Source organism: Myodes glareolus, chromosome 12, assembly GCF_982192425.1.
Source record: "Myodes glareolus chromosome 12, mMyoGla1.1, whole genome shotgun sequence".
NCBI classification, from domain to species: domain Eukaryota; kingdom Metazoa; phylum Chordata; class Mammalia; order Rodentia; family Cricetidae; genus Myodes; species Myodes glareolus.
In genome coordinates this window covers 35,007,813-35,151,011 of record NC_142037.1, presented here as the reverse complement: position 1 = coordinate 35,151,011, position 143,199 = coordinate 35,007,813, and the positions used below count along the sequence as shown (strand labels likewise).

Genomic DNA, 143,199 nt, shown 5'->3' with positions numbered 1-143,199 from the left:
TATTGGCTGACGGAGCGGAAGTCGCTCCCCGCTGCACTGTGGGCTCGTATTTCAGCGACTATTGGTTGAGGCAGCGGAAGTTACTCCCACAACAACTTGTATCCCTAAGTCTCCAGAACTTTTATAATGAAGGGGTGTTGGTTTTTTTCAACAACCTTTTCTGCATCTGATGAGATGACCATGAGGTTTTTGCCTTTCACTTTGTTTATATGTTGTATTACATTTATTGATTTATGTGTGTTGAACCATCCTTGAATCTCTGGGATGAAGCCTACATGATTATGGTGAATGATCTTTTTGGTGCCTTCTTGGATTCAGTTTGCAAGTATTTTATTAAGTACCTTTATATCTATGTTCATAAAGGAAATTGGTCTGTAATTTTCATTCTTTGTTGGTTCTTTGTGTGGTTTGGGAATCAAGGTAACCATGACCTTGTAAAATGAACTGGGCAATGTTCCTTCTGTTTCTATTTTGTGGTATGATTTGAGGAGTATTGGCATTAACCCGTCTTTGAGAGTCTGGTAGAATTCTGCACCACGATCATCTGGCCCTTGGATTTGAGGGGGTAGGTGGGTGAGGACTGGGAAATTTTTAATGACTGCTTCTATTTCACTAGAGGTTATAGGCCTGTTTGACTTACTTATCTGATCTTGATTTAACTTTAAGTGGCATGTATCGAGAAAATTATTCATTTCTATTAGATTTTCCAATGTGTTGGAGTACAGGTTTTTAAAGTATGTTATTATGATTCTCTGGATTTCCTTGGTATCTGTTATGTTCCCCTTTTCAATTCTAATTTTGAAAATTTGGATATCCTCTCTCGATATTTTAGCTAATTTGGGTACAGGTTTTTCTGTCTTATTGATTTTCTCAAAGAACCAGCTTTTCGTTCCATTGATTCTTTGTATTGTTTTGTTGTTTCTGTTTTATTGATTTCAGCTCTGAATTTATTTTTTTCCTGCCATTTACTCCTTTTTGGTGCAATTTTTTGTTTTTGTTCTAGAGTTTTTAGGTGTTCTGTTAAGTTGCTAGTATGAGATCTCCCCAATTCTTTTATGTAGACACTTAGTGATAGGAACTTGCCTCTTAGCATGACTTTCATTGTGTCCCTTAAGTTTGCGTATGTTCATTCAATTCTAGAGAGTCTTTAATTTCTTTCTTAGTTTGTCTCCCCCCATTTTTCATTCAGTAGAGAGCCATACAGTCTACATAAGTTTGTAAGTTTTCTGTTGTTGTTGGTAACCAGTTCTAATCTGTAGTAGTCAGATAGGATGCAGGGTGTTATTTCAATTTTCTTGTACCTGTTGAGACTTTATTTCTGTCTGTATGTAGTCAATTTGAGGGAAAGTTTGATGTAGTGCTGAGAAGAAGGTCTATTTTTTTGTGTTTTGGTAAAATGTTCTGTAAGTACGTTAGGTCCATTTAGTTTATGATGTCAGTTAGTTCCAGTATTTCTCTCTTTAGCTTCTGACTGGATGACCTGTCTATTGGAAAAAGTGGGTGTTGAAGTCTCCCACTATCACTGTGTGAGGGTCGTTATGTGATTTGAGCTGTAGTAGTATTTCTTTTACAAACTGGAGTGTCCTTGTGTTTGATGCATAGATGTCAAGAATAGCAACGTTCTCTTGGTGGATTTTTTTTTCCTTTGATGAATATGTAGTGCCTTTTCCTATCTCTTCTGATTAATTTTGGTTTGAAGTCTATTTTGTCAGATATTAAAATGGCTATGCCAGCTTGCTTCTTAGGTCCATTTGCTTGGAATATCTTTTCCTAACTCGTTACCCTGAGGTAAGATCACTTTTTGATGTTGAGCTATGTTTCTTGGATGCAGCAGCAGGATGGATCCTGTTTTCACATCCATTCTGTTAGTCTCTTTCTATTGGGGAACTGAGAGCATCAGTGTTGAGAGATGTCAGTGAGCAGTCGTGTTGATTCTTGTTATTTTGTTGTTGTTGTTGTTGTATGTTTCCCCTTGTTTGATTTTTTTCTGGGATTATTTATTTCTTGTGTTTCCTTGGTGAGACTAAGCTCTTGGGGTTGAAGTTTTCCTTCAAGAACTGTCTGTAGGACTGGATTTGTAGATAGATATTGCTTAAATTTGGTTTTATCATGGGATGTCTTATTTTCTCCATCTACGGTGGTTGAAATTTTGCTGGTTATAGTAGTCTTGGCTGGCATCTGGAGTCTCTTAGAATCTGAAGCACATTCATCCGGGCCCTTTTAGAGTCTCCACTGAAAAGTCAGGTGTAATTTTAATAGGTCTACCTTTATATGGTACTTGGTCCTTTTCTTTTGCAGCTTTTAAAATTCTTTGTTCAGTACATTTAGTGTTTTGATTTTATGTCCCGTGGGCACTTCCTCTTCTGTTCCAGTATATTTAGTGTTCTTTATGCTTCTTGTACCTTGATAGATATCTCCTTTAGGTTATGGAAATTTTCTTTTATGATTTTGTTGAATATATTTTCTGCATCTTTGACCTCGTAGTCTTCTTTCCTTTATTTCTAATATTCTTAGATTTGATCTTTTCACCGTGTCCCAGATTTTCTGGATAATTTTTTTCAGAAGAGTTTTTTGTTGTTATTGTTTGTTTGTTTTAGATTTAACATTTTATTTGACCAATATATCCATTTCTTCTATTGTATCTTCAATACGTGAGATTTTCTCATCCATCTCTTGTATTTCATCGGTGAGATTCGCTCTGTAGTTCCTGTTCGAGTTCCTAAATTTTTCATTTCCAGAGTTTCCTCAGTCCAGATTTTCTTTATGGATTCTACTTCTACTTTCAAGGCTTGAACAGTTTGATTCACTTCCTTCCACTCTTTGCCTTTCCACAGACTTCTATAAGGGATCTATCCACTCCCTCTTTAAGGACTTCTATCATATTCATAAAGATTGGGTTTATGAGCACAAGGTCTTTCTCTCGTGCTCCAGCTATGTTGGAATATTCAGGGCCTGTTGTGGTAGGGTTGCTGGGCTCTGGGGGACACATATTGTCTTGGCTGTTATTGGCTGTCTTTTTATGTTGGCATTTAGGCATCTGGAATTGGGATGATTGTAATTCTGGGAGCTGATGTTTGGTCTTGTCTTTGTTTGCTGGGTATTTTGTTCCTGGGTTTCTCTTTTCTCTCTGGTTTTCAGGGGAGTGAGATGCCTGTGTGTTCCCTGGTAGGGAATTCTTCAGGGATTCTGATAGGTGTGGCTACTAAATCCTCCAGGTAAAAATGTGTTTCTGGGTATTGGGAGCTGACTATTAGGAATGGAGAGGGCTGGGGGAGGGTAAAGGGGTCCACTGGAGGGAAGATAGCTGGGTATTCCACTAGGATCTGCTTAGTCCCCTGGAAATGAGGGCAAAGGGTGAGGAGAGGCTGCAGCAGCATGTCTGCTACAGAGCTGGGGACGAGACTGGGGGATTGGATTTGTAGGAGCACAGGGAGAGCACAGGTAGGAAGATCTGGTAGTGACCTGTGGGTTGCCAGGGAGTGCCTGCTTGGAGTTGGAGGCTGGAATAAAGCAATGGGTGTGGGAGGGAGTTTGGAGGGGAAGATCTTGTGATCAACTGAAATGGGAAGGGAGGTGGCAGCAAGATGTTTGGCTGCAGAGCTGGGGAGGAGACTGGGGAACTGGATCTGCAGGGGTAGAGGGAGAGGTGAAGATCTGCAGTCAGCCTGCCTGCTTCTGTGGCCGGAGGGTGTACGTGTTTTCTACACATTTATTATTTCTAATTTCTTACTCAATTCCATTAGAGAACACAATTTCAATAATTTTCAATTTATAGAGCTTTTAGTGCACTGAATTTCAGTGCACAGAATTTGTGAACAAATTATCTATAGGATAGAGTGTTCTAGAAACATTTTCTAAGTTGGGAGGGTGGTTGATTTTTAGATCAGTGATGACACTATCACGCTCTTAGCTTGACTAGTCACTCTAGCAGTCACTTGGCAAGCCATGTCACGTCATCCATGACTGTGGAGTGTCTGTTCATCTCTAACTCTGTGCATTTCTGATTTGAGACTTTGAAGTTTGTTATTAGGTGCATATGTACGTTTGAGAGTCAGGTTACTCTGATGGGCTCACATTTTTGTTATTTTATATTCTTTATCTTTGCTAATGTTCCATCTCGGCTCTATTTTCACATTAAGAAATGAACATACCGAATTAAACTTACTTATACTATCATGAAGAGACAGAATTATTTAAAAAGATGTCTAGGATATCATAAACTCAAGGACAACTACTTAAACGTAAAAAGAGGTCCGGAGAGATAGCTCAGCTGTTAAAAGCACTTGCTGCTTTTCCAGAGGACCTGGGTTCAATTTCCAGAACTTACATGGTGGGTCAGGAATGTCTGTAATTCTAGTTCCAACAGCTCGGATGTCCTCTAGCCTCCTCTCCTACACATCCACATAAATAAAAGTGAATACAGCTCTACAAATCGTTTACATAAAATGTTAGATTAAAACCATAAAGGTCAGAAAAGGGGTAGAAGTTGAGAGCCATAAAGGCTAAATGAAACAAGTAGAATATAATAACAAAGACTTGATATCAACAATCATTTTACACACTAATCATCAAAATATACCTTCAAAAGGCAGAGACCACCAGTGTGGATTAGAAAGCCAGATTCCACTATAGAGTGTCTTAAACAAACAAAGAAAACCAATTTAGATAGAGACTAAGAGAGAATGGCCAGAGACCATGTAGACAGCAACACTGTGCACTGATGAGACCGATTCACAGTAGCCATGCCAGAAACCGGAAACCGCTGTATCAATGTCACACAAAGAAGATTTTAGATCAGAGACTATTGAAGATAGAGAGGAGCCTTATACAATGATGGAAATGTTAATTTTCAAAGAAGATATTGTAATTCTTAATGTATATTCATCAAACAAGAGAGGAGCATAATGCACGAGGCAAACTCTGATAGAACTGCAAAGAACAACAGATGAACCCAACGCTAGAGGATTGGTGGCAACTTCAACACTCATCTACCCAGAATGAACAGATCCAGCTGGAAGAAAGTAAGGACACAGATGGCCTTCACAGTCAGTTCAAATCAGCCAACTGGACCAAACCGACATCCCTAGACTACGTCAAAGCTGAATGTGGATTATTGTAAGCACACACTCACCAAGGAAGATGACTTTTTGTGCCATAAGCTGTACACTAACAAAATTTAAAGAATAAAAATGATAAAACGTGTACCCTTAGATCACAATGTATTTTTTAAAGTAAAATTGTATTTTGGGAAGAAAAAAACATAACTGAGAAAAAATAGAAGAAAATAATGTTAGGAATACAGGAGAATGAGAGAAGTTAATACAAAAGTTTTCAAATTTTTCAGAGATCACAATGCATTTAAAGTATAACCACAGAAGGAAGGTGGAAGGAAACTCCCACACTCTTGGAGACTAAACGGTGCATTTCTAAATAGCACCCAGGTCAATGGAGAGGGCAGAACAATGAAAAGGGGAAAAAAATCTTTAACTGACATAAGAATATGGGGCAAAACTAGACTTTTTCCCGCCAAAATCAGGAGCCATGCAATGATGCCCGCTTAGACCATTTCCGACCAATGATACTGGAGAGTCTCTAAAGGTAAGGAAATGGATATAGACTAGGAAGGAAGAAACAAAGTTATTGGTTAACAAGTGATAGGAAAAGAAGGTTGGGAGTATGGCTTAGTTGGTAAAGTGTTTGCTGAGCAACCATGAGGATCTATGTAAATTCAAACTTCCAGAACCCACTTTTTAAAACCAAAGATGAGCTGGGTGTAGGAGCACACAGACTTAATCCCAGCATTCCAGAGGCTGAGACAGGCGGATCTCTGTGAGTCTGAGGCCAGCCTAATCTTCATAGGTAAACCTGTCTCAAATAAAACTATATATCCACCATGGCTGATCTATGACTACAGTCCCAGTGCTGGAGAGGCAGAGACTGGAGGGTCCCTGGGGTTTGCTGGTGAATTGGCGAGCTGTGGTTTCAGTGAGAGAGGCTGTCTCAAGACGTAAGGTGGGGAGGTTGGCATCTTTGCTAAGGGTCCCATTAACTCATGCTGCTTCATGCTGCTCCAGGGCTGTCTTTAGGAGTCAGCCCCGTGGCTGAAGACATCAAGACTAAAATAAAGAACTACAAGACTGCCCCCCTTTGGCAGCTGCTTCCCAAACCAGAAGAAGAGCAGTAGCTACTGGCAGAACTACCTAGCCTTCACCGCTGTGAGAAGGCAATGGCCACAGAGCACAAGGGGAGTGATGTCTGCATGAGTGGTACCTGCATGTGACCAAGCTCCCTATCCTGGGCCTCAGCCTGGGATGCTGAAGGCACATTTCCTGAAAAGATCGGACCTGCCTCTGTTTCTGCTCTCCTCTGCCTTCTGCCCTTCTCCCCAGATAGTAAAGGGGAACACCGGTGTGATGGATATTCTTGCTTGTCAAATTAACTACATCTGGAATTAACTAAAACCCCAAATGGAGGACACACGTATGAGAGATTTTTGCTTAATTTGAAATGGGAAGATGTGCCTCTAATCCAGATTTTTGATGTGGGAAAACAACCTTTAGTCCAGATCTTTAATCCAGATCTAATCTGGGTGGTGCCTTCTGCTGGTAGTTTATATATGGACACGGAAAAAGTGAGGGGTTTTTGCTGTTGATGTTGTTGTTGTTCGGGACAGGATTTCTCTATAGTTTGGGGGCCTGTCCTGGAACTAGCTCTTATAGACCAGGCTGGCCTTGAACTCACAGAGATCCACCTGCTTCTGCCTTCTGAGTGCTGGATTAAAGGCGTGTGCTACCACCGCCCGGCTTGGAAAGTTTAAATTCTTTATCTGTTTGTTTTCACCTTGTTAGCAAGTCCATTCCTTCGCTGACGTTAGAACCTACTTCTTCAGGATTCTAGCATAAACTGAAGACCAGCTGAGACATCCAGTCTTTTGGACTGAACAATAACTGACTTCTTGGACTTTCCATTGATAGGCAACCATTGTTGGATTAGCTGAATGCAGCCTGTGTCATTCTAATATAAATATGCACATGTTTGTTCTGTGTGTTCTGTAACTCTAGAGAGCCCTATGTAAAATAGATTTTAGTGCTGGAAGTGGTTCTAGAGCAACAGAAGTATAGGGATGACTCTTTTAAGTTTCTGAAATACACTTCCCAATTTGCCAGTGCCGAAGTTACTGAAGCCCCTCCGGTTTCTGAAACTTTTCCTGGGGGCTCAGAGAGGGTCCTGAAAGCCCATAGTGTGAACTATTTTAAACACTTAGGGACATAAACACACTCTGTTTTCCTGATTCACCTACTGTGGGCACCAACAGATTTGTTGACTCTGTACAGAAAACTTTTGACAGTTTGTGGAAAAATAAGGCAAATGCTGATGCTGGTCCATTGCCCTTAGCCTCTCTGGGTAGACTGTGACAAAGAATAGAATTGAGCTCCGTGATAAAATTAACATCGCAGACTATGGTGAAGGACAGTAATGACCTTAGTGACAGAGCTGACGGGCTCCAGATGTGTGTGGACAGTCTAAAGATTTCTAAGTGTGCCCCAGAAGAGAATCTTCTTTCCAGCAGTCACAGAGCTCAGGTTGCAGCCTGAAGCCCTCATTATAACATTGCCGGAATTACAGGAAAAATTCAAGTCCCAGCCTTGGAGGGTGTCGGTGGCTAAAGTATAGACATTAGTCAGTACAGAACGGAACCTTGTAACTTGGGACGGGGATGTGTGGGAGGACCCTGCTGAAATGGAGAACTATGAACCATCAAATTCTCAAGGGTTAATCTCACCTGAGGAAGTAGTCTCTCTAATCTGAGTTCCATCCCTAATCTCAGTTCCATCCCTTGAAATATTGCCCTTTTCACTTTTGACTGAGGAAATTAATCCTTCATTGTCTGCTAAACCAGCAGTGACTTACTTTCTCTGAAGGAGATGCCAGACAATACAGTTCTGATGTCCCTCGGGGCCCACCAATAGTTGCCTTTAGACCTCTAACCAGACTTAAGACAAAGCAGGCACACAGAGGAGAGGCAGAAAGTGTGGTCCATGAGGAGGTGCACTACACTACCAAAGAGCTCAATGAGTTTGTTTGCTAATTTGTTCAAGCAGAAGTCTGGGAAATACGTGTAGGAATGGATCTTAACGACGTGGGATAATGGTGAGTCAGGCTGAGTTTACTGATATGGGCCCGCTGAGTTTACTGATTTGGGCCCACTGAGTGGAGAGTCTGGGTTTAATATAGACGCTCCCTTAGTTTAAACAAATGTGACAAAAGTTTGTTTGAATGGTTTGCTAAAGTTTTCCTCAAAAATGGCCTCCTGAAAACGAGTTAGAGGTGCAAGATATCCCTTGGCCTAGCGTTGATGAAGGGATTTAGAAATGAAGGTAAATTGCAATGGTAGAGTGGACACGCGGTGTGAACCCTAATATTCCACAGTGGGAAGGCTCAGAGGACACACCCTTCACTAATCCTATAAGACACAAAAGAGTGAGGGGCACCAGTACATCTGGAGAGTTTTATTGTCACCCTTTTCCTTGTGCTGGACCATAGAGTGGGAGATGCTACTACTCAACTGGATGAATTAAATGCAATGGTTTAATTGACCCCCGAGGTAGCAGGGTCCAGGTGGCAGCCCTGAATTACCAAAGGCAAGGTGATCATAGTTATTGTAATGGGAAGCACAGACAGAGTAATGGCCATGGAGGCCTAGCCTGTAATGGTCAGCACAGGCAAGGTGAATTTTGTAGGGGCATGACTTGTATGAACTTGTGGTACTGGCTAATCAATCATAGTGTTTCCAGGCATGAAATAGATAGGAAACCTCATGAATTTTTGTTTGATCTGTATAAGCTGAAAAATTCTCAAACAAGTGAAAGGAAGGCTACATTGGATCATGACAAAGGGGAATCATGGCCTGTGAATCAGTTTCCAGACTTGAGCCAGTTTGCAGACCCAAAACCCCTTGAATGAAGGGATGGCCAGGACCCCCTGATGAAAGACCTTGACAAATTACCTAAGAGTTTTACTGTGGGCCTTTCTCCTGTCTTTCCTGAGAGGGACATACCATCTTTCACAAGGGTAACTCTACACCGAGGGGAAAGGAAACAACCAGACTTTATGGGGTCTATTGGATACCAGTTCTGAATGAACATTGATTCTGGGAGACCCCAAGAAACACTGTGGCCCTCCAGATAAACTAGGGGCTTATGGAGGTCAGGTGATTGATGAGTTTTGGCTGTGGTCCAACTCACAGTAGGTCCAGTGGGTCCCCAACTCATCCTGTGGTTATTTCCCCGGTCCCAGAATGTATAATTGGGGTAGAAATAATTAAAAGTTGGCAGAATTCTTATGTTGGTTCCCCGACCTGCAGAGTGGGGGCTATCATGGATGTAAAGACTAAATGGGAGCCTTAAGAGTTACCTCTGTCAAGGAAAATAGTGAAACGAAAACAGTATTGCATCCCTGAAGAAATCACAGAAATTAGTGCCATCATCAAGGACTTGAAAGATGCAGGGGTCGTGGTTCTCAACACATCTCCTTTTAATTCTATCCAGCCAGTGCAGAAGACAAATGGATCATGGACAACAACCGTTGCCCATCAAAAACTCAATCAAGTAGTGACTCTGATGGAAGCTGCCATACTAGATGTGGTGCCCTTGCTTAAGCAGATTAACACATCTCCTGGAACATGGTATGTAGTTATTGACCTACCAAATGCTTTTTTTCTCAATACCTATCCATAAGGACCACCAGAAGCAATTTGCTTTCAGTTGGCAAGGCCAACAGTAGACCTTTACACTTTTACTTCAAGGATATAGTAACTCTCCAGCACTGTGTCATGCATGACTTCCTCAGAGGGATCTTGATCATCTGTGTCTTCAATAAAATATCACATTGATTCACTATATTGACTGCATTATGCTGACTGGACCGAGAGAGCAGGAGGTAGCAACCACTTTGGACTCGTTGGTAACACATGTGCATCAGAGGTTGGGAAAGAAATCCAACCAAAAATTCAAGGGCCTTATATCTCAGTGAAATCCTTGGGGTCCAGTGGTGTAGGGCACGCAGAGATATTCCTTCTAAGGTGAAGGATAAGTTATTGCACCTGGCCCCTCCCACCACCAAGAAAAAAAAGCACATTTAGTGGGCCTGTCTGAATTCTGGAGACAGTACATTCCTCCCTTGGATGTGGTACCCCAGCCCATACGTCAAGTGACTTGGAAAGCTACTAACTTTGTGAGGAGCCTGGTACAGGAGAAGGTTCTTTAACAGGTCCAGGCTGCTGTGTAGGCTGCTTGGACCATGTGATCTGTCAGACCAGAAGGTACTTGAGGTGTCAGTGGCAGCTAGGGATACTGTCTAGGGCCCTGGGCAGCCCCGATAGGTGGTTCACAGAAGAGACCTTTTGGATTTTGGAACAAGGCTTTGCCATAATCTGCAGACAACTATTCTCCCTTTGAGAGATAGCTCTTGGGCCCTTAGTGAAAATTGAATGTTTAATCATGGGCCACCAAATTACCATAAATGGCCCATTATGAGTTGGATGTTTTCTGACTCAAGTCATAAAGTAGGGAGTGTATAGCAGCAATTGGTTATCAGATGGGAGTGGTATGTATGTAATCAGGCCCAAGCAAGTCCTGAAGGCACAGGCAAGTTACATGGAGAAGCCACCCAAATGTTTATGGCTTCTGCTCCCATTACAAAGCTTTCTGCTGCCAAGTGTGCCTGGTCAGGGGGGTGTCCAATGATCAGTTGACTGAGGAAGAGAAGACAAGGGCCTGGTTTACTGATGGTTCTGCATGTTATGCAGACACCACTCAGGAGCAGACAGTTGCAACATTCCAACTCATTTCTGGGACAATCCTAAAAGACAGTGATGGAGAGAAATTTTCACAGTGGGCAGAACTTTGTGGGACCAAGCCCAAGACAGGGACCTCTGCAGGAGCAGGCCTGAAACAGCAAACTCCACAGAAGCAGGTACAGGGAGCAACGGAACCAAAGACCTCTGTGGGTCTGGGAATGAGTCTGGGACCGCTGAGGGAGTAGGCAGGAACCAGAGACATCTGCATGTCAGGGACCTATGAGGGAATAGAACGAAACCAGAGACCTCTGTGGGTCCAGGGTGCAAATCCGGAGCCTCCGAGGGAGTAGGCCTGAGTCAGAACCTCTGCCAGAGCAGGCCCAAGGTAACAACTTCATCAGAAAAAGCCTCAAGCAAGCAGTCTCCATAGGAGCAAGCTTGAACAACATCTGATATTTCAGAGTGAGCCCCAGGAGCGCCGAGTGACCTCCAGGAACACAGAGTGACTAACGGGGTAACTGGAACCGTGGCCCTGACTGCACTACAAGGAGCAACCATCTGAGCCTTGGATCCACTGGCACCTGGAAGATTGATCACCAGAGTCACAGACAGCCCCAGCTACACCAATCAGAGGACAAGATAAGAACACAGGCAACACCACAAAGAGCAACACGACACCAGTAAAAACTAGTGACCCTACAACAGCAAGACTTGAACAACCAAATATAGATGAAACAGAAGAAAATGACCTAAAAATTACTTTAGGAGAATGTTTGAGGCCCTTAAGAGGAAATGAAAAATTCCCTCAAAGAAATGGAGGAAAAGACAAACAAAAAATTGGAAGACATCAACAAATTCCTTAAAGAAAACAAAGAAAAAGCAATCAAACATATGAAAACTGAAATAGAGACAATAAAGAATACACAAGCCGAAGGAATTATAGAAACAGAAATCATGAGAAAATGATCAGGAACCACAAATGCAAGCATAAACAGCAGAATACAAAAGATAGAAGAGAAAATCTCAAGTGCTGAAGATACAATAGAGGAAATAGACTCATCGATCAAAGAAAACACTAAGTCTAGCAAAAGCTTAACAGAAAATACCCAGAAAATATGGGACACCATGAGAAGACCAAACCTAAGAGTACTAGGTATGGAAGAAGGAGAAGTTCAACTCAAAAGCACAGAAAATATATTTAACAAAATCATAGAAGAAAACTTTTCCAACCTAAAGAAAGGTATGACTCTGAAGATACAAGAAGCTTATAGAACACCAAATAGACTGGATCAAAAAAAAGTACCCTTGCCACATAATAATCAAAACACTAAACATACAGAATAAAAAAAGAATATTAAGAGCTGCAAAGGAAAAGGGCCAAGTAACACATAAAGGCAGATCTATCAGAATTAGATCTGACTTCTCAATGGAAAAAATGAAGGCCAGAAGGTCCTAGTCGAGCATTATACAGACTTTAAGAGACCACAGATGCCAGCCCAGACTACCATACACAGCAAAACTTTCAATCACCATAGAAGGACAAAACAATATATTCCACGACACAACCAGATTTAACCAATACCTAGTTATAAACCCAGCCCTACACAAAGTACTAGGAGGAAAACTCCAACCCAAGGAAGTTGGTTACATCAACAAAAACACAGACAATAGATGATCTCACAGTAGCAAATCTCAAAAAAGGGAAAAGCCCAAAATAACATCACCAATAACGAAAACTAAATTAACAGGAGATAGCAATCATTGGTAATTAATATCCCTTAATATAAATGGACTCAATTTACTTATAAAAAGACACAGGCTAACAGATTGGATAAGAAAACAGAATCCATACCTCTGCTGCATACAAGAAACACACCTCAACCTCAAAGACAGACATCACCTCAATTTAAAAGGTTGGGAAAAAATTTTCCAATCAAATGGACCTAAGAAACAAGCTGGATAGATATTAGCTATCCTAATATCTAACAAAATAAAGTTTAAACTAAAATCAATCAAAAGAGGCAAATAAGGACATTTCATATTGTCACAGAAAAAAATTCATCAAGAGGAAATCTCAACACCAAACATCTATGCCCCGAATACAAGGGTACCCTCATATGTAAAAGAAACACTTCTAAAGTTTAAATCATACATTAAACTCCACACATAGTGGGAGACTTCAACACTCCACTCTCACCATTGGACAGGTCTGTCAGGCAAAAAATTAACAGAGAAATAAGGGAACCTACAGATGTTATGACTCAAATGGACTTAACAGACATCTATAGAACATTCCATCCAAACATAAAAGAATATACCTTCTCAGCACCTCATGGAACCTTCTCAGAAATTGACCACATATTAGTTAACAAAACAAATTTCAACAGATACAAAAAAAATTGGAATAACCCCATGTATCTTATTGGATCACCATGACTTAAAATTATAATTCAACAGCAATGATAATTCCATAATGCCCACAAACACATGGAAATTAAACAATGCACACCTGAAGCATCAATGGGCTAAGGAAGAAATAAAGGGGGAAATTAAAGACTTCCTAAAATTTAATGAAAATGACCATACAACATACCCAAATTTATGGAACACAATGAAAGCAGTGTTAAGAGGAAAGTTCATAGCACTAAATGCCTACATCAAGAAGCTGGAAAAATCACACACTAGTGAATTAGCAGAACATTTGAAACCTCTAGAATAAAAAGAAGCAAACTCACCCAGGAGAACTAGATAGCAGGAAATAATCAAATTGAGAACTGAAATCAACAAAATAGAAACAAAGAAAACAATACAAGGAATCAATGAGACAAAGAGTAGATTCTTCGAGAAAAATCAACAAAATAGACAAACCTTTATCCAAATTAACCAAAAGGCAGAGAGAGAATATCAAAATTAAGAAAACCAGAAATGAAAAGGGTGACATAACAACAGACATGGAAGAAATCCAAAGAATCATTAGGTCATATTTTGAAAACCTGTACTCCACAAAATTCGAAAACTTAAAGGAAATAGACAACTTTCTGGATAAATATCACTTACCAAAATTAAATCAAGACCAGATAAGCAAATTAAATAGACCTATAACTGCTAAAGAAATAGAAACAGTCAGTCGGGCAGTGGTGGTGCACACCTTTAATCCCAGCACTTGGGAGGCAGAGGTAGGTGGATCTCTGTGAGTTTGAGGCCAGCCTGGTCTACAGAGAAAGTTCCAGGACAGGCTCCAAATCTGCAAAGAAACCCTGTCTTAAAAAAAAGAAAAGAAAAGAAAAAAATAGAAACAGTCATCAAAAGTCTTCCAATGAAAAATAGCCCAGGACCAGATGGTTTCAGCTCAGAATCCTACAATATTTTCAAAGAAAAACTGACGCCAATACTCCTCAAATTGTTCCACACAATAAAAACAGAAGGAACATTGCCAAACTCTTTTTATGAGGCTACAATTACCCTGATACCAAAACCACATAAAGTCATTACTAAGAAAGAAAATTACAGTCCAATTTCGCTCATGAACATTGATGCAAAAACACTAAATAAATTACTGGCAAGTTGAATCCAAGAACACATCAGAACTATCATTGCCATGATCAAGTCGGCTTCATCCCAGAGATGTAAAGATGGTTCAACATATGAAAATCTGTCATTGTAATCCACCATATAAACAAACTGAAAAATAAAAAACACATGATCATCTCATTAGATGCTGATAAAGCCTTCGACAAAATACAACATCCCCTCATGATAAAGGTCTTGGAGAGAGCAGGGATACAAGGAACATGCCTTAACATAATAAAGGCAATATACAGCAAGTCAACAGTCAACATCAAACTAAATGGAGAGAAATTCACAGTGATCCCACTGAAATCAGGAACATGACAAGGTTGTCCACTCTCTCCATATCTATTCAATATCATTCTTGAGGTGCTAACTTGAGCAATAAGACAACAAAAGGAGATCAAGGGGATACAAATCAGAAAGAAGTCAAACTCTCACTGTTTGCTGATGATATGATAGTTTATAGAAGCGGCCCCAAAAATTCTACAAAGGAACTTCTACAACTCATAAACACTTTCAGTAGTGTAGCAGGATATAAGATTAACTCAAAAAAATATCAGTAGCCCTCCTTTACACAGATGATAAATGGGCTGAGAAAGAAATCAGAGAAACATCACCCTTCACAATAGCCATAAATAGCATAAAATATCTTGGAGTAACTCTAACCAAACAAGTGGAAGACTTGTATAATAAGAACTTTAAATCATTGAAGAAAGAAATTGAAGAAGACACCAGAAAGTGGAAAGATCTCCCATGCTCTTGGGCAGGTAGAATTAACATAGTAAAAATGACAATTTTACCAAAAGCAATCTACAGATTCAATGCAATGCCCATCAAAATCCCAGAAAAATTCTTCACAGACCTTGAAAGAATGGTACTCAACTTTATATGGAAAAGCAAAAAATCCAGGATAGCCAAAACAATCCTGGAACAATAAAGGAATTTCTGGAGGCATCATAATCCCTGACTTCTACAGAGCTACAGTACTGAAAACAGCCTGGTATATAAAAAGATACAAGAGGACAAATGGAACCCTAAGAGAGACATACATGGATCTAATCTACATGGAAAGTAGAAAAAGACAAGATCTGAATAAATTGGGAGCCTGGGGACCATGGGAGAGGATTGAAGAGGAGGGGAGAGAAAGGGAGGGGAGCAGAGAAAAATGTATAGTTCAAAAAAATCAATAAAAATGAGAAAAAATAGAAGAGAAGAGAAGAGAAGAGAAGAGAAGAGAGAGAGAGAGAGAGAGAGAGAGAGAGAGAGAGAGAGAGAGAGAGAGAGAGAAGAAAAGAATAAAAAAGTCAATGGAAAACTACAACTAATCCAGGCAGGGTGAAACAGGGCACAAACCCATTAGGAAGGCATGAGTCACTCCTCCAGAACAAGAGCCAAGAGTTGCTGAGGTTCTTGCTGAGGGTGGAGGAAATACAGAAAGTGTAGTAGAGGAAGGAAGTTACAAACACCAGACAAGGTCATGTGACCAGTTGCAGAAAAGAGAATTATAATTGACATGGGTGTGTCTGTCATATTTTGTTAAGATTGTGTTTGTACAGATATTTATGTTTTCTTTCCTCAATTTCTTTATCATGAGATGTAATATCAATTAGGAGACTATCAATGGTTATCATATTTTAAGTTTGAGATACCAAAAGAATATCCCTTAAGGGACATTGCCACCTATTCTAAAATTATAATGCATTTGTGGTTGTACAAGGGATAGTTCTGTCATGTTAGGCATAATTATGGCCTGGTTAAATATGTAATGAATTGCAACTGTTTATGAGATAGTTATATTATGTTTAGGCATTTTTATTACCTGGCTTCTGTTTTCATTTGGAAATTAATCATGACATGAGGAGATATGATTGTTTGTTAAGTTAACAAGGGGTGGACTTATGATGTCTATTCTTGGTCGTCTACTTGACTACTTCTGAAATTAATTAAAACCCCAAAATAGAGGGCACACCTGTGAGGAATTTATGCTTATTTTGAAGTGGGAAGATCTGCTTGTAATCCAGATCTTTGAGGTGGGAAGACACACCTTTAATTCAAACTGAATCTGGGCCACACCTCTGCTGAAAGCCTATATAAAGACATAAAAGAAAGGAATCCTTTGCTCTCTGCCTGTTTGCCCTCATTTGCCAGCAAATTCATTCCTTCACTAGCATTAGAATCCACTTCTTCGGGATTCCAGCACATACTGAAGACCAGTGGAGACATCCAGCCCCATGGACTGAGCAACTACCGAATTCTTGGACTTTCATTCACAGCTAGCCATTGTCGGACTAGCTGGACTTCAGCCTGTTAAGTTATTCTAATAAATTCCCTTTGTATGTAATATATATGTGATATATATATATACATATATATTCATTCTATAATTCTGTTACTCTAGAGAACTCTTAGCATATGATGGCTCCTACCCCAGGGCCTTGAAAATTATAATGAAACTACTAACAAAAATTCACTGGAAAAGTTGAGGGAAAATGAGGTAGAGAGCTATCGAGGAAGACATCCACTGCCAACCTCTGACCTCATAAGTATGCATCCACACATGCATGTAAGCTTCACATGTGCACATATGGGCATGTACACACACACACACACACACAAAGAAAACTGCAAAGAATCATCATCGTCAGTCCAAAGCTCGCACCAGTAATGGGTTACAACAACGGTTCAGGATACAATGGGTTTTTTATTTTGTTTTTTTTTAATAATTTATTTAACTTTATTTTATGTGCATTGATGCGAAGATGTCATATAAGATGCACTGGACCTGGAGTTACAGACAGCTGTGAGCTGCCATGTCAGTGCTAGGAATTGAACCCAGGTCCTCTGGAAGAATGGCCAGTGCTCTTAACCACTGAGCCATCTCTCCAGCCCCTCCCCCCCTTTTTTTTAAAGAGAAGCAATTTCTTTTTTTAAAAAAAGATTTATTTATTTATTTATTATGTGTACAGTATTCTACCTGCATGCCAGAAGAGGGCACCAGATCTCACTATAGATGGTTGCTGGGAATTGAACTCAGAACCTCTGGAAGAGCAGCCAGTGCTCTTAACTTTTGAGCCATCTCTCCAGCCCAGATACGATGTGTATATATATATATAACTAACAATTGCTTATATATCAACAGTGATTCTAAATAATCATTTCTCTTTCTTAAGAAAAAGAGTATCTTTTATTTATTCTTTGACAATTTCTTGCATGTAAACAATGCATCTTGATCATGTGCACCCCAACTCCTTTTTGCTCTGTCTTCTCCCCCAAGACACTTCCAACACATACCCCCACCCCACTTAATGTCCTCTCCTTTTTGGTTAATAACCCACTGATTCCAATTAGTGCTACCTGTTGGAATGTTGGCTTGATCTTGTGCAGGCAATTAGAGCTGCAGGACGCTCATGGGTGCAATGGCCACGCCATGTCCCGAAGACGGCATTCCTTCCCATCCTCTGGGTCTTACATTTTTTCCGTTTCTCTGCCAGATCTCTGTGTATAGAAACCAGAGAATGTTAATACATAAGCAAAATGGATCCAGGGCAATAGCCACCCCAAGTGTTTGGCTTCTTAACAAAGTTTGGAGAGCTGGGAATTGTTTTATTTTTATTTGTTTTTTTTGTTGTTATTTGTAGCTGTTTTGTGTATGTGTGTCTGTGCGTGTGTAATGTTACATGTGTGATCATGTGTATCAAGGTCAGAGGCCAATTGTGGTGTTATTTCTCAAGAGTAGTCTACCTTGGGATTTTTCTGTTTTGTTTTTTTTTTGTTTTGTTTTTGAGACAGGGTTTCTCATCAGGTTAGAGCTTGCCAAGTTGCCTAAATCACCAGCAACCCTGGTGTTTACATGTTTCCGTCTCCCTGGTGATAAGACTGTAAGCCTGTGCCACTGCATCTGGGTATTTTGTGTGGGTTCTGGGACTCAACTCAGATTATTATGCTTGCGTGGCCCCCATTCTACCAATTGGGCTGTCCTCTCATTCCCTACAAATGTTGTTTTACCTTGTTCTTTTTTAGATTTATTTGCTTTACATGGCTGGCTTTTGGCTGTCAACGCATGCATGCCTGGTACCCTTGAAGGTTAGAAGAGGGTATCAGATCCCATGGAACTTGAATTATGGATAGTTGTGAGCCACCATATGGGTCCTGGGAACTGATTCCCAGGTTGCAAGAGCAACAAGTGCTTTTAACCATAGAGTCAACTCTCTAGCCCTGTTTGTTCAGTTTTTAACTTAAGATGAATGATGGTTTTGAAGGCCCTTACAGTAAAGAATTATTTGAAAGAGAGGAGAGGGAAGGAAGATAGTGATCTTTTATTTGTATAATTATCAATGATAAATTATTTTAATTTTTTGTGTGTATGAGTGCACAACCATGGTTGTTTATGTGGGCATAAGCATGCCACAATGCAAGTATGGAGGCCAGAGAATAACCTCTGGTGTTGGCTCATCTTCTACCTGGTCTGTCTTTATGTGGGAATTTGAACTTAGGTCCTCATGCTTGGGTGGCAAATGCTTTTACACCAGTTTACCTCCCCAGACCCATACTGAGATTTTAAAAGGCAAATCTGGACAGTCAGCTCCCCAAATGGCTGCTGTGTCATTCTAAGAAGTCATGGTCATAGTGGATGGGCAGTAATAGTGGTTTGAACACTGAATAAAAGAAGCAAGACATTTATTCCAGCAAACTGTCCAAGCATAAAGACAAGTAAATTTAGAGACATTTAGCTCAAAATGGCTGGTGGAGAAATAATCTATTCATAGGAATAAAGATGCAACTGTTATATCAACACATTATACCTAAACGAATAGTCTTAATGTTATAAAGTATAGGCTTTGATAGAATTTCAAACTAATCATTCGATTAAATTCATCCATTTATCCATTCCACAAATAGTCCTTACTATGTGCCTAGCAGTCTTCTGGAAACAGATACAATTTAAGATCACCACCCTGTTAGCAAAGGCACATAAGCTAGTCAGAGACACAACCATGAACAGAGATTTAGAAAAACAGTGTTGCAGTTAACACATGGTAAAGAGGTATACAGAGTTGTGGAAAGATAAACACAGAGCAAAATGCACAGGAGATGACAGAACCAGGGTAGAAAAAGCTTCCAGAATACCATTATATTCTGGCTCCTGAACAGGATGTTACCAAGTCTGGTTTCTTTCTCTGTAAATCCCATAGATGATGAGTATTCTATTTTTTGCTTTTTCATTTGGCTAATCCTACACGCTGCTAATCTCAGAGCTAGGTACCAGTATTAGGGACAAGTGGACCTCAGGGCTGCTGATTTCTGTGAAGATGGGGAGGACTTGCTGATGAATGGGAGCAGTGGCCTGGAACATCATTAAGAGTGGAGTGAAAAATCCCAGAGAAGCCTCGGGGATGTTTGTAGATCATGGCTGGAAGGGGAGACATCTAGGTGTCTGTGACATCGACACATGCCACTATCGCAGCAGGGTACATGAGGGTGAAACTGTGTTCTTCAGTCTCAGAATAGAAGGCCCCTGCAGACCTTGTACCTGTGGTAGATTCATGAGAAAGAGTCAGAATGAATGTGTGTCCTAGGAAAAGCCTTATGGTTGCAGCTTAGAAATCCTTATTTACCAGAGGCTGAGTCTGAGAGGAAAGTAGCCTGCCTGGAGTCAGACTGCTATTTACTAAGAGAGACAAAAAAGACAAAAGAAAGAAAGAAAGAAAGAAAGAAAGAAAGAAAGAAAGAAAGAAAGAAAGAAAGAAAGATTCTAGAAGAAACCAGTATGGAGAGGATATATTTAAGGCCAGGCCAGCTCTACTGATTCTGCTTGCAAGCAGACCCCAGATACAGCAGTGTTCTCTCCTGCAAATGTTCTGACTTAATCGAACCCTTAGCCGGGTTTAGAAAACCTAGTTTCTTTCAGGACACCATTGATTAACTGGGTATGACAAATGGCATGGTACAAATTTGTTTCCTAGTGAATAACAATTGCTCACCTTCCATACAAAGCTTTTCTCTACTAGAGTCCATATTTATAGCTCCCTACTCCTCTCTTTCAGAAAGCTGCTCTCTGTAACCCTGGCTATCTTGGAACTCTGTAGACCAAGCTGGCCTCCAACTCTGCAATCCATCTGCTTCTGCCTCCTGAGTGCTGAGATTAAAGGCAAATGCCAGCACACCAAGCTCAGCTTCCTCGGTAGAAACGGGGAAAGTGGGAACACTCACCTCACAAGCTTACTATGAGCATTAAATGAGATATTTTGAACACAGAGAACTACAACCATACATAGATATCAATCAAATCACACATAACTAAACACTCCTTTAAAAATGCTTGATACAATTCATTAAAACTCGGTGCTTGTGAAAATTCACTTACACTGTTTCAACTACTGTAAACCCTGAAATGCATCACATTTCTTCCAAACAATCCTTTAGGAAATATTACTTTATAACGGCGACTGTTTAACAGAAATTACTTTTTCCTAAGCACAAACTAACTTTCACTTTACTTTATTAACTTTTACACAAGCTGCTCCTTTCGTCTTTTAGATTATTTGCTTGCTTGCTGGTTCTTTTTAAATCAGCATATTTCCAGGCTGGATCTGTAGTTTAGAGGACTTAGGTTACATCACCCACAGTGTGTGTGTGTGTGTGTGTGTGTGTGTGTGTGTGTGTGTGTGTGTGGTCCCAAATGTAACTACAATTATAAGGGATCTGACTCCCTCTTATGGCCTCTGCGGATCCTGCATGGACGTCGTGCACTTGCACACAAGCAGGCTAAATACAGACATAAACATTTAAAAATATATTTAAAAATCAGTATATTTCAGTGGCAGAGTGTTCAGCATGCAGGAGGTGCCCCAGATCAGGAAACGTCACAGCTAATGAAATGAATAGAACACGTTCACTAATTCCTGAGCGGACCTCGGGTAAAGTTGAGGTCAGCCTGATCCTCGGGCACACACACTTCCTAAGGGAACCATTATGAAACCTGCATTGTTCTTGTAGGAGCCAGCCATGATAAGCTAAATAGAAACAGACCACCCAAAAGAAGTGGGTGGTCTTTACTTCCAACCATGATCACCTGCCAGAGTAAGACTCAGCCATCCATAATTTTAATGGAGACCCGAGTCTCAGTAGTTTACCTTGAAGCAATACCTGGTTTCAGGAGGAACCACAAACTGATTTTACCCGAGCACCACCCAAGAACAGACCATCCAAAGGAAATGTCTAACATTCCTACTGTTGTAGATAGGATCTCCTGTCAGCACACTCACCAGGACACCCCTAGACAAATGTCAGCCAATCAGGGGTCCTGAACCTTAGAAACCCCTCACCCCCACCTTTACTACTATAAAAACCCAACTCTAACTAAGCTCGGGGCTCTCCGTTTATTCCAATACGTTGGACTTGCGGAGAGACCGAGTTTGAAAACTTGCATAAAATACAAGCTCTTTGCGTTTACATACGGAAGTCGGTCTCCTTGTTGGTTTGGGGGGATTTCGCGGATCTGGACATAACAGTTCTGCTTCTGTAACTTCAAGACTTTCTGCTCCCCGACCAAACCGAGAAGTCATGGCAATACACCTGTGCCCCATTTTCGCTAAAAGTTCATAACCCGTCGTGCTTGCCAACAGCCACCGCGTGAACGGAAGTACTGAGCCTGTGGTTTACCCTTTATAATACCGTCATTATCGAGTCGGGGCCGCCTCTCTAGACTAGCAGTCTCAAGATTGTGTGCCTTCAGTCGGGTCCGTGTGGCTCAATAAAAACTTCAAATTCATAACGAGCTCGTCCTGGGTTCCTTTTGGGTGAAAACAACCCGGCTACAACACTACCACTGTTACCATAACAATTTATTCTCAAGACCTAAGAGATTTTTTTTTGAGACTCTTCAAGATTGCAAAGTAATTAAAGGGCATAGTTTAAGGAACTTTCCGTATAAAGTATTTTTCTGCCGCACCGCCGTCACTCCAAGATACTGGCATAGCTATCTCCTTGTGCGAAGGAGAGGAGTTGGAGATAGAAGCGGTACTGGAAGCCCGGACAACCCGGGGCTTCAGGGGAGAGTCGGAATGGTGCTGGCTCCTTAAAAAAACCTGGCGGGATGCGGACTTTCAAAAGAAAACGGACACTCCAGAGCAGAAGAGCGGGAAGAAAGTGCTCAGAAGCATATGTAGCCCTAAAACTGTGTGTGCTGTCACGGAGCTTTGGGGACCATTTCAATTTATCGATAGATAGTCTAGTGAAAAGAAGGTCTCTTGAACATTTGTTTAATGTAAAAGTTCCTGGGCTAGGAACGGTAAACGAGATCCAAGGTTTAAGATCCACCTGCAAGTCCCGCAGTTGTAGTCCCGCTACCTTAAACCCAAACCACCTGGGAAGGCGCAATTGGTCGCCTCTCTAGGGCGCTTCGCCGAACTCTATGGTCGCAGCGCAAGCGCAAAACCCCTCCCGTCGCACAAAGGCGGTGGAAGGAAGGTTTTGCGCCTGCGTACTGCGTCTCTCCGGCGGGAACGCCCACATCTCCTGCTCCCGGCCAAAGGCATGCGGTGTTACGCCTGCGTCCTGAGGACTTGCGGGACTTTTGTCACACTGGCGGCGGCGGTGACGTAGTGGCTGAGGAGGAGGGCGTGAAGGAGCGACGGAAGCCGAGAGGGACCTGGGGCGGAAGGGGACCCGGGCCAGGCTTGTGTTCGGTTCCTTGGCGGGGCTGGGGTTCCGATGTGGTCCCCGGAGCGGGAGGCCCAGGCCCCGACCGGGGGAGACCCGGCGGGCCTCCTGCCGCCCGAGTGGGAGGAAGATGAGGAGCGCATGTCTTTCCTGTTCTCCGCCTTCAAGAGGAGTCGCGAGGTGAACAGCACCGACTGGGACAGCAAGATGGGCTTCTGGGCACCGTTGGTGCTGAGCCACAGCCGCCGCCAAGGGGTGGTGCGCCTGCGTCTGCGGGACTTGCAGGAGGCCTTCCAGCGGAAGGGCAGTGTCCCGCTGGGTCTGGCTACGGTGCTGCAGGACCTGCTGCGGTGAGGACCCGGGCCGTGCGGGCCAAGCCGGGGGGCGGCTCCCTAGGGCTGACTTCAGACCTGCCCTTTGACAGCCCGGACTCAGAGTCCAGGGTTCGTTCAACGGGTGGAGGAGGAGGGCGGGGGGTGGGTGCGGCTCCACGGATGTGTGGAGAAAGAGAAAGAGGGATCGCGGTGGAATGACCGTAGTCATGAATGGTCCAGACGAGAACCATCGTGGCAGCGGTGGCAGCGGCACACTTGGGCTGGGATCCCGATATGCAGTTATTTCAGCAGCTCCTCTGGATTTGGATTACCTCCGCAGCAGATCTCTGAGATGGGTACTTTGAACTGAGGAAGGAGGGAGTTCTCGTCGGGTTATAGACATCTTGACAAGAGAACTCTGGCACAGGTCATACAACTGGCATGCTCAGGACTGAGACTGGATCAGAGGACAGGGGAGTTTAACTGGGTATCTGGGGCCCCGGAAAGGGCTTTAGGTGGTAAGTGTATGACAGGTAGAGTGTTCAGGTCATGCTTGAAGATTTGACATATCTAATAGATGAACGATACTTCATAGTTTTAGATACTTTTATACTCGAGTCTCTGGCCTTTTCAGTAATCCAGGGCAAGATAATACAGTTATCCTCATTAAACATAAGAAACCGAGACCCTGAGAGATCAAGTAATCTATGCCCAGATTACACAGTAAGAGTCACCCCAGCACTGGTCCCTGGTCTTTGGATTCTAAATCATTTATTTGTGTTTCACACTGCATGTATTATGTCCAGCCCAGCCTAGCATTGTGCCTCTTTCAGTGAATACAGAGGAAGTCGAGGCTGTTGTATTTAGCATAATGCTTTCTCACTAAATGGCAACCCATTTTTACTTCCCAGTGCCTTTCATTGCCTGACCTTGACCTAAGAAACCTTCTAAAATTGTCCTCTGAGAAAGTGTGCTGTGAAAAAAGTTTTACCTGTTGCCTGAAGTGAAAAATAGTTGAGTCAATGAGGGACTAAACCAAAACAAGCCCCTTAATGCAGGATAGTCACGGCCCATGTCCAAATCCGGAGACCTTTAACACCTTGAAACTGCCTGTCCAGGCTGCCGAATCTTGAAGCTCTCTGGTACTTATCCAGGTTTGCCATCCATATATCAACAGCTTTGCTTGAGGGCTGCACAGTTATGCCCAGATCCCGGCTTTACCTTTTTCTAAGCGGTGGCCCTGCATAAGTAACATGCCATCCGTAAGACTTTGACCAATTATCAAATTACAGTGATGGCATTATGTAGGTTGGTTGTTAAATCTTGAGGATCTTTATATAACCCTTAACACAATGATTACCCGTGCCAAGCATTTACTAGACTTGGCCGCTGTTGTTACCACTACTCGGAAATATATTTCACTTCCAGCCCGGCTTAGAGGTAGTATAAGACCCTGCTGTGTGTAGTTTTGTTTCCTTCCTTAGGTCCAACCTATTGTACGGGGTTTCATTTGATTGTTCCCAGGCCCAAAGGTAGAAGGAAACCTCAGCTTGGGCCCAGTGAAGCCTTTTGTGCCTCTGTTGTCTTAGTGGGACACTTGCAATTTTGGAGCCAGACAAATTTGGTGTCATCTGGCCTCCTTTACTGTCTTAGACCCTCAGTCTCCTCCTTAGTTAACATACTGCTGACACCGTCTATTGTGTGAAGTGGTTAGGAGGCTGAACACGGAGTGCAGGTGGCCCTGCTCCAATAAGTGATGATGATGATGATGATGCTATGCCTCTGAGGGTAAAGGTCATTGCATTTCATGTCCCTACATGCCTTTGTCTCTCTTTCTGTGCAGTCGAGGCGAGCTGCAGCGAGAATCAGACTTCATGGCCAGTGTGGACAGCAGCTGGATCTCCTGGGGGGTTGGAGTCTTCCTGCTGAAGCCCCTCAAGTGGACTCTTTCTAACATGCTGGGGGATAACAAAGTTCCAGCCGAGGAGGTGCTCGTGGCGGTGGAGCTGCTTAAGGTGGTCATGCAGAATGGGGGCAGGGAGCTGGGTGGCATCCGGTGTGACAGGGTCACCACAAGCATTCTTAGGAAAATACTATCTCTTTGCCAAGTAATGGGACCAAGACTGAGTCTGCATGATGTCTTTTGCCGTGAACTTTGTTGGGTTATTTTTACATTTCAAGAGTGAGCTTTGTCTGGAATTGTCAGTAACAGACAGTTGATCACGTCCTGGCAGTTGAGGGCGTTAATGAGAAGCTATAGTTTAGGGTGTCCTCTGCCTTCTCTAGTTTACTGCAAGAAATTCCCAGTGTTTAATTAATTCAATTAACTGATGTATTTATGATTGTACTTGCGATTTAACCTTGGCCCTAGAGTGCATTGGGCAAGCGCTCTGCTACCAAGCTCCAGCTTACTGAGCTATAATTTCCTTCCCTCCAATCTCTCTTCTCTGTCTAGCTCACCAGTGACTTGCTTCTCACTGTCCCCACTCTGCCTGGATGAGGCCAGAGGCACCATCCCTTCCTACCCTGCTGCCCAGTCACCTTCACAGCTACCTTTTCCTCCTACCCCAGGCCACGTGCTGACTGCAGGACAGATGTGATCTCAGAGCCCTGAGCAGCTATACTTCTCTGCTGCTCCTCACTAGGAGCTGGGTGGGAACCAGCAGTCACTTTCTAAAGCAATGTAGTCAGTCTGATCTTGTGTGGTAGAGAAGTAGGCCTAGAGCGCGACAGGGCACAGTGGTGATTCTGCCACTTCACGTTCCATTTGATGACATCTGATTTCAAATATGTGGTGAGTCCTGCTTTCTCAGAAGTAATGGCTCATCATGTTGGGTAAAGAAGAGGGTATTTATAGGGAGGAACATGTAAGGAACATGGATTTTTTTCCCCTAAGACTAGACAAAAAAAAAAAACAACCAAAAACAAAACAAAACAAAATTTTCTTTTCACTCAGTAGAATATAGGTATCCTAAAATCTACATTTTGACCTCTTGATGTGTTAGTAAAATATAGAGAATATATTTTTTTATCAAACTGAATGCCTTTGACAGTTCCCAGTTCATGTTCAGTTTTCTTCCACCCTGTACTGGGAATGATGCCCTTTCTTCCAACCTTTCATCGTTGCTTTCTGGTTTCCGTGGATTAGCATCTTTGCTGGATCTCTGAGCATGCTTTGGCAGGAGAGCATGCCATGCCAGTCACAGTAGCGTTAGTGGTGCTTGCCTGGTCAAGATTTGTCTCTCTCTCTCACACACACACACACACACACACACACACACACAAAAGCACACACAAGCACACACACAAGGAGGCATCTGGGATGAGTTGACTAACACTTTCACTTTGAATCAACTGACTTTGTAACAGTTACATTACTTTTTGTTACTTTTGAATCAACTGACTTTGTAACAGTTACATTACTTTTTGTTACTTTTGAATCAACTGACTTTGTAACAGTTACATTACTTTTTATTACTTTTGAATCAGTTACATTACTCTCTGTTACTTTGGGACTTCTAACTGTTCAATTACCACTGTTGTTCACTTTGGCCTAGTTATAATGACTTCAGCATGAATGTTCTTTTATGTTGAGCATTAAGATTCAGACAGCTGTACCAAATTTCCTATCTATGGCATAAACCCAAGTGAGATGAAGTGCAAGTTCCAAGATGCTGGTCTTACCTGGGGAAGGACTATGGGAAGTTGAAGTATTTCTGGTGTGTGTGTGTGTGTGTGTGTGTGTGTGTGTGTGTGTGTGTGTGTGTGTGTGTGAGGCTGTCGGAGGCTGTCGGAGGCTGTCGGAGGTCAGAGGGAAAAACACATTTTTTTTAATTAATCTTGCTACTCTTTCAATTTTTTAAATAGTATTTGATGTATACAATTTTCTTTATTATTGATGTGTGTGTGTGTTTGTAGATATATATCTGTCATGGTGCATATATGGCGGTCAGAAGACATCTTTTGAGAGTTGATTCTCTTCTTGCACCTTGGTTTGAAGCAGGATTCTTTTGTTCCTGCTTTACTGTGAAGTCCAGGCTGGCTGACCCATTAGCTTCCAGGCAGTTCTCTGGGAACTGTGTGTGTGATCAGTTCTCCTGGAAGTGTGTTCATATACCTACTCAATACAGAGTGCTGGGATTGCAGGCGCAGGCCAACAGATCTGGCTTTTCACTTGGGTTCCTGATGTCAAACTCAGGTCATCAAGCTTGGATTCACGCACTTTAACTTGCTGAGTCATCTCTCCAGACCATTGTATTTTCTTGTTAGCACTTACTACTAACTGAAAAGACTGTATGTTTACTATTTTATTGTCTGACTGTCCTACTAAAAGGGATTCCACGAACTTCAGGACCCTGAAAGATGCCTAGTAAATAATAATCAGTAAATATTTGTTGAATGAATGCATATACATATATATGTATACACATCCATTCCATTGTTTTTCTAGAAATAGAATGGCTCCATAGCTTGTTTTTCTTTCCACTTTAATATGTTGGGAGTATCTTTCTGGGTCCTATGCAATCTAGTTCATTCTTTTTGACAGCTGTACAGTAATCTGTACCCCTGCCACTATGTGTCACTGGTTGTCCCACAACCAGTTATTACAGTTTCTCTTGTTTTCCATCTTTACTAGGCTTGTGCATATACATCTGTGTAGTTTTGTTTCTTTCATATTCTTGACAAAAATAATTGCCCCATTAGGGGCTGGGGAAACAGCCCAGTCGATTAAGCGTGGACCTGAGTTTGGATTCATAGTATGCACATAAAAAGCCATGTGCAAAGACTAGCACTTAGAATGCCAGTGCTGGGGAGCAGAGATGGGAGGGTCCCTAGGGCCTGCTGGCCAGCCAGTCTAGCAGAATTATACACCTGTCTTGAAAATATAAGGTGGAGAGTGATTGTGGAATATACCTATGTTACCTCTGGGTTCCACATGCATCCCACACACATACTTACAAACATGTGCACACACATGAACACGTTAACACACATACATAATTATTACCTGATATTTTGTGGTGTTGAGACAGGTTTTCACAATGTTGTCTAAGTTGGTCTCTGTGGCAATCCTGCCTCAGCTTCTTAAGTGCTGGAATCACAGGCATGAGCCCCTTACAACACTGTTACTTTTCAGGAGTTTCTACTAATTTATCTTTAGCCAGTAGTGTCTTAAGGGGGCTGGAGAGATGGCTCAGTGATTAAGAGCACTGTTTGCTCTTCCAGAGGACCCAGGTTCAATTCCCAGCACCCTCATGTCAGCTCACAACTGTCTATAACTCCAGCTTCTGGGGATTTGATACCCTCACCAGACATACATGCAGGCAAAACACCAATGAACATAAAAATAGTGTGTGTTGTGTATGCTCACACACGTGCACATGGAGTGCCAGAGGAGGACGTCGGGTGCCCTGTTACTCTTTGCCTTATTCCCTTGAGACAGGGTCTCTCACTGAACCTGTTGCTAGCCTGGCATCCAGCAAGCCCCGGTGATCCTTCTGTCTCTGCCCTGCACAGCACTGGGGTTACAGATGTTGTTTCTAGCCTGCTTTCTCTGTGAGTGCTAAGAGTCAAACTCGGGTCCTCATGCTTGAGCAGCAGACGCTCTTACCCACTAAGCCATCTCCCCACCCCAAAGATAGAAATATTACTACTTAGATTGTTGCTTAATTTTTATTTATGATGTCCTTAAAACAAACAAAAACATTTGTTTTTGTGTGTGTGAATCTGTGTGCGTGTGTGTGTGTGTTCATTGTGGGACACATGGAAGTCGGTACAACTTGCAGGAGTCACTTCTCCCTCCACTGTGTGGCACTGGAGAGTGAATTCCTGTGGGCAGGCTTGGCAGCAAATGCCTTTACCTGCTGAGCCACCTCACCAACTGTCATGACGTCTTTTACAGAAGTTTTCAAATGTCTGCAGTGAGAGTGTTCAGTTTCCTTTGAAATACTAATTGCTGGTCTTGCTTAGGGATACATCTTACGCCTCAAGCATAACCAAAAATTGATTCTCTCTCTTTGCTACTGGGGATTGAACTTGGGGCTTGTGTGTACTAAGCAAGTGCTATACCAATGTACTATAGCTTCTTTTTTATTTTAATTACTTTGCACTTTTACTTTTTTCCATTTCAATTTCTGTTCTTGGGTATTTGTGTACATGTGACGAGGGAAAGCCCTGTTTTCCCTAGCCAGTCGGCCAGCCTGCCAGTTTTCCCCACCCCTTTACTAATGCTGTGTACTGAGTCTTGTGTGTGCTGTCACACTGCTCTTAGGCATTGCCGATATGAATGGTGGCTAATTCAGGGCGGTGCAGTCATTTCTGACTGTAATTTCTGCTTGCTAGACTCTTGTGCGCTGTCTTGAACGTAATTGACTGCTTGCTTCTTGGTTCCTTCCCCTGGATTTGTCACAGTGAACTGTGGGTTCTCCTTGGTACCCCCAAACAGTTGTGTGGGTCTCTTGTGGGCCACCTCACTGTTTCAGCATTGGCCTTCCTTTCTGCTGCCCTCCTGTGAATCTCCTTGTGTCCTCCCACTCACACTTGGATCTTGACTGCTCTCTGTGTGCTGGGGACTTGAGGGCTCTCCTTGCTCTTCTGCAGTCTCCTTTGAACTTCAGGCTTTTGCCTGATGTCTAGCTTGTCCAAAGTGGAACTCTGGTGTTTGAGATAGGCTTCTCCTGCTTTCCTCTATATGAGTCACCCCAGCCATAGCCAAGTCCCCTTTCTCCATCAGTCTTTGTTCAGACACCCAGGGCTGCTGCTTTTATCCTCTAAGTTTTTCTGGGATCTAGCCCATCTCTCTGTTTCCTCAGTGCTCTCCTCTTCAGAGCGGTAGTACGTCTCTTCTTGCATAAATGGCCTCCTGGTTTCTAATCCTAACTCTTCAGTCCCTCCTTTCCAGCTGTTTGCTGACTCTGACAGCCTAGCCATGCAGTTCCTCCAGCGATTGCTCATCCTCTTCAAGACAAAGAACAGGAGGTGAGATGTTCATTTTATACAGTATTGAAGTGCTTCTCTTCCTATACCCACCCCCAGGGAAACACATGTACACACGAGCATTGCCTGTTGTTCTTAGACATCTCTTGACCTTTCAACATTGTGACTGATGGCCCTTTGTTTTGCTTCTAAGAACCCTCTGAATTCCTGTGTCTGAGGGAGAGTAGCATTGTTCCTTGGCCATTCTGTTTCTTAGTCTTCTCACTGGTGCAGCCTGCCTATTCCTGCTGTCTGTTGCATGCTTTTCCTCCTGACTCTTTATCCAGGCATAATAACACATGAGCACTTCTGCCTGTGGAGAAGCCAGGACAGAAAAGGGACTTTGCATCATCTACTCAGTTCGTGTGCAGGAAGCTGAGGATCTGTGAGACTGACAGCTGCAGGGGTCATGGGCTAAGTTGGAAATAAGGTTTGGCTCTAGATCATGGCCAGTTCCACTCTACCTGTCTCTGCCTTATTCCTCCTGTGAGGAGCCTTAGGCCAGGCAGATGCAACAGTGCGCAGCCCAGGTGGACATGCCAACATGGAGCTGCCACTTTGTACATCTTGTTTTATATAGTCACCCGCTCTCCCAAAGTTTAAGAAGTACACAAATCCTTTTCTCTCTGTGTGTGTGTGTGTGTGTGTGTGTGTGTGTGTGTACATCATGGTGTGCCTGTAGGAGTCAGAAGACAATCTGTGGGACTCAGTTCTCCCCTCCAGCTTGTGATTCCCAGTTGTCAACCTTGGTGTTAAGTGCCCTTACCCGCTCAGCCTCTCACTGGCCCCACCTGATTTTTTGAGACAGTCTTTCACTGAATGCAGAGCTCACTGCTTGGCTAAGCTGTCTAGCCAGTGAGCTATGGGCTTCTGCCTGTCTTGGCCACAGTGATGGGGTTACAGACATGTGCTGCCATGCCTGGGTGCTGGGCATCCAAACTCCAGACTTTGTATTTGCCCAGCAGGCACTTTACCAGCTAAGCCATCTCCAAAGGCCGTTTTTTTTTAATGCTGCCACTGGGTACTGGATCAGTACTCTCAGGCCTTTCCTTGTGGGCTCATGGCCCTGAAGCTCAGGGTCAAGGCTCTTGTGTCCTGAGGTGGTAACCAGGACTTTGAATCTCTATGCCTTCCCTTCAGGAAAAGGCTGAGGAGGTGTATCGCCTATACCAGAACTCACCCCTCTCCTCCCATCCTGTGGTGGCCCTGTCAGAGCTGAGCACTCTGTGTGCCAATTCCTGCCCAGACGAGAGGACCTTCTATCTGGTGCTGCTGCAGCTGCAGAAGGAGAAGAGAGTCACGGTCTTGGAACAGAATGGAGAGAAGGTGTGGAAGCATGCATGCCTCTTTGTAGGTGTGTGCCTGCACGCATGCATGTGCATGTTTGTGTGTGCATGGACTCACAGGGACTTAATCTGCTCTCCTATGCCCACCCCAGGCCTGGTTGTGAATTTCTCAGCTTGTGTGGTAGAGACAGTAGTAATTTGTCCCTTCCCCCCAGATTGTGAAGTTTGCCAGGGGGCCACATGCCAAAGTGTCTCCTGTGAACGATGTGGATGTTGGGGTCTACCAGCTGATGCAGAGCGAACAGCTTCTCTCTCGAAAGGTTGAGTCTTTATCCCAAGAATCTGAAAGGTAATCTCCTTCTTACCTGGCTGCCCTGGAGCCCCAGCATGAGTGGGTCTCTTCAAAAGACAAAAAACAAAAAATGCTTGGACTATATCACCATTTGTAGAGTGCTTATCTAGATGCATGAAGTCATGGGTTTGTCCCCAGATCTGCAAAAAAAGCTATGTATTAATTACACACGCACTAGGTACTCCATGTGGAAAACAGAAAATAAAGGAGAAAAATGGCCTCTTGTCCCTCCCGTGATAACAGCTGCTAACGTCTTATTTATATTCTTCTGAAGCCTGGTGTTGTCCACAGGTGGGGAGACAGTAAGGTGGGTCCACGCCTTCACAGGGCCTTTTTAAGGATCTCTTGCTCCTTCCTTGGGGTGCTTCTCCAAGAATCCACTTCCCTGAATGGAAAACTAGCACACTGAATTAGAGTTCTTCGCTCCATCTCTCAGAGAAATAGAGGCGCGTTGGGAGACTCAGAGACATGGCCAAGGTCTTCAGTGTGAAGGGATCAATCCCATGTCTTAGAGTGGAAAGATGTGTATAATTCTCTCACCTTCAGGACAAGATCACCTTGCCTTGACATATACAGATGCTCAAGCCTCTGTTGAGACCCACTTCCAGAAACTGGCAGTGGGTAGCTGGCTCTCACTGTGGCTGTGGGCTTTAGGGAATTACTGACCTCAATCTGAAGCTACTTTCACTAAGTGCTCTCAAGCATACTTGGAGACCCTGCCACTGTACAGTCTTCTCCATCTGTCCTTCATTCCTCAGGTGCAAAGAGGAAGCCCGCCGGGCATGCCGAGCTGGAAAGAAGCAGTTGGTACGTTCTCTTCCCCTGCAGCCTAGAAGTGACATCCACAATTGTCAGATACAGGGGCCCAGCAGTTCAGAGAGCAGCCTGATTGGGGTTCAGGGTGCAGCATCTGCAGGTTCTCAGAAACCACAGCTTAATTTATAGGGAGAAGGCTGGGGGGATGCTCTCATGGTTTGAGCAGGGCTGTCTTGCTTATGCCCTGTGGCCTACCATGTCCTACTCTGATCTGTTTCCATACCCGCCAGGCACTGAGGTCTCTCAAGGCCAAGCAGAGGACAGAGAAACGCATTGAGGCCCTGCACGCCAAGCTGGACACTGTTCAAGGCATCCTGGATCGCATCTATGCCTCCCAGACAGACCAGATGGTAGCCACGCCCCTCCGTGCCCTGTGGTCCCAGGCTCCCACACTGCATCTCCCTCCCTTGTGGCCTACTGTTTAAATGAGTCCTGAGTTCCTCCAGGGTGTGGCTGGGTTCCCTTTCCTATTGGGAAGTTTAGCTTCTCGGTATAAAGTGAATTCATTGGCCATGGGTGGCCAAAGAAAGCCTGAAGTTAGCTTTGGAGACGGAATATGGTTGTCTATATTTTGGCAAGTGTTGCACAGGTAACTTGATTTTCCCTTTAGGTTTTTAATGCATACCAAGCTGGTGTGGGAGCCTTGAAACTCTCCATGAAGGATGTCACGGTGGAGAAGGCGGAGAGTCTTGTGGATCAGATCCAGGAGGTACAGGGGCCTGGGAGAGTCCTTGTGCCTGAGAGGAACTGTTCCTTGATTGTCAGGTCTCTGTAACCCTGAACATTTCCCTTAAAGGCTCCGAGCTGCCCATAACCAGCATTGCCTCGGGCCAGCATTCCCTTCAGAGCTTTGTGTTTGTCTCTTACAGCTGTGTGACACGCAGGATGAAGTTTCTCATACTCTGGCTGGTGGGGTAACCAATGGTTTAGGTGAGTTGGTAAGGACACTCTCCCCTCCTTTCTGAGAGACCTCACTTCTTGGGCCAGAACAGGTCTGATCATGAGCTTGGTCTTCTCTGGGGCTCACCTGCAGTGGTGGTTGGTGGGAGTTAAGGTGGCCTCTCAGACAGCTGTTCTGAGGGTCTTCTGTACTCCAGCGTCCATATTGGCAGAGTGTCTGACTGGTAGTCCTTTCCCAGGGCAAAGGGAAGCAGGTCCAGGTTCCTGGTTCAGTGAACTATACCCATCTGACAGTCCAGCTCTCCCGAAAAAGAAAGAATATCTGCCCGAGGAACCCTTTGCCTCATGAGTCATGTGACTGCAACCTGCAGAGGGCCTGCTGGGCTGTGAAGCTGAGCTGTGCTGGGCACATCGGTCCATCCCTTTCTTTCCTGGGATTGACATGGCATCTCTCTCCTAGATTTTGACAGTGAGGAACTGGAGAAGGAGTTGGACATCCTCCTTCAGGACACCACCAAAGAACCTTTGGACCTGCCTGACAACCCCCATGAGACGCTTTATACCAACAGTGTGCCTAAGCCTAGGATCTTGGATGCTGAACTTGAAGCTGAACTTGAGAAACTGTCCTTATCAGAAGGAGGTACGGAGTAGCTTCCCATAGATCCTGGACATGTGACTCTGGCTAACAGAGGAGCCAGGCACAGAACAGATAGGTTCCAAAGCCCTGCTAGGGGGGAATGGTTATGTACATGGAGATCCAGTTACTTAAACTTTGGGACGCTTTGGTCATAGGCCTTCCTATTGAATATTGTCATTTCTTTTCACAGGTTTGGTCCCAAGCAGTAAGTCTCCAAAAAGGCAATTGGAACCGACTCTCTAAAGCCATTGCAGGAACTCAAGTGAAGGACCCTCCTGTCACAGAGGGACAGCCTTGTGTGTGTACATAGTTATTTAATGAGAAACACTGAGAAGTTGTTGAAAGAGGAGGAAAGAACCACTTGGATCTCTCTGGAGGATGCCGCTCCTGACAGGACAGGTACAGCTCCTGGAAGCCACGCTGTGAGGGTGTGCTCCGAACTGATGCCATGGACCTACCTTCTCGTCTCTATAGTGCCACAATTTATACAGTTCTGTGTGTGACCGTCGTCTGCTAGCCTGCAGTTCTTGCCATTGGCTCCGTTAGGTTTGTCTTCACCCACCAGCTTCGTTGCAGCCAGTGAAGGTGAAAGGTTTGCAGCTTTGCCCATCAAAGCCAGCCCTGTCTTCCACTCCTAAGGTTTTTAAAACAAAGTTTGTTATCTGCACTGCCAGTTAAACCGCTCCCCTGCCCTCTGCTTTATTGGAATTAAGAATGAGAGTCAAACAAGTTTTACTCAGAGAGACCTAACAGCTGAGTGTCTGGAGAAACATTGTCCACAAGACGTTTCTCTACCTGTTATGTCAAATTCTCTGAATGGTTCAAGGTCATGGCAGTTGCAGGGGTGGCTTTTGTCATTGAGCGCCACAACCTCTTCCATCTTAGGCAGAAGCAGATCTGCTGATGGGGGTGGGGAAGGGGTTAATCTGTCTTTTGAACCTGAGCAGGAGAAACCTGAGTCAACTACAGGCTCCACGGTGTAAAAAAAGCTAAGTTTTTGCTTTGGCCCCATCATAAATTATGTGTGTTTTCTGGAGCCAGCCACATGGTGCCACAGTCCCTGTTTCTCGAGCCTGACACTCACTGTTAGGATCTGGAAAGCATCTCACCATGTATCCACCACTCAGGGCAGGGGCCTGAGCCAAGATGTGCAATAGGAGGAGGTGGCCCTGGCCTGCTGCATCTGTGTGTGCTGCCCCCTGCTCTGCCCTGCACCTGCCTTCCGCAGGTGTATCCTCTTTCCATGAACTGTGGGGCAGGCAGGAGAGGGTAGGTAGGTCTGAATGTTCAGGTGGCCGCGTGGAGAGGAAAAATGACAGCCACACTGCCAGTCTGCCGTCCAGAGCCATGTCTGCCTGGATCTCTTTGCACTGCCCCTCCTGCTTGTGGTGGCACAGAGCAGAGGGGAGGACTTTGCTTCTGACCAGGAGCACGAATCACTGTTCAACGAGTCTCTCCCTCCCGCTCAGCTTTGGCAAACAGAAATATTGGGGGTGAAGAAAAACAATCACTATTTTTTCTTTTTTAATCTGGTAAATAATTATTAAAAGAGAAAACCCAGGCTCTGTTGTTGTCTGTTCTTTAGGTTGTGTCGTTTTTTTTTAAAAATAGGTCTCATGTAGCTGAGTTTTTATCCTCTGGCATCCCCTAAGAGCTGGGACCACAGCTGTGTAGCCGTACACACCAGATTATGTCACTGTGTTTATGCTTGTTCCTTCCTGTCTCTCAGAGTCACACACATATCTACACTTAGGCGCTGTTCATCTGGGGCCTCTGGAAAATGTGGAGTAGCTGAATAACAGGCCCTGGGCTGCAGGGAATCCTGCCTGCCTGCGTGAACTCTCCTTCCAGCTCTGAACTGTATACTGCACTGTCTCCCAGGTTCTGTTCTCCACACTGAGAACGACCCTGCTCTTGTGATGGCTCCACACTAGTCCAGCGCCTCTGGTTCTTGGCCTGTGCTGTGCATGCTGTCCGCTGTGCCTGTGGAGGAAGGAGGCTTTGAGGCTGAATGCAGTCTGCAACAGGCCAGGTTTGCTTCACACTGGGTCTGCAGCTCCAGCTGCATGGGCAGGCGAGCCAGCCAGGAAAAGGTGTAAGGAGCATCAGCCCAGGAGGCCTCGGGACCAGTTGGGAACTGTTTGTTGTGTGAAACTGTCTCAGGAGAACCTGCAACCCCACGGTGGGTCTAGACGGTTGGCTGTGAAGGACAAGGGGTGCAGAGAGGAGGGTGGAGCAGATGGAACTGCTGGAAGGGCCTGCATTTGAGGAGCCCGTTACCTGGTTTTGTGTTGCTATCTGAGCGACTAAGCAGCCCTCACCCAGCTCCTCCATGGGAAGGCAAGAGCACTAAGACAGTTTATCTCCACTGTACTCAGAGTGCGCTGCCTCTCCTCATTCTCTCTTTTATTAAAACCCAGCTCCTGGGCTGTGGCACCTACCCACACTGTGCCTGGGAGACCACTTCCAACATCCAGTGGACTTCGTCCTCAGTCTGGCCGTCTTCAGCTTAGCAAGGCTTTTGTCTCCTTCCTGGACCGTAGTAGAAATAACCAACTTCAGCCAGAGTGTCCCACTGCAGGGACAGACTATCCAAAGAGGAACCTTGGCCCTCACCTTCACTCTAGCATGGTGAAACTAGAGTGAGACAAGTTACTAGTTGTGTGGCACTGACCAGTTAGTCTTCTGTGTGCTTTAGCCTTGTAACTGTGTGAGTGGGTATGTACGCGAGTGTGGGTGCCCATTGAGGCCAGAAACATTTGACCCCCTGAAACTGGAGTTACAGCTAGTTGTGAAGCCACCTGACATGGGTACTGGGAACTGAACTCAGGTCCTCTGCGAGAGCAATACACACTTCTAACTGCTGAGCCATCTCTCAGCTCCTACTTTAGTTTCTACATCTGCAGGGTAGATGTCTAAAACACCAACCACCGCCTAGCATTGTGTCCAGTAGATGAGCTGAATGAAGGAGGGTACAGGGAGTCAGGTATTGGGGAAAGGAATTCAGTAGGTGAGCTCGCACAGTCTGTGACTGGCCTCACATGGTAGATCCTCCTACCTACCTCCTAAGTGTTGGAATGACACGCAAGTAACACCACACACTGTTTACTCTGGTCCTTTAAGAAGATCTAGAACTCAGGCCTGGCTGGGGCAGTGGTCTCCTAGAAACTGAGGGACAACAGAAAAACCGTCTGGGATTTTGATGATACCCACAGAGGATAGTCAGGTAGAATGGGGAAGGGTGGACTCTTCATTGGCTTCTCCCTTTGGCCCCTCTGTTTTTCCCAGCCCTTCCTTTCCTGCTTTTACTCTTTCCCTACAGTCTTCCCGATCTCTGCTGTTGTATTCCGAATGTGAAGTGACCCCCACATACACATGCGCATGCGTTCTCACACACGCACAGGTTCCTGTGTTTAAACACTTGGTGCCCAGCTGACAGTGCTGGTTTGATAGACTGTGTAGCCTATAAGAGTTGGAGTCGTCCTGGAGGAAATGGGTCTTTAAGGGTGGACTTTGTGGTTGTTTTAGCCCAGCCACTTCCTGTTTTCTGTCTGCTATCCAACTGTGACCAGCTTCCCACACTTCTGCCACCATGCCTTCTGTGCCATGACAAACATGTCCCTTCTTAAAGCACAAACCCTTCCTCCCTAAGCTTTGTGCTGATCCACAGAGGCACTCAACACAGCAAAGGGAAAATAGTAAATAATCTGCTTTGCCACACCCCAGTCCCATTTCTGGGGGACATCTCTTGCTTACAAGTATTCATAACTGATTTTCTTGGATTTGGAGGTTTAAAAAGTATTCTACAATCAATAATGATTTTAAGACTGATTTTGTGTATGTGTGTGTGTACATGCCACAGTCCACAGGTAGGGAGGAGAAGATAGTTTGGGGTACTTCTTTCCTTCGGTGGTGTGAGTCCCAGTGATCAAACTGGGGTTGTCAAACTTGGCAGCAAACACCTTTACCCACTCAGCCACCTCTTGAGACTTCAGCGATAATTTAGTTTCACACACACACTCTCTCACACACACGAACACTATGCACACATACCACTTCGTAGCCCTTCCACACACACCCCACAAATATATCATACAGACACTGCAAAACCCCTGGACGAACAGGTAGGTACACACACCACACAATTTTGATCTTATCAAAATTTTCAAGCTGTTTCTATTCCCATTTTGTGTGTGTGTGTGTGCGCACGTGTGCACGCATGCACGCGCGCGAACCTACGGAGAACAAAGGTGAAACAAGTTCTTCTACAATCACTCTACTTTTTTTTTATTAAAGATTTATTCAAAGTCAGGTGGTGGTGGCACCTTTAATCCCAGCACTTGAGGCAGAGGCGGGCATATCTCAGTGAGTTCAAGGCCAGCATGGTCTACAGAGTGAGTTCCAGGATAGGTAGGGATACACAGAAAGACCCTGTCTCAAAAAAATTTTTTTCATTATTCATTTTGTTATATGCCTAAATGTTTTGTCAACATGACTGTCTGTACACCACATTCACACCAAATTTTCCAGGAGGTCAGAAGAGAGTGTTAAGTCCCCTGAAACTGGAGCTATGGATGATTTTGAGCTGACATGTGGGTGCTGGGCACAGAATCTAAGCCCGTGTTCTTAACTGCTGAGCCATCTCTCCAGGAATAAAACATTTTCAAGCTATAGCACCAAGTCACAAGTATACCCACCAAGGAGGCCATCATTAAATTCTTATCAATGAATTGAAAAATGAGAATGAATACTAATTTATGGATGGAAAAGGAGAAGTAGAGAAAGCACCAGGCCAGGAGGAGGGAAGTCTGCTTTTATCACGGTGACCAGTTGTTGACTCTATCCTTGAATAAATTGACTAGGCCATTAGAGAAAAAACTTGCAGCTCTTTGTGGATTTTACTAAAAGGCGTGGGAGATGAGCTGGGCATGGCAGGTGAAAGGTGTCTCCCAGCTACACGCCTTGTCCCCTCCACGTGAGGCCAAGAGGGAAGGCTCAACTTGTTTCCATGCGGCTGCAGATCTGAGACTGCCTACTGACACCACAGCTTCTAGAACTTTCTGGTGTTAACATTTATTTCCTTTAAAATTCCATGGACATTATTTCTCTGTCGCCTGGCTTATGAATTGCTAGAGAAATGTACGTGGCACTCCATTTCCCCCTCTTTGGTTTCTACCTAAAGCACTAAACACAGACACAGACACTCTCTGTCTCTCTCTGTCTCTCTCTCTCTGTCTGTCTCTCTGTCTCTGTCTCTCTCTCTCACACACACACGTGATTTTACAATCAGAGGAAACTTAACATGATTACTTTATTTTTAGTTATGTGTACATGTGTATGTGTACACGTGTGGGACAGGTGCCTATGAAGCTCAGTGATCCCTGGAACTGAAGTCACAGGTAGCTGTGAGAAGCCTACTGTGAGTGCTGGGATCTGAAGTAAGGTTCTCTAGAAGGGCTCTTAACCACTGACCCATCTCTCCCAATCCCAAAGTGCTATGATTTCTTTAAAGATTGGCAGAAAGGAATCACATCATACGGCAGGGCTCACATAGGAGGTTTATTGGAAGAAGAGAGAGGATGGACGGGGTGGGGGGCAGAGACTGGTTCCTAGTAACAAGAGTGACAGAAGAGAAAGAAAGGAAGGAAGGAAGGAAGGGAGGAAGGAAGGAAGGAAGGAAGGGAAAGAAAGAAAGAAAGAAAGAGAAAGAAAGAAAGAAAGGAAGGAAGGAAGAAAGAAAGAAGGGGAAGGAGGAGGGAGAGAGATGGAAAAGAGGGAGATGGGCAAGCCCCACCTTTTAGAAGGGTCATAGTGAATGTGCACAAGAAGTGCTCTTAGTGGCTGCAGCTGAGGACATATCCTGTCAGAACCCGAAGGGCAGGCCAGTACAGATGCCTGAATACTAACACAAAGGAAATTTATTTGTTTATCATAATCAGCATCAGCCATTTGTTTACTTGTTTTCTGTAACATCATTTGATGTTGGTGTTATATGAGCTTTGGCTGTATGTTTTGTGAGCCTACTGTTTGGTGCTTTCAGTTTTAGAACTTCTTGGTGAATTGACTTTTACTCTTTATACATAATATGTATAATTCCTCTGCGTCACAGGAAGGTCCCGGACCTTATTCCTACCTTCTCCTTCTCTGACACCCCTCCAGTAGGGGACCAAGGAGCAGAGTGCAACCCCATGTAGCTTGGATTTGATCTTTAATCTTTCAACCATGCCTCCTATTTTGGGTAAAATACCATTCTCTCTCTCTCTCTCTCTCTCTCTCTCTCTCTCTCTGTCTCTCTCTGACCAGATTCACCTAATTTTATCAAACTTTTGGTTTCTGTGCCTGACTCTTGGTTATTGTATCAATACTCTAAAGACGTTGATTCTTTTTTCTTGGAGACAGGGTTGCTACATTTAGCCTTGGCTGTCCCGGAATTTGTAAATCCAGTTCTCTCTGCCCCCGAGGGCTAGAATTAAAGGTATGTGCCACCGCTGACTGGCTAAGGTGTGAAATCTTAATGATAGTATATCTATAAGCAGTGGTTTGCCAAACAGGCTAGTTTTAGATTTTGACACGCATTTCAGCATATGAGCAGCCACTGAACCCAGTTACCCATGTGGAGCACATCTCGTTAGTAGGGTGTCTCTATGTGACAAGAGGTCTGAAGGTCTCTCATTGAATAAGGAGGAGCGATGGAGGGGGAAAGATTCTAGATACAGTGCTTAGAAATTTAAAAATGTGTGTGATTGTTTTTCTTTGTCTGTATTTACACACAACACCATCTGTATGCCTGGTGCCGGTGGAGTTCAGAAAAGGGTGTTGGGTCCCGTGGAATTGGTGTTACGATGGTTCTAAGCCACCGTGTGGGCACTGGGAACTGGACCTGGGTCTCCTCAAGAGCAATAAGTGCTCTTAATAGCTCTTATCTTTCCAGTCCTTTAAAAGGAAAGATTTATTTACTTACTTATATGTGTGCCACGTGTGTGTCCATGTGCTGGTGTCTTTGGGAGCTAGAGCCGGAGAGCAGCGGGCCCTCCTAACCCCTAAGCCATCTCCCCAGCTCCAGCCTCCCTTTTCCTTCTTTCTACCTCCGTTAGGTACCAGGTCAAGGGACTCTAGACTTAGAAATATATAATGCCACCACTAGCTAGCATGTAGTAGTTATTCATGAGTGTCTAATGAGCTTAATTGATTCTAGAAGAAAAAGTAATAATTATAGTGGTGTATTATTTGTATTTTAATAAATCAATCTTTCCTGATGACCAGAGGCAAAGCTAAAGTCGCTAAAGGTCAGATCATGGTGACATACACCTTTAATCCCAGGATTTGGGAGGCAGAGGCAGAAGGATCTCTGTGAGTTCAAACTCACCCTGGGCTACACAAGATCAATGCAGAAACAAATACAGGTAGTGGTGGCTCACACCTTTAATCCTAGTTCTAGGGAGTCACACACCTTTAATCCCAGCTCTAGAGAGTATAAAATGAGGAGAAGAGAGGCTTCGACTGCTTAGTCTAGAGTCACACAGCCTTGGTAGAGGGTAAGACTTCTCTAGTAGCTTGATTGCCTTGCTTTTCTGGTTTTCGGGTTGGTTGAAAGATTTATTTATTAAAATACAAATAATATACCGCTATAAATGATTTTGGAATCAGAACCACTTTTGACTTGTGTAACTCTAGATAAGTCATTTCACCCTCCATTGGGCCTCCATTTTCTTAAGAGTCTAATCACTTAGTCGCGTCTTTGCGGGAGAAGCCCTGTGACTTTTGGGTTAGCGCGGTGCCCCAACCCCACCTCTGAACAGGACAGGAACACGCCCCTCTGCGGCAAGTGGGTGCGATACCTCCTCCCGGCCGCACGATGGCGCTGAGCCCGTTGTGGAGCAGGGGGGCGGAGGACTCAGCGCAGCGGCCACTTTCCGGGCTGCCGCGGTGAGTGAGTGCTTCAGGTATTGGAGGTTCTCTCCTGGGACCCCTGATCGCGCCTGGGAAGGGCGGCTGGGTGTCGCGGGGCGTTTCAGTGGGCAGCGCCCGTGAATTGGAAAACCCGGGTAGCGCTAGGCAGAGCGGCGCTGGGAGCGGAGGACCCAGTCCAGCCTCGGACGTGAGCGCCCTCGGCCCCGCACTCACACGCCTCCCGTCGGACCCCACGAAGGCCAGGGATTCAAAAGTCACCGAAGACCTTGCCGCACCGACTCGTGGGCTGTGGGCGCTCTTCAGGCCTATTTTCTTATCCCGATCTTGTCCACCGACCCTACAGGCTCTGCCATCTGTCACCCTGGCCCTTCTCTGTTTGGACGGTGTCTTCCTCTCCTCGGCCGAAAATGACTTTGTCCACCGGGTCCAGGAGGAACTGGATCGCTTCCTGTTGCAGAAACAGCTTTCCAAGTACGGGGAACTAGGAGGGAGACTTTAATGTTAGGAAGGGCAGGGTTTGCCCCTCTCCCAGGTTCTGTGCCCAGGTAGCTGACTGGACCATCGGCCAGGCCCTTCCTGACTTGAGACTTTAGCCTCTGCCGCCTTATCCAGCCACATCTTTCCTTTGTAAACGAGCGTCATCCCACTCAAGCAAAAGTACCCACTCTCTTAGGAATGATGGGAACTGTAGCTCCCTGTGATCTACTTTGCAATTAGCCAGGGACCGGCTTGGGCACAGTGTTAAGCCACCACAAACCTGGGAGTGGCCTCCGTGGGAATCAGGTCCAGAAACTGGACCTGCAGCCTTGGCTAAATACTCGGTTTGGTTCCTTCCCAGGGTCCTCCTTTTCCCCCCAGTCTCCAGCCGCCTGCGGTACCTGATCCATAGAACAGCAGAGACTTTTGATCTCTTGAGCAGCTTCTCTGTTGGGGAGGGCTGGAAGAGGAGGACCGTCGTCTGTCACCTGGACATCAGGTGTGTTTTCCTACCGCATACAGGGTTCTCAGCAATTGTTTTTTGTAGTGGTTGGTCTAGTCAGGAAGGTAGAACTTGGTAGGAACCAGGGCCAGGAACCCCCAGTCGTGTGAAGTCTGGGTTGTCTTTTGCTTCATCGGGGATGTAGCTGACTTGGCTAAATCAGCCGTTCATGCTGGGCCAGAGGAAGAGAGTGCACACAAGCTGGACTAGTGAGGGTAGGGTCTGCACCTCTCTCTTTGTGAGCGTGTGCTGCAGAGAGACCTTGGTTCAGGGGAAGAGTCTGTCAGCCTGTAGTCATCCCTAGTCCCATGTGTATCTCACAGCAGGACGTCTTATCATTGTCACTTTGATCCTGATAACAGCTCCTAAATGCAAGCATTAGCCGGCTTTCGTATGTAACCGAAAATTCAGCACCCACTAATTTGATTGTAATGTTCCGGAGGGAGCCCCTTGGGGTGTGTCAGGCATGGCATTTTTGCCTTTGCCACAGTGCCTTTGTAAGAGATTCCTTTGAGGGTCATTTTGGTTGTGACCTTTGCTTAATGCTGACTTGGCAGTGTCGTGCCTGAATGAGAGGTGGCTCCATTAAGTCATTTTGCTGTAGACTCAGACATGCTCTGAATCTTCTGTTCCTACTCCAGGATACCCAGTTCAGATGGCCCCTCTGGTCCCTGCTGCCCTCCTGCCTCCCATCCCAGCAAGTACCGTGCTCCCCGGTACACCTCACATCAGGGAGGAGCTGCTGGTCCTCGAGGTGCTCCTCCTGGCCGGTGGCATCGTGGACGGAAACCGGATCAACCTTTGTATGTGCCCCGTGTGCGACGCAGGCAAGATGAACCGGTAGCACCCTCCATCCCAGGCCTCAGGGGAGAGGCCCCAGCTGGTGGAGTTTCAGAAGAGCCTAGGGGGGCTGGGGACCCTGAAGCTGACCAGGCAGTTCCCACGTTGGTGACTCAGGGAACCGAGCTCCTGAAGAGCGCTGATTTGGGCTATGCAAATCATTCTCCGCTGGAGCTGGCTGACCCTGAGCCCTCCCAGAATCCTTCTGAGAAGGAGCAAGGGGTGGAGACAGCCGTGCAGCAGGGGTCCAGCCCACAGCTGGCCTTGGAGGAGGAGGAGGAAAGTAGGAGTCGTCTGGTGCAGAGTCTGGTGGACCAAGAGGAGGAAAAGGGAGAGGGAGAGGAGAAAGAGAAGGTGGGTCAGGAAGAAGAGGATGTAAGCAAGTGGAAAGGGAAGGTGGAGGAGGAGGAAGAGAAGCCGGATGAGCAGAAAGGGAAGGTGGAGGAGGAAGAGAAGGTGGATGAAGAAGAAGAAAAGATGGATGAGGAGGAAAAGGAAGAGGATGATGACACCCACCAAGACGATTTCAGTGAGCTGCTGCAGGAGGTGATGAGGCTCTTGAACCCAGAAAAGGGAGGGCGGAGGTGAGGTGGGTGTGGCCTCAGGGGTATGGGAGAAGGGCCTTGGGCTGGAGGTGAGGGAGGAGCTGTGCTAATGGGATGTATGAAAAATGGCTCAGGCCTGGGTGTTGGGTAATAGAAGGCTGGGAACCTGGAGAAGGAACGGTGTAGTTGGGTCTCGGTCAGACCGTTTAGGAGATGGTCAGCCCTGAACAAGTCATTTGCTTTTTGAAGTCGTTTCCTCACATGAAGAAAAGTAGTGTATACATCACAAGGTGGTGGAAACATAAGCCTCACAGGCGCATGGCTCTCTGTTCGAGAAAATCACCCTCCTGCCTGGAGCTCTGCCTTACAAATTGTGTTTTCTTGAGACCATGTGCCTGCCCCTCACATTGACTTTGGACCAATTGAGAGGCTGGGTATCTTTGATTGCTGTTTTATGCACAGTCTTTGAGAATATCATATTTTTAGTAAGGAAAATAAAGATACTTGCTTTGTCCAGCTTTTTTTCCCCTATAGACTATGCAATTTTGGGCAAACTACTTAACTCATTGCCCCTCTATGTTTCCATCTGTAAAAGGGGTATGTAGTATATAGGATGCACTTTTCAACACAGTGAAACACAGTGGTCGCAGTTGGGAGTCATCTAGTGGGGACTCCATAAAACCAAACACCATCCCCTAAAACACCTACGTTCTGAGAAATCAAGCTGCCATAACCAGATTCCTACCAAGCAGACTCCTCTCCCAGAACTATCAGATTGGACAGCATGACAGGGTTGGGGGGCGGGGATCCTGTGTGTCGTAGCTTTCCCTTGCCAAAGGGTCTCTTTGCTCCCAGATCACAGCCAACCTGACCGAAAAGGAGATCGAGGTAGAGAAGATCCACCTGGACACATCCTCCTTTGCAGAGGAGCTACCTGGGGAGAGGGACTTGGCCCACGTGGTGGAGATCTATGACTTTAAGCCAACACTCAAGACTGAGGACCTGCTGGCCATCTTCTCTGAGTTCCAGTGAGTAGGAAAGGTGGGGGGCCTGGGAGATGCTAGGGTAGCCCTTCCCTGCTTGCCCCAGAACCGAAGGCTGGGGGAGTTGTTGATGTCTGGGCTACTTGCTCTGAGGCAGGTCAGCCTGATGGCTCTGACTGAGGGAGGGGAAGGGTTGGTGTTTGAGCACCCACCTAGACCTGGGTCAAAGTCTGCGTGTACACACCCTTGCTGGGACCCCAAGGCCTTTTACCAGTCTCAGGACACAGTTGTCCATGTGCCAGTGGGTCAGTGGGCCTCCCATAGCCTGAGGGCCATCCTGTATAACAATTATTTATGGGGGTGCCTGGCTGGAGCAGGTCTGATGTAGCCTGGAGGGATACACTCAAGAGATAGGACTTCTTGGCTTCCCCCAGATTCCCATGGATGCAACCATCTGCCATTTCTTTTTCTTTTTTTTTTTCCTTATTTGCATTTTTTTCCATTTGTCTTTGCTTTACCTATGTGGGCTTTTTAAAAACCCCTTTCTGGGGCAGGGGAGATGGCTCAGAGGTTAAGAGCACTTGCTGTTCTTGTAGAGGACCAGGGTTTGGGATCCAACACCCACATGGTAGCTCAAAATCATTGGTAACTACAGTTCCAGGAGATTTTTGGGCACCAGGCATGCATGTGGTACACATTTAACCTAAACACTAATACACATAAAATAAAATAAATCTAATAAAAATAAAACAAAGCCCCTTTACTCCTGGCCCTCCTCTCTGACACTGTTTTCCATATCTCTGTCTCTTGTCCTCTACACCCGTGCTGAGGGGACAGCCGAGAGGGTGGCAGTTTACTTTTTCAGCTGTCTCTAACTATTCGGCCCCAGAAGGTCACCACTGATCCCTTGTTGAGTGGGCCGTGCCACTAGAGGAGTAGGGCCATTCTGAAACTGGTTCTAGCTTCCCCCTAGGCACACAGTTCGTGCTGGCTTCCTGAGGAACAGGGAGAGGGCCAGCCAGAGCCATGTCCCTGATATGCCTGTTTGGACCTCCCTCCTCTCCTACCACATATAAACCTTTTAGCTCTCTTACTCAGAGCCCATGCCCAGCCTGACAATGACAGTATCTGGGCAGCTGTCACCACTCTTTGCTTTGGGCTATATGAGCCTTCCAGTACTGTCTCATTCTGTCCCAGATGTTGACTTGTTTGCAGGGTGGCATTGGGTCTTTCTGCAGCTGACTTATGCTCTAGTGAGAAAGTGTGCCAGTGATCCCTTCTAACAGAGGAGATAGCTTTGTCTCAGGGCTTGAGATGGGAGGGATCTGGTCTGCAGGATCCAAGGGGAAGGGTCTTGAGCACTGGCTTTTGTGAGCTCCCATGTCCTCTCCCCACACAGAGAGAAGGGGTTCAAGATCCAGTGGGTGGATGACACTCACGCCATCGGCATCTTTCCCTGCCAGGCCTCAGGTAAGGTGGCTTCCTGTCGGGCTCTGCTCCTTCTCTGGCCTCCATTGAGAGCAGAGGTGCCTGGGTCCCCTAGGTGGAGCATCATCTATATCCAGGTCTAGACTACCTTCAGCCCATGGGCTCGGCTCTCAGCGAGCCTGAACCACAGTCTGGGTGCCAGGGGCTGTGGCCTGGGAAATGCTTTGGCCTTTCCTCTTTCTGTTGGCACTTTCAGTACAGAGGTGTTAGGTAGGATCCGTGACATTTGCTGAACAGGAGGCATGGGCCAAGCCATAGGTCCTCCAAACTGAAGAAAGGCATCAGGTGTTGCTGTGGCTCACAGGCATTTAGCACAGGATGCAAGCAGGTGCCTTGTCGTTCAGTTTTTATGTCAGCCTCAGTTGTGGGGTCCATCACCCCTGCCCCCCCCCAGAATGCCGGGGGTTATGGGGGATTGCAGGCCTCTCACTGTGGAAGCTCGAGCACCATGCAGCCTCCCCTTCAGCAACTGTCCCATGCTGTTCCTGTCATTCCATTTAAATAAGACCCTGCACATCAGAGCTGGGAGTACCCTGCTTGGGTTTAGCCTGGTCCTTGTAAAATCTAAAGTTAAGGATGGGGAGGAGCAGAGGGAATGATGGGGAGGGAGCCCTTGGAAGGGAGGTTGGAAGAAAGGTCAGTGGCCACTGAGGACTACGGAAGAATAAGCTCTGACTAGGTATCTTAGATAAGGTTTCTATTGCTGCGATGAAACATCATCACCAAAGAGCAGGTTGGGGAGAAAAGGGTTTACACTTCCACATTGCTGTTCATCATTGAAGGAAGTCAGGACAGGAACTCAAACAGGGCAGGAACCTGGAGGCAGGAGCTGATACAAAGGCCATAGAGGGGTGCTCCTTATTGGCTTGCTCAGCCTGCTCTCTTATAGAACTCAGGACCACCAGCTCAGGGATGGCACCACCCACCATGGGCTGGGCCCTCCGCCATTGATCACTAATTCAGAAAATGCCTTACAGCTGGATCTCAGGGAGGCATTTCCTCAACTGAGTTTCCTTCATCTCTGATGACTCTAGCTTGTGTCAAGCTGACACAGAACCAGCCAGTACACTGGGGTACTGCCTCCTGGGCCTGCCATAAATAGTATAGCAAGAGTTCATCATGCCCCGGCTTTGGTCTCTTTGTCCAGATTACACATCTGCTATGTCCTGGTGTCAAGTGCGCCTTAGCTCAGTGTGGTGGTGCAGGGAGTACTGGAGTCCCAGGGGGTCTTGGGGCATAGAAGGAGAGTCTGCTCTAAGTTCTGACTTTCGTAGTAGAGCCTGCCCATCTTGCTGTGAGTATCTGAACACTGGGCTGGGACATCATCTGACAGCACAGACAGTGCCCACTGTACAGTTCCTTATGGATCTGGGCACACGGTGACACTGTCACCTTTACTGAGGTCGATCCGGCCGAGCAGCTGGGACTGGGATATCTAGAGTCGCTGTGGCAGTTTGGGATAATGCTTGTACTCCAGACCCCTGTGTGTGTCGGGGGGAGGGGGTTCACATAGCACAAGCATCACCCCAGACGCCTCTTCTTTCTCCAGCTGCTGAGGCCCTGGCCAAGGATTTCTCCATGCTCAAGATCCGGCCGCTCACACAAGGAACCAAGCAGTCGAAGCTCAAAGCCTTGCAGAGACCAAGTAAGGGAAGCCTGGCCCTCCATGGGGAGGCTGTGTGTGCATTTGTGTTTGGTTTGTTTTCCCTTCTTTATTCCCCTGCTCTTCAAGAGTCTGTACTATAGTAGCTAGCGGGGCTCAGCGTCCCTTAAGCCCGGAGAAGGCCTAGGGTCAGGTACCATGTGCGTTTGCCCTTCCTCTGGTCATTGATCTAGGAAAAGCCCATCTTCCTTCCAGAGGGCCCTGAAGACTGTCCTCCGGAAGGGTCAAAAGTGCTTGGGTCTTGGGATCAGCCCTAGGTGGGACCTTGGTTCTGTGACTTACCGCACCTGTACAGGAGCTGGATGCCCACTGTGAGCTCCCTCCCTTTCCTCTTCCAGAAAGCATGATGGAGGCTCTAAGAGGAGTTTCTATGATAGCAAAGTTGGAACCAGCAGCATGGGCCCAAGGGAGGTCTACCAAAGCTATATCCGTGCCACTGTGAATGGTGACGTGGCCTTGTCCTGGGCTCTTAGAAACAATATCCCGTCTTTATGTCCAACGGTCCAGGTGTCCTGTCCTGAGTGCTTTCTTCCAAAGGGCCTCACAGAGAGAGCAAGGAGATGCTGGGTTTGTTCCTCCTCATCCCCACTGCACGATGAACCAGGTTGACAGGAGGGGTCAGTTTGTGTCAGGTCCCACAGAGAGGCAGAAATATAGGCCTGGGGCCCTCTCACAGGCACCCCTGGCTGCTGTGGGGCCCCAGTTCTGCTCCATACCATTAGACATGGGCTGACCCTCATCTGGCTTTCAAGGCTGCTCTGTCACCCAGAGGAGAGACATCCCTGACCTCGAACCCAAGTCCCACCCCCTGACTCTTCCTTTCAGAGCTTCTGCAGCTAGCGAAGGAGAGGCCACAGACAGATTCGGCGGTGGCCCGCAGGCTGGTGGCCCGGGCCTTGGGACTCCAACACAACAGAAAGAAAGAGCTGCCTGCTGCCCCTAGTCTCCTGCCGTCTTGAGGTCCCACAGCCAGCTGTCCAGACTAGGCTGGGCCCCAACACCACACAGGCCTCCACAGACCCAAGGACTGCCCCTTGTCCCCGCTGGAGCTGCTGTGGGGCACGGTAGGCTTTTGTTGAGCTGGTCCCAGAAATTGAAAAGAAATAAAGGTTTAAAGTTGTGTTGATTGCATCCAAGTGTGGTCTTGAGGGACGCTAGAGGGCGCTGTCCCGTCTCTTAACCATGGTTATCGACCATCAGGTCACCTTGCCGAGAGGATCCCATCTTAACTTCAGGGGCATTTGTGCACAGGTGGCCGTGTTCGGGGAGTACGTGGTACTTGCTCCCTATTTCAGAAACCCCAGCTTGCCATCTTCTGCTGTGGGCAGCTGTGCGCAGCTGTGGGCATAGCAGTGCTGAGGCATTATTTGCAGATGTGGATTACAAAAGGGCTCCTTCTAAGTAAGCTGGAACACAGCCAAGAGGCGAGACTTGAGTGCATGCCAGGTGTCCCCTCAAACAGATCCAGGGACATCCTTGTAGGACGGGAGGGTGCTCGCCTCTCTCCAGTCTTGGGTGTAGTATTGGAAACACTGTGGCCCACTCTGGAGTTTGGGATCACTGTTAATCTCAGGTTTGCGGGGGGTCAACACACTGTTTTTTTTTTAATATTTATTTTATTTGTTATGTATACAATATTCTGTCTGTGTGTATGCCTGCATGCCAGAAGAGGGCACCAGACCCCATTATAGATGGTTGTGAGCCATCATGTGGTTGCTGGGAATTGAACTCAGGACCTTTAAGAAGAGCAGGCAATGCTCTTAACCTCTGAACCATCTCTCCAGCCCCGGGTCAACACATTGTTAACACAGGATTGCTTATGGAGGGCTGGAGCCTTGCTCGGCCAGTGTGCACCCTCCCTGGGAAGCTGCCCTGTGACTAGCTGTCCTGTGTTTGCGGGGGCCAACACACTGTTAACACAGGATTGCTTATGGAGGGCTGGAGCCCTACTCGACTAGTGCACACCCTCCCCTGGGAAGCTGCCCTGTGACTAGCTGTCCTGTGTTTCTGACACACTGCTGTGTCCTTCCCTAAGTTCCAGTGAGCAGCAGCTGTTGGAGACGGGCCACAGCTGTCCTCAGCTGCTGCTCGGGTCTCTCCGATTGCTTCTCAGGGCTGCAGCCTGTACTGTGAGAGCCCTCCGGATCACAGGGAACTTTGGAAGGACATAGGGACCCTTCCTGAAAGTGTGAGACAAAATATGTATGGCACTCCTAGATGTAGGAAGCTTTGGACCCAGGGGCAGTGGTTTGAAGGAAACCTAGGTACAAAGAGGGAACATTTCACTGCAACCTACAGGTATGTATGTGCGGTGAGGTGGGTTTGATGGGTATCACCTAGAATCCAGTTGATAGCTGAATCGATAATTTAAGACTAACATTGTCTCGCGAGCTCAGGAACATGGAGCCAGCTGACAGTGGACCAAACCACGAGCCCAAATGAACACTTTTCCTTCCTTGTACATTGTTTCTGTCAGGTACGATCATAGCAACAATAGTTACATAGGTATAGAAAAGAAAAAAATGGTATTATATATTAGGGCTGTGTGATGGCTAACTTTTATCATCAATTTGACTGGATCTCGAGTCCCATGGGAGACACATTTCTGGGTGTGTCTGCTAGGGCATCTCCAACTGAGGAGGGAAGACCCACCCTGAACACGGGTAGCACCATCCCATGCCTTGGGGTCCTAGACTGAAGGGGGAAAGTCACATGAGTGTTGGCCTTCTCTTTTCCTAGGCCACTGAGATTTGAGCAAGCAGCTCCCTATGCCTCTTGCCATAGCTTCAGACTACACCTGCCCGCAAACCACACACCTAACTCCTTGCTCCCCTAAGTTCCTCTTGTTGGGTATATGGTTGCAGCTCCCCTCAGTTCCTCTTGCTGGGTATATGGTTGCAGCAACAAGCAGGGTGACACAAGTCGGACCTGTCATTAGTGGTGCAGCAGGAGACCGCACCATCGACAGCAGCCTGAGGTCCCCTTCCCCTTAGAGACCTCTGGGTCCTTGACTTTGCTGCAGAGAAGAAACTTCAGACGAGCCAGAAAGAAGCAGAGTTAAAGTTTATTTAAAATATTTTAAATATAAATTTAAGTTACAGGGAATAAGAGGTGCTCAGGGAAAGATTAAGGCCCACCTGAGAGCTGGGTGGGGGCTTCTCAAAGGGCAATGGTTCCTACGTGTCTTAGGAACTAGCTATACACAGGGGTTTGGAAGCCTTTGGTATTATTGATGGGTTTCTAAGTCCCACTCCCAACCTCTTCCCCTTCTTGATAGTGAGATTATAGGGTGGCTCCAGAGGTGCCTTGGATAGGACTGTACCCTGATAAGGTGAAACCATGGGTCGTGAGGCTAGCACAAGGGTCTTGAGATACGCCCTTTACTATAAATGGGGTTTCTGGTGAAGTTCTAGGGGATTGTAGGTTTACAGCGGGGACAGGAGAAAGGCCATTTATACGTCATAATTCCTTGCTGTTTTAACGCTCCTACTTGAAATATCTCTATATAAAATGAATACTGTTTCTATATTAGCACCAGTCACAATGTTATCTGTGCCAGCACTGTCAGCTGGCAAGAGCTCCAGCCAGACTTGGAGGTGAAGGGCCCCTCCCATGTCCCCACGATTTTCTCTTCCTGTCCTGTGGCAGAGCCATCCAAATCTTCAGTCATCCCCCTTGGAGTCTTGGAATGCATGTCTTGCTATTGTACTTTAAAGCGTGGCTCTAACTGCCTGGAATACGGAAGTTGGTTTGACTGGAAGAGGTCATGATAGGTAACCTCGATGGTCACCTGGACGGGATTACAATCACCCGGGAAACACACCTTTGGGTGGGTCTCTGAGCGTGCTTCCCGGAAGAGGTTTAGTGGAAGACACTGCTAGCACCATTCCTTGGGCCAGGGTTGGAGGCGGAATACTAAGGTGAAAGCAAATGAAGCACCAGCATTCACCAATCGGCTTCCTAAATGTAGCCACCATGTGACCCCTGCTCCCTGCACCTGCCACCATGCCTCTCCCACTAGGATGGACTACACTCTGAACTCTAAGTAACCCTCCTTTACCCTGCTCTTGTCAAGCATTTTGTCATAGTAATGAGAGAATTGACGAATACAAGATTAGTATTGGCCACGGATTCTTGAGCTTTGGGAATAGGTTTTAGAGAGGAATCTAGAGGTGTTTGGAATTCTGGGTCCAAAAAGCCCTAGGGTGCTGAGAACAGAGCTGAGTGGGCTATTCTGGTGGGAGACTGGAAGACCAGAATGCCAAGAAAAATGTGGACATTGGAGGCCTGGTGCCTGAGGATTCAGTGGGGCCCTGGAGTATCTGGCTATCTGGAACTGAGCTAGAAGCCAGCCCTGTTATACCCTGGCAATAATCCAGCTGTATCCTGCCTGTGTTCTGAGCACTCGAGTAGGTCTTAAAAGCAATGGACTAATTTCTTTGGCAGGGGACATTTTAAGACGGGCTAGCATTCAGGCTGTGGTATGTATGGTTCTGCTCACTGCTCTTATTTAGGCCCACAGTTTTTTTTAAAAAAAATGAGCAGGTGGAGCAGAAAGATACAGAAAAATGTGCAGTTTGGCAAGGAAAAGAACACGCACATGTTTAAAGCAGCTGAGAAAGGTGGGTGCTGAAAACGCAGCTATAATTGTTAGAGAGCACATTGCCTTACATGTGTGAAGTCCTGGGTTTCATCCCCAGCACTCTGGGGGTAGAAACAGGAGGATCAGAAGTTCAAGGTCATCCTCAGCTAGATAGTGAGTTTGAAACCAGACACTGCAAGCTCCCCTGCAGTGCCCTTTCTGCCACGACAATGCACTGGGTCCTCAAACCACGAGCCCAAATAAAGCCTTCCTCAAGTTGATTTGGTCAAGAAGTTTGTACAATGAGAAAAAAAAACACTTAATACATATTCATATTCAAGTTTTCCAGAAATGACCTAAGAAGGGGGAAAATGGAAGCCGGCTTGACCACCTCCGCAGTTACGTAGTTCACACCTGCCCCATCTCCAGAAGAAAATGGGCCATCTATGCAGAGCGTGGTGATGTCACACTTAGGATATGCCAAAACTTGAATGGGATAACCTGCTCATAGCTTGCCTTCCAGTTCCCATAGCCTCGTGCCAAAGCCCCTGCCCCTGAGGCCTCAGGACAGGGACCCGCAGCCGTGCCTGGTGAATGAAGGAGCACCTTTCTTCTACAGTCGGAGCTGGCTAGCCGGGAGACAGCAACTGGTATTCCCGCCAGGAGACACGATCACCTGAACTCAGTAGGTGACCATTAAGTCATTTTTCTTTTCTTCCATTCTTTCGTCTTTTTTTTTCTTTTTCTTCTTCTTTTTTTGTTGAGACTGAAGTTCGATCTAATGTCCGGAGTGGAAATCTCGTGGCAATCCTCCCGCTTTGGCCTGAGTGTAGGGATAGCAGGCATGAGCCGTCATGCCTGGCCCAGGGTCTTCTTTACTGCACAGAGAGCTGATTATTTAGAAGTCCACTGAAGTGTTCAAACTTCTGTTCTGTCTCCTCGCTGAAGGCGCCACCTGGAGAGCAGGCATCAAGGAGACAGAATTAGGTACAGGCTCAGCGGTGACCCCAGGGAGCCTCCCCCAGGGGGGCACTAGTGAGCTCTCAAGCCAGGAACTCGGCAGGTACCGTGCCAAACTTAGGCTGTTTAAACAGACACTGCCATCAGGACTGAGGCCTGACGTATGCCAACAAAGGCAAAAACTGTTTTCCTTCTTGTTCCCCAAGGGAAAAACTCGTCATTGGTGATGAGGCAGGAGAGTGCTTAGCAGCAAAACCCAATACACAAAGCCCATGAACTGAGGCCTACATAGTTTAGGTCACAGGAACTGATTGATGGCCTTAGCTCCAGCCCTTATATAGACTCAGGGTCTGCTCTTACTAGGCCAGCCCGTTCTGCACCAGCCTTTTTCCTTGGCCAGGGCTGGCTGTGAATACCCAATCCCCACCCAGGCCTTCCTGCATCTCTGGCTTTCTTTCTGAACTAGGAATTTGATGCTGGCTGCACTCCCAGCATCTCCCAGATTAGTTGCTTCTGGTTCTTGGAGAAAGTAGGGCAGCTGTGTCCTGTGTCTTCAGCATCATGAGGAGGGTGGGGCTGCCGAGGGAACGTACCCACGTGACAGTTGTACATCCAGATGCGGTAGCCATCGTAGCGGCTCCTGCACTTCATGATGTTGTTAGAGAAATCCGATTCTGGCACCTCGTAGTTGGGGTTAATGACAACCTGGAGGGAATCAAGTCAGAGAACATTGCAACTCCCTTGCTTGGCCATCCTCCACTCCAGAGCAGAGTCTGCCTGTCTTTAACAGTATGGCTGGGTCTTCCCTAAGAGACACTGTGGCAAACTGAGGCCATCGGGGTCTGATACTGTATCCTGGCTTGGTAGGGGCTACTCTGGAAAGCCTGTGTCTGACCTGCTAACTACAACCTACCCAGGCTATGTGCTGTGTGGCTCTGTCCATTCAGACAAACTGGTAAATGTCCTTCTCTAGGGTGGCCTGACTTTTCTTTGATTTCTCTTCTCCCTAAATCCTGGCTGTCCCCTCAGCCCCACCCACTCAACACGGGGATGGACAGCACTTCCCACACTAAGGTCCAGACAGCTCCCTGCCCATTCTAGTATCCCTGAAGCATGGACAATGAGTGCATCCCATTGCAACCTGAGTTCAAGTCAGGGCCTCAGGGTGGGTGTGGCCCACATAGGAGCAAGGCTAGGGTGAATTGTGTGGTCTCCACAGACCTCCCCACCCTCACAACCAAGGTTCCAAAACACAGGAGCAATGAGGGAAGTGGATTGGGGTCTCTGTATCTGGACGGGACAAAGCAAGGACCCCCGAAACCCATCTGCCCACCCATCCCTGCCTCTGAGTCTGTGCACCCCTGGTCACTTCCTCCCTTCGGGAGTCCTCTTCTGATCTCTACTGTCTGTCACACAGTAAGCTCTGTTGTCTGTCACAGAGGCTAGTTCTTGCTTACTGGTGACTTACAGTCCAGGGCATCCCAGAGTTATGTGTCATTAGCAGCACTGGCCTATCTCCAAGTCTACCCATCTGTTGATTGTACCGCTTAGGGGACAAGAATACCACATAGAGACTTGTGGCCTGCATTTGCCAAGCTACGGCATGAGCATACTGATAGTATCCCTTTACTGTGTGAGTCAGTGGATCGATGCACTTCCTGGGCAGAGGCCAGCCTGGGCCACCAGAGACCTTTAAACACTTTTAGCAGATATGATGAAACATATTCACCCTGCTGAGTGACAGGAAGCTGCCAGTATGAGCCGCCAGGCACTGCATACACGTCCACAGCCATGGAAATCCACCTTTAAATAAGAGCACTCTGCTCCCAGGCCTGTTGTGGCTCTGGGCTTGGCTTGTGGCTTGAAAGTGCGTGACTGTCTCCTTTGCAAAGCTGAAAGGGCCCAGGGACTCTTTCAAAGCAACCTGTGGTTACTTCTCTGCAGGTGTTGGCTCTTCAAGGGAGTGTCTAGCAGTAGGGACTGTGGGCTAGACCATGGAATTCTTTCAAGGCAGCAGAATCCATTTCTGGTCACACCCTTTGCCATCCAACTGGGCAAGCTGGGAAACGCAACACCACGGGGCTATGTGGAAGCTTAGTCTCTGGAGGCAGGAATGCAGCCATGTGCCAGGAGAAAACTGGGAGACAGTGTTTCTCTCCCCTGCCACGTGGGCCTGGCTGGAGTACGCCACAGCTGTCTGCAGGAAGGCGGAAGCCAAGGCTCCCTGGCTCTTCCTCAGGGCAGGGTAGTTGGGAACCCTCACCAAACAGTCCCCTGGCCAGGCTGTCCTCAGATTGACTTTCTAACCTGATGGATTCACTGATGGGCATGGAGATGGCCCTTTTGCAGATCCCCCTGAGGAAGGAACATCGCAAAGCTGCAGGATAATGCAACTGCTTTTGACCTCAATAGCACACACCAAAGCAAGGTGTGAAGACCGGAGGAAATCGGGATAGTGGCTGAGGGGGAGCTAGAGATGTGGGTTGCCTCAGAGTTCATGGAACTGATTCCTGACCTCAAAATCTAAATTAGCTCAGAGGTAGGTTTTGATTTCAAGCTCCGGAGGCTAACTGAATTTTCATATATGAATATGAGACTGTCTCTACATCTTGGGTTGCACTATGGGCTCCCAACATGCCCTGCAGACCCAGTATCCCTCAGGCCCATGTGCCTCACGTATGATGCTTGTCATATAGGATGGCCTCTGATTGTGGCACCCTGCCTGGACTCATGAGTTTTGTTTCTGAACACCCACAGGAAGGAGACTGAGGAAGTTGCTCCTCTTCCAGCAGCCCTGGGTTTTCCCCACCTCACCTGGAATAGGTAGTCTCCAGGGGGCACGTCCGTGATGTCTATCCACTGGCAGTCAATGTCATGACGGTACATGTCCCAGCAGCCCATGGTGATGCCTTGTTCTCCGAAGTTGGCACATTCGTAACTCTTCTGAATATCTGTGGGTGGGCAGACAAGAGTATCACCATGCACCTACGGTCCCCACCTCATCTCTTCCAACCCCCAAGCCTTCCAGCCTCGTTCCATTCCATCCTTCCCATGGGGGTTTCCGACGACTTCTCATTTCAACAGAACCCCCTCGCTCAATTTCCTGTCTACACACCAGCCTTCCCTCCAAGCCAGGCTCAAGGTCCTCTCCACCACAAAGTGCTCCCTGATCAATCTGGGCTAGGCTGGCATTCCGGTGAACTCCTCAGCCTGGGATAGGGATGATCGTCGTGGTGATCCGAGACATTGGTCCCTCACGGATGGTCTGCCTACAGTACTCATTCACAACCTCTTTTCTATGTGATTCATGATGTCAGCAGCGGGCCACGCCAGGGTCTAGAACCTCATGTGGGCCATAGGCAGAGGGCGGACATCTGTCCTGAAAAGGTCCTTAGTGTGTCAGAGGGACAGGTGTCCTATCAGGCATCACAGAGAGGTGTGATGACCTACCTGAGGTAGAAGTGGAATATGTGCATGGGGGTCAGGGAGAAGAGCTGGGAACATCTCAGGGCTCTATAGCCTGAAAGGGCAGAGTTTGATATTGGGACACCAGGAGGCATGGTCTGTGACAAGCAGAGAGGCAGAGGCATGTGAGTCAGGCTCAAGTGACCAGACCTCACCTGGAAGCCACGCAGCCCTCGGCCCACCAGTTAGAACAGCTCTGGGGGCAGATAGCTCGAGAACCACTTTCCCCAGCCCCAATGTGTACCCATCAAAGGCCCCGAGAGTTGGCAAATAAAGGCCACATGGATACTCAGCAGTGGCCAGAGTAACATGGAAAGGTGCCTGGCCTAGCCTCCGTCTGCCCGGACTGGGTTCAGTCCAGTGGGCGTGTTCAAAGTTCCATGAAGCCCCAACCCAACCTCCCCCTGCAAACGTACCTCCCTCACACTCTGTATCCTCCAAGCAGAAGCTGGCTTTGTGACCCTCAGCCACCTTGGTGCCGTTGAGGTTCAGCAGGTCATAGTAGGTGAATACTTCCATGCTGTGGTAGTGCCTGGGAGCCAGAAACAGGGCCCAATGTCAGTGTCTGGAACCATGACTGCCTGGAAGCAGCTTCCTAGCTGGTGATTCGCCTCTGGGAGAACCTTGAGGCAGCAGGGACCAAGGCGGACGGGGACAGAAATGAAAGGAACTAAGAGAAGGGAAGACTGTGACTTGGGGTAGAGGTGTCAGACATCTTGCCTCGCCTTGATCCCCTCATCAGGAGTGGGGATGACGTAACTTAGTGGGTGAGATGTTGGGGGTATCGGCGTGTACAGCTGACAGCAGAGTGTCTGGCAATTTAATCAGCCCAATGCAATAAGCTTTTTAATAGGTAGGGTTCTTCCTGAGTGCCCAGCTGGCTCTCAGCCCACTCCCACATGGAGTCTTTCTCCAGATTCGCTTTAGGTCTAACAAACGCCCATGTTATTAAAAGCTTCTTTGCTGTGGGGGCGCCATCGGGGCATTATGGACTATTTGGAGGTGAAGGCTATGAGAATCTTAGGTGATGGGGAACAACAGGCCCTAAAAGGGATTTCAAGACCATAGTCCCTCTCTTTCTCTCCTTCCTGGCTTCAGGTGTGTTTGCTCCTATGCATATCCCCACACAGAGGTGCTACCATCTGCTGCCCTTGGACACTATGGCTTTGAACCTTCCAAACTATGAGCTAAACAAACCTTCCTAAATTAGTTTCTTTGTCTATTTTTTTTAAAAACTAGTATAAACCTATTATAACAGACTAGTTTTTAAGATTTTTTTAAAAGTAGGAATAGAGAAGGAAGGAAGAAGACAAAGGGGGTGGGGTAGCAATCGCAGGGAAATAAGAGTCACTAAGAAGTAGGGTGTGTGCCAGAGAAGGACACACATGTACCCTAGTGATGTGTGAGCACTCTGGTGTGGGAGAGGAGGCCTGGGCTTTACCCGAGAGCCCTGGGAAGGAGCAGCAAGCCAGTGGTTCTCAAATTGAGCCAATCAAACAGGAAGGGGAAGGATAAGGGCTAGAAGGTTTCCGGGATGGAGAGTGGGTGGTCCGCAGGGAGGGACGTGAGAGCAGCTCAGGAAAGAGCATTACTGCTAAGGTTCTAGAAGGGAGCCAGCCGAGGCAGCGCGTGCACAAGCCGGGTGCAGTTCCTTTGGCTGATTGTTTACAACGGTCCACGCCATCACTCGAGAGAAATTGAGAACAGATGTGCTAAGGAGTGACGCATCTGGTTCAGGAATAACAAGGGAAGCTGTACTACTAGAGGGTAGCTGAGAGGCTTTCAAAAGCATCCATTATGCAGGCCTAGGACAAAAGAGACCAGGCTGGCTTTAGCCTCATCTCCACCTGCCATGTGTCGTACCTTCAACTATTCAGTCACACTTATCTCCTATTCCGGGGACATTTAGTGTAGAAAGCCTCTTAAAACCACTGTGGGGGCAGAAGCCCTAACTTTGTTCATGCCCAGCTCAAGTTTCCTCTTTGATAAAGCAAGAATATTATTGCCAACTTCTGGGGTGATGTAAGGACCAGATAAATGACCTAGAGCTGGGGATGCTGCTCAGTTGTTGGAGTGCTGGCCTAGCATGCAGGTTCCATTCCCAGTACCACATAAACAGGCATGGTGGCCTGCGAACCCGGCACTGAGAGGGTGGAGTAGGGGCATCAGAAGTTAATGGTCATCCTCAGTCATATTAGTGAGTTTGAGGCCAACCCAGGTACAGAAGGACCCATCTCAAAAAAATAAATAAAAGGACAGCCAAATGAGGCTGTAACAAAGGATGTTTTCAGTATTGGCCAAAGGCCTTATCGCGACCCCGCCCATCTGCAGCTGTATTCAAGGCTCCTGGGGTCCAGTCACCAGCTGGTCCATTGGTGTAGCAGCCTGGGGCTTCCTTCACTGTGTGAGCAGGAGAGGAGAGGGCAATGGAAAGGGTTTCCAGAGAGGAAATTAGAGGCTCTTTTCTTCCTCCCGAGTTTGTTCACGCTATATAAATAAAGTCAGAAGTTGCTAACTTGGGCTTCCCCAGGTCATTCATGTTTCTGGGTAAAATGGAACTGGGCCGGGGCCAGCGGATAGCCCTTACAAGGAACATTTTGTAGCAGACGAAGTGATGACTCTGAGGGAGTCTATTTTGGCTCCCTGCAGGGAGCGGATGAGACATGAGGTCTGACTCACGGAATGAAAAATGTCTGCTCCCTCAGAGAGGGGCTTATGTGACTTGCCGACTGGCTGGAAAGATCGCAGGGAAGTGCACTGATGTTCCGTTGTCTAAACAGAATTCAGACGGAGCCACAGACGGGCTGCTGTGAAGTGGCCTCCCGGAGTCAGAGCTGCTTCAGTCTGGATTTTAGTCTACTTTAGCTTCGGTTTTCTTCCTGGGAATGCGTACTGGGAGGAAGCCACGGGCTTCATGGCACTTCTGCTTCTTGCTGATCTCTGTCCTGGAGAGTGACTGTTTTATCTCTTAGATACTCTTAGAGGCCACAGGTCTCTCCTAGCTGGTCTGAGGTAGAAATGGGAGCCATCTAACCTCCCATAGGCCTCCACCCAGGAGACACTGATGGGTACTGGGAAGGCAAGAGGGAAAGTCTTGGGCAGCACAGTGGTCCTCTTAGCAACTCATGGTCTAAGGGTGGACTGAGCCCTGGGGTGGGCACCGGAAATTGTAGGCTTGAGAAAAGATTCCAGAATACTAAAAACGGGAGTGTGGCATTGTGCTTTATAGAATTCCTAGATTTGTATGTTTGATTTCCTCTCCTGTGGTGTTAGGAATACTAGCAGCTCCACTGAGCTCCACCACCAGTCCTGTTTCCCTTGAGACAGGCACAGACTGGTTCAGGTTGGCCGCGGACTCACTATGTGGCCCCAAATTCATTATCCTGCCTACAGAACGCTGAGATTACAGGCACAGGCTGCCAATACAGCTTTCTGAAGTCCTTGTAATCTGGATAAAAAGAAAGGTGAGGTTTACCTTGGGGCTACAGGGCTCTGTGTCCTGAGACCTGGCACTCCCCTGGAGATGTCTGCCGGATGGAAGTATAGACGGAAGACAGACACAGCGTGTTCAGAGGAAACTGTATGTGTCTTGATGGACTATCACTATAGATTGAAGAAGATGTACTTGGGTGTCTTGCAGTCCTATCCAGGACGGCCATAAAAGACAGGGGTCATTCTGCGGGATCTAGCTTGCCATCCACATGTCAGACCTACTGAATGGTGAGATGAGGGCCTCTAGCTGGTTCAGGGGCATCAATACACCTGTGAGTTCTGACCCTGTAGGGGACTACTAGGCATATGGTGGAGGCAGGCTGGCTGGGCTGACACTCCCCTCTTTGCATCTGTGCCATTTCTGAATCCAGGGGCTATCACCTGCGCAGGGCCCATGCCCCTGCTCCCCCAGCTCCCTCCACTCCATCCTACCCTGCCCTAGGATTTCCCCAAGCATGGAAGGGCAAGCCCCCAGGATAGAGCTGACTGCGCTGAGGGTTCTGAAGTCAACCAAGGGCACCATAAAAGCATCTACAAGCACTAATCTTTGTGTTTCAGCTTCCTGTCTTCAAGAGCGTCGCTCTGCTCCTCATTGGAGCATTTTTGAAAGCGGAAGTAGCCATTTTCCCACTCACATCAACCTGAGCCAGGGTTCTCTCTCCTGCATGGCTCCACTCACGGCTTCAGAATGTTTGTAAACTGCTGAAATGGATTGTCAATTCTTTCAGAAACAAGTTTCGTGAGTTGAGGAAGGGCCAGGCCAACTTTCAGGAGCCTCTATAAGGGACCTAACTGCTGTAGGACAATGTTCTGTATCCTGTCAATTATATTTTAAATAAATGCTGATTGGCCAGTAGCCAGGCAGGAAGTAGAGGCCGAACAACCAGACAGGAAGTAGAGGCAGAGCAACGAGAACAGGAGAACTCTGTGAAGAGGAAAGCTTATTCTGCAATCGTGACCCAGCCATAGAAGAGGCAAGATGTGACTGCCTTGCCGAATAAGGTACCGAGCCATGTGGCTAACATAGACAAGAATAATGGGCTAATATGAGTTATAAGAGTTAATAAGAAGTCTGAACTTCTAGGCCAATCAGTTTATAACTGATGTAGACCTCTGTGTGATTTCTTTGGAACTTAACGGCTGCAGGACTAGGTGGGATAGAAAACTCAGTCAACACCTAACAGAGTCAGCTTCAGCTCCCCTGGAAGGTCTTCCCAAAGAGCCTGAAGAGTACCAGACATAGTCTCACGTTTATAATCCAGCACTTAGGAATTGGGTCAGGAAGACTGGGCGTTCGAGGGCAGCTTTGGCTAGACGGGGAACCCAGGGTCGGCATTGTCTCAGAAAATGCAGTAAAACAAAACCAGGGAACCTGAAGCCTTCACCTAGAGTTCTGGAGACTGAGAGAATGTGCGCAGGTCTCATGAGGCTCCTTGGGTCTTGCGGTCATAGTTATATACACCTGTGCCTACGGTGTCCATTCCTCATCAAAATTGCAGCATGCTATGTTTGTAACAAAGATATGGGCCAGTCCCTGGGCACAAGGACAGGAGAGGGACTATGCCATGGTCACTGACCAGGGGCACAATACAAGTGAGAATACAACCTTGAGGTCATTACCTCCACGCCCAGTTGACAAGAAACTAGGGCGCCTGAAAAAGGGTCATATGCTTTGCTCATGTTCTGCTCCCCTCCTTTGTAGGCAGAGGAGAAAAGAAACCACAGAAAACGTGGGGAAGGAGGGTCAGAGTCCCTGCCATGATGTCACCATGTGGCTATTCTTAGAGAGGAGACTGGTGGCTCTGAGAGCAAGCAGATGGCACTTGAAGGTTCCTACCATGTAATCTTGGGTGGGCCACCATATGCAGGGCTGGGATGCAATTACCTTCCACTTATAGATCCATAGGCAGCGTCAGCCCCTGGTTTCCCACCACATGGTCTCTAAGGGAAATCAGGCACGGAGACTGTCAAGACTTTAATTCTACTCCAGTTTATACCCTGGCAAAGACAAAGTGATTCCTTGGGCCTTAGGGTATTTTCAACAATCAGCCAGTTGTTTCAAAGAAAAATCAGAAGCTTAACTGGGACTGTAGCATTTTCTTTTGGAATAGGTTGTACAACTCTATCCCCAAACTGATTTAAACGTGAGCGGGTCATGATTTATGACATGAAAAAGAAGCAAACCATAGGGAGACGTCTGATCAAAGTTTAAAAAAACTAATAGGGAGAGCAGCTCATTTTAGAGCAGACGGACCCTGCTGAGACCCCTGGATGGTAGGTAATTCCTTAAGCTATCTGCGGTAGTTATATGGAATTCAGTGGCCTGTTACTTGGAATGGCCAAAGATCAGTGCATCTGTCTCTGATGTAATTGCAACCTCAGAGCTGGATGGAAGCCTAGAAGGAACTTCCAGCCTCTATTGTGCAGTCCTGTGGGGGTCCTTAGCCAGTTCTGGCATTCAGCAGGTCCAGATCTTGCTGTAAGGGTAGATATACCCATAAGGGGCCTCACTTTGAAAGACAAATGTTTCCTGTCATAGATGGAATATTTGAGCCCAGAGAAGAGATCTACTAGGAGTTGGTGGACCTCTGGAAGAGGGATTATCCGTGGGTGGAATAGCAGCTACTTTTCGGAGCCGGAGAGATGGTTCAGAGGTTAAGAGCACTTCCTGCTGTTTCAGAGGTCCTGAGTTCAATTCCCAGCAACCACATAGTGGCTCACAACCATCTGTAGCAAGATCTGGTGCCCTCTACTGGCCTGCAGGCATACATGCAGACAGAATACCGTGTACATGGTGAATAACAGCTACTTTCCCGACACTGTGCCTGCAGGGTCCTCTGTCTGCCCAGACTGAGGACAAAATGTGACTAAGCAGTGACAGTGGAGTCTGAATGTGATTACAAGTCAAGAAGAGCAAAGGAAAAATAGGAGGGAAGAGGCCCTGGTGGCCTCCGGTGGGCACTGGCTGTAGGATTTCCCACTGTTCTTCTGTCCTGACCCAGTCTTTGCAGCACCTGGATCACAGTCACAGACGAAATGGAAGGGAGCCCAGAAGTCCCAGCAGTGTGGCCCAGTTGGCCTAACGTCAGGCTGCTGGTCAGGGACTTAAGCTTAGCAGGCTAAGACCAGTTCTCATGACTCTGAGACCTGGGGCTCCTATCTCCATCCCCCATCCTCCCAACTTCCTAGAGATATTAAAAATACCGAGTCAGGAGGATGACCAAGGCAGATTTGAAATGGCAGTGGTTGAGCAGAATCATTAAAACCATAACCATGTGTATGCAAATGCCATAGTAAAACCCATTCTTTTGTAGGTTGACTTTAAAATTTAATTCAAAATAAACCTCACACTGGTATGCAAAATGTATTTCTAACGGATGGAGGGTCCAAGGCTCCAGACCCGAAAGTTCTCTGTAGAGAACAAATGTATTGTGCATGCCCTTGGACACTGTAGACTGAAGGCCCCTGGAGGGCCCTGACATTCAGATCAGCATGTCTCCTAGGGTCAAAAGTGCTGGAGCCAAAATGCAGGGACTCAGCAGAAGGGGAGCAGCCCATGAACTGGGAGTGGAGAATGGTTTCCAGGGAAATAGATTACTCTTCTGCCTAGATCTTGGATCGTTGGCCTTCTTAGGGTGACTCTGGCATGCTAGATCCCTAGTCTGGGTCCTGAAGAACACCAGACTGGGTAGCTGACCAATGGGGGCATGGCTTACCTGTGGCAGTCATGCCAGATCCACGCGTGGCGGCCATTCTTGGGGCGGAAGTCGGACTGGCCGTTGTTGTGAATCTGGGAGGAGAAGCGCAGGAGGCGGCGGTAGCCTGTGGTGGGGTTGGTGTGGACGGCAGAGGCCGACAGGCAGTTCTCCTCCATGGCGCACTGCAGCAAGAACATGGGCCTGTCCTCCAGGTAGGCGGTCTGCTGCACAATCTCTGCGTTAAGCACCAGGTCAGGCGCAGCTGGGGAAAACAGACATGGGTCACAGTCAGGAAACCCTTCCGAGGGCACCCACCCCTGAGAAACGCGCCATCATTCTGCACGTCCTGGAGCTGGCCCGGGGCTCCTCTGGGTTACCTTCCTGTCACCCCCAATGATACTTTCTCTTTTCCAGAAGTCTTCTGGACACTCCCCTTCAGCTACCAGAATGGATGGACAAACTGCTGATATATCAGGGTGATAGACACACAAGGGCTCCTCCTTAGATCATTCTCTCTCTGCTTCCAGGGTGTGGATAGAATGTGACCAGCTTGCCTCCTCCTCCCTGCTCCTGATGGACTGTATCCTTGAAGTATTAGCCAAAATAAACTGTTCCTTTCTCAAGTTGCTTTTTGTTTGTTTGATTGATTGATTTTTGAGATAGGGCTTCTCTGTAGCTTTGGAGCCTGTCCTGAAACTCACTCTGGAGACCAGGCTGGCTTCAAACTCACAGAGATCTGCCTGCTTCTGCCTCCTGAGTGCTGGGATTAAAGGTGTGCATCACCACAGCCCAGCCTCTTAAATTGCTTTTATCAGGCATTTGGTACTTGTGATAGTTTGAATGTAACTGTCCTCCATAAACTCCATAAAAGTAGGGAGTGGCACTACTAGGAGGTGTGATCTTGTTGGAGGAAGTGTGTCATTGCGGAGGTGGGCTTTGAGGTCTCATATATGCTCAAGCCACGCCCAATAGCTCAGTTCATTTCCTGTTGCCTGCATAGCAAGATGTAAAACTCTCAGCTCCTTCCCCAGCACCATGCTGGCTTGCATGGCACCATGCTCCACCATGATGATAATGGGCTGACCCCTGAACTGTAAACAAGCCCCACTTAAAGGTTTTCCTTTGTAAGAGTTACTGCAGTCAAGGTGTCTCTTCACGGCAACAGAAATTCCAACTAAGACAGTACTAAAAATGGGAAAAGCAATTGGTACATATTCCTTAAACTAATCCTTCTTTTCTTCCTCTTTATCATGCCATCGGCCAGGGCCTGTGGTTGGGGAATAGGACCCACAATCCACTGTGCTTTCCTCTCCTGAGCTCACCCTGTGGGAAGAGTAACTGATGACGCCCTGAACTCTGGAGAACCTGGGACAGATGGGAAGTGGGAGACGCAGGCAGCCCTTAGGAGGCCTTACTTTCTGAGCAGGCCACTCCAGCGCCGAACCGCACTCCACCCTCTGGGCAGGTCACTTCCTCGTCGTGGCGGCAGTGTGCCAGGGACAGCTCTGTCCCCGAGCACTTCACTCCACTCATGACCACTTTGTTGGCAAAGACGTTTCCGTGCCAGTACCAGGTCTCCTGAAGAAACCAACCAAAGAGGTCGCAGTACGTCAACTTCTGGCTCGACAAACCCCTCAAGGCTTAATGATCCCATTTTCCAGGTAGGGACAGATGAGGCACAGAGAGCCGTTTATCCTAGGCATTTGGTTAGCTGGTAACGGAATGAGGGAGCATCTATAACTAACCCTGGGTTTGCACGAGAGGAGAAGACCATTCACATATGACAATAATTGACTGTCTTACAAAATTCAGCTTCTGGATTTAATTCTAGGAAAAGCACTTTATAGGATGCTGACCGAGGAGCCCACTGGTTTATGATGCTGAGACTGATTGAGCTCCTTCTAGCTATAAAACTTCAAAACACTGTTAGCATACACTCTTATAGTTTAAGAACTTCCCAGAAGAGAAAATGTGTGTGTGTGTGTGTGTGTGTGTGTGTAAAGAGTTTACAAGGGAATGTAAGAACCTGTGTGCTCTGAAGTTTCCAGGGTTTACTTATGCATCAACTTGGCTCAGTGACAACAGCCAGATAGTTGTTTAAACACTATTCTAGATATTTCTGTGGAGGAGTTTTTAAGTAGGATTAATATTTAAGTCGTTGATTTGGGTAAGACAAGTTGTGTTGCATCATGGGGGATAGGTCTCATTCAGTCAGTTGTAAAATCTTACAAGGCAAAAAGACTGAGGTCCCTTTGCGAACGGGGCTTCTACCTGCAGAATGCCTTTGGACTTGAGACACAATCTGAGCTGTTCTTTGAGGCTACAGCCTTGTACAGTTTAGTCTTGTCAGCTTCCCAAATCATGGGCGCTCATCTGTCAAATCAATCTCTGTCTATTGACTGATGGTTAGATACACAGTTTCAGATAGACTATAGAGATACAGAGTTGGCCCTCTCTCCTTGCTTTCTATAGCCATGGATTCACAGCCTTGGGCTGAAAAATAAAAAAACAAAATATTTTAAAATACTAACTATGCTAACCATGTGTAGATTTTTTCTTGTTATTTTTACTGTTCCCCACGAAGAATCATACCACAACCATAAGCATAACATTTACACTATATTAGCGATGACAAGCCATAGAAAGACAAGGACCTTCAGGGGAGAACTTGTGTAGATTCTAAAGGACCACTGTACCATTTCATAGGATGACTGGAGCATTGTGGAGATTGGCACCTGAGGGGGTCCCCAAATGTTTCTACATCCTATTGGTTCTGTTTCCCAAAGAATCTGAACAAAATCCCTCTAATTCTCCACAGGAAAAAACTTAGGGTTCTAAGCAGAGTCAGGGTTTATCTTAGGTGGCTGTTTAGAACCCCAAGCTGAGGTCCAAGAGTTTTGGGAATGAGCTGACAGAGAAGAAAACCAGGCAGCCAGCAGATCTGTCACTTGGAGAATCAAGTGTTGTGTGTGTCCGGTTTGCTCTGGGAGGCTAATTTCCCAGACGGTGTGAGCTGTGTCTCTCCTGGATACTAGAATGATAAGCTGCAGACAGAGAACACAAGGATCCCTGGCTCATGACTCAGCCCAGGTCAGACCATAGGAGACGGACAAGCTCAGCAGGGATGCTGAGCTCCTTCCTCAGACTCCAGAAGAGGCTACATGGGACCAGGAGGGATTGTCAGGCCAGCAGACAAGATGGACCACAAAGTCTTATCCTGCTTCATGGCAACACTCTGAGCCGGGACGCTGAGGAATATGGATCCTTCGTTCTATATCACCGGCGGGGAAAGCAGGACACAGAGGAGTGGGTACTTAGTCCCAGACTATTATGCAGGAATGGAATTGGGAGTAACCAGGGCCTCTAGACCTGTGCTGCCAATGACTGGGAAGCAGAAATGAAGACCAGAGTGACCTTACTGGATCTCTTGAGTCATTAGGTCATTAGAGAGTGGTTCTGACAGGAAGGTGCAGCCAGTGTGACAAGAGTTCAGGACACAGCCTGGGGATTTGCTACTTTATCAGTAAAAGACGAGGCAGAAACAGCAAGGAGGATAGGGTCCCATCACAGAGGGCTTCAAGGAAACAAACTGAGTCACTTGGAATGTTCATCCTCATGCTGGGTGCTCCCCATGTTCCTCGAAGATCAAATTACATCCTTCTACAAACATATACAAGACACTTGAGGCTTAGCCTTCTGCCTGCGGAGAATCCCAACATGGAGTGGTTCAGACAGCTGTAGGTGACTCAGAGGTGTCCAACCTGCAACCAGCAGGCGCCAGGCGATCTCAAAAAACCACCGTAACCATGGGTGCTGCAACTAGTGGGTGCCAGGCGATCTCAAAAAGCTCACCGTAACCATGGATGCTGCTTAACACAAAACCAAAAACCCACTTAAAACAGTATGAGTTTTCTCTGTAATGTTTTTGTAACCAGAAGGCACAGTGTGAACTTTGTAGATGACAACATTGTGTCACAATGTCAAAGGGCTGGGTACACCTTATTCTGTAGCTAGATACTGAGACTGGGATAGAAGAGACTTGCTCTGAGCCTCGGAGCTGACAGGCAAGGGGCTATGGTTAGAATGAGGTCTCTAGCGTTTGCTTGGTTGTGTTCCTTCTTAGCGACTGGGGAAATTTAGCTGCCGAGAAGAGCTGACTAATGATGGGAAAGGCCAGGCTGGGTGGAGAGTGGGCGAGGCTGTTAGGCCACTTACCTGGAAGGCATTGCTGGCAAAGCCCAGGCCGAGCTGCCGGCAGACCACCATGGCCTCCACAATGCCCCAGTTCTGGCCGCATACAGTCCCCCACACAAGGGACCCATTTCTCTCTGTTAGTACCTCCACTCGGCCCTCGTAGGGGTTGCGGCCTCCGTTCAGACGTAGCTGTGGGTAGCAAGAAACACGGTCATGAGGATGGATGGAAGAGTCTCCCCATATTACCATTAGCTCCAAGCCAGGTGGTCCTATCTGACCACCTTTGGATCCAGACCATCCTTGAGAGAGTCCCCCTGTGTGTCAAATTATGCCAGCATGAACTCAGTGAGGTCTCACCCAGGTGTCTGGACCCCATGCTGAACAGCACTCTGTTGGTAATGTAAGTGCCTTCTAAGAGGTGACAAGAATTACGTGTACAGCATCAGAATTCTGCTGGATCTGTACACTCCTTCCTAGATATTAGGTACCACTGACCACTCACAGAGCCTCTCACTGTGCCTCTTTCCTCCCAGTGACCGAGGGAATGAAGGTTCACTATAGCTGGACAATCAGAACCCAGAGCCTTGGGCATGCTAGACAAACACTCTACTAACTAAACCACATCCGGATCCCATTCCCTAATGCTTATGCATAAGCCCCAATGCTATCGGCTCTGCTTGGAGGTGTGGTCTCAAAGGGGACAATTAAGGTCACATAAGACCATATAGGAATGCTAGAATTCAGCCAGACTGATGGCTTTAGAAGGAGAAAAGAGACCCTGGGGATGTAGCAGGCACAGAAAGAGGTTACAAAAGGATAATAAGAAAGTGGTTGGAAACAGCGCAGACCAGAGAAGCCCCAGAAGACACCAAGGCCTGCAATACCTTGGCTTGACTGTATTCTCCTGGCAGACCCAGGAAGAAACCAATCTCACCGCTGAAGCTGACAGTATTTCATTTTGTCACCAGAAGCAGACCTATGGTGATGAAACTTGGATGCTTTGGTTCTCCTAGCATGAATGCTGGCACACTCGGGAGTTCCTTGCCTCGCTATGCCATGCCTGGCTGGCCGTTACATCAAATACAATCCCTTCTGCACTGGCATTGAGCTCAGACAGTATAGCCTCGAACCTGGGCCTTTGGAAATGTGAGAGCTGTTGGCAGTGAGGATTCAACACTTCTGCGGCAGGAAGCAAGCATCTGCTCTGGCACGGCTCTATCTACAGACAACCAAAAGGTTCTGGAAAGCCTTGTTTCTTTGGCTGAGGTCTCTCATGGCCCTGAGCTTTGACTCATCTGGAGAATGACTCAGCACATTGGGACGTAGGGCTGGTCATGGGTTGCAGCATCAACAGGGTTCCCTTAGAAAACTTCTAGCAGCTCCAGATGGCAGGTTTCCCCGTGTGTGCATTCCTGTTTCCCGTAAGGAAGGCACAGCTCAACTGCCTGTTGCTGGCAGGCATCTAGGGCACAGTTAAGGATGGAGAGTTCTATCAGGAGTGCCTTGGCACTCTGGTGTCAGGGTCAAGGACTGCTGTCTAAGCAGAAACCTGCCACATCTGGTGCCATGATGTGTCTGTTTAAAGATGCACACAGTATGAGTTCTATGGCATATGTCACGTAGCACCCGGCAAACTTAAGGCACAGTGGGGAGCCTGGTGTCGGAAATCCTGGGTGTTTTGTAGCATTGATTAGACTTCCTGTAAGACAAGGAGGTGGGGGATTCTTCTCTGTGAGCAAGGTCGACAAGCTTTACACCCTGCCACAGGAAGGGTGGAGCCTGTGTCTCCGCTTGCAATTCCGCTGACTTCCTTCAATTCCTGTTTATACACTGCTGCTGATATGATGTTCACACAGTGCTCTGCAGACCCGTCATCCATGCATGCGTTGCCTCTGAGTCTTCGCAACTTTGAGTAACCTTGAGTCCCTTGTAGAAAATTCTGAACTGCCCCTGTGCCACGTGCCTAGTCCCAAAGCAAGGGATCATCCACAGGGAGATGTCGTATACCTGTCACACCAAGAGCGGCATTTATGTGTTTGTTCATTTGGCACACTTAGAAACGCTGACTGGCAATGACATTGACAGTTGACAGCAGCAGAGCCGGTGCCAAGAGTTCATCTTAGAGCACCCTTGCATACCTTGGAGAGTACTTCAGAGTGAGGTCACCTGGTCTGCATTCTTTGGGGCCTCAGTATCGCAGGTGCCTCTGGGCCTGCCACCTCCTCACCTTTTTCTGGAAGCCCATGGTGGGGATGTTGCATCGCACACCAGCGTCTTCCTCGTGGTTGCAGCCCTGCGACTCTGTGTTGAGTTTGCAGTCTATGATGGACTTCTCGGTCCCCGTGCACTGGACCTCGTTGAGGTGGATGGGCCCAATCCCTACGAAGGGAAAGAGGATGTGTGCTATAAGATCTCCTGTAGGGAGTTTCCTGGAACAGGCAAGAGAGACCCTAGAAACCAGACTCTGTCTTTTCCACCTTCAAAACTCCCAACTGCGCCTCTTCTCCCTGGAAGAAACTGGTGTGTGTGTGTGTGTGTGTGTGTGTGTGTGTGTGTGTGTGTATTTTGCTTTAAGTGCAAATAAAATTCACTACTAAACTGCCACGTGACCTTGGTCAGATCACTTACTGTTTTGTGGTATGAATATAAACTGCTGCCACAAGCTCATGGTGCCTGGTCACCAACTGGGGGCGCTGATTTGGAAAGAGTGTGAAAACTTTAGGAGATGGTGCCTGGCTGGAAGAAGTGAGTCATCTGGGAGTGGGCTTTGGGGTTTGAAGGCCAGGCACCACTTCCTGTCTTTTATTTCCTTTCTGACTTCAGATGGATGCCGTGTGACCGGCTGCCGCATGCTCTGGCCGCCATGCCTTTCCTGCCATGATGGATTATATCCCTTCTTAAATAAACTAAGCCCAAATAAATCGTCTTTTTCTTAAGCATTTTCCCCCCAGGTATTTGGTCACATCAATGGGAACGGTAACTCATACACCCAGCCTCCCTGGTCACTGGGTCTCTCTCTTTAATAAAGGAGTCAGATTAGATGATAGCGCTTTACCCTGCAGCTACCATAGTCTAGGCATTTTTTAAGAGTCTGAGAATATGACTGCATCTGTAAAGTCCCTTCAGGAAACATGTAGCCTATACAAACTAGGAGGTCTGAGTTAGAAAGGGGGTCATTTTAAAATACAGTCAAGAATGGGGTGTAGGGAGTATACATCACAGGGTAGTTAAGAACTCAAGGCTAATAACATTTGGGCTTGGACACACCCCTCTGAGTGAGAGAAGAGCCAGTAACTCACTTAGGAGAGGGATGAAGACCCCTGAAAACAGCTGTCACCCTCCGTGGAGGGGCACAGTGCCCACAGGGACTGTCTAAGCCTCTCCCCTCTGGTCACCTCCAGTTTTCACCAGTATCCCGTGTTGGCCAAACCCAACTGTGCCTTGAGGCACTGGGCATCATGGTGAGGGTGGAGAGTGGACCTGGAAGGGCAGACAGGAGTCATGGGACAAGCAACATGGAGATGGTGCTGGAAGCTTGTCTTTCTGGGTCCGGGATAATGAGAGTGAGCCTCAGCCAGGAGAGGAAGGGTGCTCAGGCCCCTCAACTCACACCTGGCACCTTCTTTTCAAGCACAATGAACTTCCCAAAGAGTCATCTGCTTTGTCTCTCACCCCCTTTCCATATGGCTACTAGAAAATTCAAAATTACCCATGTGGCTACATTTCTGCTGGAAAGCACTCGTCTGCAGAGCTGGAATGTTTTGTCAAGTGTTTGCTCAGTAGACTATACCTGTTCAACTAGAGTGTGTCCCCCTCTTCCTGAAGTGCCTTTCTCCCTTAATCCCTCCCTGGACATCTCTGGAGCAATACCTACTGGGCATAGATTCTAAGGACAGAAGCTAAGGCATGGTGCGGGACAATTGTCTATATTCTGCCAATCATGTTTTAAATAAGTGCTGATTGGCCAGTAGCCAGGCAGGAAGTATAGGTGGGACAACTGGACAGGAAGTAGAGGTGGGTCAATGAGAACAGAAGAATTCTGGGAAGGAAGAATCCCATTCCTCCCAGTCCTGTCTAGACACTGAAGAAGCAGGATGTGACCTGCCCTGCTGAAAAAGGTACTGAGCCATGTGGCTAACATATACTAGAATAATGGGCTAATATAAGTTACAAGAGTTAATAAGAAGCCTGAGCTAATGGGCCAATCAGTGTTATAACTTATGTAGACCTTCTGTGTGATTCTTTGGGACCTAATGACTGTGGGAACTGGGCAGGACAGAAACTCCAACAAGCAGGCCCTCATGCAACAAAGGCACACAGGCCTATCCCTCACACTTCGTTCAGTTGTTGGGGAAGGTTCATGTGTCGGCAGACAGCTGGGAATTTGGGGGGGGTGGTCCTGAAGTACAGACAGAAGAGCCTGCCATTATATGAATATCCACCCTGGTGATGCAGAAGCCAGACAGAGCCCCACACATCGCCTATCCAGCTACCTTGTTTTACAGTGAAGAATCTCAGGACGAGAAGGTTCTTCGAGGTCACCGACAAGCAAGTAGCCAGGCCAGGGTGAGGACTCAGCCTCTGCCCTTTCCCTACCCATGGGTTTGGGTGTGGTTTCTTGTTCCATCGGCTAGAGCCAGGACTCAGGAGCTGACCCTATCTGCTCTGGGGCATGCCTTTTAATGAGACTTTCCCTTTCCTGGCGACTATCGTCATCCACCCAACGTGGCAGAAGGCAGATAAATCTTCCACGGTGCCTTGACTGCCGACATCAAAGGCACCCAAGGCATCTTCTTCCTAGAATTCCTCAGGCAACTTGTAAATCCTTGGCTGCTCTGGGCGGGGCAAAGAATTAGGTCACACAGTCCCTGCTCATGACACATGGAATGTCCGTGTCATCGAGGGCTTGTTTATGCCTCGGGATGAGTGGCTGTGGTCCTGAGGACCTTAGGAAAGCTCAGACCATGTGGATCGACCAATAGAGGGGACCATGGAAACACTGAGGCGCCTGACTCCTTCACTGGGACCTAAGGGGAATGGGCTGCTGTGTGGCATAGCAGGGACTGCATAGCATACGTCGATGCTGCACCTGTCACAGCCACCTACCCTTTAATACACATTTGGAACATTTCTACAAGAAAGGATCAAATGTCATCAAGACTAGTAGGGGGGAGGGAGGTAGTGTCAAAAAAGGAAGCCCAAACCATAAGATTTAGGCAACTGGCCAACTCTTAGGTTCCCCTGAGCCTCATAGTCCTCCTACGAGGGACCAGAGAGACTGTGTTTCCCTCCAGCAGGGCAGGTCTATGACCCCACGACTTTCCTCCATTCATTCCCGGGGCAGCTGGGGGTGTGGCACAATGCAGGACAGTCAAGCAGATGAACTAGAGTGGATGGGCTGCGCTGCTAGGCTATGAGAGTTCTGGGTTCTCTAATTGAGCGGGAGGTGAAGGTCAGCCGGGATGCTGGAGTCCTAGCCGAGAAAGCCACTGTTGTGGTGTTCAGGGCCTGGGTGAGCAGGAGCTACTACCTCCTCCAGGCTGCAACTTGTGACCTCACCAGACTCCTTTCTTTGGCATGATGGCTCCATCTGCAAGAGTATAGGTTTCCTCTCGGAGCCCAGGACATCAGTCCTCCACCTTCCTAATGCTGGGACCCTTTAATACAGTTCTCTGTGTTATTGGGTTGCTACTTCATAACTGTAATTTTACTACTATTGTGAATTGTAATATAAATACCGTATATGCAGGATATCTGACATACCACCTCCAAGGGGGTTGTGACCCACAGATTGAGAACCACTGGCCTAGGATATCCCATCCCTGTCTGTAACCCAAGCCCCATCCTCCCTGCCATAGCAGTCTATGTACTGATCAGTGCTGAACAGAGTCCCAGAGAGACCACAACTTCTTTCCCTTGAACACAGTTCTGCAGGGGTGAACTGGACACTCACAAGGCTACTTGGTCTTGTGGAAGGCACCTGATGGAACGGGGCTTTCTAGGCTGAGCGGTTTCCATGGACTCACCCAATAGGGGTTCTAGTCTGTTCTGTGGCCAAGGAGACAGCACTGCTCCCAGAATTTCCCTACCAAACGCTTCCTGTACTGTTGCTTTTTCCTCGTACAAACCATCTGCTCAGGACACTTGATGAAAACCAGCTCCCTTCCCATGACTGTCTTGTGACATCAATGAGGGCTGCCCTGTTTCTTTTCTCTGCTCTCAGGAGCCCAGTATTGGCAAGGCTGCACCAGGCCGGACAAGCAAGGTGACAGCTGGTTCTTTGGTGTGCAACCATGCTTGATGGATCCTAAGGTCCTTTCCTGGAGTAAGGACCTGGGATTCTGGCCTCCCCATTGGAGCAGCTGAGAGTATGGAGCAGGGAGTTGGAGACCTGGAGACCTGGTGCTGTTCTATTGTCTCACTTTGCCCATTCATCCTTTCTCTGGGTGGCAGTTCCAAATCTATCAGTTGGGGATTTGGTGGGAAAGGGTGTTCCAGGGTCCCCTAATGGATGGGCTGCTGTAAGGGAGGAGCAGAGTAAGTTGAGCTTGAGAGGATCATGGCCACCAGTTGGGCCTGGGTTCCTAGGACCATGTTTTCCCCTGGAGAAAGATCACTACCTTCTGCCATGCCATTCCTTACCTTGCCCCAGCCGGGAGCCCGTGACAGCCTCTTTAGCAGTCCCGAAGCCCAGCTCTCGGCAGACCACACTGGCGGACACCAGGTCCCATTTGTCATCACAGACGGTTCCCCACTCTCCATTCTTGAGCACCTCCACTCGGCCTTCCCCGACCTGGGCTCCACCTCGCAGCCGCACCAAGGGTTGCTGGAGAGACACATGGTCCTGCTGAGCGCAGAAGGGACACGCATCCTTCGAGTCCTCGCTGCACCGCTCCTTTGTGTCTCCCGCAGCCATGACCCCGCCAGAGCCCCATAGCTCAAAGTCTGAAAGCGCTCAACTGGTTGAGGGTCGATTGGCAAAAATTTCTCATGCAGCTTCTCATGGGCCTCTGTGCTGGACCACTAGGAAGGCCATCCAAGACCCCCATCAGCTCATCATCCCTTCCCAGGCTTGGCTCCTAGATTCCACCATCAGCTGCATCCTTATGCCCCCAGCTCAAAAGCTTCCCGACATTTAGATCTACAGAGAAAAGCTTCTATCGTCCAATTTCTCAGATTCCAAGTAAATCTTTATTTTCTACTGCTTATATAATAGAGCTTTACAATCTAGCCCTGGGTGAGGAGCCAAATGCAAGCGGTAATTCTCCTCATAAAGAGAGAAGCAAGAGGGAGCCCACAGGAAGTGGTAAGACAGAGAATGGAAACATGGGGCCTTATCAGGAAGGACAGACCAAATCAGGACATGTTTGGGAGACTGCAAGGAGCAGGGAGTCTTCCTAGCTAAGACTAACCGCCGCCCAAGCCCAGAAAATGCAGCCTATCTAAACATCAACCAGGCAGAGAGGGTGGAGGTGGTAGTTTCCAAGCCCCTAATCTTACTCACTGTCTGGACACCTCAGTCCTTTCTGGGCCTTCTGGAATTACACAGGAGTGAGAACCATTCCCTGCCGGTTTCATGGAGTCTGTGGATTATGTCTTAAAGAACGGGGGTTGGCTTCATTTGTCTGCACAGGCTGCTGTGCCTCAGTTTCCATGCATGTGTACAAACCTATGTTTGCATGCCCAATGTCTGCATGTGTGCACATGTGTGTGTGGGCGCGCGCACATGTGTGTATGCGTATGAGTATGTATGTGTAAGTTTGCAAGACTGAGTCACTGCTGATACTCATTAGAGGGCTGTGAAGCCCTTGTAGTCAGACCAGACCAGAGCCTTGGTTCTACTGTGACTTAGGTAGTCCTCAGCCTGTGACCTCGTTCAGGCCATGATCAGGCAGGCTTGCCTGAAGGTGACATATTGCAAGCATTCAAGCCCTCTGCCACCTTGAGAAACAAGGCACCAAGGAAGAGCTTCTCTCTCTCTCTCTCTCTCTCTCTCTCTCTCTCTCTCTCTCTCTCTCTCTCCTGCAGTCATCTCTTGCTTCCCCACAATGACACCTTGGGGCTAGCCTTGCTGTGACACCACCCACATTCAGAGAGTCCCCCAGGGCCTGCTGAGCCTCGCACTAGCGGGAAGAGTAAAGGAGGACGGGTGAGTGCGAGACACCCAGTGGCTCTGGAAACTTCCTTTCTTATTTCAAAAAAACTGAGCACAGTGAGGAAAATCACAGGCTCCAGCCTCAGTTTTCAAGAGAAACGTGGTTTCCTTCCCAAGCTCGTGAGTGGGAGACAAGGGCCCCCTCGCACTCACGTGGAATTGCCATCCTGACCACAGCTGGATGGAGATAGACTATCAGCCTAGCCACAGGGGCCAGACAGCCATCCAGCTGGCCGGGGAGCGAGGACAGAAACCAAGGAAAATATGAGGTCAGCCTCTCGTTTGGTTCATGGCTTTGGTATGAACTTGACTGCTTTGCTTCACACAGCACAGCAGAGGAATTCCAAAACAGTAGGATCTGGAACTCTGGACAACAGGGAGAGCTGGGGGTAGGGTAGGGGGAGGAGGCAGGATGGGGCCAGCTGAACAAAGGACAGGGGAAGTTCAGGGCAGGGGCAGTTCGGGGCCCAGAAATAGCTGAGCCTGTGACACAGGGCTACAGGTGTCTGGTAAAGGCACATCTATGCACTTCCAAGGCACCTTGAAGAGACCAGGAAGGCCAGGCTTACTGTTCCCCAGAAGTGCCAGGGAGTTAAGAAGTCCCTCTAAGTAATCCCTACACACTGGGCTGGGCTCCCAACATACATTTCACACCTCTCACACACTACTAGGACTTTCATTCAAACACCTCCCCTTCCCTGATTTCCAGTCTCTGTGGGGCACTGCAGAAGTAGGAGAGGAAAAGTGTAAGATAGGAGAAAGAGAAGGGAGAGGAGACGTATTGGTCTGGGGAGGCACTTCTGCTGTTCCACCAACTGCCTCCCTCTGCAGGTTCCCTCCTCCCCAACTCCTTTCCCCTGCCATGAACTCACTCTGCTAACATGATATTTATTGATGTTTTAAATGGCCCGGAGCCTCAAGCCATGATGGAGGCTTTATTGGGCCTGTGATTCAATTTTCAGGGCACACACCCCCCCCCAAACATCCAATCCCCAACAACACATATGCATCCCAAACACACTCATAGACAGAGGACACAGTTCCAGTACATACTGGAAAGGGAGAGGGAGGAGAGAAAAATCAGGACTGTTTGGTGTGTGGTGTCTGTGTGTGTGTGTGTGAGAGAGAGAGAGGCTCTTGTGGAAGGAAGACAGAATAGAGAGTCTTTCTTTTTCAGAGGGTCAGTCTGCCCTGACTGGCATTCACCTGTTCTGGGGAATCAGTCCGTTGAAATAGAGGATCTAATTCATATGGGAAGACCCTCTCTCTCCAAGCCCAATTACTCTCACAGTGGTTCTCAACCTTCCTAATGCTGTGATCCCTTAACACAGCTCCTCTACTGGACGGTGGTAGGGCACATCTTTATTCCCAGCACTTGGGAGGCAGAGGCAGGCCGATCTCTGTGAGTTCAAGGCCAGCCTGGTTTACAAAGCAAGTTCTAGGACAGCCAGGGCTACCCAGAGAAACCCTGACTCAAAAATCAAGCAAACAAAAACCAATTAACAATAAAAAACACAGTTCCTCATGTTGTGGTGACCATAAAATTATTTCATTGCTACTTTGTAATTGTAGGTTTGCTAGGTAATGTAGTGATCTAATATGTGGGATATCTGGTATGACCTTTGGGGGTCGAAACCCACAGGTTGAAAACCTCCACTCTAAACAAACCAAGGAGTGATTCCTGCAACAATAACGTGACCAGTGGATAGATGACTTAGGAATGGTAACGGCAGGTTTTCTAAACCGTGAAAGCTTTTGCAGTTAGCTTTTCTTTTGTGAAATACGCCATAATGAGTTAGAAACAACACAGTTGATGTCATGTGCCTTGGAGAATTGCATCCTCCCTCCTATAGCTCCAGAATCCTGGATGCTTTCTCCTTCAGGAACCTAGCAGAAGCACAAGGTCCCTGGCTGGCTATGCCATATCACTTGCTCATGCTGGGCTAAAGAATAGAGTACAAGAAGCCTGTGCTGGTCCACAATGGGGTGCTTGCCTTGTGTGAAGAGCCACAGACGGGGCTCTGATTTTGACTGGAGGCCAGCTCTCTCCTGTTTCCTTTCTAATCATGACCCCTGCCAGTGACCAAGCGCCCATACCTTTGGCTGAGTCCTTACCTCTGGCTTGTAGGCTTTCCGGAACCTTGAGGGCCCATCAGGGCTGAAGATCTGGCTAGGCACACAACTGACCACGACTGGCTGTCCGCTCTCACAGGTGGCATTCTTCACAAGGTCCCGGGACACGGGAGGGCCCAGTTTGCAGCTGGAGATGTGAGCTTCAGTGCCCGTGCAGTTCATGGAAAACTTCCAGTAGCGCAGCTTCCTCTTCAAGGCAAAGGTTCTGCAGGGAAAGAGAAGAGCTGGGCACCTCGGCAGATACCTGCTTCCTTCCTTTTGTAGCCAGCAGGTCCAGTTCCCAGAACCCAGTCTCCCACCTGCTGGATGATAGGCATGAACTACCACTCCAGGCTTCATTTTTTCTCTTAAAAGTCTAAGGGATTATGGTTTATAAAAGTCCTTTCCTTAAAGAAACAGTCAGCTAATAAGATAGCTGAGCCAGCCCCATTAAAACAGCACCAGTCCATGCAGGGAGAGAGCTCTAACAACCTAACCACCTCTTGATTATACCACGTCTTAATATTGTTAATTACAATTACTTTACAGTTTGTAGCAGAGAAGGACAGTCAAGCCACAGCATGACTGTAACGGTGGGTGAAGGTTAGGAACTGGGACTGCTGGAGGAAGAATTATGCTGGGAGTGGCAATGGCCCCATGGCAAGAGTCCTGGTGCCAGGGGAAAGGCCTACCTCCTAGGGCAAAGGCATCTTCCAGTTCTGGTAACTGGCACCCACAACTAAATCTACATATGCGTGCTTCCTGGTTTTGGCTCCATCTTTTCTGTGAATTGTAACACTGTTGTGGGAAAGTTAAAGGTTCAGGTGAGAATTTCTCTCTCCTTAGCTTTGGTTAAAACTAACAAAATTGGTTAATCTCTCCATCAAGATAGGCATTCAAGTGAATAGGAAGGGCTCGCAGCCAGGAGTTACCGTAACCTTGTGCAGTTAAATGAACAAATGCTTGCACAGCACTTAAAACAGTGCGCAGACCATGGGGAGAGGTTTTTGAAATGAATAGACAGTGCACTGGTGGTGCGGCTTGAGTGTGAAATGTCCTCCCAAGGCTGGCATTTGAACATTTGGTTCCCTGCTGGTGGCACTGTTTGAGAGGCTATGGAACTTTGAGGAGGTAGGGCCTATCTGAAAAGTGGGGGTTGGCAGGTGGAACAGTCAGAGTTCTAACCTGGACTCTCATCTGTGCTCTCTCTGTTCCTGATCTGCAGGGATGGGAGGAGCCCCAGCTGCACACACCTGCCACCATGAACTCCACCCAGCCTCCCCCACCACGGCAGACTGTGACCTCCCAAACTGTGAGCCAAAATAAATTCTCCCTTGAACTGCATCCTTTAGGTATCTTGTCATAGTGACTAGAGGACAGAGATATGACTCAGTGGCTAAAGACATCTACTGCTCTTGTAGAGGACCCAAGTTCGGGTCCTGGCACCATACATGTAACTCCAGGTCCAGGGGAGGGAATCTGAGGCCTCTGCAGGCATGTGTACACACACGTACACACACACACACACACACACACACACACACACATACATACACACACATATACAGAGACACACACAAACACACAGAGACACATACAGAGACACACAGAGACACACATACAGAGATGCGCGCGCATGTGTGCACACATGCACATGCACACACACACACGTAATTTTAAATGGCTAATGGAGGGGGAAAAGTTATAAAAGGAAAGATCTATCGACTCAGCAGTTAAGAGCACCAGCTGCTCTTCTAGAAAACCCAGGTTCAATTCCCAGCACCCATATAGCAGCTCATAACTGCAACTCCAGTTCCAAGGGATCCGACACCCTCACACAGACCATACCTATAGGCAAAACACCAATGTACATAATATAAATATAAATACAATCTTTAAATTACAGTTTTAAAAAAAGAGAGTGAATGGATCCTTGCTGAGGTGATGAGGACCATTTGATGGAAGATTTGGTTATAAAAACAGTGGGGTCTAGAGAGGGTGTGTGGGGAAGACACCCCGTCCTCTGAAGTTGTCCAGCTTTCTCGAGCCCCTGTACTTGCCCCGGCTTGGCAGGACTCAGTGAGATGCTTGAGGAAGACGAGAGCATAGCTGCCTGCTACCCTGGGGGAGGAGGTTATCTGGGCAGGAGACCCTGGGAGGGACAGATATGAAACCTTGTCCTTATTGGTCCGGTCCAGCGTCCTCAAAAATATCTGCTTTTGTCTTGGGGTGAATGGTATGTGAACACAGAGGAAGGATAAATTCTTCAGATGTCATTATTGTCTCCCCTTTACCAAAGTTTGCTTCTTGGAACAATTCTAGTATAGCTGTGGGTACCGACACCCGAATATCTAAAACACAGACTATATCGGGATGTGTGCTCACCACAGTGACATCATACCGTAGAGAGGTCCATGAGGGGGCTGTTATAAATATCCAGAGCAGCCATCCCTCCCCACTTCCTGTAAGGTCCCTTCCTCTGAGAAACCTAACCTCCCTTCCACACGTGGGCAGAATACACTCAGGGGAACGGGAGTGTAACTGGACCCCCCGCTGGCTTAGGAAAGTCCCTCTGTGTCCAGCTGCTGGAGAGCACCACCCTCCCTCACCACTCACTCAGCTTACAGGGCTGCCTCAGACCTGCTCCAGTCTTCCCCAGACAGCCCTGCTTCTGTCTTACATCAGCTCTCCGGAATGTGCCGCCCACCATGACCCTCCACAGGCCTCTGGCAGCCAGAGTACGACCCCACCCCCATCCTCATTCATGCTCCTGGTAGCTGAGCCAGCCCAGGAGAATCGGAGATGAGGTGAGGGGAAAAGAAGCATAGCCGCCCCCAGGCCTGGACCTGAGATGGATGACTGAGACTGGGGAGGGCCTTCTGCCAAGATGGAAGTCGGCAGGACTGTAGCAGTTCATGAGCTAGAGTCCCAGAGGCTGTCCCCAGCTAAGGGAAAGCTAGATTTTGTGAGAGCCTGCCAGGGGCTCAGTGTCTATTCTAGCGACATTTTCTAAACCTGGGGGAATCATCCAAGGAAAGGATTGGAGTTTATTGGGTCCATGTGAGAAGGATGTCAGTCAAAACTCCTCCTCGGACTTGTGAGCCACATGCACACTATACTCTCGGGTCAGTCTGAGTTAGCCCAGCAATCCACATAAGATTTGATTACTCCTTCCTTCCTGACACACAGCCATCCACATAAGGAGTCCTTTTGCAGGGGGGCTGGGAGAAAAGCAATATAAGGTTTTGGCAAGGTATCTAGGTCCTTCCTCGGGGTGGGGGCATACCTCCTTTTAGTTCTGGGGTTCTGAGCCTGTAAACTGACCCAAGACTTAGAATCGATTAGGAGAGTGTGATAGCCCATTGCTATCATTTGGGTTAGACCTTTCACTTGACCTGATGTTGGAACAAAGAATTTAGTCAGCCTCTGTTCTGCCTTCCAGGAGCATCATAATGAACGGAGTAAACTCTGAAATATGTGAGTGCCCACCGGCCTGTCAGCCCAGCAGCTTAGCAAGGGGAGCCGGCCCCAGAGGAACCACGGAGAGCTTCTGAGAAGGGCCTTGGGTGATGACTCAGTCATGAGAATGTGTCGGGCGGCAGGTCCATGAGAGGCCTCAGATTATACAGGAACAGATTATACAGATGGACTTAGGACTACTTCGACCATATTCTTTTCCTTAGAGCCTCAGGCCTGCACAGGACCCATTGTAAGAAGATTGATGAGAGACAGAAAAAAGGCTACTGAGAGCTATTAATCCAGGGACAGGCTCATCTGTGTAATCAGCTCTGATCAGGACCCACAGGTAACTCTACCTGGGGCCACTCCTGTTCCAGTACCACCGAGCTAGTACCAATCCTAGAAGGTCACAGCTGCCTGGTAAAGACTGGGTGAGAACTTGGCTGGGGAAACTGTCCCTGGAGCCTATCGTGGGTGCCCTGTAGACTCTATCAGTGGGTGACCCAACAAACTGGGGTATGGTCAGTACCCTTAAGGCCAGTACCTGATTCTTACCTATCGTCTCTCTCCAACCTCTGCTAGTTCAATGCCAACAATGCTACCAAGGCTCAAAAGCATCCTTTCCTCATGTGGAAAAGTTCTGTCCTTTCCCACTCGTTTGGGGGGGGGGGGAAGGTGGAAGAGGTTCTTGTTCCAGCAACTTCCGTAGGTCATCTCATACACAGAGCACTGGAGGCAGAAGTCAAATCAGAACCCCTTGGAGGAATGATTACTCTCCATAGCTTGCTCAGCCTGCTTTCTTATACAACTCAAGACCATCTTCCCAAGAGTCGGGACTGCCCGCAGTGGTCATGGCCCTTCCACATCAATCATCAAGTAAGAAAATGCTCCACAGATATGCCCTGATGGAGCCGACAGAGATGGGGGACGGGAGAAGTGGACTGGTAAGAGCTGGTCTAAAAGGAAGATTCTAGTCGTCTCCTCCAGGGCAAGAGACACCCTGAACCATATCTCTGGCTTGCTAAAGATTTTTAAACTCAGTGCTGTCCTTGCCAAACCTATATATTGCCCTTACACAGCCTGTATGTTCTCCAGTGGCTGCTGGAACTGACGGTGGTATTCCCCTGGACTGAAGAACTTTGTCTCTTATTGAGTAAGCCTTCCTATGTGGCTATTCTAGCTTCGCCATCTAGCTTGTTTCCCATCGGAGCACGAGTTACTCAAAAGCACGGCTAAGCAGTCAGTGAAACAGTCTGTCACTAGGGCTGGTATTGACCCCACAGGAATAGGAGCCCAGGAAACTCTGCCCCCGCTGGCCCTGCCCACTTACTTGTAGGCTTTGGGGTTGTGGGTCTTCTCTGCAGGGAAGCCAAACATTCCACAGACCACGTGGGAATTCTTGGCTGTCCAGTGCTTGTCACAGATCTGCTTCCAGGTCTTGCCCTCCTTCACCTCCACGTAGCCCTCTGTCACAGGCCTGCGGTGGCGGAAGGCTGAAAGGATGGGCCGAATCCGGATGTCTTCCACCTGTATATTTAGGCTCTGTGAAAAAGGAGATGTAGAAGGAAGACAGAGGTTATGATAGGAGCCTAGCTCTGGACAGGTACCAAACAGCAACTATGTCCTCAGGGATCACAGACTGAATTCTGCTGGCCTGCCTCTCTCCAGGCTCAGCAAAAGGCCCCGAGCACTCCCAGTGGGCACATAGCACTGTTACTAACTGCTATATATCGGAAGGTAGCGTGGCAGCAGGCACCAAGGACAACTTGGAGTGCTCAGAGAAATCTTGAGGGGCCCCCAAAACGCCTGTTTTTCCTACAAGAAACCAGTGAACCACAGGCAGTAGATTCTTCCTGCATGGGCTTTAAATATAAAAGCATAAGAAAGAAAGTATTCTTTGACTTTTCAGAACTCCTCTGGATTTTTTGCATTTCACCCCAAAGTGTGTGCAAACATACCAACAAGTATGTATGTGTACATGTCCATGTGTGCTTGTCAGACTGGAGCCCCACGCAGTGGACTTTAAGCTACTGATGTCACCGCGAGCACAACCTCACATCATTCCTCCTGTGAAAGCCTCCAGAGGCCCTGCTTGCAGGAAAAGAAGCAAAGCCACCCAGTGTTGAGCATGTCATATGCAGGAGAGCCTCGAACCTGGGGAGCTGTGAGATGAATAGGGCTGGGGATGATTATTTGGCCATGGCAAGGCAAGATTCTGAATGTCTAAGAAAGCTATCTTCTAGGAGGGGAGCGGGGAAAGATATATAGCTCAATGAAAACAATTAAGAAAAGAAAAAAAAGCCACTTTCTAATCTTCTGGGTCAGTGGGAATAGAGGTTTGGGTTTGGGTTGAGAGGGACTCACTGGCAGGACTCTGCTAAAGGAAGAAGAAGAAGGCTAGAGGAGAGGGTGGGGGAGGGGCCTACTCCCGGATAGTCTCCTGCGTCCCTGACACTCCGCTGGAATGCCTTTGTGTGCAGAAGTGAGGCCTTTAGGGACCACGCTAGACGCTGAGAGAAATGACTGGAGGGAGGGGCCCCAGGGTTATGTTGACACGCTTCATGCTTCTCCAAGGCACGGCCCATCCAGAAACTCTCTCTCCTGCCCCCCTCCCTGGAGACATTGCCATATCTTGGCAACAGTCCCTAAAGGAGTCCCTGCCTCCACCCATCTGCCACAGGACTGTCTGCAGAGAGTCCTTTCTAAGGCCTGATCTATGCTTGATCCTCAGTTGGCCCCTTTTCGTCTCTAACACACAGATGTCTTAGTTAGAGATGCCTATGGTCTTCCCTGGCTAATTCCAGCCAGTCCTCCCTCCCTCATGATGTTCCTGGCTCCAAATTTACCCTCAGATACTATGAAATACAGCGTATAACAGCAACAGCTGGTAACAGTGCTTCGCAGCGAGGAACTCTATGTCAAGGACTTAGCATGCAGCCTCTTACCTAATCCCTAAGCAGAATGATGTGGTTTACCACCACTGTCTACAATTTACGGATGAACAAGCTAGTAATTCGATTTTCTTCTTCAGACCACCCTGGGGTGCTGTGTGAGACACACCCTGAGCAAGGCCAGGGACGGAGAGATGGGGCCAGTAAGGGCCAAGCTGGAAGACTCCAATGACCCAAGAGCCCTGTCTGTCCAGCCAGGATGCAAATGAATCAGAGATTGAACAGAGCCATTATTTGGGTGCCCAGGGATTAATGTCTCCAGCCACAGGCTTCAGCGTCCAAAGCCAGGCTTCAGAGTCCACAGGTCCTGCAAGGCAGTGGAAAGTATGTGGCCGAGAATAATGACATTTGGCCCCAGTTCCCTCCAAGCAAAGCGGAAGAAAAGCTACTGGGGCAGGGTTATGTGTTCCAGACTGGATCCTTTACAGCCCTCATCAGCCCACAGGACTCGTGCCACCTGGACACATGGGCAGTGATGAGCCAAGAAGTGGCCTGAGGTTTAATCCAAGCCCATGGGCCAGCTCCCGCCTGCCTCTTCCCACAGCAGGAGGCCCCTGGCATCCGGTGTGGCTACATCATGCCCAGAAGGAAAGTTACAGCTGTCCTCATCCACCACAGGCACGGCTGACATAATTCTATTCACAGATCTTTCATTGGCTGTCAGCAGTTGCACAAGCTTACGGATGGGAGCTGTGACCCCTAGCATGATACTATAGAGAGAGAAGAGCTGGCTGGGAAGCTTGGCAGCTGTCCTGAGAAGGGACCTGCACAGGGGCTGAGACCACAAACAGCCATACCTGTCCAAACTCTTGCCTTGATGTAGGACAAGATATGGCCCATTAGCAGATCTGGGGTCTTCAGGATAGGGAAAGAGAGCCCTAGGGTTGGCCTTAGCTGTCACTGTCTTCATTGCTCTCCCAGTTCAGTCCATACATGTGTTTCTATGATGCATGCATATATACATAGTGGTACATGTATATGCGTGGGTAATATGCATATCTCTCTGTGCATCTATGTATCCATGAATTTGACTCTGTCTTTGTGCATTCGGGAGCGAGTACTGCATCAATGTATGTGTGCAGAAGATGTGTATATGGTGGCCAGGCCATGTGTGTGTGCCATGTGGGTCTTTGGTCACATATGTGCATAGTGGTATATGATGGCCCATGTATGTCTTTGTATGTGTGGAATGTGCACCTGAGGCATGGAGGGGGAGAAATGGATTTAATCCCTGCAACACTTAAGGAGAGGAAGCAGACAGAATGGGCTTTGCTCTCCTTCTGAGGTAAAACACCTTGTTGACAGGGGTTTCTGTCCTGCCTGATCCTGCAGCTGTTCAGCCCCAAATAAACACGCAGAGGTCTACATTCATTATAAGCTGGTTGGTCTATTATCTCAGGCTTCTTATCAACTCTTACATCTTAAAGTAGCCCATAATTCTTGACTGTGTTAGCCATGTGGCTTGGTACCTTTTATCAGTGAGGCATTCTCATCTTGCTTCCTCTGTGTGTGGCTTCCTCTGTGACGACTGCAGAATGACTTTTTCCTCTTCCCAGAATTCTCCTGTTCTCATTGTCCCACCTCTACTTTCTGCCTGGTTGCCCCACCTCTACTTCCTACCTGGTTGCCCCGCCTATACACCCTGCCTGGCTAATAGCCAATCAGCGTTTTATCAAAACAATATAATATAAGTGACAGGGTACAAGACTATTGTCCCACAGCAACACCTATCTTTACTTGTACAAACAAGTCCTTCTTCTGGGTGGTACTGGGGTGGTTTGAAAGAGAAAGGCCACACAGGCTCATGTTTGGGTACTTGGTCCTCAGTTGGTGGAACCATCTGGGAAGGATTAGAGGATATGGCCACCTTAGAGGAGGCATGTCACTGGAGGCAGGTTTTGAGGTTTCAAAGGACTCTTGCCCTTCTCATTGTGCCTCCTACTTGTGGATCAAGGTGTGAGTTGATTTTGCTCTCAGTTGTCCCTGCTACCACACCTCTGCTCTGCCACCATAGACTAAACATCTGAAACCATACGTCGAACTAAGTGCTTTCTTTTAAAAGGTGCCTTGGTATGGTGTTTTGTCGGAGTAATTCAGAAGGAACTAAGATGGGTACCGTCCATTTCATTCACCCGTTCGTTTTTCACGCAACAAAATACAGTCTGTTGTTCACGGGCCTTGCCAGACTTCTTCGCACCTCTGTGCCTTGTTTCTCCTTTAATGGCAACTATTGTGTAAAGCCATTGCTGGTCAAGTGTCGGTCAACTGCCCTTAAGGCGCTGTCAACAGAACCTTACATCTATTCCCTTTTTCAGCTACCACACCACCTACCAGATGGCTAATGGTACAGACCTGTTTATAGGTAAAGACATGAGGAAACTTGGTGAAGTTGGGTAACTTGTTCAAGTTCACAGACTTATTAATAAGCAGGTCAAAATGAAAATGGAACTGTCTCTAAGGCAGGTTCCACGCAGTGACCACTTGCCCTTGAGGGGTCTCCGCTTTCACGCCACTTTCTTGCCCAATATTGACGTGACTCTAATGCTGGGGATTCTCTGACTCTGACTTCTGGGTGATTCCTCCAGGACTGCCTGGCACTGTGCATGTTAGAAGTTCAAGATAGTCCCCAGAAGGACTGTGAGTCAGAGGACAATGGACGTGAGGGGTGAGCTGCTCTTGTCCTCAGGCCAGTAGGAAGCGACAGGCAAGCTTTGGTGGCACGTACTCAGGGCTCCTGCAAGCTCAGCAACACTCCAGGTCCTGGGAGACCTCAGGCTTAGGGAGCACATGCCTGCAAGCACCGCCTCCCCCCTATCTCACTGCTGTGGAATCCCTCAATGACCACAAGTGCTTGGATTTTCTTTTTCCCAGAACTTGGGTTCCCAAAGAGATTTGTTTGAAATACCAAAGTGAGCAGAATTTTTTTTTTAATGTAGGCTTGCTAAAGTTTTGTTGCATGTATTTGTGTGTATGAACATGTATATGAATGAGCATGAAAGCCATAGCACAAGTGTAGAGGACAGAGGATAGCCCTAAGGATGGAGCTCAGGTCGTCAGCCTTTGAGTCAAGCCCCTTCACCACCGAGCCATCTCGATGATCCAGGTTTGTAGATTAAAATGAAGCCCTGGAACCCAGAAGCCCATCCATCACCTGGAATGTCTTCAATTCTAACTAATATGTATCTGAATGCTGGTCCTCTTGCCAAAAACACTTACGTCCCAGTACTCCAATGAGCTGTCCTTCCAGGGTCCTGCCCTTGTCCCACACAGAACGGTTCTCCTATCTCTTAGGGAGGCCCCATGAATGACCAACAGGCACTCTCAGGAGAGGAAACCGAGATACAATGAGCTCAGGGACCTGCCATGCTGTAGCTGCTGGGCTTGTGGAAAGGGGGTAAATGCTAGGAAGGGGACGCCCAGGCTTATGCCACAAGGCTATTTAACAGATGCATCATCTGTTGGTGACTTGTAAATCGTGGAATGTGGCAGTCTGGGATCTCTGCCTAGGAGGAATCACCCATTTTGAAAGGCTAGTTAGAAATTGCCTCAGGGTACGATGCGAGGAGAGGCACAGCGAAGAGGCACACAACTTGCAGCCAACTCCTTTCTGGAGTAACCAGAACCCTGCAGTGAGCAAATGGCCTCTCTGTAGGCATCAGAACCAGGCATATCTTAGCCGGGTGCCTTGTCTCTTCCTTCTGTTCCAGAAGCCATAATTTAAGCTCTTACTGGAAGTCACACTGCAGATGGAGTGGAAGAAATGTCATGTACATCGACATCCTCCTGGGATGGACCGTTGGTTGGTAAACCCAATCACTTGGTCTGTCTTCCACTGCTAACAAGCGTCTGCATCTTGCTCAGAAGGCCCACAACGTGCCTTATTTGACTATTCTTTTGGAAGTGGGCTGTCGCATTCAGACTCATCTTCCCGACCTTTCTCAACATCTCATACCACACAACCCAGATGCCCATAATACTTCCTTGTGCAGACAGAGCGAGCCATCAAATGAGTCCCACCCGCCCAACTATGCAGACCACAGTTTCTTCGTCCTTTCTTCTACTCTCTCTTCCTCACCCTGACAGTCCCTTTAGCCCCGCCCACACCTCTTCTTGTCTATTGATTTCCCATCTACACTTCTGTAGCCCAAACAGGTATGCAGGGCAATTGTGACTATTTAGACAGGTCATTCAAATTCTACCACCTCAGTCCCCTGGATGTCTTCTCAGATCTGATCCAGTCCATGCCCCGTCTCTGGTCCAGTGCATGGCCACATTCATTCACAATGACCACAGTATAGTTGTCATACCTTCCCGTGTCTCCCCAGGTCACTGGCTTCAGCCAGTCCCTGTAACTCTCCCCAGCCAATGCTCAGGGTCAAGAGTCATCAATTGCTTGATTGATTCACAGGTACACTTATTGCTTCGTATGTGTTTATAGAGTGTTACTATGTACCAGGCCCTATATAAGACCCTGAGATGCACAGGTCAGCCAGTCATGCAAGCTGTTTGCTGTCATAAGGCTTCTAATAGAGACAGAAGCATTACTACATTCATGAAGCACCGTCTCGGCCCTACGCATCTCTCCAGTCTTTAAGAAAATCTATTTACGTGTGTGTGTGTGTGTGTGTGTGTGTGTGTGTGTGTGTGTGTGTGGGTATGTCAGCTGCCGGGTGTGTGAAAGCCAGAGGTCGATGCCTGATATTTTCATACTCTATCTTATTTTTTTTGGGACAGTCTCTCACTGAACCTAAAACCTGCTGATTCGCTGTAGGAAGTCTTACAGCCAGTGGTTTCCCACCCACTGGGCGTGGCCTCTTATACTATATATGCTGATGTAAGCCCACCTCCAGCCTCTTCCGGCTGCTCTTTCTGGTTGCTGGATTTGGTTTCTATTCTCCATTCAAGCAGAGGATTGTGATTTGTGAGTTTACCCCTAAATAAATAACCATCTATTTCTCAATTCTGAGCTAGTGTGGGATTTCTTTTAAGCATCTTTCCACACTAATTCAGCTATAACAACTGTCCAACAAGATCCAGGGACCCTTCTGTCTCTACTCCCCAGCATGGGATTATAAACACAGGCTGCCATGTCTTTTTTTTTTTTTAAACATGGGTGCTGGGGAATCAAGACTGGTTCTTCACATTTGTGAGGCAGTGGTACGGGAGAATTTGTCTGTATTCTGTCAATCATGTTTTAAATAAATACTGATTAGCCAGGCAGGAAGTATGGGTGGGAAAACAAGACAGGACGTAGAGGTGAGATCAGGAGAATTCTGGGAAGCAGGGAGCTCCCTTGGGACTCCTGCTCAGACCACCAAAGAAGCAGGGTGTGACATACACCACCAAAAAAGGTACCGAGCCATGTGGCTAACATAGATCAAAATAATGGGTTAATATAAGTGATAAGAGCTAATAAAAAGCCTGAGCTAATGGGCCAATCAGTTTTATAACTTATGGAGATCTCTATGTGATTTTCTTTGGGACCTAAGGACTGTGGGGGACCAGGCAGGACAGAAACCCCAACAAGGAGGCCCCTCATGTTACAAGGCAAGTACTTGCTGGCTGAGCCATCTCTCCAGCATGCCCCAAATATCTCACCCATTTAGATTTGACTTATTTTTAAGTTCCTCCCACATCTGCTTTCTGATGCCCTCATGTAGTACTTGGTTTGTACTGGTCACTTTGTATTGATTTCTCTCTCTCCACATGATTTTTTATCACCCAACTGGATCACAGCTGTGCCTCATCCTTTGACAGGTCTGGTGGCATAGGCCTGCGATCCTAAGACCCAGGAGACCGAGGCAAGGTGATTGTAAGTTCAAGGACTGTCTGGGTTTTAGAGAGAGGTCAAAGGCAGCCTGAGGAATTGACTCTGTCTCAAAATAAAGATTTTAACACAGTAGGGGAGGAGGCAGGGTCTGCAGCAGAAGCCAGGCACATTGTTTAGAGTTACAGCAATTGCACGCATGAGGCTCTTAGTAGCAGCAAACAAACAGAAAAACATTTTTTGGAATTAGTCAATGGTAGCTTTTGAAAAAATGCAACGAGGGGGCAACTTAGCTAAATATGTTGGGCACAAAAGCCAAGAAAACCATTTGACTCTTTTTAATCTTTGTATAATGCAAAATAAACAGGCAGGCAGTTCTTGTCAGTCACAACACGAGCATTTCTTGTGGAACCTGTGGATAGTCATGGAGAACATCTGCACCTCTGGTACCTGAGCTGGGGCACAGCATCTCAGGTTGTCCTCCATCCTCCACATGCATTGACACACATGTGTACATGTGCACACACACACCTTCATTCCCCTCCCAGGATCTGACACACAGTGACCAAGCTGAATTACCCCACAAAATCTGACCCTCAGCACAGGCTTATAGAGACTGGGGAGGTAGGTACTGTCTGTGAGTGCTTCTAGACATTGTGCAGTAGAAGAATCTGCCTAGAGTATAATTATCCAGTGCTCATGATTGAATCAGAAACTCAGAGGTTAAGAAGTTGCCAGTAACATTATCTAGCCTTATCACTGACTTCTGACTGGGATTGCGGAACAAAGGAAAAGAAGAAAGGTGCTTCCGTGGTACGTAAGTACATATGATCTATCTATCAATCTATCAATCTATCTATCATCTATCTATCTATCTATCTATCTATCTATCTATCTATCTATCTATCTATCTTGAGGAGAATCTCTCTTGCTCTATGGATCAGGCTGGTCTTGAACTCGCCACCCTCCTGTGTCAGCTCACTGGGAATTACGGGTATGCACCATCTTGCCTGGTTTCACTTCTGTGATTTCCTTTCTTTCTCCTTTTGCAGGGCTGGGGATTGAACCCAGGGCCTCAGACCTGCTGAGCAAGTGTTTTACCACTAACCTACACCTTTAGTCTTCTTTTTACTCCTCATTATGAATCAGGGTGTCACTAAGTTGCCTAGGCCAGCTTTTGATCCACCCTGTAGACCAAGAAGACTTTGAACTTGCGATCCTCCTATCTCAGCCTGCCAAGTAGCTGGGCTCCAAGGCCTGCACCAGTAGGCCCTGCTCATGTCTGTGGTTTCCACTGTTCGGCTCTGCTCCGGGCTGCCATGGGAAGGAAGGCGGTGCAGTGGGGATGGTGCTGAGAGCTGAACTCACACGGACGCCGCTCGAGGAACAAGCCGGCTGTCTGTCTGGGCCCCCTATAAATCAGGAGCTCTGCACCGCTGCTGGAAAAAGCTTTCATTTTCCAGCCTGGAAGAATGTGAGCAGGTAACAGAGGCTTCTTTAGAGTCTAGGCCAGCCCTGCTGTGGGCAGGAAGCCGGCGAGACACCTGCTCCAGCCACCAAACCCTTGCGGCCCAGGAGCTTCTCTGGCATTGCCTGGGTTCCGAGGCCACAGCCTCAGCAAGTCCTAGGCTGGGCCAGACTATACACTACATGTCTTTGATTATACATAGCAATCATCACCATGGCAACAAAACAGCAAGTTCTGAAATCATCTTTCTCCACCGCTAGACATTGAGCTCAAGAAGGGCATGACTGTCTATCCATCATTCCCTTCCATCCTTGTGCAGAGCCTAGGGCTCAGTGGCCACGCACACGGAGAATGAACAAACAGATCCTTCTTACAACAGCCTTGTGAGGACGTGAGAGAGATCCAGTGTTCATTTTTCAGCATGGCGTTTGTACCTGAACTCTAGAGCTGGGGGCAGAGCCAGCTGAGACTCCACAAGACCTGCCAAGCTCATGTCACTATACTGCCCTACGGCCCAGGGAGCAGCGCTGCATACCCAGAACGACTGTCCTCACTCAGCTTAGCCCGTTCCTGGATGTCAACTTCCCACTTTCCTCCCCCATTAATCTCCTCTCCAGACCACCGTTCAGTGGACCAGCCCAACCCACCATGTTCATAGCTGGAACACATACTGCTCATTTGTTCATTACATCTGAAGCAAAGTATAATGTTTGCACACTCTAACAACAGCAATGCTATATGTGTTTGTTTCATCTCATGCCCCTTTCTCAGGTGCAAAGGGCTGCATGGACAACTAGCCAGAACCAAGTTTCCAGATTGGCTGGGATTTGTGCTATTTCAAATATTTGCTTCTGTTTGCCACATAAATACTCTTTGCTTTTTAGACATGATGACCTATTTTCGGCTGAGAAAGCAAGGTTCCTTAGAGCTTATTCTCTTGGGTACCTTATGGTGGCCAATAGTCCCTGCTACGTAGAGGCTCTCAGGGAACAGAGCACAGACTATGGGCACAGAGTAAGGCCCTATACACCATCCTATGCTCCAGAGCTCAGCCATCAGAGGGTGCCCTATTCAGTCTTTTCCACTCCTCTTCTGAGAGTTAGGGCAAAGCATCATTTCTTTTCTTTTCCAGCAAGGGAGTCATTCAGCTCTCCTGCAAACTACCTGGGGAGCCTGGTTTATATGGAATCTCCCAAAGAATAGCCAGAGGGAAACTGACCCCTTTCTTAAACCACCCAGCACATTCTGCTTCTCTGCATGATGCTGGGATCAGAGACCATGAAGCCTCCCAGCTGGGAAGTGCCCACTGTGCTGGAAGCTTCTCTAGAGGCCTTTCCCTGGGGTTCCAGATACAGGCAGATAAGGCTGCCTCTGGGAGAGAGACATGAAAACATCTGGCGGTGACAGTGACTAATAAAAACCTGGATTCTTTGCCCAGGCGCTGTGGTTAAAGGAAAAGAGGCTTTTTCAGGCCCCACCATTTTTCCAGAAGGATGTGAGCCTGTAGAGTCCGGGGGACATAAGTGGCCTTCTCCTGGCTTTTCAGTATTCCCCTGTTGACCCCTCAGGATGTCCTGGGCTACCATTGTTTTAGTGGTGATACCGAGGCTCAGGGAATCCCTCACAGAATAGACTCCACCCCTGGGGATTTCGATTTCATCCTGCTGACTTAGTTACCACCACACCTAGTTTTATGTGGTGCTGGAGATCGAACCCTAGGCTTTGAGCACACCAGGCAAGCACACTACCAACTGAGCAACACCTCCAAACCCGTACGTGCTTTTAGCAAAAGAGCCCTTAAGAAATGTGTAGAGAAGGCTGACTCACACACTTCCTGACCCACAGGCCCCAGCAGATGCCTTGGAGGTACAAGCACGTGACCTAGGGATTTGCACCAGTCGCAGGGTTGCTCTGAAAGGCATCTGGATTTGTAATCCTTCCTTATCTAATGCTTTTTCCACCCACCACAGACAGGAAACAAAGTGCCCAGGTTCAAGAGGCTCTGAGGTCCAGGGAGGTTTGCTGGGAGCCCTGTTTTCTGGATTTAAAAATATCTGTATTGCATATGTCAACTTTTGTTCCCGTAAAATGTTTTACTTAAAAAAATATTTCAATGACTGACGCAAGCTGCATTTGTCTCTACACCGAGCCACATGGATGTTTTATAGTACGATATCAGGGGATCCGAGAAGAGTCAGCCACTCTGGATGCAATCCCAAGTCTGTCTCCACAAGACTAGAACCCATGCCTTCAGCTACAGGGTCTGACGCTGAGGGCCAGCAGCAAGAAGAGATGGTACTGCCTACATTAGAAAGAACAGATACCTGTTCAGTGAGTTTCTATAGTAAAACAGGTTGTAGAGTCATTCATTGCCCCAGAGGATGTCTAGAGTGTACACAGGTGTCCAAGGATGTTGTCACTGCAAGTGAAATTCTACCAATTGCACCTGACTTAGTGACTTAGGCCTTGGGAATCCTCCAGATCCATGAACCAGGTCAATGAGTCAATAATGATAACAGCACCCAACAACGCATCACAAGTCCTTCACAGTCTACAAAGCCTCTCACCCAGCTCATCCGATTCTTCTCCCTTGCAGAATCCTTAGAACTACCTTGTCAGGGACAGAGAGGCCACTGCTACCATGGTTACTGACTGTTGCCTAGTATTCTGGTTGCGGTCATCAGGAGCCTTGGCATCAAATCTGTGGACTCCTCTTTCTTGTGAGGAAGGGGCTTTTATTCCCTCCTCTGGATAGGGATTCAGTGTCAAAGAGTCCCAAAGATGCCTCAAGCAGACAGAGAAGTCTGGGGAAGACAAATAAGTAAGATCTCATTAGCCACTTTTCTAACTTGAGAACTACGTTTTTTCTAACCCTAAACCTAAACCTAATCCCTAACCGCTAACCCCTAACCCTAACACTAACTCTGAGGGTTTAGGGTAGGGTTAGCAGTTCCTGTTTCTAAGAACTAGACATGCTTCTGGCATTCATTGCTGAGAAGATTTTGTCCAGACTGGTACAGTTTTCCTCCACTCTCTTCTTGGGGCTATCTGGGGGCTCTAGCGGAGATGCAAGCCTGTAGGGGTCATCTGGAACACTGTGATCTGCCCTCACCTCCAGACAACCAGTGAGGGTGCAGAGTCAATACCTAGCTTCCAGGTCAAGGTTGTGAGAGGCCAGGAGAGGGCCTAAGCGCACAACACCCATCCTCTTTGGCATCATGTCTCTGTACATGTGTGACACACATACACCTCAGGGACGCTTATTTGGCTGGTAGATGCCTCTGACACGAGGTGGAATGCTTTCCTATAGCTTCTGAGTGACAGGAGCTTAGAGTTCAGCAATCAACGAATCCCACTTCCTTCTCCATATAGGAAACTGATTGCAATACTTCTGGCTGGAGGTCATCCAGGTTCTGCTTGAACTCCTCCATCAGTTAGAAACTCACTACACACAAGGGTAGATGAATCTGTGGTGGGACCCTGCCTCGGCTGAAGCCTGAGTCTCGTTCATCACCTGCCTCTCTGTCTTAGCTCTCTAGGAGCTGGAATAAATGATAACCATTTGTCTCCATGGTAGCACTCCAAATATTTGAAAAGCACCAACAGTGTCTCTCCCCCAGTATCTCTTCTTGACAGAAAAAAATCTCCATTCTCTCATAAGATATGGTTTCCAGACTTGCCTCTGTCCTGATGGCCCTTCCTGTGGGTGACCTAGTTAAGAGATGGACCCAGAACCGAACCAGTGACACAGAAAGACTGTCATGTAGTTCACAGTCACCATAAAAGCAGCCAGATAGCACTACTGATTTACAGTGAGTTTTTAGTCAATCAGCATTTGTAGAAATGAAAAAAAAAAAACAGCGGTGCCTTTCACTCACCCCCTGCCACCACCACCCCGTGACTGCGCTCTCGGGCCTGATATCCTTTCCCATAAACTTGGATATTGGGTTGTATAGTGAAAAACCCCCAAACAGAACACAACCTTACATTTTGAGTAGATAACTGACATATTTGAGACCTATTGCTTCAAGTTAATATAGCTTTCCTAAACCTAAATTTCATAATTTTATATTCCAACAGTTCCCCCTGGTTTGGTATTTTTCAATCGTTTTCTCAGTCTACATTTTTTGTCTCCAGGCAGATTGCTCAGGCAGGACGCACAGACAGGAACAGAGAGGCATGGGGCACACCACTGGAGACCGTTCACTGCGTTCACACAAAACTAGTCACCAGCTCAGCTCGGGCATAGTGTCCAATAATACGTAGTCTAACTGCGTTTCCACCAAAGCTATGTCTCATTCACTCACCCACAATGACTTAATAGAGACCATTTCTTTAGTCAAGAGGAATGTTTCCATGACTTCAACTATTGACATGAGGCCTTTGGAGAAACTTCCCTGCATCCCACAGGCATCCCATGTAGGTGGTCTGGGCAGTCCTGGTCAGACCAGAGCTATGTGTAAGCATGAGCTGTAACCATGAAACCCAGCACGCAGGAATCTTCTTGCAACTCAAGGGCTCTCCTAAGGCATCTTGAATCGAGGGCCGACATGACCTACTTTGAGTGGGCATGGGAGGGAGGTCCCAGAAGACAGCTCATTTACTGAAGGTTCCTGTGTGTCTGTGGCTGGACAAGGAAACCTCACCCTGGCTTATGTCACCAAGCTGGTCTGCCCAGTGGGAGGCCTTTTAGGAAAACGTGCAGTTCAAAGCCTGTGCCTGTCATCCCAGATGTCTGCTCTGCAGCCCTCTGGGTGACTGAATTCACCAGGATCTGTGCACTTGGCCTTGGCATGATGCTCCGGCTGTTCTCGTGACACACACGTGGTTCTACTCAGCCACTAAGGATTATATGTTCTTTCCGATGGGAGTCCTCAGATCATGGCGGATACAACTTCCCCCAACAAATGTCAAAGGTGAACACTATGTTGCTCATCTTAGACTCTCAGCACTTCCAGAATAAGAAAGTACTTCCCAACATATTTTTTTTTTCAGACTGTTTACCTCTGTTCCATTTCATTGGGGGTTCTGCTTTGGATGTAACACGTTCTATGGCTGGGAATGAATCTCAGTTGGTAAAATGACTAGCGCTGTGAAGCCCTGGGGTTGGCTCTCTAGCATCATATAAACCCAATATGGTAGTGCGTGCCTGGGATCCTAACACCAGGAGATGGAGGAAGGAGAATCCGAAATGAAAGGTCCTCATTCTTGGATACACGTTGAGTTTCGGGTCAATTCTGGATACCCGAGATCTTGCACACCCCCCAAATTAAGTTAAATAAATAAATAAATAAATAAATGAATAAACTATGTCACATCTTAGCTGCCCTTCATATTCTAAATATTGTAACTAGTACACTGTAGGAGGTCAGTGAGCATTACTTACGGAAGTGCTGCTCACACAGTCCCCTTTTCAGGATTATTTATTATTGCTATTATTATGTTGTTATTTTGCTAGTAGGAGATGAATCTTATTCTCTCACAACCCCAAATCGACTGATACTTTACTCTTTTTTCCCTTCAATTGGCACCATTAGTATCTTCTCAGCCACAGATCCCGGGCCTTTCTTCTCTTAACACTCCAAGTGAATAATCTTGATTCTAGCTGAGCGCAAGGCCATAGAAGATGCCATAAATAAGCTCAGGCATTTATGAGCATAAATAAATGCAGAGGCAGGGCAATGCCATGGAGGACTGAATGGCTGCTCTGTGTGCTTCTTTTCATGGTACAGTTTAATACTTAATCTTGGGGGCATCTCTGCCTAAGGGAACAGCAATCTCTAATGTCCATTGCTAGGAAGAAGGACATTCAGAAGTGGGAAATTTGTTCACATTTGGTACATCCATGTGTCAGATCAATGATGATTAAGATGTAGCTCCTGCCTTCCAGGAGCTTCTGGTCTTGTCAGAGAGCAGAGCCACATACAAGTGGGTGCTGTTTCCTTAGGGATGTAGAGTGGGCGTGGAGATTTCTGGGACTCTGGGTTGCACAGCTCATTCTCTTCTATGTCAATCCCGTGAGAAAACAAAAGTTTGGTGACTGGTATTCAGTCCCTGAACTGCACCGTCTCCGTGGCACTCTTGTTTTGAATGAATGACCATGTTTGAAGATGACCACTAAAAGTGGCCTCACACTCTAGCCAAGAGGAAGACGGGAACTCATTCACGCTCCGTGCAGGCTAGGCCAGGTCCCAATGTGTACTGTGTGCCGTGTGCTCTCGGAGCACAGGAAAGAGGAGCAGGCCGGAAGGATAACATCTAGGGCACAGTCTGGGGACATCACCTGGAGCCTAAATGGGAGTGATTTCAAGTCTTTTTCCTTTTTAAGATGGCTCAGCAGTTAAGAGCACTTGCTGCTCTTCCAGAAGACTGAGTCAACCCCCAGAACCTACATGGCAGCTCACAACCATCTGTGACTTCAATTCCAGGGGACCCAGTGTTCTCTTCTGGCCTCTCTGAGCACCAGATACTTATGTGGTACAGAGACATACATGCAAGCAAAACACCCATACACATAATGGTATCCACTCTCCAGAAATTCTTCAATTTGCCCTCGCATCAAATCTAGCTGGTGTTAATCCCCATATATACCTAGTGCTCAACAAATAGGCAAGACATATTATATGCAAAGAAAGAAAATATGTTCAAGTGAAGATGCTATTTGAGAGCATGCAGAGGCTCAGTATTCACAGGTTTCTGTAATGAGATTTTGATTGTGTTTTAACAAATAAAGCTTGCCTGAAGATCAGAGTGCAGAACTAAACCACTAGAGGCCAGGCAGTGATGGCACACACCTTTAAGCTCAAGACTCAGGAGAGAGAGATAGATGGATCTGTTAGTTCAAGGCTACCCTGGGCTACACGAAATTGATCCAGTGTAAAAGAGAAACAGAGCTCACACACAGGTCATCCCAGCACTTGGGATCACATGTCTTTAATCCCAGCATGAGGGAGGTGGAGACAGGAGTATATGGCTGGGTAGAAAGAGGAAATATAGGGCAAGAGGAGAAAAGATCACTGCAGTCTGAGTAGCAATTCGGTCTGAAGCAGTCAGGCTGGTTGTGCAGGACAAAGGTCTATATTCTGTCAATTATGTTTTAAATAAATGCTGATTGGCCAGTAGCCAGGCAGGAAGTATAGGCGGGATAACCAGACAGGAAGTAGAGGCGGGTCAATGAGAACAGGAGAATTCTGGGAAGGAGGAAGCCCATTCCTCCCGAAGTCCTGTCCCAGCCACAGAAGAAGGAAGATGTGATTGCCCCGCTGAAAAAGGTGCCGAGCCATGTGACTAACATAGATAACAATAATGGGTTAATATAAGTTATAAGAGTTAGTAAGAAGCCTGAGCTAATGGGCCAATCAGTTTATCATTAATATAGACCTCTGTGTGATTTCTTTGGAGTTAAATGGCTGTGGGACCTGGTGGGAGGACAGAAGCCAAGCAGGACAGAAACCCAGAAAACAGGCTAGGGATGCAATCTGAGGACAGGATTGTCCCTTTGGTTTCAACATTGGTAGAGGTAAAAACTCTCAAGTGGTTTGCCGCTCTGTTTTTCTGATCCTTCAGCTTTTACCCTCTAATAGCTAACTCTTGAGATTTTATTATTAGACCAATTAGAATTCATGCTACAGGTTCCGGATTCCATGCTCACAACAGCACAAGAAGAAAATAGCGCAGAGCTTACCTCTATTTGGTTGATCAATGAGTTGTCAAATTTGAACCCAGGAATCCTCTTGTCACTGCACACCACACCCACATCTTCCGTGTGCTTGCAGTCAGTCACACCCCAGCCATTGGAGGAGCAGGCTGCCAGGGTCGCCTCTTTGCCAGTGCAGTGGACATTGTCCAGCCAGATGGGCCCTGAAGAAAGCAGAGGCTGTCAATGCACTTCCAGGTGCTAAGGGCCTTACACAGAATTCCACCCCAAATTTGGCAAGCATGTGTAGCCATCAATTAATTTTTGTTACATGAGATTGTCACACCTAATCTTAGATTACTGGGATTCCCTTGCTAGGACGGGCAGTTGATGTGATCTGAGGAGGTGGTGGTTTGAGCACAATTAGGACAGAAATCATATCCAATCCTGGAAGTCATGTGGTGTATCAGTTCCCTTTCTCAATGTGTGGTAAAACGCCCAACAGAGACGTAGGAAAGAAGGGTTTACGTTGGCTCGTGGTTTACCAAGGGATACAGCTGATCATGGTAGGATGACATCAAAAAGTGAGGCTGGGCAGTAGTGGAGCACGCCTTTAATCCCAGCAGATTTGGGAGGCAGAGGCAGGCGGATCTCTGTGAGTTCGAGGCCAACCTGGTCTACAGAGTGAGCTCCAGGACAGCCAGGACTATGCAGAGAAACTCTGTCTGGAAACACCAAAAAGAAGGAGGAGGAGAAAGAAAAAGGAAGAAGAAGAGGAGGAGGAGGAGGAGGAGGAGGAGGAAGAGATAACATACTGTGTCCCACAGTCAGGAAGCAGAGAGAGGTGAATTCTAGCACTTAGCTGACTTTCTTGTTTTCCTCCTTTTTATTCAGTTTGGGACTCTAGATGGTACCACCCACACTCAGGGTGGGTCTTCCTTCCTCAGTTAAATCTCTATGGCAACATCTTGATAGGCACATGCAGAAGTGAGTCTCCTTGAAGATTTCAAATCCAGTCAACCTGACATGAAGTTTAGCTTTATTAATTATTATTATTATTGTGTGTGTGTGTCCATGATGGGTGTGTGGGGATGGGGCACACGCCACAGTGAGAAAGTGCAGAGGTCAGAGACGAATTTCGTGGAATTGGATCTCTCCTTCCAGGTTGTCACGAGCCTCACGAATCCAGTTCAGGTGACCTTTACCCATTGAGCTACCTTACCAGTCTGATCATGCAACTTAGCCACCGTGAGCGGTACAAAAGAACAGGGGCTTTTGTGGGGAGCAGAGCAAGCCCTGGGTTAACCTGTGAGGAGTTGTCTAAATTACTCTCCAATTGCTGTGACGAAACACCATGACCAAGGCCACTTAGGAAAGAAAGCATTTAATTAGGGCTCATGGATCCAGAGGGTTGGAGTCCGTGACTACCACCGTAGGAGCACGGCAGCAGGCAGGCAGGCGTGATGCTGAAGCGGTAAGTGAGAGATCACGTCAGAGACACAGCCACGAGGCAGGGAGAGTGGAGTGGCAAGCCCTTTGGAAACCACAAAGCCGGCCACCAGTGACACAGTTCCTCCCACAAGGCCACACCTCCCCCATCCTTCGCAAACTATTTCTTCCCAAGCAGTTCCACTAACAAGCATTCAAATATATGAGCCTTTGGGGGTGGGGGTGGAGGGTGGGGACAGGGGCCACACCACCATTGAAGCAGATGAAAGCCTCAGACCCGGTGGAAACTCACAAAGCCTTCCTCTGGTTTGTGTGTCTGTTGACAGGATACGCATGCGCAAAAACTAGTAACCGCCGCGCCTCTCTCCCAGATGATTGTAATCTGAGACTGGCGGCTCTCCTGCAGAGACCTCCTAACAAGACTGCCTAACCCTTCCTTCTGGATTGTACATAACGCAGGGTCAGGAGTTCTGGATTGCTGCTGTAATTGGTGCTGCTCCACAGAACCAGCACAGCCCACCCAATCTCAGCGTTCCCGTCTTCTTGTCTGTGCATCTTCTGTCCTCACCTTCATTCCCTTGAAACCCCAACCAGGTTTCCCCGGGACCAAGCCATGCTGGATGCAGTAGGCTTTGGAGACTAACCTGGGTTGGAATTCTGGTTTAGTCTCTTTTAGCTTTGAACCCCTGGTCAAAGCCCTGCTCCCATCAGCAAAGTGGGGACAGCAAGGGAGACAAATAGAGACAACATGTGAACTGCAGAGGAGCAGGGTGGCCAGGGACAGCTCACGGGTGCTCTATAGTGGTTTGAAAGGGGGGGACAATGACAAGGGCGTGGGTTTAGTTATACCCGAAACACAAGTCAGCCTCGCCTGCCTCTGCATGCGGGGCAGCTGTCATCTCATCCACTCTGTCAGCAAGGGTTGGCTGGCTTTAGGGCACCTCCACATGTATCGCCACCTTGACCTTCCCCTTCCTGGGGTAAACCGAGGTAACACTCTTTCCAGACAGTGAAGCCTGGTTCAGAGAGGTCAGCCTCTGGGCACCAAGTCATAGCCTATGAGTGGCTTCCCCAATTAGCACCTTCTCATGTCCTCTTTTTCACCACACCTGGTCAGGGACAGGCCATCACACATTCAGCAAGGTCACTGTGGAATGTGGCCAGCCTCCTGTTCTATGCACTAGGAGAAAATTCTGGGTGAAAAGTACCAGAGGGTTAACCATGAGATGCCATCTCATGCCATCGGGGTGGTTGTGAGATGTCCTCAGCAGGCTCCTGTATTTGAACACTTGGTTCCCTAGCTGGTGGCACTGCCTTAGAAGGCTGGAAAACTTTTTGGAGGTGGGGCCTTGATGGGAGGAAGAGAATCACTGGGGAACAGTCTTAACATTATAGAGTATGACCACACTTCTGGTCAATTCCGTTTTCTGTCTGTCAAGATACAAAGGCATAGGCCAGATTGGTAGTGCACGTCTTTAAACCCAGGACTTAGGAGGCAGAAGCATGCGAATCTCTGAGGGATTCTGATTTACATAGCAAGTTCTAGACCAACCAGGGCTACGCAGTGAGACGTTGTCTCAAAAACCAAAAACAAAAGCAAAGCTAAGAAGTGCTGAGGAGTCCCAGACTGCAGACTCCCACCACTGTGGTGCCGGCAAGATGAACATTATTCTCCCAAACTGTGAGTCAATATAACTGTTTTTCCTTAGGATGCTTCTTGGCAGGTACTTGGTTACAGAAACAAGGAAAGTATCTACTGAGGGGAGTTCCTGTCAAATGCACTGGCACTGGTGGGGATGTGGGTACTGAAGCCCTTATGCACCAGAGGTGCAGATGCTGTGGAAAAGACTATGGCGTTCTTCAAAACGTTTTGTTTGTTTGTTTGTCTAGTGTGCTGTGGTGGGGGCCAGTGCTGGAACAGGACTCTGAGCCCTATACATGCAACTGCTCTACCACCAAGCCATATCCTCAGCCTCCAAACTTTAAAGCTATCATAGATTCAGAATTCCAAAACTGAAGCCACGTGTAGTGGCATACAGCTGTAATTAAAGCTACTGAGGAGACCGAGGCAAGAGAATCACAAGTTTGAGCCAACCAGGTTGCACAGTGAGATCCTGCACAGCTTATTGAGACCCTGTCTCTAAATCTAGAAGAAAAAAAAAATTACAGATGTACTCAGACCTGTGTCTGAAATCATAGCACTCAAAAGACTAAGAACAACTGCCAGAAGTTTGAGACTAGACTGGGCTACACCGTGAGTTCCAGTCTAGCCTGGGCTCAGAATGAGACCTTGTCTCAATAAAGAAATAAATAAATTTAAAAGGCTGGGGCTGTAGCTCAGTGACGAGGTGCCTGTCTAGTATCCACAAGGCCTCAGAACAAGAAAGGAAGGTGGGGACAGAGGGAGGGACGGAGGGAGGGGAGGGAAGGAGGGACAGACATTGAAAGCAAGGCCTTGGGGGAGGTGTTTGCACACCCACATTTACAGAAGCATAATTCACAACGGCCAAGAGATAGAAGCAGCAGACATCTGCTGACAAACTGCATACATATAAGGGAAAACTGTAGAAGGGAAAACTCTGACACATACTTCAACATACTTCAGGCCTTGAGGACATTCCGCTAAGTGGGAAAAGCTGGTCACAAAAGACCAAATACGGAAAGATTCCTACCTAGACTTCTGAAATTCTGAGAAACCGAGGAGACTAGGAATCGCCAGGGGCTGTGAGGAGGATGGGAGGTGGTTATTTAATGGGCCCAGAGTTTCTGTTTAGCAAGAATGTTTTGGAAATTGGTTGCATGACAATGGGAAAATACTTAACACTACTGAAGTGTATATGCACTTCAAAAGGTTAGGATAGAAATGGTCTTACGTATATTTTACTGCAGTAAACAATAAAACCTTAAAAGGATGCCAGATGGTTTCAAATAGTGTGTGTGTGTGTGTGTGTGTGTGTGTGTGTGCGCGGTCTATCTACATAGACAGGCATCAGATTGCACATATGTGTGCATATACATGCCTGGAAGCCAAACTTGGTATTAGCATGCCTTCCTCTATTAATCTCTACCTCATTTTTTGCGACAGGGTCACTTCCCTGACCCTGGACAGTTCAGCTAGGCTGACTTGGCCCAATACCTTAATGGATGGGACTGTCCCTGCTCCCCTGTATAGGGGTTACATAAGCACGGCCTTCATGTTTGGATGGGAATGACCCTGCTCCCCTGTGCAGGGGCTACATAGACATGGCCTTCATGTTTGGCTTTTATGTGTGTGCCGGGGATTCACACTCAAATTCTCATGCTTACACAGCAAGCACTTTGCCCCCTAAGCATTACAAAACCAAACTAAACCAAATCTGTCATTTTCCCACAGGTCCTTTTAGAGGCCTACAAAACAGAAGTGGCTATCAAACCTGGGTTTATGTCCTATCTGCCATGGGCTTGGGTGACCTGTGACTGAGTCAGCTTTTGAAACAAACCTTGTCCCCGTTTCTAAAGTCAAAGTGATATCTAACAGCCAGGCTGCCATGAAGAGCCAGCAAGCTAATGGACAGGCCTTCGGACATATTCCATCCCCTTTTCCTTATTCTAAGTAAACAAGCCAATGTATTACATGGCTCTCATAGTGGGTGAGGGAGCCAATGAAAACACCCCCATTATAGATTAGAAAATCAATGTGTGAAGCTGAGGTTGTTCAAGGCCAAGAAGAACGTGGGGCCCATCTCCTGACTTGCAAGCCTGGCTACAACGTGTGTGCTCTGCTGCCTGGCTAGTCGGGGCTCAAAGGACAGAGCTCTGGACTCATTGTGGGAACAATGAGTTGATTGAAAACATCTGGACTGAGGCTTTCCAACCACTTTCTCAATCTGGGCTGGTTTCCAAGCCGTCAGGCTCCACTGAAACGCATGCTTGCTAATAGACGGCTGTTTCTACAGCAAGCTCGTATTTGTTTTACCATGCACTAGCAACGGAAGGGCCCCTCCATCTTGCCAGCGAGGCTTCTTCCTCAGAACATTCTGAACTGAGCTGATGAAGGGCAGATTGTGAAAAGGGGCAGTGCCCTCATTCTTTCTGTAGCCAAAGAAGCCACCCTCACTTTGGCATGGAGGATGACCAGAAACGTTTTGTTTCCCACCTAGTATATGTATGTATGTGAATATATGTATGTATATAATATATATATGTGTGTGTGTGTGTGTGTGTGTATACACATCGTATATATAGTATATATTGCACAAAATAATGAGTTTCAGTCAGGCATGGTGGCACATGCCTGTAATTGCAGTACTAGCAAGGCAGAAACAGGAGAATCACCCACGAGTTTGAGGACAGTCAATAACCAGGCTCAAAGAGTGAGTTCATTAAGACACTCTGTGCAAGCATATCATGAACTTAGGTATTCTTCACCCCACTATCTTCTCCTGCCCTTCAGCACTGCTGATCCCCTCCTCTTCCCAAAGAGCCTTCTGCTTTCAAGTCATTGTTAATGTTGTTTGCTTTGTTTTTCCAGACAGAGGTTTCTCTGTGGAGCCTTGACTGTCCTGGGACTCACTATATAGACCAGGCTGACCTCAAATTCAAAGATCCACCTGCCACTGTTCCCTGAGTGCTGGGATTAAAGGCATCTGTCATCACTGCCTGGTTCAAGTTCTTTTTTTTAAAGTCTAGATTTTATGTACAAGAGAAAACATGATATTTTTCTAGTTGGCCTCAGCTTGCTTCGCTTTATGTGATGGTCTCCAGTTTCAACTATTTTCCAAAAAATGATACAATTTTATTTTTGTGATGGTTGACAAGTATTTCATTTTACACACACACACACACACACACACACGCATATGCATTTTCCTTATTCAATCCTATCTATCTATCTATCTATCTATCTATCTATCTATCTATCTATCTATCTATCTCTCAAGACAGAGTCTCACTATGTAACTCTGGCTATTCTACAATTCACCCTGTAGACCAGGTTGGCCTAGAACTTACAGAGATCTACCTTCCTCTGCCTCCTAAGGCCACCACTATGTCCGGCTCTCAGTCATCTCTTGATGAACGTCCAGTTTCATTCCACCACATGGCTACTGTGAAAAAGTCAGAGTATCTTTGCATGGAATAGCAAAGCATGTGAAATCAGCACTCTGGGCTACCGAGGGAACTGTTACTCAGCAGAACCGCTCGGTCCCGTACCATTCATGCTCCGTTCTAGAAGTCATGCTGTCTGCTAAGCTTTACCATGACGTTTTCTATTAGATGGAGGATATGCAAATCTACACTTTGCTAAGATAGTATCAGCACCCACGGTTTGCTATTTGGTCTGGTTTCACGTCAACGTTTTCTCCCGTATATCTAGTACCCGTCAGCTAGATTGTCCTGCCTCCAACACACCCTGCTTCCATGTCTGCCTGTGGGAATGTGGGGCAGTTCTAGACACCTGGGGGACATCTGAATGCTAGGAAAGTGGTACTTGGGATGAGGCTCTTACTGGGGGCACAAACAAAGCCATCCGATCAGAAGCAAAATTGTGTTTTTCTCTTTCCACTCACTCACGGAAACCCATCTCCTGACGAAAGAAGAAGCATGTAAACAATTCACAAATGTCTTGGAAGAGGCGGAACACAAACGAAACTGGGTTCGGACGCTGAGTCCTTGATCTGATCAGGGCAATGGAAACTATCCCAAGCTAGAACATGCAGGGCCCTCGTCCTTGTCAGTGTTGGTACAGTTGGGTGGAGAGTCCCCATCCTGTTTCAGGTTACTGTGAAAGCCCATCAGAGGGTATGAAATGGGCCAGCTGCCCTCTTTGGAACTCTCTGAAAGGGTCGTGGCTTGCTTGGGCTCAGGGAGGTTGTGGGATCCCTTGTAATTGCTCTATTTTTGTTATGACAACTTGAACCTTGGAGGTGCCTGGAGACTCTTGGAAGGCAGCCTGTTATGGGGTCAGCTACATCCTTCCTAGCCCATCCACAGAGCCTGACTCCCAGGTCAGACTCCACTGGGTACCACCAGCAGCAGCAGCAACCCCAGCCAGGACACTGGCCAGATTCTGATCATCAAACCCCATACTGTTCGTCAACTGTTTTCTGTTTTCTGCCACACCAAGGCAGACCAGCCAACTCATATTTACCGAGTGCATGCCATGCACCCAGGGCTAAAATAAAATCTCCACTGAGACTGATGAAACTTAAATACACTTATATTTAGAAGTTCTCTCATGGTGCAAACCAAGTGCCACTTTCTATGCAAATGGATGAACTCTGTGTGTATGTGTGTGTGTGTGTACAAGAGTGTGCACATGTGTTTTGTGTATGTACACATTTGTATGTGCACATGTGCATGTGTATTATATGTATTATATATATACATGTGTATTTGTATTATATGTATGTGTATTTGTATGTGCACATGTATATGTGTATTATATGTATTATATATATACACGTGTATTTGTATTATATGTATGTGTATTTGTATGTGCACATTGTGTATGTGTATATATGTATTATATATATATACGTGTATTTGTATTATATATGTATTTGTATGTGCACATGTGTATGTGTATTATATGTATTATATATATACATGTGTATTTTTATTATATGTATGTGTATTTGTATGTGCACATGTGTATGTGTATTATATGTATTATATATACATGTGTATTTTTAATTATATGTATGTGTATTTGTATGTGCATTATATGTAATATATATATGTGTGTGTGTGTGTGTGTGTGTGTATTTTTATTATATGTATGTGTATTTGTATGTGCACATGTGCATGTTGAGACCAGGGAACAACTTTAGGTGTCATTCCTCACGTGCTGACCACCTGATTTTGCGAGACAGGTTTTCTTATTGGCCTGAAACTCTCCAAGGAGGCTAGAGCGGCTGGCCAGTGAGCTCCGTAATCTGCTTGTCTCTACCTCCCAGGGCTGGGATTGCAAGTACATCCCGCTATGCTCAGCTGCCACCTACACTCTGTGTGTGTGTGTGCGCGCGTGTGTGTGTGTGTGCGCGTGTGTGTGTGTGTGCGCGCGCGTGTGTGCGTGTGTGTATGTGTGTGTGCGCGCGTGTGTGTGTGTGTGTGCGTGTGTGTGTGTGTGTGTGTGTGTGTGTGTCGGGGGAGATCAAACTTGGGTCATCATAAGCTCTCTATGGACTGAACCATCTTCTCATCTCTCAGACAGCTCAAGTCTTAATCCCTTGGCAGCACAGTGTTCAGTTTGTCTAGGATTTGTTTCTCCCCATCCTTTCCTTAAACTGAAGCTGTCATCACCCTCGATGGCCTTTAGAAGGTCCGTACTCGGTCACCCCATAGCCTCTTTATAGAGACCTTCTTGCCTTTGGCTCCTAATGCTCTTCAAGGTCATGGTTCAGCCCTGGTTGTAATCAACGACTGAACCCTCCTCAATCTCCATCTCAACCATCACGTTCTGTAGCTGTATCTCCCACCATCTTTCCAGTACATTCTTGTTAATGTTAACTCAGCCAAGATCCCTACCCATGGGTTTGAATAGTTTTGCAGGATCCTCCCTTCCTCCTCATGACTCTCCCTTCCTTATTCAGCAAGGACTCTGTAAACCACCATTTTATTAGCTTCCTTTCAAGCCTTCTCCACTCCCCTGAGCCCTTGGATCCTTTTTATCCTCTGATAGCAAAGTCCTACCCAATAGGCCCACCTGTCCTGCTACCGCCCCCCCCCCCGCTGGCTCCTGTAGGCAAAGGTCCACAGGTATCTCATCTGACGATAGATTTGTTGCAAATTTGATTTAAAAAAGTAAATCTGTCACTGGGGGAAAGCCACCATTGTTGGAGAGTATTTGTCATAAAAACTTGAGGGTACAATAATCTAGAATGGAAAGTATAAATTTGACGTAAGCCCCAGATCACTCAGATAGCAAAATAAACAGGGATGTAGACATATGGATGAACATCGGAAGTTTAGTCAGAGAGAGGAAGTGGTTCTAAAGGCTCCAGCTAATGTCTTGGCTGCTTTGACTCTCGTTGCTGCCAAGTGAACCAGAACAAGCTTTTGGGACATGTGACTCTAAGCATGGGGTCTTAGGCCAGTTCTTCCATCAGGAAACTCCCCACTGGCTGGAGGTGAGGTGTGCATAACATGGTCCACGTTTCTTCCCATCATTTATGGGATAATTGGCAGGAGGGAGGGTTGAAGGGAGTTTAACTTGTCTGTCTCACTGTCCCCTCTACCCGCTGCAGATCCAGTCCCACCCAGAACTTTGAGATCAGAAAGTCCTGGGTAGGGTCTGAAATGTTCTGTGTTTTTTATGCTCACTCAAGAGAGTTTTTGTACAGTTATCATGGCATTGACCCTCTGGGTCCAGAGAGTGTGGACAGCTCACTCTAGTCCAACAGTCTGATTAATGCCAAGCCCCGTGGGCAGCTCAGTAGGGGAGAAGGTACTTGATTTGTCAACCTGGAGTGGAGATGCAGCTCTTGGAAAAACATTGTGTGTGTGTGTGTGTGTGTGTGTGTGTGTGTGTGTGTGTGTTTAGTCTGCCTGTGTCTGTATGTGCGTGCACATGCACACATGCATAAGCATATGTGGATACCAGAGAGGTCAGGTACCTTCTTCCAGAGATAGACTTTTTCACTGAGCCTGGTGCCCACCAATTGACTGGGTGAGCTCCAGGGATCCACCTGTCTCTACTCCCTCAGCACTGAGGCTTCCCACACATGCCACCATGCCCAGTGTTTGTGTAGGTGCTAGATAGCTAAACTCAGGTCTACTTGCTTGCATAGCAAGTTCTTTACCCACAGAGCTGTCTCCTAGCCCCCCAAAAAACATTTGTTTGCAAATGATACCTTTCGCGCACACCTGCATTCCTAACTAGGGATGCCGACTACTGGGCACACCAATTCTTAAAGAGCCCATCTTCCAGATGTTGATCACATGCCATATGGCATTTTGCTTAATGATGTACACGTGTATACAAGAGGTTCTCAGATATCACCCTATCACCTGGGGACCTCATAGTTGTTTTTGTAAGAATCCTCTATGGTGCTGAGATTGCTAGCGACTTTTTTTCAGAGCACATCCACATTGTAAAGCTACACAGTTAGCTCAGCATGGCCCTGAGCTATGAGTCTGAATCGTGAAGACCGACCTTCCTACAAAACTCTCATAATGTCCCTTTTGTGTGCTTTAGAAATTGTATTCAATTCTGTGTATGCGTGTTTATCTATGTGTTGGCACATGCATAGGACAGCAGGAATTCTCAGAGTCCTTCAGGGGACTCAGAGCCCCTGGAGCTAGTTGTAAGCTATTGTGAGTCACCCGAGGTGGGTTCTGGGAATCAAACTCAGGCCCTTGAGAAAAGCAGCACATTCTGCGACATCTCTCCAACCTTATTATTCTGTTTTGCTATTGTTGCTTCAGGATAAATGTATTTGACTCTAACAAGGAAGGAAGGAAGAGGCCAATTGAGGTTAACAATTCAATGTGACTCTCTGGTCCTAGGATGCCAATGCTATAACAGCATGTTAAAGTTAAAATGGCATATTAAAGATATGTGTGATTATTTATAGTCCCAATGGCAGGGAGGCAGAGACAGGAGAATCTCTGGGGCTTGCTGGCCTAGCAGCTTAGCCTACTTGGTGAGTTTCAGGCGAAGAAGAAGGAGAAGAAGAAGAAGAAGAAGAAGAAGAAGAAGAAGAAGAAGAAGAAGAAGAAGAGGAGGAGGAGGAGGAGGAGGAGGAGGAGGAGGAGGAGAAGGAGGAGGAGGAGGAGGAGGAAGAGGAGGAGGAAGAAGATCTGAGGAAGAACACCTGAGGTTGTCCTCAGGATGTCATAGACACACACCTGTGTAAGGTCACAAGCACACACCTGTAGACACAATAAAATGATGATGATACTCTGCATGTGTGTAGAAATCTAGCCCGTGGCGTTCTTTTGAGAAAGAGTGAGAGCCCTACTTGGAAGGAGAAATCTAGATGCAGGCAAGACACTACAGCCCTTAGAGTGTGGCTTAGTAAGATGTGGCTCAGGCTAATTTCACCTACTGACCAAGGTCACCAACCATCTTGTCTCGCCTGAGACATTTCCTGCTCAAAGCAGAAAGAGCCTGGAGAGTTCCCCATGGCTGATCCCTCCCTCATTCCCTGGAGGGGCCGCCCATCAGCCTTCCAGCAAGACACAGCCTGCAGGGCAGATAGGAAACACTTGGAAAGCCATGCTTAATAACAATTCCAGCTTTCTCCGCAGGCTCATCAGGGTGTGTCCTGGCCTTGCTGTGTGACGGACACTCATCTCCTCGGCACTGGCAGCCTCTTACCTTCCCCTGGGCCGTAGGAGGAGCTGGCTGTCCAGGACTTGGCTTCCACATAACCCACTTCCCTGCAGACAACGTGGGCAGCGTGGATGGAGAAGTCATCATCACACACAGTGCCCCACTGGCCTTCGTAATAGACCTCCACGCGGCCTTCGTTATGCTTCCTCTTCTGACCCGCCAGGCGGACCTGGATCTTGACCACATCGGAGGGCACCTGGTGCTGCTGATGGTACTCGGGAGCTGGCTGCTGGAAGTACTCGGGGTACTGGAGTTGGTAGGGCCAGCTCTCATACTGTGCTAGGCTCAGGGAAGGCAGGAAGACGAACATAGCCAAACAACCATAGAGGCGGGAGCCGAAAGGTATCTCCATCCTTGTCCTGTGCTGAGAAGAGGTCAAGGGTGGCAACAGGAACTTTCTGGAACAAATAAAAATGAGCGGGAGAGCCATTAGTCTAGGATAAAGGTTGTTAAGTTCCTGTAAAGAGTTCTGTGGCATTACCTTCCTGCCTTAGTATGCAAAGCTCTTCTGGGTTACATTCCAACCCAGTTCTGTTCCCATTTCAGATTTGGTGACAGCAGTCTGAGTTCCCAAAGTCAATCACCCATCTTCTTCATCTTGGAACACTGTCATCCATACTCATAACTAAATTTAAATAAAACCTTTGCTTTTCTTCTTTAAATTTATTTGATTTTATGTATATGCATACATATATGTATGTGGACAGGCATACCACTGTATAGGTGTGGAGGTCACAGGACAACTTGTGGGAGTCAATTTTCTTATTTCACCAGGTGGGTCCTGGGGATTGAACTTAGGTCATCAGTCTTGGCCACAAACTCCCTGACCTGCTGAGTCATCTCACCAGCCCTCTTTCTTTCTGTCTTCCTCCTTCCCCAATGGAGAAGTTAACGAAGTTCAAGTGAACTGACAGAGGACGAGGGAAGCACCGTGGTTGTCAACAAAGGCCAGCCATGACCTCTCAGTGTTTGCAGAGTCTCCCTGAGACACCAGTGGCTTCCAGAACTGAGCATAGCTGAGTGGGAAAGGCTCTCTATTGGCATCTGGGTTCTGTACTGAAGGGTCTTAGAGTCACCCATAGCAACCAGCAGACAGGAGCCATGTAATACATGCTAGTCTTCCACTGGCTTCTAATCTCTTCCAATGCCTCTAATGAGAAAACCCAACTCAACACAACCAGGAAACCAGGTTAGGAGAGCTGATGGAGAAGTCTGCACTGACTGGCCTCCTGGACACAAGGCTGGTAGAGAAGGAGAATAGTGGGTCCCATGGGCTGCCCTGGGTACAAGGCTGGCAGAGAGGGATAACGGTGGGTCCCAAAAGGTAAATGCAAGCTTCTCAGAACACCTCCCTGCTTTGCACCCCTTCCCTCTCCTCACAGCCAAGACCCAGCTCGACCTAAGCCAGTCTCCCCAGCCATCCCATGCCGAGGCAGATTTAGGGTCTGCTGGTAATTTCTCAGAGATTTTCAACATGTCCAATTGGATGGTAAACATTTTAGGGCAAAGCTTATATCTTAGTCTTCTCTGGTCTCTCCATGACAGATTTTATAGCTTCATAGACACATTTACTAAACGGGAAGGTGATCTGGCTGCAGGGACAGAGCCACAAGTGGGCCACGGGGTCTAAGTGGTTCCCAGTGAGCACTGCATCAGAAAGTCTCACAGGATCCTCTGGGAGCCTGCACAGCTCTCCAGAACCAGCTGGTCTTGTTCTCATTGGAAGTGTGGAAAACCCTGCACCGCAGCATCAGTGTCAATATCTGAGGTGATCATGGTGACCTTGGCCTCGGAAGGTATTCTGCAGATTAGGAGACTTAGTGCTCTGTTGGCTGGTGGAGAGCTGCTATCACTTCCTTTGAAAATGATGGAACAAGCTGGGCATAGTGGCACACGCCTTTAATCCCAGAACTTGGAAGGCAGAGGCAGTCGCGTCTCTGTGAGTTTGGTGCCTAACTGGTCTACACAGCAAGTTCAAGTTCCAGAAAAACCTACTCTGTAGAAAGAAGAAGATGGAGGAGAAGGAGGAGGAGGAGGAAAGGAAGAAAGAAAAGAAGAGGAGAAAAAGAAAAGAAAACAAAAAAGAAAAAGATGGAGCAAAGAAGGGGGATAAGGTTTGTAGGAAGTGGAATGTACCCTCAGAGAAGTTACGAGGGCCCTATGTCAATTTCTTTCCTATTTATAGTATCTCTTCATAGGGGAAGCAGGAGTTTGAGACCAGACTGCATCTAACGCGCAGAAGAGGGGCTAAGCTTTTTGTGCTCAAGTCAAAGAGGGGTTGAGGAAGCCAGCATTAAGGAGGGCATGTCTGTAGTGGAAAGAGAACATGCTAGAGCCAGATAAACTGAGTTTGAATCCTCATTCTGATATTGATCAGTTGTGGAATCCTGGCCAAAAACATTGAATTTCTCTGCACATCAATTTCCTCATCTACTGAGCATAGACCACAATCCTATGCAGCCCACAGAACCGTTCTGAGAGCTCAATTGAACGGCACCCCAGAAGCAACACAGCAGGAGTATCCATTAGATGAAAAATTACGTTCTTCAAGGCTGTGGGCATCACAGCCAGCGGAACTCTATGTGTAACTCCAGAGTGAGGTTATGCATAGAGACTTCATGTGTCTTGGTCCTCAGCTAACTCAGAGACTGGGAGATGATGAGAAAAGGACTGTGGGCGTGTCTCAAGGAGGAAGCAGGTTGAGATGTGAGAGCCCAAAAGGAAAACCAGGAACTGCTGCTGGAAACCGCAGGGGCAAACACACTTCATTTCAGCCATACGCAAAGGGGCAGAGAGAGCACAGTCCTCAGTTCAGGACGTTACTGTTAAGGAAGGGCCGGCTAACTTACCTTGGGCTGAAGCTACCCGGGGCCACCTGTTCTCTGCCTTGAAGAGACACAACCCTTTGCATGCTGGTGCCCTGTGTGTTTGCTAAGAGAACACACCCTCTGTTATCGCCAGAGACTCAGCAATTCTCATCCTACAACACTCAAACAGGCCCAGAGAGCGATGGGGTTCCTGCAGTGGGGTCCACAGTCTGCAACCGGCTTATGTTTTGTGCCACTTACAACAGAGAGCCTCTAACCCTGCCCTCCAAAGACCACATGCCTCGAGGAGACCTTGCCAGGTCCCGTTAGACAAACGAAGGTGCTCTCTGGCTGCTTTAAAACCCATGTTGTTTGTGCTTTGCTTTGTCATCCACCAGGCTTTGTGACCAGAAACTCAACCCTGAGGGCTTCCACGAGGCAACATCTGTTTCTGCTAGGTAGACTCATTTGTATTAGAAAAATCTTACCACGAACAACTACAAAACAGTAAATAAGCCTATTTAAAACCCGTATTATCACACGCCGCATGATGTTTTACTCAACAAAAAAACCCTGCCTATGAAAATGACATATACTTATACTGGAGATAAAAATTCCCATCATCTGATAACACGGTAGCCAGCCTAACATCACGGCACCATGCACAGTGGCATGCCTCCTGTTTGCTGGGGTGGTGGTGGGAACGAACCCACTGCATTGCCTTTGTCTCAAAGAGCAGTAACTCTCCAGCCCAGAACAAGGGTATGACGGCGACTTGACTGCTTTATGCCTTTGTCATATTGGTTTTTTGTTTGTTTTGGATTTTTTTGCTTTGTTTGAGACATGGTCTCACTCTGTAGCCTGGGCTGAATCAGACTCACAGGGCTCCTCCTGCCTCCGCCTCCACGTGCTGGGATTACAGGCAGGAGCCACCACACCCGCAATCATTGCTTGCTTCATCACTGCTTGACCATTGCTCCTTCTGCTAGGGAACAACTCTGAATGTAAAATGCTGTGTGTCACCCCCGCAGTGGCCTTCCATAGCTTGTTTACAAGTCTCCTGATCGCATTAGGAGGCCACATGGAGGGACTGGTGTCCACCATCCCGGTTTGTGAGGGAACATTCTAGGATATTTAAACAATGTCTGAGTATCCTGTCTCTTCTGTGTTGTGCCTCCCCACCCCTATCCTCCCCATCCCCACTTCTACCCTTGTCATTAGGAAGGTACCGGAAGGCTACTGAGGCTGTGTGGGCTCCAAGAGCCAAGGATGCAGAGAGAAAGGATGCATACCGAGATGCGCTTACATAAGTCTCTGCCTTTCCCAAGTGAGTGCCCAGTAGGTTGGAGAGCTGAGGGACATTTTCAGTGGCCCTCAAGGACTGACAAGATAGAAATCAGAGGCCACGGGAAGCGACTGGTGAGACAAATTAGGACACGGAGTGTAAGTAACGTGCTTGGAAACCCAAAGAATGTGCAGAGGAAGCATTTGAAGAGCAGTGGGGAATTATCCACACCGATGCACAACGCACACATGGAGGAAACCACCTCCGGGCAGACGGACTGTAGACAATCAGAAACGGAGGAAATCTCACACACAGCCAGAGGGAGATGGGCATGCTACAGCTGAAGGACATCAGGCAGCCTTTCCGCAAAAATAAGGATAACAGGATGACGTTTTCCAGGGGCTGGCAGAGTACCAGCAGTCTACGGATTGGGGGAAAATGAAGATGAAATGAGGACACGAAGACAAACAAAAACGAAGGCACTAGAAGGAGATCTTTAAGCCAAAGGAAAAGTAATGCCAGAAACGGTATGGAGGTTTAGGAAGGAATGAAGGATGGAATAGGAAACGACATGAGCAAACCAAAATGCAAACCCACTATATAAAACAATATCAATGTCCTGTGTCCTAAAATATCTGTACTATGGACTGGAGCGGTAGCTCAGAGTTAGGGCACTTGCCTTTCAGTAGTGAGACCCTGGGTTTGGTACTCAGAGTTGCATCATGATGGTGATAAAAAAAAACAGCAACAACTCTGTGTGTGTGTGTGTGTGTGTGTGTGTGTGTGTGTGTGTGTGTGTGTCTATGTGCATGTATGTGTGTGTCTATGTGCGTGTTCCATACTTCCCAATACTGGCACAGATTGGGAATAAAATATAACCTTTGCAAGGCAGTAGAAAAGCACAGTAGATGCTCCGATTAAAAGACAAGTCACCAACACAGACTGAACAATATAATCAACGACATAATCTTACAAAACACCATGAAAAGATAGAAGATGATACACTGTGTGCAGTTCAGTCAAAAGAAGCCTGGTCCAAAGTGAGATAACACTGACTCCAGAACAATAAAAACTACCAGAGCCCAAAGAGAAAAGCTAACGAAAGAGTCAATCTGTCAGGAAGATACAACTGTGTGGATGTGCATGGATCATTTCAGCATGCATGAAATAAATACGGACGGAATGAAGAGAAAATCAGATCCACGGCTGATCCTTAACTGCAGCGGAGACTCTCCACACAGACGGCCCAGGCACTGAATACAGAGACAAGGAGATCAACCACATGACAATTCACGGAGTTCCTGGAAGCTGTACTCAACAACTCCACAGGACAGATGCCCTTCAAGGACACACAGACTTGCCAAAATGAACCCCAAGGTGAGTCAACAAGCAAGTCTCAATACAGTCAATGAAAGCACACAGAGTGTACTGTCTGACCGCAAGAGAATTTAGCCAGGTGCCAAGGCTAAAAACCTAATGTCAGTTCTGTTTCTAAAAACACAGACTGTGGAGTTGGTAAATTCTGAAGAAGCTGGAGATGTTGGGAGAGCACTTCATAGCAAGCACAAAGCCTGGGGTTCAATCCTCAGCATTACCTGTAGACTCCGCACGTGGGACATAAAGATAAGAGAATTTCGAGTTCACAACCACCCTAAACTACACAGCAAGCTAGAGGCTAGCCTGGGCTAAATACGACACTCTCAAAACAAGCAAACAACAAAAACAGAAACATAAGGTGTGTGTGTGAGGGGGTTGTTTTAGATGCTGCTGCCTCTGCTGGCTCAATTCAAGGTCACCTGGCAGTGACCTTCCACTGTCAAAGTTCAAAGGCTAACACGGCACATCACATGGCCAAGGACATGAGCATATACTGTTTCTTCTTGCCCTATGCCTTCTTACAAAGTCACCAGGATTCAAACAGGGTGTCTACTGTGATGATTTAGTCTAATTCTGGTTACTTCCCCAAGGCCTCACCTCCAAGGGAACAAATCCTTGGGCACACACTTCTAACCTTGAAGCTAGAGAATCCCCAGCCATTATGACAATGACATACTATTCATTTCCTTCCAGTGCACAAGGCCATACGCATTTGTTTGTTTGGCTAACTCTCAGACATCCTTCTCAGGTGAGGCCGGGCTCTGAGTGAACAGAACTGTTCTTGGCTGTGACAGATGTGACTCTGACAGCCTAGCTTGGTGTGCCCCTAGGACATCAGTGAAAGCCCAAGGGCTGAACTCTACAAACCTAGGTGACCTGACTCTGAATTCTGGAGTTTTGCTTTGTCTTGTCTTGTTTTTGTCTTTGACGCTTCCCCCTTGGTTTTCTGAGATGGCTCTGTGTAGCCCAGGCTAGCCTAGAACTAGAAACTCTCTTACCACCGCCTCCTGAACGCTGACGTGTATCCCTATACCCAGCTCTCTGTGCTTTCTCTCTTTTTGAAAATTAAGAAAGTCAGTGACCTGACAAAGGTCAAGCTGAGCAATTTGTAGTTACTGCATTAAAACACAAACACACACCCAACACACACACACACAAACCCAACACACACATACACACACACACACACACACACACACTCCTATGTTTCTCAATATAGGAGTTATCTCCTCATTCATAATTTCAGCTACCCATCCTCAGTTTCGTGGGAAAACAGTAAGCGGAAAATTCTAAGAATAATTTGTTCTTAAATTCTGCAGCTATCTCAAGTAATGGGATGCAATCTCATGCTGACCTATGCCACGCCCCCTCTACCCAGGATGACAATCAGCTCTTGGTACACCGTACCTTGTATCGTGGCTGTCTACACCACCCACCCATCCATTAATCAGTCAGCAGATTTGTCTCATCACGGCTCTGATATGGGACCCCTCACAGCAGGCAGTAGCTGTGTTCAGGTAACCATTGTTTCAGTATCGACGGCCTCAAAGCACAAGAGCACAGAGGCTGAAAGCTCAGATAGGAAAAACAAAAGCCACAATGTGCTTCCTCAGGAAAGAGAAGACTCACAAGCTGTGGTGCTGAAAATCTTTCACAAAATATGAAGGCGGAAAAAAGTTGAACCAGAACCGTGAACACCAGAATGGTAAGATGCTTGGAGAAAGAGGGTCCTAGTTAGGTTTGTTCCTATGGCTGTGATCAGAACCAACTTGGGGAGAAAAGGATTTATTTGGCTTACACCTCCCAGGTCACTCTCCATCACTGAGGCAGGAGCCAAAGCAGAAGTCGTGGAGGGGTGTTGCTTACTGACTTGCTTCTCATGGCTTGCTCAGTGGGCTTTCTTATATGTCCCAGGCTGCCAGCACAGGGATGGGACCACCCACAGTGAGCTGGACCCTGGCTACATCAGTCATTAATTAGGAAAATGCCCTACAGACATGCCACACGGCAATCATACGGAGGTGATTTCTTGATAGATTTCCTCTTTCCAGAGGAGTCTAGCTTGTATCAAGTTGACCCAAGTCAAGCAGCACAAAGAGAAAAAGCAGAGGATTCGTTGAAGTTGTATTTCAGTGTACTGTCATAATTTTTATTTCATTATGTGCTGTGACTCTCTAACCAGGTGTGGCAGTTTGAATTGGCCCCCATGAGCTCACAGGGGAGCGGCACTATTGGGAGGTGTGGTCTTGTTGAAGTAGGTGTGGCCTTGATGAAGGAAGTGTGTCACTGGGGGCAGATTTTGAGGTCTCCTTTGCTCAAGCTCCACTCAGTGTGACACTTAAGAGTCCACTTCCTGGTGCCTGCAAGCCGTAGGACTCAGTCCACTTCCTGTTGCCTTCTGACTAAGCTGCAGCCAACACCATGTCTGCCCACATGCCGCCATGATGATAATGGACTGTATCTCTGAAATCGTAAGACACCCAAAATAAATGCTTTCTTTATAAGAGTTGTTGTGGTCACAGTGTCTCTTCACAGCAACAGAAACCCTAAGACACCAGGCTTAATTTATAAATTAAATTTCATCATTAGAATACATCTAAAGGGGAAGAGAGCATTATCTATGTAGGAATCTGTGCTACCTCTGGCCTTGCACACCTACTGAGGGCCGTCTTCATCTGAGGGCAAGCTGGCACTCTCTAGGCTGTTCAACCTTTTGATACTGTCATCTCCAAACGGTCTGGGCTGCTCATAGCTCTCATGGGATACACACAACCTGTGGGCTGCAGGTCGGACAGGCACTGGTGTGAAGTCATCAACAATGGTTTTTTTTCCCAAAAAGGAAATCAAGGGACAGAGGCTCAGTAAGTTAGGCCGTCCTGGTGGGAGTAGAAGGCAGGGATCCAAATGTGGGTGACCAGGTGGCCAAGGCTATGCCCTGCCCTGTGCTCTGTGGCCCTGTCCCCACTTCAAGGGTTCCAGATCCTCTAATCTTCTTCCAAAAAGAGATGGGGGAAATGTGATCTTGTAATTTAAAAAAGAGAACTCTTAATTTCTGGTTTTGGGTGTCTATAGACAGCTACACCCAGTTCCCCAGACTTCATGGGTGTGTTCCTATGCAGTGCCACATCTTCCCTAGAAAGGGGGCTCTTGCTTCTTCACTTCTTCGGCTCCACATTTATATGTCCAATTCAGCTACTTCTCTCTCCTCTTAAAAATAATCTTAATGCACTTTCCCCTCTCTGTTGGGAAAGTTATCCATATTGATGATAAAGATCTGAGCAAATGACAACTGGTGAAAGGAAGAAAGAAAATAAGTCACACAGCTGTTGGGTCCTTTGCCATCAAATCTGCACAATGCTCGTTCTTCCGTCTTTCCTCTGTGTCTATGGCCTTGGAAAAATTTGAATCACTGAGCATGCCTATGGACCCCATACTAGAGGAAGGAGAAGGAATACCATGAATCTGAAAAACTCTAGGGTACATAACAAGTTCAAGACCAGCCTGAGGTATATAATGAAACGCTGTGTCAAAAAGCCAAGGGTTGGGAACATAGCCCAGTGGTAGAGTGTTTGCCTATAATGTGCAGGTCACTGGGTTCAATCCCAGCACTGGGGACTGAGAACCAACAGGAATCTTTCCCTACATATTGCTTGGAAAATGAGATCTCTCTCTCTCTCTCTCTCTCTCTCTCTCTCTCTCTCTCTCGCTCTCTCTCTCTCTCTCTCTCTCACACACACACACACACACACACACACACACGCCCTCCGTATATGGTGTGGGAGGGTCTTTTTCTATGTGTTGCTTTCATTGGTTAAATAAAGAGACTGCCTTGGCCTTTTGATACGGAAGCAGCTTAGATAGGCAGAATAGACAGAACAGAATCTTGGGAAAAAGAAAGCAGAGTCAGGCAGACGCCATGGCTCTCCTCTCCAAGACGGATGCTGGTTAGACTCATGCCAGTAAGCCACAGTCAAGTGGCAATACACATTAATGGAGATGGGTTAAATTAATAGGTGAGAGTTAGCTAATAAGAGGCTAGATATAATGAGCCAGGCAGTGTTTGAATGAATACAGTTTCCGTGTAATTATTTCGGGTGTAAGCTAGCAGGGAGCGAGGCGGCGGGAAGTGGCCAGCTCTTCCTTTTATCCTACATGTGTAGACCAGGCTGATCTTGATTTTACAGAGAGCTACTTGTCTTTGTTTTCCAAGTGCTAGGATTAAAGGTGTGCACCCACCATGCCCACCTTGAAAAGTGCTTTTTAAGGCAGAGAGTGGTCCATATAGAGTTCTATGATAGCCAAGGCTACATAGAGAGACCCTGTCTCAAAAATATACACACACACCACACCACACAAAACTCTGTCATTTAATTGAATAGTATACAGCAGACATTATGTCTAATTTTTCTTTTATATAGTTATTATTTATTATTGTGACGATTAATCTTGATGATGAACTGGACTGGATTGAGAGACACCTAAGAATTTAGTAAGGATCACTTCTGCTTGAATGTATGTGGGGTGTCTAGAAAGGATGACTTTAAGTGGGGGAGTTGAGTGATATAGTAGGTTGTCCCCTGGATGAAGGACAGGCATTATCTGCTTCCTGGCCACAATGCATGATGGTCTTCTCTGCCATACCCTCCTCACCATGATGTACTGACACCTCTGAAATCATGAACCAAAACAAACCTTTCTTCTCTGAAGTGGTTTTTCATAGCTGGAAAGATGGCTCAGTGGTTAGGAGCACTGACTGCTCTTCTAGAGGACTAGGGTTCAATTTCCAGCACCCACGCAGCAACACAACTGTCTGTAATTTCAGGGGACCCAACACCATGGCAAAACACCAATGTACATAAAATAAGAATAAAGTTGATTTTCTCTAGTATTTTTCCAGAGTGACAGCAAATTACAATTATAGAGCATTCAGTCATCCAGAGGGACTATAATTCTGCTTCTAAATCTCTTTGCCACTGTATACATTGTTGGAATGAAAACCCATATTGCTGAAATGTTACACAACCTTGGGATGCATTCCTAAAAATAAACTAGCGAGGCAAAAAAGTCTATAAAAAAAGCCAACACTTCTGCAAAATACACTAAGGCTTCGGTGAGTTTCCACTGTGGTCAGCAGTACAGAGGTTTCCCTGCACTGATATGCAAACATAATCTTTTGCTTTAATTAGCACTACTTTGGCTACCTAGACTCTTTCTTTGGAGATCATGTCTTTGTGCCTTTTTTTTCCCTTTCTCATTTTTTCATTGTTTTGTATAATTCATCCCTAAGTGGGCATCTAACCAACCCACAAGAGGGTAAAATTCCAGGCATCCCAGAAGACCAAACACCCAAAGTAGTGGAGCTACGCGGATCCCATGACTCTAGGCTTCTCTTTACTCCAAACAGAAGTGATTGTTTCTTGCCTTATGACACCTGAACATAAACCAACATGACAGATTCCCCATCTGCTTCTCCAGATATATGGAGACATCTGGAAGGATGGGAGCACCTCTGTCTTCTTCAGACCTGCTCCATCAGCTCCTGCCAGAGGAGGTCAGGAAAGGACTTAAGGGTAGTTCAGAGCACTTGCTGCTCTTGCAGAAAACCCAAGTTCAATTCCTACATCCATATCAGGTGGCTCAAAACCATGTGCAATTCTAGCTCCAAAGGGTTTGATGCCCTTTTCTGGCCTCTGAAGGTGCACACACACACACACACGGAAACAGAGAAAGGGAAAGAGAGGGAGAGGAAGAAAGAGAGAGAAAAACTAAAATAAAAAATAAGATTAATTAAAAGAAAAAAGAAGAGTTAGGGATGTTACAGGCACCAAAAGTGCTTGCTGTGTCCTACAATTGGTAAACAGTTTTAGTAATGTAGCAGGATACAAGGTTAACTCAAAAAAATCAGTAGCCCTCCTATATACAGATGATATTCAGACTGAAAAAGAAATCAGAGAAACATCATCCTTTACAATAGCCACAAATAATATAAAATATCTTGGAGTAACTCTAACCAAACAAGTGAAGGACCTGTATGACAAGAACTTTAAATCTTTGAAGAAATCGAAGAAGACATCAGAAAATGGAAAGATTTCCCATGCTCTTGGACAGGAAGGATTGACACAGTAAAAATGGCAATCTTACCAAAAACAATCTACAGATTCAATGCAATACCCGTCCAAATTCCAGAAAATTCTTCACAGACCTTGAAAGAACAATATTAAACTTCACATGGAAAAACAAAAAACTCAGGATAGCCAAAACAGTTTTGTGCAAAAAAAGAATTTCTAGAGGTATCACAGTCCGTGACTTCACACTCTACTACAGAGCTACAGTACTGAAAATAGCCTGGTATCAGCATAAAAACAGACAAGAGGACCATGGAATCAAATCAAAGACCTGGATATTAATCCACACATGTATGAAAACCTGACTTTTGACAAAGAAGCTAAAAATGTAAAATAGAAAAAGAAAGCATATTATACAAGTGGTGCTGGCATAAATGGATATCAACTTGGAGAAGAATAAAAATAGATCCATATCTAGCACCATGTACAAAACTCAAGTCCAAATGGATCAAAGACCTCAACATAAAACCAACTATACTGAACCTCGTGGAAGAGAAAGTGGAAAATAACCTTGAACACACTGGCACAGGAGATCACTTCCTAAATGTAACCCCAGTAGCACAGACACTAAAAGAAACAATAAATGGGACCCCCTGAAACTGAGAGGCTTCTGTAAAGCAAAAAACATGGTCAACAAGACAAAATGCAGCCTACAGAATGGGAAAAGATCTTCACTAACCCCACATCTGACAGAGGACTGATGTCCAAAAAATACACAAAGAACTCAAGAAACCAGTCATCAAAAGAACAAATAATCCAATAAAAAATGGAGTGCAGACCTAAACAGAGAACTCTCAACAGAAGGTTCTCAAATGGTCAAAAGACACTTAAGGAAATGTTCAACTTTGTTAGCCATCAGAGAACTGCAAACCAAAACAACTCTGAGATACCATCTTACACCAATCAGAATGGCCAAGATCAAAAACACTGATGACAGCTTATGCTGGAGAGGATGTGGAGTAAGGGGAACACTCCTTCACTGTTGGTGGAAGTGCAAACTTGTACAGCCACTTTTGAAATCAGTATGGTGGTTTCTCAGAAAATTAGGAATCAAATCTACCTTAAGACCAAGCAATTTCACACTTGGACATATACCCAAAGGATGCTCAATCATACCGTAAGGACATTTGCTCAACTATGTTCATAGCAGCATTATTTGCAATAGCCAGAACCTGTAAACACCCTAGATGCCCCTCAACTGAAGAATAAATAAGGAAAATGTGGTACATTTACACAATGTAGTACAACTCAACTGCAAAAAATCATGACATCTTAAAATCTGCAGGCAAATGAGTGGAACTATAAAAAACCATACTGAGTGAGGTAACCCAGATCCAGGAAGACAAATATAATATGTACTCACTCATAAGCGGATATTAGACATAAAGCAAAGGATAACCAATCCACAACCCCAGAGAGCCTAAACAACAAAGAAGACCCTAAGAGAGACATACATGGATCCACCTGGAAGGAGAAAAAGAAAAAGACAAGATCTCCTGAGGAAATTGGGAGCGTGGGGAGCCGTGGGGAGGGTGGAAGGGGAGTGGGGAGGAAGGAAGGGGAGTGGGGAAAATGTATAGCTCAATAAAAACAATAACAATAGCGCTTGCTGCGAAAGCAAGAGGAGTTGAGTTCACATCCAGATTAGCCACATAAAAGCTGGGCATGGCTGTGTGTGTTTGTAACCCAAGCATTAGATATGGAGACGGGTGGATTCTGGGTCCTCGCTGACCAACCAGCCTAGCCTAGACAGAGGGCTTCAAGTTCAGCTACAGACTCTGTCTCCAAAGAACAAAACAACAGAAGGAGACATCCAATGTCTTTCGCTGGCCTCAGCATCAATGTGTGTGGGCATTTTGTAGCACAACATATACCATGGGGTGGGAGAGAAGGGAGAGGGAAGAGAGACAAAGAAGAGAGAGGTGGGGGAGGGAGCCTCATCTCTACACTACTACTGGACGAGTAGTCAGACAACAAGAGTACTATTCTCAGCATCCCTCTGAACTCCTGAGGTGTCTCTCTGTAGCCAGAGTCTCAGAACACTCCACAGCAGAGAAGTTGCATTATAGACATCGTGGAAATTCTGGAATCTCTGGACTGTGAGCAGAGGGTGTCCGCCAACTATGTCAGCTGGCCACAGAAGATGATTGCAGAGACTCTGCAGCTTGGTCCACGCGTCCTGAGATCATGCAGGCCGGAGCAGGTGGGGGGCGGGTTTGTCCCATATGTCCTTCTTTGAAGAATAGCCTACTGACTATAACTTGAGTGACACCTGGGAACTTTGCAACAGAGGCTCTTAATGACTCATCAGGTGGAGCGCCGGAAAGGGTCAACAGAGGGCTGTGAGCAACATGACTAAGGACTGAGGTAGCTGCCTAACAGAGTCAAAAACATTGTTGCTTATCAGAAAGTGATACATTTTGTTCCCAGTATTTTCTCACTGGCTTGCAACTAAGCAGTTAAGGATATTTTTACATTACATTTAATCTATTTGAGAATATAATGTCCACTAAGCCCCCCTGACGGGAGGCGCTGGGCTACAAGGGCCGTCTCACTCTCATTTATATGTCTAGTAATATTTGTTTTGAAAAGACTAAGTGCTCCAATGCTTGGTGCATATAAATTAATTGCTATTTTTTTTTCATGACAAATGGTTCCTTTGGTCAAGACATAGGAGCCCTCTTCATCTAAGCTATTCTGCTTCTATGTCTGTTTATTTAATCTACTCTTGCTTTGGGAATCCATTTGCTTGGACTGTCAGTTCATCTTTCCATTCTGTCTGTGTCCTCATAGGTTAAGGATATTTATTATGGGTATGATTTTATTGGGTCTTCTTTTTAAATCAGCTAGCCTGTGTTTAATTAGAGAATTAAGGCTATTTACATCCAGGGCTACGAGTGAGACACACATCCACCTACACACTTGATCCTCACATTTTGTTGACATTTTTCCTTAGTAGTGTTGGTCGATTTTGTTTTTCTTTCTCTTTTATTTTGAAGATTTGAGGATTTGTTTTATTGGTAATGCCTGAGCCTTTCCTACTTTTCATTGGTAGATTTGATGTTTTTAGTGGAATTTATACATAATTTTTTGGTCTATTAAACCAGAAGCAAACTTTATTCCAGAAAAAGAAATCGCTATAGAGCACATAAAGTTTATGAGCTATGGCTGTGACCACAGCCAGAGATCAGACTTCTGTAGTTGTGGCAATGGGTGGTTTCCTAATTATCCCCACTTTTTGCCATTTTTTTGATTGAACTATAATTTTTCTGTGCTCCCATCCCTTCCTGCCCCTCCCCTTTATACCCTCCCCCATTACCCCCATGCTCCCAATTTATTCAGGAGATCTTATCTTTTTCTCTTTCCTATATAGACTCATGTATGTGTCTCTCAAAGGATGTGGGGTAAGGGGAACGTTCTTCCATTGCTGGTGGGAGCGCAAAATTGTACAGCCATTTTAGAAATCAGTATGGTGATTTCTCAGAAAATTAGGAAACAATCTACCTCAAGACTCAGCAATACCACTATTTGGTATATACCCAAAGGGTTTTCAATCATACCACAAGGACATGTGTTCAACTCTGTTCACAGCAGCATTATTTGTAGTAGTAAGAACCTGGAAACAACCTAGATGCCCTCAACTGAAGAATGGATAAAGAAAATGTGGTACATTTACACAATGGAGTACTACTCAGCAATAAAAAATAATGACATCTTGAAATTTGAAGGCAAATAGATGGATCTAGAAAAAAAAAAACATATTGAGTGAGAGAACCCAGGCTCATAAAAACAAATATAATATGTACTCACTCATAAATGACTTCTAGACAAAAAGAAAAGAAAATCCAACCTACAGTCCACAACCCCAGACAGCCTAGACAACAAAGAGGACCCTAAGAATTCATACATATTCTCTAATGATGGTGTTTATCACATTTTTCTCTTCTTGGTATAGAATTCTTTCTACCACCTTCTATAATTGTGGTCTACTAGTTATGAAAGCTTTTAGCTTAGGCTTGTCGTGGAAGATCCTTACTTCTCCCTTGATTGTGAGGGACAGCCTTGTTGGGTATAATAGTCTTGGTAATTATTTTCTTTCAGTGCCTAAATATCTCATTACAGGCCCTTTTGGTATTCTGAGGAACTGTTCGTCTAGGAAGTTTGCCTTTCTCTGTTCCTTGGCATTTCTGTTGAGTATATTGTAAAAAAAAAAAAAAAAAGTGTTTTATTGTTCTGTCCTTCCAACAATTTTACTATAATTTGTCACAGCGAAGTACCAAGGGTTTGAATGTTTCCTGTACTTAGGTGTTCAAGTTTTCACTAAGATTTGGAAATTGATCTGCTTTTATCTTATTGGATGAGTTTTCTATGCCCCCAGCCTGAAACTCTTCTTCAGGCAAACCAGCAAGCCAGATATTTGATCTTTTAAGGGTACCCCAAAGCTCTCACATGGTCTCTTATTTTTCTTTCTTTCCATCTGTTATTAACTTATTTAAAGTCTTGTCTTCAAGTGTGTTATTTTTTTCTTCTATCTGATCTAGTCTGTCGCTGAAGACATCAACTGATTTTTCTGATTTTTTTATTTTTATTTTTATTTTCTCATTCCTGACTTTCTATCTTGTTCTCTTTTTATTTCCTCTGTCTTGACTACGCATATGGTCAAATGTCTTCTTCAGACCCTACAGTGCCTTATTATGTCACAAACCTGCTAATCACATTGTCTCTTGATGCACTGAGCACTTTTGAATTTGCTGTTCCATATTTCATCTTCTTTGAAATCTTTGGAATCAGTTACTAAAAAGTTGGGAGCATTGGAGGCGTCATTTTTCTTCTTTTTTTTTTTTGGATTACTTCTAGGTTAAGAACTTCATCTGCTGGGATGGGTATCTTTTTTAGGTTTATGTGACAGCTTTCTTAGTGACTTTCTTTTGGCAATGTGTCTTGAGGAGACCCTATCCTGGGCTTCATCCAAGTGGGATTTCCTGCTCATGCCATACTCGAGGCTACCCTTCCAGCATGTTTTTCCCATATACACTGACCTGGCGGCTGAGCTAAAGCCAGAAAGCGGCATGATACATTTTCCTGTGTGTGGGACCATGTGGGCCAGATCCAACTTTATACAGGCATCAAGAGATACACCCCATTGGTAAAGGTGCCCGAAAGGTGATTCAAAGGGTGGAAAGCAGAAACCAAAAATAATACAGATAGATAGATAGATAGATAGATAGATAGATAGATAGATAGATAGATAGATAAGCTGGACGAAGTAAGCACAAAATTAACCAGAAGAGAAAAAGAAGGGTACTATACATTAATAAAGGGAATAATTAATAAGTAAGTCATTTTACTATTTTTAACCACTGAACCATCTCTCCAATTGGTCCTCTGTAAATTCGCTCCTCGAGTCTGCCCTTTGTGTCTGTCCCCATCATTAATTTCTACCTGAGATAATGAGGCACAGCAGGAAATAAGCGCCTTAAATCTCTAGCTATGGAACACAGTAAAAAACAAAGCACAAGACAAAAAAACCTCTATCATTCAAGAAAATCAAAACTTTCTTCCACGTCTGTTTAGGTTTCATTAAACGTTATTATAAAACAAGAAAAGGTGTACAGATATAAACTAGGGCTCTCGTACGAGCTATGTGGAAAATGTGGAACTGGTGGTACCCTGTGTCTGGGTATGCCATGGGTACCTGATGTGGGTGTGGATAAATCTCATCCCCCTTGGAAATGGATGCTCTGGACCATAGCTCCCTTCCCAGAGTGCACTTCTTCCATAAAGCCTAGGCAGTAACTACTGTTTTGGCAATAGTAATATTAACCCCCAGCCATGCAGAGATGAGGGGAAATACATCACATAAAATCATAAACTGCATCTGGACATTGTACTCTTTGGCTTTGCCAAACTGTTCTTGTGGAAACTGCTATTTGTCTGACCCTCATATCTGTCCCCTCCCACAACGAGGGCTCACGGTCCTCCTAAAAGAGATTTCTGTAGGCCCCTGACTTTATGAGACTATGTGTGACTCTATGTGGCTATGTGTGATTCAATATGATTGTGTGTGACTATATGTGACTGTGTGATTCTATGTGATTGTGTGTGACTTTATGTGACTCTATTGACTGTTATTCTATGTGACTGTGACTGTATGTGACTGTGTGATTCTATGTGACCGTGTGTAACTATATGTAATTGTATATGACTATATATGACTGTGTATGATTCTATGTGATTGCATGTGACTGTATGTGACTGTGTGTGACTGTCATGACTGAGTGTGACTCTATGTAACTATATGTGGCTGTTTCTGATTCTGTGTGATTGTGTGTGACTGTATGTGACTATGTGACTGTGTTATTCTATGTGATTGTGTGTGACTGTATGTGACTGTCATGACTGTGTGTGACTTTATGTTACTATATGTGACTGTATGTGACTCTGTGTGTGTGTGACTGTATGTGACTCTGTGATTGTGTGTGACTCTATGTGACTGTGTGTTATTCTACGTGACTGTGTGTTATTCTATGTGATTGTGTGACTGTGTGTGACTTGTTTCTGGCCTCCCAGGTCACTGGTCAGATTACCTATTTCTCTCAACATATTTTTTTAAAAGATTTTTAATTTTTTAAATTTTATGTGCATGGGTATTTTCCGGCATATGTATTTGTGCACCATGCGTGTGTCTGGTGCCGATAGAGGTCAGAGGTGGGCATTAGATCCCCTGGAACTGGAGTTACAGACAGCTGTGAGCTGCTATGTGGGTGGTTGCTGGGAACTGGACCCGGCTTCTTAGGAAGAGCAGCAAGTGCTCTTAATTGCTGAGCCATTTTCTCAGCCCATATCTGTATGTCTGTGTTCTGGAGCACCCATTCTTATCCTGCTGCCCCCATACAAAGCATGGTCTAGACAATCATGGGAGACACCCTTACCATGGGAGAGCACGTGGCCCATGCTCCTGCTGCTCCTGAGGGTCGGAGCTCAGCAGAACTCTGTCACCAATTGGAATATTTTATTTGATATCTCTAGAGATTAGATCAGGGACTGAGGTGAGGACTGTCTCCTTCACTGAACTGGGATTCCTGCTGAGGCCAATAGGAGCGATGAAGAGTCTTGGCCCAAGGCCAAGACTACATTTCCGAGTGATGTTCTTAGGGCTGTTTCTAGCTCCCTTCCAGGAGGGAGGCTATCTTGGGCAGATGAGGTACCTTCAGAACATGAGGGAAGTCCTTGTGAATACCTCAGACACAGATGGAGACTTTTAGACACCAGACTGGTCCAGGCCTGATTCATTTTGCCCCTGGCCTGGTCCTGAATTCCACTTCAGTCCCGTCTATTTCTGGTCACACAGATGGAATGCTCAGTGCTCAGTGAGGTGGTGAGAAGGTAGTTATACAGAGCTGAATATTTTTCAGCCTTCAAAATGAGGGCTTTGTGGGCATAATTTGTTGTGACTAGTCAGGGTTCCCCACAGCCCACCTTGGGCTTGGGGTGAACTCTAACTTTGACCAGGATGTTCCCTGGGGAGGCTGAAGGAACAATTTCAAACACTTTCAAATGTGCTTACTGGAAACTCATAGACTGGATGAAAAGGCAAAACCTCCTATCAACCACGACTAACATGGAGGGGCTAGGGAGACGGCTCAGTGGGTAAGGTGCTTCTTACACAAGCATAAGAATCAGAATTCAGATCCTCGGTGCCCATGGGCACAGCAGCCTGGGTCTGTAACCCTGGCACTTGGGGAAGGAGCCCAGGGCCCTATGCTCAGTCAGCCTAGCTGACATTGTGAACTACAGGCTCGGTAAGAAATACGGTCTGAAAAAAAATAAGGCATAGAAAGAATTGAGAAAGGCATTCCAACGTCAACTTCTGGCTTCTACATTGCAGTTGCATTGGTGAGCACTCCTGCATACATGTGTGCATACATGTAAAACACACACATAACAACGAAGTGTCACATCCCATCTGTCCAGTATGGTCTTCACAGTGAAGGGACAGGGAAACTCACAATCAGATGTAAAGACCATACAGAAACTCACAAGGCAAGGATGCACACTGGGTTCAAAGAGCCAACCTGCATCACTCAGGGAAAAGGGAAGCATGAACTTGCACACAAGACAATACTAAGAAGAACAGAATGTTGGCACCCAAGAGTAGCCTCGGATTCTGCAAATAGAGAAGAGTAATAGAGTCCTTGGGGTGACACAAAAAGTCTAAAGTATCCAGAGTAGTGACTGGCTCATACATAGCCAATGCTCATACATAGCCTCTAAGGGCGATGACCAATATAATCTCAAATTGGGAAGAATCTAGGTAAAATCCAGGAGGGGTATCATTCCTTTTGTATTACATTTTTAAAATTAGTTTTGTGTTTATGTACAGGTGTGTGTATAGGTGCATATATATGTGATAGAGCATATATATATTATGTAATGTGTGTGTGTGTGTGTGTGTGTGTGTGTGTGTGTGTTGAGGTCAGACGTCAACCTTGGGTGGTGTTTCTCAAGGATCCATCCATATTGGGTTTTGAGATACAATTGCTCACTGACCTGTAGCTACTTTTCAAGTAGCCTAAAGTGGCTGGTCAATGAGTCCCAGATATTCATCTGTCTCTGTCACCATTATCCTGTGCCTAACTTACCATGCCCAACTTTGTACATGGTTTCACAAGATTATGGGATCATAGGGGTTTTAGTATTCATATGGCCTCCTATCAACCACTAACATGTCACGAGGGAAACAGGTTTTATCATCCTACACACGCACACACACACACACACACACACACACACACACACTTGCACACACACCATATCTTAGAACTCATCTTGGAACTAATCAGACTGGTCTGACTTTCCATGCCTCTTGGAAGGAGATGGAAGTTCATAAAAAGTAGGGAGAGATGAGACTGAGGGCCAGGATGATATACAGACTTAGGAAGTAATCCAGGTTTGTTGGGAATCAACAAGCCTGGTGTCCCCAGGGATGAAACTGACTTCGTGCTAATCCCTTAGCATGGAGTGCTCAGGGTTAGTCTAGATGGACATACAATTATGGAGAGGCTCAGAGAGTTGGGGTGAGCTGAGTGTGTTAGGTGGGAGATGATGGATGTCCTAGCATGGGGAGTACACAAGTCATTTTTTTTTTCTGAGATGACCCATCAGAAGTGGTGAGGGGGACAGCCCGTTGACTCATTCCCTAAGTGACAGCATCCCAAGGATCTTTATCTAAGAGAAGGCCTGACTATCAACCTGAGACTCAGACTTGGCTTTGTACACTTTGGGCATCTCCAGGAGCTGCCAGACCAAGCTTTTGTCTGCAGGGTCTGGGAGGCACAACTTGGTCCAACGGTCCAATGTTTCAGTCTTGGGCTCTTTACAGGACAGCCAAATCCAGAGGGACCAATCACAGGCCTCACAAGCAGAAGCCACAGCCACATCTTCGGCTCTCCTGGACGTGACTGAGTATGCTAGAGTAGCGTACTGTGCTGAAACTGGTTAAAAAACCGCAGACCTGGGATTGTGCTGCTCATGGCTTGGCTCCTATGAGAGAGAACCCAGGGAGCATCAGCAACAGGCACCAACTGCCACATCAGCGAAGCTGGCTGGGCTCGGCTGCACAAAGCCAGCTGGTACCAAGACTCCAGCGCTCACTCAGGATAATGGCATCTACAGGGTAGTGGCATGGACCCAGAGGCCGGAAAGTTCTCATTTGTACTGAGCAGGACAGACTTTCTCAGCTACCAACATTAGCGCTAATCAGAAGTCTTCTCCTAAGCTGGATTCTGATATCCTCCTGTATTTTAAGTCACAGCCAGGCTCCCAGTGCCAACTTTAGCAAGCCTCTACCCTCTTTAGCATCACAAGAACTAACACCAGCTTGCTGCCCAGAGTTCTGGCCATAGGGAATTGCATTCATCTGTTTCTACCTGCTTTCACAATCATCTGCCTCTGGTCCTGCCATTCCCTAGAAGACCACACATCTTCCATCTCATGAACACCACACTCCTATTGAAGGATGTACCCACCTATGCACATTTTCAAAACTCCTGAGAAACCAGGTCAGCAAGATGGTTCAGCAGATGAAAGCGCTTGCCAGCAACAAGGTTCGTGACCTTAGTTTCAATCCCCAGTACCCACATGGTGGAAGAGGAGAACGGACTCCTGAAAGTTGTCCTCTGATTTTCACATGTGCACAGTGGCATGTGCATGCACACACAAACATAAAATACAATAGTTTTTAACTCCTAAGAAAGTTACTAAAAATATTAGAATCAGTGAATGAGTTCTTCAAGGTCATGCAAGATCAACATCCAAAACAATGTAATTTGTTTATACTTTCTTTAAATTTGTATTTATTTATTTTTGATTGTGTGTCTCTGTGTCTGTATGTGCACATGAGTGAAGTCCCTGTGAAGGACAAAGGAAGGAGTCAGGTCCCCTGGAGGTAGTGTTATATGCCACTGTGAACCACGTGGGTGTTAGGAACCAAATTCTTGCTCTCTACCAGCATACTACAAGGTCTTAACTGCTGAGTTGTCTCTCCAGCCCCTTCTACCTGCTTTTCATGAGTAAACTAAAAATAAAATGGAGAAGAAATCCATTTACAACAGCATCCAAAGGAATAAAATTCTGGAAATAAGTTCAACAAAAGAAGCACAGATGTTATGCCCTGAAAATATAAGACATTGTTGAAAGACGTTTAAGAGCATCTCAATAAATGGCAGAACATCCCATGCTCATGGACTGAAAGGCTTACTTTTTAAAAATGAGCCTACTCCCCTTGTTGACCTATATATCTGACACAGTGCTGATCATAGCTGACTTCTTTGTGGACATTGATGAGCTAACCAATTCTAAAACACATATGAAATTGGAAGAGATCCAGAATCAAGACAGCTCTGAATAGAACACAGTTAAAGACACATGCGCACACTCTAGTTTCAAGCACACTAACAGCCAAGATGTGGGGCTTAAAGACAGACACAGGGCAACAGCACAGAACTGAGAATCCCTGAGCACATGTGGATGAGAGTGCTAAGACTATTGGGTGCCTTTTCAAAGAGTCATGCTGGGCATAGGGATGCAGAATACCCGAAATGAGAAGTCCTTTCTTCCCACACTTCTTGCCGAGCAAGGAGGATCCCAACCTATAGTAATAAGATGTAAAATGACTTAACATTGCATTTAAGAAGCAAATAAACATAAGTGATGAAAATCCAAATACCAAAACACTCTGGTGCTACCAACCCTCATTAGGCAGAAGCAAAATAAACTAAGATATCTTGAAACTGGAGACTCTAGTGGGGAGGCAGAGTCCTCTTCTTTTTTCTGTCATAGGAGTTAGGGACATTAGTATGAAAGATGCCAGCACTCAAAATACCCATGTGATGCTCAAACTCAAAGACCAGTGATTGTCCTCTCCCAAATTCTCCTCTGAGGCCTTTGTTTTTTCTAGAAACCAGATACGGTCATTTCCTTCATCCTACTTTTAGACCAAGAAGCCAGAGAAGGGTAAGGAGGGTGCTGACTAGCTGAACAAGGCATGTGTCTTCAGCCTGGAAAAGAACACTGCTTTCCTGCAGCAAATCCACACTTCCTCCCTTGGTAGCTCATCATCTCAAGCTCCAAAAGGCCAATTCCCAAATGATTCCAAAGGGTCTTTTGACAGAAAGTGATAAACTCCAGGTGCAGTGGGCTAAGGGGTCCCCTTCAGGGAGCTGCTGGCACGCCATGCTGATAATTCTCGAAGATTGTTCACCTTTCTCCAAGGAATTGCCCAGCAACCAGCTATGTTGCAAAGACAATGTCTGCGTTTGCAAGTTTCCTAAAAGGCAAAATGAAGCAAACACTACCCATCTTTAGTGGGACTTTGTAGAAAGCAGACGGAAAGTAACTTGGAAGCTATATCATAAATAGGAGTGTAACACATCATACAAGGCAAGAGGATACAGTTCAACTCCAGACATCAGGAGAAAGCTGAGGGGAAAATAGAACATAGACTGGGTAATAGATGATAGGAAAGACTCTGTGTTCACGTTCTTGAGAGTAAGAATAACGTCACAGTGATCTAACATTTCCAGGATTGTGCTGATCTATGCACACACATGGATAAAATCATATGACGTCAAGATTTACTTTTAAAAACAGAGAAAAGAAAAAAAAAAAGGCCATAATGTAACTGGGACAAAATGTTGGAACGAACGAGAAGAACACCGCTCTTCAAAATTCTCTCAGGAAGGGGCATATCTGAACGCCTTCGGCACGGAAGAACTTAAACAAACAATGTAGAATTTTCTAGACATCAGTCAGCTTTCTGAGGATCACATCCACAGCCCAGAAAATCCACTTCCCTCGCAAAGCTCTTTCCAACTAGTCATCCAGGGGTCAGAGGTTAGGAAAGAGGCCAGGAGACACTCCCAGCGGGGAAGGAGAGAAATAGATGAAAGTACCCTAGGAGAATATTCAGGGAAGCTTCAAGCTGCCAGGCTCTCACGTGGGCTTCATCCTTAGAGCTGTATTTTATTCTCCGTGTTGCCACGGAATATATAAGTGATTTTACTTTTGAACACAAAGGTTACAGGGGAAATAAAAAACAAATACAGGCCACTGAGACCAAGCCTCCTTAGGGATAGCCAGGCATCCGTCAGGGACTCTGGGGTTTCACACATATGAGTTTAACAGATGTCCCAAGGACTAAAGGGAAGGATAAGGGAAAAGTAAAGACTAGAAAGAAGTAGAAGTTATAATTCTCTCCGAGGTAAGGTCAGTCCAGTGAATCAAGCTCTTATGTGTGAAGAGACCCAGGAAATGGGTGCATCCTCCCTCAAGCCAGTCCCTGGTCAATTAAGTACACAAGTCACCATGCCTTACTGATTCTCCAAAGATGACAAATGGGCTTACCCACAGAATGTGGTAATGTGAGGGAGAGCTCCAGCTAAGAGACCGAGGCTCGAGTCCTCAACACTAAACCAGAACTACTGAACTTCAGCACTTGGATGTGTGGGGGGGAGGGAGAGGGAAGTATCCACTGAGCTGATTTGAGCATCTCTTCAACTCCAAGGACTTGGGAGATTAAAATCTGGGCTTGTCCAGCGTGGTGCATCTCTCATCGGAACCTGAGGTATCCTAAAAACATTGGGTAACTCAATTCCCCTCCATGCAGCTGCACCCCTCCACCGTGCATTCCGTTTCGTTGTAATTGGTTGGTTGGTGGTTAGTTGGTTGGGAGGTTCTTAGTATTCTTTGTCGCAGCAGGACAGGGAGGGATGAGGAGAAAGGAATGTTTAGTTCAATTATTTCTGTCGGGGCTGAATAGAGTCACTTTAGTCTGGTCACTGCACCCTAGGGCTCCAGGACTTGGGGAAAGGGGAGAACGACGACACCAGTAGGGAGTTAGGGTAGGAAAGAGAGACCAAAAATAGATCTGCGTGTTTGTGGTGCAGGTTTTTTCCTACTGCTCAGTCTCTCCTGGATAAGGGTGATAGAGGTTCCCAGGGAGACTTGGGAATGAAAATTTGGCCCGAGGACCTTTCTCCTGCTCTGTTCAGGAAGATCAGGTTCTCTCGTTAGAGTCTTTCTAGCAGGCTGGGTAGAGAACCCAGTTATAAGCTGTGCGCTCTATAGCTGCTGGGCACTAGGTCCCACGATGCCCAAAACCAAAGTAACAGTCAAACTTTAGTGTCCAACCTGCCCCCTCCCCACCACAAGCTCCGTATCTCAAAGCCAGAACTGTGGCCACTGGCCAGATTCCCCATCCCCACTCTGTACCCTCCAAGGCTTCCAGTGTGCACCCCAAGGCTCCATGCTCGGTCCGGGAGCGCCCAGGGTTCCCAGGAGCCAACCACCCAGCTCCTGGGTAAATCGACCGCCTCCCGGGACGCCCCTAAGGTGGGACTGGGCGAGGCTGCTGACATGGGGAGCGGGGTAGGGGGACCTGTCAGCCCGCACGTCCTCCTGCATTCCTGGCGGGAGCTGGCCCAGGGGAGGAGGAAGAGAGGGGATGGAGCCTGCGTGCTCGCCTTAGCCTGGGAACAGCGAGAGAAAGAGGGTGAAAGTTTGCTCTCTTACTTGGCAACAGGGCTCCGTGGTGGCCAGCCTGGGACTGGGCTCTCAGTTGTGGCCCCTCTCCACGCCGATCGCCGAGGACCCCTCCGAGAAGCGAGGGGAAATGTGGGCAGGAGCGGACTACAGTTCTGGGCAGGATTTCGCCCGCCCGGGGCTTTTAAAGAAAAACTCGCCGCAAACCCCTCCCCCGACCCCCGCTCGCCCCGAAGGCGGCCTCCAATTTAGCCCGGCCTCCACCCTTTGTTGAACTTCCTAGGCTTATCCCGGGAAGGAGGGGTAGCGGCCGGGAAATGGGGGGTAAAACGGCGCGGGTTGGCGCTGGCTGCTCTGGGGACCGCGCGTTCCAGAGAGCGCACTTTTCTCCAGAAGATTCCGCACCCTCCAGCATCCCAGCCCCGCGTTCAATTCCTCCAGGGTATGATGGTTTACCAGCTTTAAGGCCGGCGTTGAATTTAGCCCCTTACCTGAAAACTGAAAGTTGAAACCAGAAGCTCTCATTCATCTCACTCTGGTTTCTCGTCCCTTCTCTGGTAGCCGATTCTGAACAACTAAACCTTAACCGCTCGCTGCGCAGCCGAAGACGTCTGTACACTGAAGAAAGAAAAAAAAAAAAATGAGACTAGAGCGGGAAAAGAAGCCAGTCGCTGGAATCTGGCTGAAGTTGAAAACTTTATCACAACTGATAAAATTGGAATTACCAATGGGAATAGTGCTGAGCTTCCTAAAGGTTTCTCAAGCAAGTAAGAGGTTAAAGATAAAGTAAAGATAGGTGAAGCTACTGTAGAGCCCTGTATCTAAATAATGTCCCTCACAAACCACCTAGCAGTTCTGTTTACACACGGAAATTCTTTCATGGTAAGGACTGTACTCAAACCAACTCACATAGTTTCAATTTGTCAACTAAACGCTAAATTTTGCTTAAGTTTTAAATCTTGTAAATGGCATCCTTTGAGAGCAATGCAGTTTAGAGAGCCCCAGGATCATCTATGGGGCCATGGTGAGGTACCTAAAGAACACACTTAAAGTTTTTTTTTTTTTGTGTGTGTGTGTGTGTGTGTTGGGGGCCAGAGGTCAACTTCTGGAGTCTTACTAAATCTCCATATATTTTCCTTTTTTAAAATAAAGTTCTTTGAGAAGTTCATGCACACATACAAGGTACATCGATTGCATTGGCTCCCTGTTCTTCTCCCTAACTCCTCCCAGATCCATCCCCCATCTCCCTAGATTCATTCTCTCTTTGACAAATAAAATTTAACCCAATGAGCTCAATTGATGCTGCCCTTATATGCATGGGTGTGGGGCGACCCACTAGAGCATGGCTGACCTCCAAAAAAAAATTAACAAAAATTGACCCTCCCTTCCCTGGAAGCCATCAACTCTCTCAATAGGTCCTCAGCTAGGGTTAGGGTTTAATGGTGACTACCTAGTTCTTATGTAGGTCTTGTGCAAGCTAACACAGCTGCTGCAGTGGTCCTGCAGTATCCAGAAGACCTTGTTTCACCCAGCCCTTCCTGACCTCTGACTCATAATCTACCCTCTCTTTTTAGATATTCCCTGAGCTTTGATGAGGAGGGCATATGAGATAGATATCCCACTTATGACTGAGCACTCCACAGATATTTATTCTCTGCACTCTGACCAGTTGTGAGTTTCTGGGTTAACTGCCATCCACCCCACAAAGAAGCTTCTCTTATGAGGCCTAAGAGTTATACTGATCTATGGGTATAGAGATATGAATGGCAAGGCCAGTTTGCTACAGCAAAATGACAGTAGTAGGTTCACCCCTGGGGCCTATGAGCTCCCCAATTATGGGTTCTTGGCAATATTTACAGTACCAGGTATGAGTTTTCTCCTGCGGAATGGGTCATAGATCCAATCAAAAGCAGTTGGTTTCTCCATATCATTTGTGCCACTATTACCCCTACCCATAGACATATCTTATCAGACCTTGTCATTGTAGCTTTCAGGGTTCACAGCTGGATAAGACTGTTGTTGGCTTTTCTCCCTGGGCAGCCCGCATAGACACCAAGCCATCAGGGAGGAAGCTTCATAGTCAGTACCAGCTTGAGTCTTACGGATCTCCTGACTAAAGAATGTGGTGTCTTCCGCAACAAGGTCTTATCACTTCACTGGGGCTCATATGAGAGACTTTTCCTGGGGAGATAAGACACACACACAAGACGTGGTCCACGAGCAGGGACCAACAGAACCAAGGATGAGTTCATCAGCTGAAGTTGTCCCAGGAGTCAGGGCCGCCTTTCTCAGTGTGGCTGAATGACTGGCTGCAACTCAGGCCAAAAATGTATACCCAGGCAGGGTACAGTCAGGCAGGTCACAGCTAAACCAAACAGCTTGGGCTGATTCAACCAAGCTCATTGGAGTGAAGACATGTACAAGGGCCCATGGAGATGTCTCAGGAAGAGGAAGCCTGAAGACTGATACAAATGCTGGGCTCTCTTCCTGCTCTCTAAGACCTTGATAACACTGTTTTTTTTTTGTATTCCCTTAGCATTCCAAGACCAGTTCACATTCACTTGCAATGGGCCCTTAGGGTGTGGTTCCAAGGTTACTTTCAGTCTCACTGTTTGTCATGGAATGATGGCCCAGGACCTGTTCTACTACCCTGCCTGACCTCTATAAAATGGTTCCATTACATAGATGATGCAAGAATGCTAACTTCTGGGTGTTTTATAGATTTTAGAAAACATCTAATGTTTGGGGAGTAATTGACACGTTGCCTTCAAAGTTCAGTGTGTTGATGCTGTGTCTCCTCCACGGATCTCCTTCTCGGCCTATTCCCCTGTTGCCAAAGCAGTAGGTGCTTGATGTAGTTTCTAGAGAAAATAAACAGATGTTTCAGGCAGCATCTAAGAGACATACAGGTGCACCTGAAGGGATGAAGATGGAAAATAGCCACACAAGATGCAAGGGCCTGCCGCACTTGTAAATTTCTCGAGAGCATTACGGCCTGATAAGCCACGTGGAATACCTGACCGTGTTAAGACTTCTACAGCAGCAGTGTCTGTAAATGTAAAAGAACTTCAGGTATATTTAGATTCCTGGGATGTTGGTGCATTTCCGTACCCTACCTTACCCAAGTTGTGTGTCCTCTGTATAACTTGACCAAGATGTGGGATTAGGACAGAAAGTGTCCAGAGATGTTTGAGCCAGCTAAGGTCCTTGTAAGACAGGCCGAATAGCCATGTGTTCAATTATTCCAGCAGGGACAACAGATCCAAATGACACATACATAGTTCAACATGGCCCCTAAGGGACTGACAAACAGATTGTCTGGGGTCTATGCCTATCAGTGAGAGATGCAACTATACCCTCACCTGTGAGGCCTCTCACAAGCATTTCTAGGCAAGCAAGCAACAGGTAAAGCCACCAGCAAGGGTCTCACCCGACTGAGTGTTAAGTCTGGGGACCCACAGTGTTACCAATGACTTGGATAAGTAATCATTCCCCCAACACTGGTGTGCAGAACGGGGCTGAAGACAAAGTCAATGGTTCCTCCACCTACCTTATAATCAGGCTAGCACTGGGTTAACCAAAAAGAAGGATGTGTTATTAAAACGTCAACAAGGGAGCTGGAGAGGGCTGAGCAGGTAAGAGTGCTTACTGCTCTCCTAGGGGATCAGAGTTCAGTTCTCAGCACCCTCAGCTCACAAACACCTGTAACCCCAGCTCTAGGGAATTCCTCTAACCTCCACTGACATCCGCACCCACATGTGCATAGCATATACAAACATACAAAGACATAATTATTATTAAATAACAACAGAAAAAAAACCAGCTAAAAAGCTTAAGTAGAGGGGGTTCCCTGCATTGGTGGGAAGGAGCATGCCACAGGTTACAAGGTTATAACATAGTTAGATAAAAGCCCCAGCACCAGAAGTGAGTTACTTCTATACTTGGCCAGGGAGGCCCCTGAGGCCTCATAAACCATGAAAAATATGTCCACTCTTGTCAGCAGCGTTCTAGAACTAGACAGACAGCCGCTATTGCTGAAGACACCATGTACTTTGTTTACAGAACACGGGAAAACATCTGGGATTGAGCTGGCTTTCACGGTGTCTCATGCAAGTGTTACATGGTCTGCTGCAGGAAAGACCGTCAATAACAGTCCTGCTCAGCCATGAATCTTGTGTGTTGCAGTACTGAGACGCCAGGCAAACTGCCCCTGCTTGTACAGTAGTGGCGTGACCATAATGGGAACAAGCAGAAGCTTTTTGGACCGTATTTGAGACTCCATAGGAGGGAGTTCCCATTTGGTAGTGAAAGCCCAGACAAAACCCTGTGACTGGGGAGATCATAGACCTCCGACGGGTGGCTGCTATTGGACACACTGTTGCTGTCAGCGTTATCCATTATAGAAAGAAACTTCCTTTTGCCGTGGATGGTATACTGCAGAGACTCATAACCACTGGGGGCTACTGTCTTGTGTGTTACTTGATATAGGAGGGTCTTGCCCACGGTGGGTACCATTCCCTAGGCAGGTAGTGCTGAGCCGGTTAAGAAAGCTAGCCAGGCCTGAGCCTGCAAGTGAACCAGTTAACTGATCTCCTCCATGGTTCCTGCTTTAAGTTCTTACTTGAGTTCCTGTCTTGACTTCCCCAGTGATGGACTAGATGGCCCTGCTTCCAGTGCTTACTTTTGGTCAGGATATTCTATCAAAGTAACAGACAGGAAACTGTAACAGGTGGGGAGGCTCATGAGATTCAGGAAGTAAACAAACTTCACAAGTCTGGACTTGTGAAGGAGCCTCCCCGCACCCCCCACCAGGGTTCTAGAAGCAGAAAACAGGCGCCTGCTGAAGAGACTCTAGCAGCCCAGTCACTAGGGAGAAGGAGAAAGAGATGGTACCCATGATGAAGCAACCTTCAGTTAGGCCAAAGTTCCACAAATGCTCGTATTTTTCTAGAAGCATCCTTTGGGTGGAATCTTCCCAGGAGTTTCACATAGCTGGTTCAGTCCACTTAGGAAATTTTACAGGCTTAGCATCATTTTTTCAACACTTACCTAACAAACTATTGCAGTTGCCGCTTGTCCCCCAGCAGGGGCCACTGCCAGCCCCGCTGTGACCACCACCATCACTGCTTTCCCCACCAAGTCTG

General features: G+C 46.7%; 3 protein-coding genes across 7 annotated transcripts; 2 read left to right on the top strand and 1 right to left on the bottom strand.

Moving 5' to 3' along the window:
- Positions 1-22,996: 22,996 nt before the first annotated feature.
- Positions 22,997-35,870, top strand: Chmp7 (charged multivesicular body protein 7). 2 transcript variants are annotated; one of them, XM_048422297.3, is made up of 10 exons: positions 22,999-23,379; positions 25,187-25,358; positions 31,459-31,644; positions 31,820-31,953; positions 32,715-32,763; positions 33,003-33,122; positions 33,383-33,481; positions 33,642-33,702; positions 34,133-34,312; positions 34,500-35,870. In XM_048422297.3, the coding sequence occupies exons 1-10, from the start codon at positions 23,081-23,083 to the stop codon at positions 34,550-34,552; spliced, it is 1,353 nt and encodes a 450-aa protein (XP_048278254.1). In that variant the 5' UTR covers positions 22,999-23,080; the 3' UTR covers positions 34,553-35,870. The 2 variants fall into 2 exon arrangements, with proteins under 2 accessions (XP_048278255.1, XP_048278254.1); XM_048422298.3 differs by lacking the exon at positions 31,459-31,644 and having other exon boundaries at positions 22,997-23,379.
- A 1,626-nt stretch (positions 35,871-37,496) lies between these two features.
- On the top strand, positions 37,497-49,849 carry R3hcc1 (R3H domain and coiled-coil containing 1). The gene is made up of 8 exons (XM_048422296.3): positions 37,497-37,535; positions 42,564-42,691; positions 43,059-43,196; positions 43,841-44,585; positions 45,440-45,612; positions 46,967-47,037; positions 48,605-48,700; positions 49,544-49,849. The coding sequence occupies exons 1-8, from the start codon at positions 37,512-37,514 to the stop codon at positions 49,675-49,677; spliced, it is 1,509 nt and encodes a 502-aa protein (XP_048278253.3). The 5' UTR covers positions 37,497-37,511; the 3' UTR covers positions 49,678-49,849.
- Positions 49,850-51,766: 1,917 nt separating this feature from the next.
- Loxl2 (lysyl oxidase like 2) lies at positions 51,767-138,673 on the bottom strand. Of its 4 annotated transcripts, none has more exons than XM_087912196.1 (14): positions 138,547-138,673; positions 112,407-112,819; positions 100,706-100,881; positions 84,166-84,377; positions 79,380-79,602; positions 75,752-75,953; positions 71,337-71,488; positions 69,131-69,298; positions 66,331-66,493; positions 64,934-65,177; positions 58,142-58,257; positions 57,075-57,211; positions 54,854-54,965; positions 51,767-54,255 (listed from the first exon to the last, which is right to left on the bottom strand). In XM_087912196.1, the coding sequence occupies exons 1-14, from the start codon at positions 138,582-138,584 to the stop codon at positions 54,176-54,178; spliced, it is 2,436 nt and encodes an 811-aa protein (XP_087768322.1). In that variant the 5' UTR covers positions 138,585-138,673; the 3' UTR covers positions 51,767-54,175. The 4 variants fall into 4 exon arrangements, with proteins under 4 accessions (XP_087768322.1, XP_087768323.1, XP_087768325.1 ...); XM_087912197.1 differs by having other exon boundaries at positions 75,752-75,935; XM_087912199.1 differs by having other exon boundaries at positions 75,752-75,956; positions 138,547-138,669.
- Positions 138,674-143,199: the final 4,526 nt, after the last annotated feature.

Excerpts from the sequence above, each read along its gene's own strand:
- Chmp7 (XM_048422297.3), top strand. The coding sequence starts at position 23,081 with ATGTGGTCCCCGGAGCGGGAGGCCCAGGCCCCGACCGGGGGAGACCCG. Across the intron at positions 25,359-31,458 it reads TGGCGGTGGAGCTGCTTAAG|GAAAAGGCTGAGGAGGTGTA; the intron begins GTGGTCATGCAG and ends CCTTCCCTTCAG. Across the intron at positions 34,313-34,499 it reads ACTGTCCTTATCAGAAGGAG|GTTTGGTCCCAAGCAGTAAG; the intron begins GTACGGAGTAGC and ends TTCTTTTCACAG.
- R3hcc1 (XM_048422296.3), top strand. The coding sequence starts at position 37,512 with ATGATACCCACAGAGGATAGTCAG. Across the intron at positions 37,536-42,563 it reads TACCCACAGAGGATAGTCAG|GCTCTGCCATCTGTCACCCT; the intron begins GTAGAATGGGGA and ends CCGACCCTACAG. Across the intron at positions 48,701-49,543 it reads CAAAGCCTTGCAGAGACCAA|AGCTTCTGCAGCTAGCGAAG; the intron begins GTAAGGGAAGCC and ends TCTTCCTTTCAG.
- Loxl2 (XM_087912199.1), bottom strand. The coding sequence starts at position 138,584 with ATGAATGAGAGCTTCTGGTTTCAACTTTCAGTTTTCAG. Across the intron at positions 69,299-71,336 it reads CCATGGGCTTCCAGAAAAAG|CTACGTCTGAACGGAGGCCG; the intron begins GTGAGGAGGTGG and ends TGCTACCCACAG. Across the intron at positions 58,258-64,933 it reads ATCTGGCATGACTGCCACAG|GCACTACCACAGCATGGAAG; the intron begins GTAAGCCATGCC and ends TCTGGCTCCCAG.